Source organism: Oncorhynchus clarkii, chromosome 30, assembly GCF_045791955.1.
Source record: "Oncorhynchus clarkii lewisi isolate Uvic-CL-2024 chromosome 30, UVic_Ocla_1.0, whole genome shotgun sequence".
Classification (NCBI taxonomy): domain Eukaryota; kingdom Metazoa; phylum Chordata; class Actinopteri; order Salmoniformes; family Salmonidae; genus Oncorhynchus; species Oncorhynchus clarkii.
The window spans coordinates 13235533-13343107 of NC_092176.1; the positions used below are offsets into that span (position 1 = coordinate 13235533).

General features: G+C 43.7%; 3 protein-coding genes across 3 annotated transcripts; 1 reads left to right on the forward strand and 2 right to left on the reverse strand.

The window, feature by feature from the left end:
* Positions 1-13119: 13119 nt before the first annotated feature.
* LOC139389940 (BICD family-like cargo adapter 1) lies at positions 13120-40550 on the forward strand. Its single transcript, XM_071136977.1, has 10 exons — positions 13120-13543; positions 14599-14814; positions 30517-30633; positions 32826-32972; positions 33187-33366; positions 35900-36118; positions 36764-36907; positions 37057-37187; positions 37414-37534; positions 40293-40550. The coding sequence occupies exons 1-10, from the start codon at positions 13133-13135 to the stop codon at positions 40467-40469; spliced, it is 1863 nt and encodes a 620-aa protein (XP_070993078.1). The 5' UTR covers positions 13120-13132; the 3' UTR covers positions 40470-40550.
* Positions 40551-46477: 5927 nt separating this feature from the next.
* Positions 46478-57601, reverse strand: LOC139389722 (RAB35, member RAS oncogene family b). The gene is made up of 6 exons (XM_071136630.1): positions 57282-57601; positions 54039-54089; positions 53757-53880; positions 49369-49493; positions 48869-48993; positions 46478-48695 (listed from the first exon to the last, which is right to left on the reverse strand). Exons 1-6 carry the CDS (start codon positions 57331-57333, stop codon positions 48567-48569), a joined length of 606 nt encoding a protein of 201 aa, XP_070992731.1. The 5' UTR covers positions 57334-57601; the 3' UTR covers positions 46478-48566.
* A 2523-nt stretch (positions 57602-60124) lies between these two features.
* LOC139389311 (stalled ribosome sensor GCN1-like) lies at positions 60125-104084 on the reverse strand. The gene is made up of 57 exons (XM_071135949.1): positions 104056-104084; positions 102506-102608; positions 102303-102366; positions 101032-101163; positions 100765-100873; positions 100505-100603; positions 100228-100362; positions 100050-100118; positions 99783-99891; positions 99596-99670; positions 99232-99360; positions 99078-99128; positions 98861-98959; positions 98604-98777; positions 98334-98486; positions 98086-98178; positions 97904-97979; positions 97654-97810; positions 96539-96728; positions 96322-96446; positions 95950-96128; positions 95711-95804; positions 95391-95504; positions 95077-95275; positions 94751-94903; positions 94456-94637; positions 93383-93463; positions 92809-92952; positions 92287-92411; positions 91914-92103; positions 91716-91786; positions 91424-91589; positions 91072-91266; positions 84393-84639; positions 84156-84277; positions 83884-83998; positions 83504-83683; positions 83151-83371; positions 82963-83031; positions 82536-82871; positions 82309-82451; positions 81357-81474; positions 81024-81239; positions 76182-76346; positions 75841-76002; positions 75586-75678; positions 75284-75427; positions 74823-75092; positions 73284-73397; positions 72928-73158; positions 72494-72687; positions 72231-72345; positions 71688-71784; positions 71333-71481; positions 71052-71162; positions 60956-61177; positions 60125-60829 (listed from the first exon to the last, which is right to left on the reverse strand). Exons 1-57 carry the CDS (start codon positions 104071-104073, stop codon positions 60704-60706), a joined length of 8013 nt encoding a protein of 2670 aa, XP_070992050.1. The 5' UTR covers positions 104074-104084; the 3' UTR covers positions 60125-60703.
* Positions 104085-107575: the final 3491 nt, after the last annotated feature.

Consider the following 107575-nt stretch of genomic DNA (forward strand, 5'->3'; position numbering starts at 1 on the left):
CCAGCAGCTACTGGGACTCTGCTGTAACATATGGACTGTGGGTGGCAGTGAATCACTCACCTGTTGCAAATGTACAGGTAACTGCCTAAATAAATGAGGGATACAAAGTATATTAGAAACAGGTGCTACCACACAGGTGTGGTTCCTGAGTTAATTAAGCAATTAACATCCCTTCATGCTTAAATGTATAAATGTATAAATATGTCCAGTTGCCTATTATTTTGGCTACAATGGCCAGAAGAAAAGGTCTCAGTGACTTTGAAGGAGAGGTATCAAAGGAGCATAGGAGGTTTAACGTCTGTGTGTGTGTGTGTGTGTGTGCGTGTGCGCGTGCGTGTGCGTGTGCGTGTGTGTGTGTGCGTGTGTGTGTGTGTGTGTGTGTGTGTGCGCGTGCGTGCATGTGCGTGTGCGTGTGTGTGTGTGCATGTGCGCGTCTCAGTCACCAGATCTCAACCCAATTGAACACTTATGAGAGATTCAGGAGCGGCGCCTGAGACAGCGTTCCCATCACCATCAATAAAACACCAAATTATGGAATTTCGAATGGAAAAATGGTGCCACATCCCTCCAATAGAGTTCCAGATCTATGCCAAGGCGCACTGAAGCTATTCTGGAGGCTCGTGGCGGCCCAACGCCCTGTTACGACACTTTATGTTGGTGTTCTTTTATTTTGGCCGAAGCACAGATTCTGTCAAGCTCCCAGTTCTAGTTCCCCTATCAGGTCCAATCCCTAAACCCTAAAATGGACAGGGATTGTTTTCTATAGCTAAGTCCCTGGTCATGACAACAGCAACTCAGTGAACCTGATGCCACATGGGTACAATCAATCGTACCTCAGACTCTTTACAAAGGAACTACTAGATGTGGAGAGATCCCACAAAGAGGATCACAGAAGAGGTAAGGGGCCTTTTAGAAATGACACTTGAGGGTACGGGAGAGCTACAGCAGCAGAGCTCTCCTCTCATCACGACTCACATTAACATGCATGGATTTGCGCTAGAGAGCAGCTACACCACCTGACCGTATCTGCTCGCCGCCTTCAGCCCTTTCTCTTTCTCCGAGTCACATTTCACACTGTTCGGTGCCGCCTCCTGTCTACAGGTGAACACAAGTGCAAATTAACAAATTCTTCTCTTGCCAATTCCTCTTGCCTTACACTTATGTAATCATATGGATACTCCCTAAATATAGTCTTAATATTCTAATATACACTACATTGCCAAAAGTATGTGGACACGCATTAGTGGATTCTGCTATTTCAGCCACTCCTGTTGCTGACAGGTGTGTAAGATCGAGCACACAGCCATGCAATTTCCATAGACAAACATTTGCAGTAGACTGAAGAGCTCAGTGACTTTCAACATGGCACAGTCATAGGATGCCACCTGTCCAACAAGTCAGCTCATCACATTTCTGCCCTGCAAAAACTGCCCTGTTAAGCTTTAAGTGCTGTTATTGTAAAGTGGAAATGTTGGCTCAGCCGCGAAGCGATAGGCCACAAAAGCTCACAAAACGGGACCGGCGAGTGCTGAAGCGCAATGGCGTGTAAAAATCATCTGTCCTCGGTTGCAACATTCACTACCAAGTTCAAAACTGCCTGTGGAAGCAGCGTCAGCACAATAACTGTTCGTCAGCAGCTTCATGAAATGTGTTTCCATGGCCGAGCAACCGCACACAAACATAAGATCACCATGCACAATGCCAAGCTTGAGTGGTGTAAAGCTCGCCGCCTTTGGATTTTGGAACAATGGAAACGCGTTCTCTTGGGTGATGAATCATGCTTCAACATCTGGCAGTCCGATGGATGAATCTGGGTATGGTGGATGGCAGAGGAACGCTACCTGCCAGAATGCATAGTGCCAACTGTAAAGTTTGGTGGAGGAATAATGGTCTGGGGCCGTTTTTCATGGTTCGGGCTTGGCCCTTTAGTTCCAGCGAAGGGGCATTTTTACGATACAGCATACAATGACGTTCTAGGCGATTAAGTGCTTCCAACTTTGTGGCAGCAGTTTGGGGAAGGCCCTTTCCTATTTCAGCATGATAATGCCCCCGTGCACAAAGGGAGGTCCATACAGAAATGGTTTGTTGAGGTTGGTGTTGAAGAACTTGACTGGCCTACACAGAGCCCTGACCTCAACCTCATATAACACCTTTGGGATGAATTGGAACACCGACTGCGAGCCAGGCCTAATCGGCCAAGATCAGTGCCCAACCTCACTAATGCTCTTGTGGCTGAATGGAAGCAAGTCCCAGCAGCAATGTTCCAACATCTAGTGGAAAGCCTTCCCTGATGAGTAGTTTCTTTTAGCAGCAAAGATGGGTTCAGCTCCGTATTAATGCTCATGATTTTGGAATGAGATGTTTGACGAGTAGATGTCATACTGTTGGTCATGTAGTGTACTTTATCCTAAATATGTACACTCTTAGAAAAAGGGTTCCAGAAGAGTTATTTTGGCTTTCCCCATAGGAAGACCCTTTTTGGTTCCAGGTAGAACCCTTTTTGGGTTCCACGTAGAACTCTCTGTAGAACCCTTTTGTAGAATCCTTTTTTTGTAGAACCCATTTTTTTTCCAAGAGTGGGGAAATGCCCCTTACTCAGTCCACTCCACGTAGCCCTCTGTGTCCCATTGAGAACACTAATAAAGCCAACTATATCTGTCCCTAGTGAGACCCTATACAAACCACTTCTCTGTCTTTGATTGGAACTTAGTACATTGAAAATCTTTACAATTCCAGTGTATGTGAGTAAGATATACAGTATTATTCATTCATGAGCCATCTCAGTGTCAGACAAAGGGGAAAGGCAGATATTTCATAATCATACATTATTAATGATGGTTACTTTAAAACAACCGTGGTGTGACAAGACTAAAGACTTAAATATCAACATGTATTACTTAACTATCATGAATATGTATGTATTGTAGTCTGATTGAATGTTGGCCAGATAAAGAAACAGGAGCTACCTTCTCCTCTCACCTGCTCTGAGAGGTAGCTGAGGGAGGGGAGAGATAGAGACAGAGGTGAAACAACTGTTTCCATAGAAATACATGTTCTCTCAACATAGACTTGATTGATCATTTCAGGCATTTCAGCACTTCTTTTCTTGTTACAGAATCTATTTTTGGCCACACAGGCCTTCCTACGCACACATTTCCCTAACAATAACTCACCAAGTGCCTTATCAATGGCAACTGTCTCAATTTGTAGTGAACAGTTCATGTGATTCACAATCGAACTCTCAATAGAGATGATTCTTTGTTCTACCAAGCTTCGATATAACAAGGACAATAAACACACAGTGCCTAGATTCTGTTTTTCCAACATGAACTTCCTACTTCCTCAAATTCTAGGCAAAAGAAACCCATCAGGAAAAAACGGATAATTTCAGAATCCTTTGAAACAGTACATCAAAGCAGAGAGAGAAGTCAGAATGTGAGAGCTGTGATTCCCCTAAGAAGTTGATGGAGATCTGCTGAAAGGAGACAGAGACGCTATGAGAGGGGAGATGCTAATGTACACCGTTGCCTGAAGAGGATGGGTAAACAAAGACAACCATTTAATGCTAACACAGCATCTCAGAGTCGTGACAATAGAAGACTCTGCTCTCCCACTGATGCATCAGGCACCTGTGCTATACCGCTATCACATCTGACTGAAACTCCCCTGACAATAGTACAACCACAAATCAATCAATTTGAACAGCATGCTGAGATGGGCAAACAAAAGCAGATCAGTTGCAGTGTGTCGAGGCAGTGTAGAGGTTCTGCACACACAGGCTTGTTGTTACACACAGTCCTTGTTGTTACTCTGTCAGTGCAATCAATTCCACCCTGTTATTAGTGAAAGATTCATTCAGAGCAGTACTTACTCAGACCTGGCCGGTGCTCTCGGTGCCTTGCTGAAGAACCACCTTAGAGGGGGCACATCCTCACCCAGAAAGCCCGATCATGTGGGGTCTTGCTGGGCAGCCACCGGCCAGTACGAGGGACTCGCTGATTCATCAAAACTGGGGATGTCATCTTCACTGTAGAGAGTAGAGCCAAACGAAAGGGAGAGAAGAGGTTTGGCAGGAGAGAGAGATGTGAGCAGTGAGAGCGAGGGAAGATTAGCACACAGAGAGATAGAGGGAATGGAGGAGAGAGGGAAACTGCATTGAAGAGTAATGCAGTAGATCAGTGAAAACACAATCGCATAGACACGCAGGGAAATCTCGCTTCCCCACTCTCTATTTCTCTCTCTCTCTCTCTCTCTCTCTCTCTCTCTCTCTCTCTCTCTCTCTCTCTCTCTCCACACTGCAATAGATTACGCTAATCACTGTAATACATGCAGCCAGATTCACTGCCGAAACTGTGTTTTCCCCCGCATAACACATGCATCTCAGTAACAACCCCTCCACAGAGACCTCAGCTCTTCTCAGACATCAAACACAGTGATCGGTTACCTATCGCAGTCTCTCCTATCACACTGCACTTTCAAATGTCCAATTTAGTGGACGGCACAGTGGTCCTGTAACTGACAAGACTGCTTCTATGCAATAAAAACAAGTTCAAGCTACACCTGTCCACAGCTGCTCCAAATCAACTCCAATGATAAACACATGAATACACTTCAATGCCAAGCTGTTGAGACATGCGTTTCAGCTGTATTACTAACTCTAGAGAAGCTGTATTAGTCATTCTAGAGAAGCTGTATTAGTCATTCTAGAGAAGCTGTATTAGTCATTCTAGAGAAGCTGTATTAGTCATTCTAGAGAAGCTGTATTAGTCATTCTAGAGAAGCTGTATTAGTCATTCTAGATAAGCTGTATTAGTCACTCTAGAGAAGTCAGTGAGGAAGCAAATCCATCACAAAAAAAATTCTTATTATTAGTCAGGCTGGTTGGCCTTTCTGTCATTGTATCAATGCTGAGTTTAGCCAAACTGACACATACACACACATGTGAGCAGAAGCACACACACACACACATGCACACACACACACACACACACACACACACACACACACACACACACACACACACACACACACACACACACACACACACACACACACACACACACACACACACACACACGCACATTCATGCACATACATGCACATACATACACACACACACACACACACACACACACACACACACACACACACACACACATATGCACATACATACGCACACACACACACACACACACACATCACACTGGGGCCGCTGAGGTCCCCGCTTGGGAACAGACGGCAGGACCTGTCCTGGTAAGCAAAACTCCATCACAGCAGTAGAGATATGAAACAGCTTGGCAAGTTCAGGTAACCAATCAATGGTTGTTATGGCCCTGTCAACCACCAGAACTTTTCAAATCAAATTGGATGTGTAGCATAGCAGGCAATAAGCAGGCTATAAACTTGCATCGCGCATGAGTGGGGAAAATGGACCAGCAAACAAACCACAACAATGACTTTGACTTTGTTTCTGTTGAGTGTTTACTCAGCTCAGATGAAAGCAAAACATTGGAGGCATGCTTTGTCTTTTGAGCCGAGAATATAATTGTTTCAGACTCCCAGTGATTCAGACAACCAGCCGTCTCAATCTGAACAGAAATCTGGGCCTGCAAGAAATCAAATCCAGTAAGAATCCTCAATTACTGATTTCTCGGAGAAGACTTCTGCTATTACAGCATGAGGTCATGCTCTAGGTCTATGAAAACAGTACATTTGTCTTTGGACCAGGCTGAAAACCAAAATACTGCACAGTACTATCCCCTAAGGAATACCATGCTATGCCATTTGATGTTTGTGCGTGCATTGTATACATAGACCTGCAGAACCAATCAGTGTTCTCTAAACATCTCTTGATATCCTTTGAAGTGCAACTAATTGTTAGGATTTAGAAATAGAACCCGCTTTTGGCTCAAAAGCATTGCGTAATGCAGTGTGTTGCCAGAAGGACATGATCAATAGCCTTTACTGCTGTATCTCCACTTCCATCTGAGCTAACTGCAGCTAAAACCTGACAATCTGCCTCCTGATGACATCTCTCTAAAAGACCATTCAACCTGACCAAACACAAAAAACTGTTACAAACTGTTACAATTCAAACACATCACATAATTTTCTGTAAAAGTATGCAATTTTGTGCCATTTAATAGAGATCAATGCATGCAATGGTATACATGTACAGTATAATAAAGTTAGCTAATTAGGTTAGGACAATTGTCAACATTTTGTCGGCAGATCTTGGATTACACTCCTCTCCAAAACACATCAGTATGAAATTGGTTTTGGTTTCGTAGAGAGAATATGAGGATGGGTAGAGGCTTTTGCAGAGGCTTTTTGCTGATGTTACCTAGCAACAAGGTATTGTACATACCTTAGGCCAATCACAGCTTAATATCGAAGGAGGGAGAATAATGAGAGTTTCATCACAATTCACTGAGCTTGTATAAATGATCCTTCAGACTGGATTCATCTGTTGCTAGAGTACAGAGGGGAATTCTTAATCCAGGGAAAATGACACTCCACAAAGCACAATCAATTAAATCTTATATTCCACTCACCTTTATAACAACGTGTCACAGACTTCTTTCAAGACATGCTGAATTTCAGGGACATCAGGAGGACAAAAGTTGCATGAAAGCTCTATGCAAAGCTCAATACGGCTGGAAGACTGTAAGAAGGCTGTAGGACTAAGATGGTTAGTCTGGGAGAGTGGTGACCAATGTGTGCAGAACATGCTGAGGCTCTCCTAGAGAAAAATACCAGTGATTAAATATTGCCCTCCATTGGTACAAAAATGAAATGACATTACTGGCTATAACACGTGATGGTTTATGTAAGGGTAGAGTTCTTAAAGAGGAACACTGCTGCAGTCTGGAGGTGAGTGCCTCTTCATCAAAAGTGACTCTTACATAACTAGAGCCTGGAAGATCGCCCTTGCATTGGCTGAAATGTAGCGAACAGGCAGCACACTGACAGGCAGACATAGTGTCAGACCAGAGCAGGCCTGCTGTATGACTAAGGCAGATGTTACATAAGTGTTCTCTTCTCACCTAGTAGAAAATATTTACTGTTAACCAGTGGTGGAAAAAGTACCCAAATGTCATACTTGAGTCAAAGTAAAAGTCACTAAGTAAAATACTACTTGAGTAAAAGTCTAAAAGTATTTGATTTTAAATGTACTTGAGTTTTAAAAGTAAATGTAATTGCTAAAATATACTTAAGTATCAAAAGTAAAGTATAAATCATTTCGAATTCCTTATATTAAGCAACCCAGACGGCACCATGTTCTTGTTTTTTTGTTTTTTTTACGGATAGCCAGGGGAACGCTCAAACATAATTTACACATTTATTACATCATTTATGTGTGTTTTGTGAGTCCGCCAGATCAGAGGCAGTAGGGATGATGTCTTGATAAGTGCGTGAATTTGACAATTGTCCTGTCCTGCTAAGCATTCAAAATGTAACGAGTACTTTTGGGTGACAAGGAAAATGTATGGAGTAAAAAGTACTTTTTCTTTAGGAATGTAGGGAAGTAAAAGTGGTCAAATATAAATAGTAAAGCGAAGTGCAGATCCCCCAAAAAACGAATTAAGTACTTTATACCACTGCTATTGCAGTTTTTTTGCGATTGCTCACACACTTGTTGTGGAATTTGACTCATTACGTCAAAACTCTACACACAAGACAAATAAGACACATCACTTGGAGATAAACATCTCACTTCTATGTCAAAATGAAACTCTATGTCAAAATGAAAACCTAACAATCCTTTTTCAAAATTGCATTTTTGCAACAAAAATGATACACCATTTGAATTACTCTTTCAAAGCAGCAACAACACACTGATGCACTTTATACAAAACACTGCTGTGTTTATATACAGCTTATTTTTTTGCCATTGCAGGCTGACAACAAAAAACTAAGAAAATTAGAATTACAGTACAGTAATAAATACAATATGTTACCGTTAAACTCACAGAAAAACAAAAATAATTACAGTAAAATTACAGTGCAGTGGTAAACAAAAAATAGTATTGTAAGGGACTGTAAGGGATTGTAAGGGACTGTAAGGGATTGTAAGGGACTGTAAGGGATAGGGTGGATGGTTTATGGATCCCGCGTTCTGTTAGGGTCTGGACACATCCCCTCATCCACATCACAAGCAATGTCATCCCTGGCTAGGCAATGGGGAAAATATCGCCTTGCAACCCTGGACTGACCCCACCTCAATGTCTCCGCATGCCTCTTCCATTGCTTTCAGAAGAGGCAGGCGGTCATGTGGTTTGGTGGTTATACACTTTCCAATGCCAAGCTGAAAATAATTCCCCAATCGGATTGAGAAATGGGGAGTAAGGGGGCAAGTATACAACTGTGAAGTTATTGTGGTTGGTGAACCAGTCCCTGACCAGAGCAGCCCGGTGGAAACTAACATTATCCCAGATGACAACAAACCTGGTCTGCTCTGGTCCGTCCTGTACAACTGCATTATATAGTGCATCCAGAAATATGATTATGTCTGTAGTATTGTAGGGACCTAGGGTGGCATGTTGATGGAAAACTCCTTGCAGACTAATGCCAGGACACAAGATTATATTTTCCCGGCGTTGCCCAGGGACATTCACAACGGCTCATTGTCCAATAACATTTCGGTCCAGACGCCTGGTTTTAGCTAGATTGAATCCAGCTTCATCAATGAAAATGAACTCATGAGGCTGTGCAGCTACATCAAAGTCCAGGACTCTCTGTAACAGAAAATGCATACACTGTACCGTGAATATGGTGTAACTCAAAACACAGGACTACAATGTCTACATTTACACACCAGGATGGGGGTGGGGGGTGGGTTGGGTCAGACACATTCAGTCAAAACTGCAAGCCACAGTCAAGGCAGGTGCCCCGACAGACCCCTTGTACGTAGTCATAGCGAAGGTCTTTGATTCTAGCGCTGCTCCTCTCAAATGGAACCCTGGACAGCTGCTTCATCGTAAGTTGGTGTTGGCGCAAGACGCGGCAGAGTGTCGACATACTGACACAGTTGATATTACGTGCTACCTGTCCCAGACCTGCTGTTTTCTCACTCTCGAGAGACAGCAGGAGTGGTAGAGATACTCCTAATGATCGGCTATGATAAGCCAACTGACATTTACTCCAGAGGTGCTGACTTGTTTCACCCTCTACAACCATTGTGATTATTATTATCTGACCCTGCTGGTAATTTATGAACATTTGAACATCTTGGACATGTTCTGTTTTAATCTCCACCAGGCACAGCCAGAAGAGGACTGGCCACCCCACATAGCCTGGTTCCTCTCTAGGTTTCTTCCTAGGTTTTGACCTTTCTAGGGAGTTTTTCCTAGCCACCGTGCTTCTACACCTGCATTACTTGCTGTTTGGGGTTTCAGGCTGGGTTTCTGTACAGCACTTTGAGATATCAGCTGATGTAAGAAGGGCTCTATAAATACATTTGATTTGATTTGATATTATGGAATGTTGTGTGATCTGCGATGATTTGCTCTCGTAGTTGATGTAGGGGGATGGTGGTGTTTGCCAACACTAGGTTGATAATGGCCAGTTCCTGTTCATGGTGAACGGACGTGGCCTTCCACCCTCAGGAGGTCGTCTGGCAGTTCTCTAGAAAATGCAAGAATATTATGTAATTGGTTAGGTTCTTTTTTACATACTGTACTGTCATACTGTACACTGTAACATCACAACTGTATTACATGTACTTCACGGCACTATACCTTTTTTTGGTTCACTGAGGAGCATAGACCTAATATTGTAGGACTACACTGTATTGTACTGTGATGCAGAATGATGTGCAACAATTACATAGGTACAGTCTAGTGTAGAAAGTTGAAGACATACCTGTTCTCCAGTCTAAAATGTCCGTATTATGGATGCTACCGTGTAGCGACTCAGGTTGGGCTGGACGCTCTGCCTCCCTCATCGTCAGGCCATGATTTATGACATGGTCCACCAAAGTGGCCCTAATGTCATCGGAAATATGTCTCAGTCTATTGCCTGGTCCCCTTCTTTGTTCTTGTCCTCGTCCTCATCCTACTCCTTCTCTCTCTCTCTTCCTCTTCCTCTACCTCTTCCTCTCGCTCTCACTGCCTCAATGTTTGCAAAGTTATCACAAAAGAGGTGAGCTTACCTGAGCTCTATTTGCAGTGCTAAGGCTCAGACTAATTGGTGTTATATTACTGTATAAATGTTTTCACGTGTGTGTGGGTGTTGTCAATATCTAGTATGTTTTGCATTCTGAATAAAAGTGTTTTCCCAATGATTGCAAGAGATTTCATTCTTGAATGAAGTGTCTAATGTAAGAAACAGTGTGTAGTGTTTTGCAAGTGTGTTACAGAAATGCAAACAAAGTGCAAAGTGTGTTGCAGAATTGCAAAGCAGAAAATGTGTTTGTACTTTTGGGGACTTTGTTTAAGGCATGGTTACAAATGTTAAGGTTTGGATGCTTTTGTCTAAGCATTCACCTTCAGTGTGTAAGCAAATCAGCAAAAACCGTAACAAGGAGCCACAGCTCTATTCCCACCATGCATTGTGTATTCCTCTCACACCAGAGTTTCTTAGTGCCAGACAGTCAGAGACTGTTAGTGTAGCATATTTAATGCATATTTAATGTACCTATTACTACTGTCTATTTCGTACGGTTATTCATTGTAATGGTATACCTTTTTCTCTAATTTACAGCGTGTGTGCGTGTGTGCGTGCACACGCACGCGTGTGCGTGTGTGCTTGTGTGTGTGTGGTGTGTGTGTGCGTGCATTTGTGCGTGTGCCTGTTCATATGTTTAAGACATTGGCAAGTAATAAATACTGTAGGTAGGGAAAGGAGGCTGGCTACTTACTGAACTCCGGGGCTCCCAAATGGCGCAGCGGACTAAGGCACTGCATCTCAGTGCTAGAGGCATTACTACAGACCCTGGTTAGATTCCAGGCTGTATCACAATCACCTAGTTAAATAAAGATTCAATTAAAATAAATAAAATACTAACCAGTGAGCTGAGTCTGTGATGGAGATACCATGTCTTCTACACAGAGGGCGCCATTACACTGCCATATACACAGGTTTGCATTTATTGTGATGAATCTTGTCCTGGAGGCAGCTATGCTGAGTGGTCATCAGCTGGCCTATCCACAAAGTTATAACATCTGATTATAAACATAATCATAGTACTAACCATATGCCTAACCTTAAGACTAAAAAGCTTATTTTTGTTTTCATATTTTTTTTATAATGTGGCCAATTATGACTTTGCGGCTGGGCCATCTAGAGGAAACCACTCTTCAGGACAAGATTATTAACAATAAAAGTCAACCTGCACCATATATATTGAGTGTAAAAAACATTAGGAACACCTTCCTAATATTGAGTTGCAGCCCCTTTTGCCCTCAGAATTTGTCGGGGCAGGGACTCTACAAGGTGTCGAAAGCGTTCCACAGGGATGCTGGCCCATACTGACTCCAATGCTTCCCACAGTCTTGATACCCACGGGAAATTGTTGAGGATGAAAAAGTGTTACAGTTCTTGACACACTCAAACCAGTGTGCCTGGGACCTACTAACATATCCCGTTCAAAGGCACTTAAATATTTGGTCTTGCCTTATTCACCATCTGAATTGCACACATACACAATCCATGTCTCAACTGTCTCAAGGCTTAAACATCCTTCTTTAACCTGTCTCCTCCCCTTCATCTACACTGATTGAAGTGGATTTAACAAGAGACATCAATAAGGGATCATAGCTTTCACCTGGATTAACCTGGTCTGTCTATGTCATGGGAAGAGCAGGTGTTCCTAATGTTTTGTACACTCAGTGTACAAAGCAATCCTGGAGAGGATGCAGTTTTATGTTTACAGCTCCAAGTAGAATAAAAAACATGAGAAAACACCCAGAAAAATTATTTTATGTAGGGTGGCTGACTAACGGCAAATAAACTATAAGCTTTAAAAATAGAGAGTCGCACACTCTATATTTAAACTCCCAGTAATTTATTGGGTAAATCACCAACGATTCGGCATTACTGTGCCTTCTTCAGGGTAATGTCATGAATGCTTGAACCAACTTATGCAGATAAACAGTGCAATTAGTGCAACCAATGACAATAGTGAGGAGTGTGTCATAATGATTAAGTTCATTAGAACGAACACTGTGTTATTCTAACATCTAGCAACTCATATTCATGTTGTCAACCTATAACAAAAATATAGTCAAATCCATATTCAAATCATAGTCAAAGAACAGACTAATATCATCACTGTGGTGATGATGATGATGATGATGATGGCGATGATGGTATTGATGATGATGATGATGATGATGATGATGATGATGATGATGATGATGATGCGAAGCTACTGTACTGAAAAATCTTGAAGCAACGATTGTTTTTATACATTTATCTCGTATATAAGAGAAAGAGCATTACATTAATATGAATGATTGAAGGCAGCTGCTTAATCCATGCCTGGCGGCCTATTTAAACGTACCCCATTCCTATGCTGTATGTAAAATAACAAAATATGGCGTTATCATCCTCAGCCAATGGGTGGATATTTGTAATAGTTTGCTGTTGACGTCAGCAACGTGGGGCGCGCATTCCAGGGAGGGAAGAAGGTGGCGCCATCGGGCTCGTGCTCTGCTCGAGTGGGTATTTTGGATATCTGGCACGGGCCTTATAGCTTCTGCAAAATGCCTCCGGTGTAAAGGGGCCAACTATTATGGGGTACTGGGACCCCGCCGCAACGGGGTGGACAGACCGACCGCTGTGGAGAGTTCGTCAGGGCGGTTAACGCGGGGGACAAAGCACGCTGGACCGACAATCTTTACATACAAGATAGCCAGCAACAGACATCAAGAGGCTTGTTTTCAACTCAGCTGCAGAGGAGGCGGCACTGTTTGCATGATTAAAGGGAGAGCTTGGTGTGTCTTCCGAGTGTGAGGGACATTTTAGTCAGACAAGTTAGCAATTGCCGTGATTTTGATACCAAGGAACCGTATCTATGGAGATATTATCTACAAAAAGAGGATCCGGTCATCCTGACCCAGTAACAGAGCGGGTTCAGTCGGAATAAATCAATTGGTTAATCTCTTTTATTTTTGTCCGCCGGGCGGCGATGTCAGTTTTCTGCCTAGATTTGCACACATCTACCGCCGCGATTTCAGCACCACCCGAACTGGACAGCGACTGCATGGCGCACCTGCTAGATCAGGGCAACAAAACCCCACAAGAAACGGGAGGATTTCAGGGCCACTCGCTGCTACATACCGACTCTGGAGGCCTCGGGATGGCGTTGGAAGAGGAATTAGCCATGCTTACCGGGGAGCAGGACGAGGAGGAGGAGGAAGAGTTATCCGAATTGGAGACGCCTGTAATGGGACAGAATACAGACTTTTTGTTGCTCTTCCGTCAAAAGGAGAGGGACTTGGTTTTAGCTGCTAAACTCGGCAAGGCACTGCTAGAGCGAAACCAAGACCTGACTAAGCAATATGAGAAAATGAACAAAGATCTTAACGATAAACTTGAGGTAAGAAGCTAGTAGTACAAACACACACTGACAAATACTGTAGGCTACCATCATGCCAGATTCGTTTTTCAATTCACAGTTGTTTTGGCCATCATTATTCAATTAATGTGGAGTTAAGCAGTGTATGTAAACACGTTGAACTGATTAAGACTGTCCCACATTATTGGTAATGCTGTTGAGCAGACTTCACTCTTTAAACAACTGGCTTGACAGTGTTTTCAGACTGTCTACAACTTACAGTACAGCTACAAACACCTCCACACAGTGTCATAACAGTCTAATGCCTCTTTCATGAAATCAGATTCGGGGAGCAAAACATTACTCTTAAAGCAGACGGAGGTCACTCAATTCCTACAAATACTTTTTATTTCAATGAGTTGGCTGTCTCACACAGACAGCACTGCAACAGTTAGAGAGGAGGAGTTCACAACATCTTGCAGTGTCACTAAAGCCCTCAAAACCCATAGATGTCTCTTGCATTTTTCATGCTGACAGCAGAGCTTTTGTCCTTCTTATATTAACCCTCTCACACCACTGCACTTGGCCTGGACTGGAACAAGTCTAATCCCCTGGGAATGTCGCATGGGCATGGCCTATTGTATCTACTGTAGGATACATCTGCTCACAAAACTGATCTCTAACAACACAGTACTATGCTATGACCCAGTGCACAATATTCATCAAGCTATTTCCAGGCTTTTTAGGGGCAGTTAATATTGTTCCTTATCCTTTTACCAACTTTGTTTTTCCAACCGTTTTTTACTCCTGATGAGGCTTCTTTGTTCAGGACTGATCACCCAGCATGCCCTGTGACCAGCCATGCCACCCATCCCAACCCCCCATACTCTGACCCCCTTGTGCTCTCATTAAAAGCCCACCCTAATCCCCTCACTCCCTGCCTCAGCCTTATCAAGCGATGGATAGAAAAAAAGCTGAAGCTTTGTGCCATCCTTTCAAAATCCAATGTCTATTACGACTACTAGTCTCAGGCCTAACCTGGTCCCTCCAGTCCAGCATCATATCTAAACCTGTCCCTTGTCTCCCCTCACCCACAGCACCTGGCGCAGGAGAAGCACGAGCTGCGGCGGCGGCTGGAGAACAAGGAGGGGGAGTGGGGGGACCGTGTGGCGGAGCTGGAGACAGACGTCCAGCAGCTGCAGGGAGAGCTGGAGCGCCATCAGGTCCAGCTGAGAGAAGCCAACCGTGACAAGTCCACGGCCATCAGGGAGCTGTCAGAGCAAAACCACCGCCTGCTGGAGCAGCTCAACCGGGTGAGTGTATATAACTGTCCGTCTGTGGACCTGTCTGTCCGTCGGTCTGTCTGTCTGTCTGTGGACCACTGGGACTCAACACTGGATGTCTCAGTCTGCTGTGTTCATTTCTGGAGAGGGTACAACTATGTTCTCATATAGTATGCATACATGCACATGCATACACTCTGCTTCAATCTCTTCCCCCATGTCTCCATCTCATGTCTCCATCTCTCTCTCGCTCACACATCAATATATGCTAAGTCATCGAAATTAAAGTGTAACGTTCCCCTCTTAAACACTGAATAATTTAGAATGATTGAGCTGGGGCGGCATACTCCTTACGCAACCCTCCTGTCAATATTGATAAGTAACTACAGGCTGTTGAAACAGATTTGATATCTTACACAATCCGTTTTAATAGCATACAGTATGTGGCTGATGGGTTAAGAACAGAGAAAAATAGGAAGAATTACAGCATGACTGGGAGGCTGGAGGAGGTAAAGGTTCATTGAGGGCCACATGCACTTTGTAGAGAGTGATGGAAGTATGGGAGAAGCTGTCATTAGAACAAGGTATAAACAGGGCTATCATCCTACCTCATCCTGATATTGTCCTGATCTTGTCCGTTTACACTTATAAAATTTGATCACAATCAGATCACAATGGGTCTTTTAACCGTCTACACCTGTCTAAATATATGGGCACAATCCGAATGTGGACAAGTTCCCGGACAAAGGACACATAATTAGCACCAGGTATAAGCAGGGCTATTGATTCAACTCTATTCATGGCCCGGTTGGATTGACGGAGCTGAGCAACAGCAGGTAATACTGTTGATTAGACTCCCCTAAGAAGATGGATTTACTACAGCCTTCAGTCAAATCACTCAATCCTAACTAATGAGGGAGGCATTGCCATGACAGCCTAAATCCCAATGAAAACTACAAGAAACTTTGGTAAGGAGGGGAGTACACAGCGCTTCTACCAACGTGAGTCAAGGTGCAGCAAAAATCTCATAACTATCTGGAAAAACATCTGGTAAAAACTATTTTTCAGATAAACAAATAAATGTAGAGGGTTCGCACTCAAAAATATATTGCATAAAGCATTTCGGCATGCACGCTATCCTGGATGCAGTGAAAATAATTTTCAAAAATGTAACAATGAAGTAAGCTTAATGCAACATCTTTTTGAGTGCGAACCCACTACACCTTTTTGTTTATCTGAATTTGTGGGTTTTACGCACCCAATGGACATTCAATTCAGGACAAAAACACTCAATATTTCATGAATGTATTATCCTCTACATCAACAGAGTCTTTGAAATGATTTTACTGGTGCTCATCTTGCCACTAGCCTCTCATACCAGTCTGAGGCATCGAAACCAGGCATGGCGTCAATACAGTGTTACTAAAAGAGACTAGCTTTCCACTAGAAGCATGACGTGTGTCATGCTTCTGTGTGTGCTGCAGGGATATATCGATACCCAAAAGCTAGAACACCTAAACCTTTGAAAGTTGGTTAAGGTTGTTAAATGGAGAAAGCGTTGTGTTGACTGCAGTCAGACAGAGGAGCAGTCTCCGTTTTAAAGGCCCCAGGAGATAGGTGGGTGTTGCCTGCTGAGGTGACACCGGTGACAGTGTTGTGGGTGTGGGTAACACTGCCTGTGGTGTGGTGCTGTCTGTCCTGGGAATAGATGTGACCTGCAGTCAGGCAGATGCTGCTTCCTTCCACAGCCCAGCAGGGAGAGAGCTAGCTAGCTGTCAATGGCTGTTTTTAGCCCTCATCACTAGGGCTGCTGCTGGCTGTATGCTGTCACAGATAGAGTAGCAGCACCACTGTGTCATACAGACCTTCACTCCCTCTCATTTCCATCTCTGATCAGATTAAAGTGAATTACCTGTCATCCACCATCAGTCTCTGACCATGGAGGGGGTCGCTGAACTGGTCTGTTGCTATGGATCCTGCTAGGTACTTAACATAATTAAGTTGCAGTTGATTTAAAAGCAGCCCTGGTTGAAATTAAATCTGGGTAGATCTTTGGGGGTAGAGACTTATGTAGGGCTTGGGGAGTGGGCTAATGGTATTCATGAGCCTGAATTGAGATTATTGATCAGGCCTGCGTGATTCAATGCTGTCGGATTCCAGAGAGACCTCCTGTGTAATAAAATGAATGGGGTCAGCCATGGTAGTCTCTCTTTTACTAAGCAATGGCCTGCTTACTCCACGGCTCTGAGTACACCTCCTCCGAGTGAACCCACACCACCCTGACTCTGGAAACCTCCCCAGTAGTAGAGCCACCAGAGAGAGGACAGCTATTAGGATCCAAGTAGGTTTGTGTGTGTGGATAGCCCTAACCAAAGACATAGATTAGGAGATATTTTTGCTTTGTAATGACATTCTTTGTAGCATTAGTAGGGATAAGGATGCTAACAGTTTTATCTACAGACAGACCTTAGTCTGGTAATATTCACTGCAAAACAAACACCCATTCGTTCATTTTCAAGGTTCTTTAGGTTCTATTCTTTAATATATATTCTCAAGCTTTAGCTCCACTCTGGACACAGTGTGTCCACTGTCTTCCAGTCTAAAATCAAGCATCCTCCCGGTAAGTGACAGAAATAAGAGGTAATCTGTTGCAGGCTGCATTAGAGAGCTTGTAAAATGGTTAGAATCCTGTCATGTGGTTGACAGCTCTTCAAAGGGCCATTCTCAAAATGAAGCTTTAAAGATTACACTCACAACAACAATGCACTCACAAAAACAGGTTTGAGAGAGGAACCAATTGTCTGCTGGAATCAAGTCTCTGATTGGATGCAGCAGGAATTAGCTTGTTGTGGAGGGGCTGGCCACAGGAAGTGATGTAAGACGCATTGTATAAAATGCAGCATTGAAGGGATTAGGTCATAATCCTGTGTAATAGCCTTTCCTTATGAATTAAATCAGCAGCCAGAAGAACAACACTGCTCCATACTGCGCTCACAGCTAATTAAAAAACTGTCACTCAACTATTTTGTTTGGGTGGAGAAGAGTCTGTGTGTGAGCCATTGCCCCTCATGTCAAAGGACAGTGCAAACCTGGCACTAATACACTAGGACACCATTCTCTATGAGCTAAACTTAAATCTATGAGAGCACACAAGCCACTAACATACAGTGCATTTGGAAAGTATTCAGACCCCTTGACTTTCTCCACAGTTTGTTACATTACAGCCTTATTCTAAAATTGATCAAATAAACATTTCCTCATCAAGCAATACCCCATAATGACAAAGCGAAAACGGGTTTTTAGAATTTTTACAAATGTATTAAAAAGGAAAAACATAACTTATTTACATTAGTATTCAGACCCTTTGCCATGATACTTGAAATTGAGCTCTAGTGCATCCTGTTTCCATTTTTACAACTTATTGGAGTCCACCTGTTATAAATTAAATTGATTGGACATGATTTGGAAAGGCACACATCTGTTTATATATGATTCCACAGTTGACAGTGCATGTCTGAGCAAAAACCAAGCCATGAGGTCGAAGGAATTGTCTGTTAAGCTCCGAGACAGGATTGCGTCGAGGCACAGATCTGGGGAAGGGTACCAAAACATTTCTGCAGCATTGAAGGTCCCCAAGAAAACAGTGGCCTCCATCATTCTAAAATGGAAGAAGTTTGGAACCACCAAGACTCTTCCTAGAGCTGGCCGCCTGGCCAAACTGAGCAATCAGGGGAGAAGGGCCTTGGTCAGGGAAGTGACCAAGAACCCGATGGCCACTCTAACAGAGCTCCAGAGTTCCTCTATGGAGATGGGAGAACCTTCTTGAAGGACAACCATCTCTGCAGCACTCCACCAATCAGGCCTTTATGGTAGAGTGGCCAGATGGAAGTCACTGCTCAGTAAAAGGCACATGACAGCCAAAAGGCACCTAAAAGACTCTCAGACCATGAGAAACAAGATTCTCTGGTCTGATGAAACCAAGATTGAACTCTTTGGCCTGAATGTCAAGCGTCACGTCTGGAGGAAACCTGGCACCATCCTTACGGTGAAGCATGGTGGTGGCAGCATCATACTGTGGGAATGTTTTCACCGGCAGGAACTGGGGGACTAGTCAGGATCGAGGAAAAGATCAACGGAGCAAAGTACAGAGGGATCCTTGATGAAAACCTGCTCCAGAGCGCTCAGGACCTCAGACTGGTGCGAAGGTTCACCTTCTAACAGGACAACGAACCTAAGCACACAGGCAAGACAACACAGGAGTGGCTTCGGGACAAGTCTCTGAATGTCCTTGAGTGGCCCAGCCAGAGCCCAGACTTGAAACCTATTGAACATCTCTGGAGTGACCTGAAAATAGCTGTGCAGCAACACTCCCCATCCAACCTAACAGAGCTTGAGAGGATCTCCAGAGAAGAATGTGAGAAACTCTCTAAATGAACGTGTGCCAAGTTTGTAGTGTCATACTCAAGGCTGTAATCACTGCCAAAGGTGCTTTAACAAAGTACTGAGTAAAGGGTCTGAATGCTTACAGTACCAGTGAAAAGTTTCTTTATTTTTACTATTTTCTACATTGTAGAATAATAGTGAACACAACTATGATATAACACATATTGAATCATGTAGTAACCAAAAAGTGTTAAACAAATCAAAATATATTTTATATTTGAGATTCTTCAAAGTAGCCACCCTTTGCTTTGATTTCAGCTTTGCACGCTCTTGGTATTCTCTCAACCAGCTTCACGAGGTAACCACCTGGAATGCATTTAAATTAACAAATGTGCCTTGTTAAAAGTTAATTTGTGGAATTTCTTTCCTTCTTAATGCGTTTGAGCAGTTGTGTTGTGACAAGTTAGGGGTGGTATACAGAAGATAGCCATATTTGATAAAAGACCAAGTCCATATTATGGCAAGAACAACTCAAATAAGCAAAGAGAAATGACAGTCCATCATTACTTTAAGACATGAAGGTCAGTCAATCCAGAACATTTCAAGAACTTTGAAAGTTTCTTCAAGTGAATTTGCAAAAACCATTGAGTTGTGATTGAACTGGCTCTCATGAGGAGAGCCACAGGAAAGGAAGACCTGGAGTTACATATGCTGCAGAGGATAAGTTCATTATAGTTACCAGCCTCAGAAATTTCACCCCAAATAAATGCTTCACGGAGTTTAAGTAACAGACACATCTCAACATCAACTGTTCAAAGGAGATGGTCGAATTGCTGCAAAGAAACCACTACTAAAGGACAGCAATAAAAAGAGATTTGCTTGACCAAGAAACATGAGCAATGGACATTAGACAGGTGGAAATCTGTCCTTTGGTCTGATGAGTCAAAATTTGTGATTTTTGGTTCCAACTGCTGTAGCTTTTTAAGACTCAGAGAAGGTAAATGGATGATCTCCACATGTGGTTCCCACCGTGAAGCATGGAGGAGGAGGTGTAATGGTGTGGGGGTGCTTTGCTGTCATGATTTATTTGGAATTCAAGGCACACACCCAGCATGGCTATCACAGCATTTTGCAGCAATGCGCCATCCCATCTGGTTTGCGCTTAATGGGACTATCATTTGTTTGTCAACAGGACAATGACCCAAAACACACCTCCAGGCTGTGTAAGGGCTAGTTGACCAAGAAGGAGAGTGATAGAGTACTGCCTAAGATGACCTGGCCTCCACAATCACCCGACCTCAACCCAATTGAGATGGTTTGGGATGAGTTGGACCGCAGAGTGAAGGAAAAGCAGCCACCAAGTGCTCAGCATATGTGGGAACTCCTTCAAGACTGTTGGAAAATCATTTCAGGTGAAGCTGGTTGAGAGAATGCCAAGAGTGTGCAAAGCTGTCATCAAGGCAAAATGGTGGCTACTTAGAATAAGGCTGTAACGTAACAGAATGTGGAAAAGGTCAAGGGGTCTGAATACTTTCCGAATGCCCTGTATTCATCACCCACAGAACACAGCCACATAGAGACACACACATAAACACTTACTGTATTACTCATACAGACATAAAGACAAAAACACCTACAGTATACTCAGTGGTGTCTGGTAGGCTGGGGTGTGAGCTCGGCAAATCATCTAGGGCAGGGTTCCTCAAATGGCGGCTCGAGGGCCAAATTTATTTTATTTTATTGTTGGACGAAAGGACTGTAAAAACACCAGCAAATCAGTGATTTTAATTTTGAGAATCTGTTCCATAGTATTCTCACGTGTAATAGAGAGATTCAGGTAACTGGCAAAATAAAGGAAATACCATCATAAAGTGTCTTAATAGGGTGTTGGGCCACCACGAGCCAGAACAGCTTCAATGCACCTTGGCATAGATTCTGGAACTCTTCTGGAGGGATGTGACACCATTCTTCCACGAGAAATTCCATTATTTGGTGTTTTGTTGATCGTGGTAGAAAACGCTGTTTCTGGCACCGCTCCAGAATCTCCCATTAGTGTTCAATTGGGTTGAGATCTGGTGACTGAGACGGGCATGTGGTTTACATAGTTTTCATACACATCAAGCCATTCGGTGACCATTCATTGTCACGTTCGTCATAATCACATTCTTCTTTAATGAAACAGAACACTGAACAAACTATGCAAAAAAACTAAACGAATGTGAAGCTATATATAACGAGTGCTGACATGCAACTAACCATAGACAATAACCCACAAAACCAAAATGGAAATGGCAACCTAAATAGTATCCCGATAAACAGCCGTCTCTGATTGGGTACCAATTCAGGCCACCATAGACCTACATTTACCTAGACAATACCAAAACCCCATAGACATACAAAAAACCCAAGACAAAACAAAAACACATATACCAGCCTCTTCACACCCTGACCTAAACCAAAATAATAAAGAAAACAAAGATAACTAAGGTCAAGGCGTGACAGTACCCCCCCCCCCCCCCAAAGGTGTGGACTCCTGGCCGCAAACCTAAACCTATATGGGGGGTCTGGGTGGGCATCTCACCTCGGTGGCGGCTCTGGTTCTGGACGCCGCCCCCCATTCTTTACTCTGAGTCCGCTCTTGTAGCACAGACCCGTGGATCATCGTCGGAAGCTCTGGACTGCGGATCCGGGCTATGGCCCGTCGCTGGAGGCCCCGGGCTGTGGCCCGTCGCTGGAGGCCCCGGGCTGGGTATTGTCGCCGGACGCTCTGGACTGCCGAGGCGCACTGTAGGCCTGGCGCGTGGTGCCGGGCTGGGGACACCTCAGGGCGAGTGCGGGGAGGAGGCACAGGATACACTGGACCGTGTAGAGGCATTGGAGATCCAGAACATAGAGCTGGCTCAATACGTCCTGGCTGGATGCCCATTCTAGCCCGGCAAATGCGAGGAGCTGACTCAGCCAATCTCCTCGTGTGCACCCCCCCAAAAAATTATTGGGGCTGCCTCTCGGGCTTCCGTGCTAGCCGTGTACTCTCATATCGTCGCCATTCCTCTATTCTCCGGTAACTCTCCTCCTTAGAACAGCTATACTATACCTGTATATGTGATTGTATTTGTATTTTTTATTAGGATCTCCATTAGCTAACGTCGTAACGCTAGCTAATCTTCCTGGGGTCCAACACCAATTAATAAGACATTACAAATCAAGACTTCACAAACATTCAACAAGTAGACCATACAGACAATTAAAATACCTGACAGGAAACACATTTAACATTCAGTTGATGCTTTCTATTTCCTGTCCAGTCATATGGTCTATCACATTAGATGTTCTTTTATTTGGGATGGATTTACTTTTTTTCCAGAGAAATATGGATTGGTAAAGAGTTCTGTTCAGCTATGGCTCTATATACAAATGTAAGCAAGGTTTGAAATGATTGTTTTAGTCAAATATTATATATGTTTGGGCTTCTTGCAGTCTACATCCGCTCAACAACAAAAAACGAACTGTAATGAGCTGACTGTATTACCAAGGGCCATGGCTCTGTTCTGCTTCGTTCCTGTCACAGGTCTCTGTTCTAATAACCATCTGTATACAACACACGCGTCTCTCCAGGCCATCAGTTGTGATGAGGATTAGAAACACGTGCTGCTGCTCCCATACTCTGTCTGTAACCATCAGGGATTCTGACAAAACAGCTTCACAGACAGTGATCATTGGTAATGTCAAACTGGAAGACTGACTGATGTCATGTTTTAGTGGATTTCATCATCTACACTCTTAGAATTAGTGGTGTCGTGTCTGTGACTATCATTAAATGGAAAGGCTGTTATTTTATCAAATCAATTCTCTATGTATAATTATTATTATGTGATTAAACTAATCATGTAAACTTTAATTAACTAGGAAGTTGGGGCACCACAAGAAAGTGTTTATAGGGTCTCTATTTCCCAAATTGACTCTTCAGATATTTCATATAGAGTACAATCTTGTATTAATGTATTGTTATTACCTCATTGGTTCTCATTACTGAACGTCGCAAACCCTTGGAAATCTGCACGAACCCTAGCCTCCATAACGAATCAGCTATATACAAATTGGCCTAATTATTTATTTACTAACTAAACAAATCACAGAAATACATTAACAAACAAATAGTAATTGGTTACTAACACAATGCATTGATAAGTCCCTAGTCGACTAAACCGGTATGAAAAGTGGTAGACAATGGAAAGGGGTGGGGACAGATAAAGAGCGGGATAGACAAAATGGATTCACTACACACAATTGATAATTATATTCATTGAAATGCTAATCCTTTGCACATGAACAGCCACTCATTCAAAAATAATTGCAATGTATATATTTACAACTTTATGTCGTGGTTGTCTTCTCTGTTGGAATCGCCGCTAAGTCTGCTGGAGAGTCAGTTCATCAGAGAGTCTCTGTTTAACTTCCCCAGAAGTCACAATGTCTTTCGTGGTTGTAGCTTTCTCAGCGGCTCTGGATAGTGTCTGTTGTCAGGCATACAGATGGTCATTGCATGGAATAGATACTTCTGCGGTTGTCGGTATTCTTGTACTAGATTTACGTAATTTCCAGCTGCAGACTAGTAATTATTATTTTTTTTTTATTTTTTTATTGAATTTTACCCCTTTTTCTCCCCAATTTCGTAGTATCCAATTGTTGTAGTAGCTACTATCTTGTCTCATCGCTACAACTCCCGTACGGGCTCGGGAGAGACGAAGGTTGAAAGTCATGCGTCCTCCGATACACAACCAACCAAGCCGCTGCTTCTTTAACACAGCGCACATCCAACCCGGAAGCCAGCCGCACCAATGCGCCGGAGGAAACACCGTGCACCTGGCCACCTTGGCTAGCGTACACTGCGCCCAGCCCGCCACAGGAGTCGCTGGTGCGCGATGAGACAAGGACACCCCTACCGACCAAGCCCTCCCTAACCCGGACGCTAGGCCAATTGTGCGTCGCCCCACGGACCTCCCGGTCGCGGCCGGTTACGACAGAGCCTGGGCGCGAACCCAGGACTCTGATGGCACAGCTGGCGCTGCAGTACAGCGCCCTTAACCACTGCGCCACCCGGGAGGCCCCGCAGACTAGTAATTCTAAGTCTAGGATTTGCTCTTATTCTGTAGTGATCGATAGTCTCAGAGTTGAACCATTTCCAGTCGTGTAGCCAAAGCTCCACGCTGTATGGTCTCCGTAAGCGATAGTTGTAGTTCTTAACCATTTCACATGTAACGTAAGCTGCATGTTTTCTAGTCTAATGTACATTTCGTCAGGAGTGGGTTTTATACACTTCTGAGAAAAGGGGCGGTCCATGATGCCGGCGTAATGTCTATACTCACGTGGGCGTGGCCACTGATTTGGTATGAAACTTTCATTTAGAAGATTAACATCACATTACATCTTTTCACAAATAGCTTCCTGTTTAATCACATACGTTTCACAATATTTAGATGTAACCCCATAATTAAGAAGTGTATGCAACCAACACAGTATTGAGTGTTTCCTGTCCTTCATGAGATCACCAAATGAAACACACTCGTCATGACTGTCCCTTAAGTGTCCACAGACCACTCCCACATTCTCAAAAATAGAAATATTGTTTAATTATTCAAACTTTTGATGTCCAAGTGTCTCTCTGTGTTCCACAGTTTACATTCCAATCTTGAACACTACAGAGCATAGAGGCAGCGTATTTTACGACAGTCATAAAACAGCCAACTTCCCCCTCTCCCCCTCTACGAGAGAGAGCACGCTGTAGAGTGGATCCGCTGTAACCTGATCCTTCAGATCGTCACAGGAGAGTTATGACAGTTGTGACTCGAGAAACCTTGGAGATCCTTAAGGAACCCCTTCAGATAGATATGTTTAGGCCACCCGTGGGAGTAAGTGTCATCCCTGTTTGTCTGTTCTTTTGTATTGTCATCACATGTTAAGGTTGAACACTGACACTTTTGCAGCTTTAATGTGGCTTTCAGAGGTGTATGAGTTCCTTGAGCCTATGCAAATCCCAAAATTGGAATAGTTACAACTTTATTACTATGTGCAATCATGTTAATATCAAATAAAATTTTATTTGTAACATGCACCGAATAGAGGTGTAGACCTGACAGTGAAATGCTTACTTACTAGCCCTTAACCAACAATGCAGTTTTAAGAAAAATAAGTGTTAAGTAAAAAAATAGATAAAAATAACAAATAATTAAAGAGCAGCAGTAAAATAACAGTGGTAAGGCTATATACAGGCTGTACCGGTACAGAGTCAATGTGCCGGTTAGTTGACCGGTTAGTTGACTTAATTGAGGTAATATGTACATGTAGGTAGTGTTAAAGTGACTATGCATAGATAATAAACAGAGAGTAGCAGCAGCGTAAAAAGGGGGGGGACAATATAAATAGTCTTGGTAGCCATTGGATTAGCAGTTCAGGAGTCTTATGGCTTGGGGGGGTAGAAGCTGTTAAGAAGCCTTTTGGACCTAGACTTGGCACTGCTTGCCGTGCAGTAGCAGAGAGAACAGTCTATGACTAGGTTTGCTGGAGTCTTTGACTCCTTTATGGCCTTGCTCTGACACCACCTGGTATAGAGGTCCTGGACGGCAGGAAGCTTGGCCCCAGCGATGTACTGGGCCGTACGCACTACCCTCTGTAGTACCTTGCGGTCAGAGGCCGAGCAGTTGTCATACCAGGCAGTGATGCTACCAGTCAGGATGCTCTCGATGGTGCAGCTGTAGAACTTGTTGAGGATCTGAGGACCCATGCCAAATCTTTTCAGTCTCTTGAGGGGGAATAGGCTTTGCCGTGCCCTCTACACCACTGTCTTGGTGTGTTTGGACCATAATAGTTTGTTGGTGATGTGGACACCAAGAAACTTGAAGCTCTCAACCTGCTCCACTACAGCCCCGTCGATGAGAATGGGGGCGTGCTCAGTCAACCTTTTCCTGTAGTCCACAATTATCTCCCTTCTTGATCACGTTGAGGGAGAGGTTGTTGTCCTGTCACCACACTGCCAGGTCTCTGACCTCCTTCCAATGGCTGTCTCATCGTTGTCGGTGATCAGACCTACCAGTATTGTGTTGTCGGCAAACTTATTGATGGTGTTGGAGTCGTGCCTGGTCATGCAGTCATGAGTGAGTACAGGAGGGTTGCAACACAAACCCCCTGACATGTACACACATTGACTTGTGAGTCATCTTCAACCATACGTGTATACTTGAACTGTACAGTATGTTCAGTTCAGGGGTTCCTTGTTACCTACCCTTACCACCTGGGGGCGGCCCATCAGGAAGTCCAGGATCCAGATGCAGGGAGGTGTTTAGTCCCCGGGTCTTTAGCTTAGTGATTAGCTTAGAGGGAACTATGGTGTTGAACGCTGAGCTGTAGTCAGTGAATAGCATTCTCACACAGGTGTTCCTTTTGTCCAGGTGGGAAAGGGCATGGTGGAGTGCTATAGAGATTGCATCATCTGTGGATCTGTTGGGGCGGTATGCAAATTGGAGTGGGTCTAGGGTTTCTGGGATAAAGGTGTTGATGGGAGCCATGACCAGCCTTTCAAAGCACTTCATGGCTACAGACGTGAGTGCTACGAGTCGGTAGTCATTTAGGCAGGCTACCTTAGTGTTCTTGGGCACAGGGACTATGGTGGTCTGCTTGAAACATGTTGGTATTACAGACTCAGGTTGAAAATGTCAGTGAAGACACTTGCCAGTTGGTCAGTGCATGCTCGGAGTACACGTCCTGGTAATCTGTCTGGCCTTGTGAATGTTGACCTGTTAAAGGTCTTTCTCACATCGGCTACGGAGAGTGTGATCACACAGTCGTCCGGAACAGCTGATGCTCTCATGCATGCTTCAGTGTTGCTTGCCTCGAAGTGAGCATATATGTATGAATATTACATTAGAATATGTAATATGCACACACATTCAAGGGCAATTGAAATTTGCAGTGTATAAACTTAACATGATGAACAGGAAGGACATTTACTCTGATGGGTGGAAGCCACACCTCCACTCTTCTGATAGGCTTCTACAATATATTATTAAAAAGGTTCAACGTTCAACCCCTCCCATCACAAAAAGGTTCCGGTTTGAACCTTTACACAGGGGTTCCTCGAAGACTCATTTCAGAGGGGTTCCTTAAGGAACCTTTTGGAATTAGATAGGTGTGACAATTTTTAGAATCCCAAAAGATTCTTCCGGGCTCCTTTACTTCTAAGAGTGTGGGTCCATACACTAGTGTACACTGTGCTATGACTAAGGGAAATGCCAGAAATATGGCCACCAAGTCACACAGCTCCACCAGTCATGTCTCGCTCTCTCTGGTTGCTATGACAACCCGGGTGTCACATGTGAGATTCCATGTGTTGCCATGGAAATGTGCTCTGCATCACTGTGTGCTGTACAGCCAACCCAATGTCAGGTTGCAACACAGACTCCCTGACATGTACACACATTGACTTGTGAGTCATCTTCAACCATACGTGTATACTGTAGCTTGAACTGTACAGTATGTTCTGCTTCCTGAGGAGAGGGCAGAGAGAGAAAGAGGAAACAGATAAGCCATTGGAAATCCCTGACTTAATTAGCGATGTTAAAAAATAAGAGGATACAAGTGCCCTAGCCCCTCTCAATTTCACATAGGCGTAAGCAAGAACATTAGACCGGTAAACCTCCGAAAATCTGTTACGTTCTTGTATTATACATACGCTATGGATTAGGTTTGTATGTAGCAAAGATATGTTTCCTCTCCAATCAAAGACTAGTGTAAATGAAAAGGTTTTGAGAATCTTGTGATTCTCCCTTTGAAAGAGAATGACTTGGCACAAGTTACCTTTGTGTCTGGACTCTGGAGGAAGAATGAGAGTTACGCTTGTCCCTCAGCTGATTGAGCCCTAGTTTGTTGGCCTGGATTCTGTCGCAATAGTCCGTTTTCCCCCATGCACTGATAATGCTTGATCTGGGATCTGAGGATTTGACGCTCAGATTAAGGGAAATATCAGTAAATCTGGCAAACCACAGTGAAATATCCTGTTTCTCCTGTGATCTCAATCTGCCAGGCGCAGTGTGATACTGGGTCAAATGTCACGTTCCCACTGTGACTGGGCTCTGTATAGACATCCACTGAGGAGAGATACATCAGTCAGGTCAGAGAGGAAGAGCTGTATACATCATCCTGTCCTGGTTAGGAGAATGAGAAGCAGAGTAGAGTAGAGCTGGTGTGTTGTACACTATGTCTGAATGTCTATAAATGCATTAAAGTGAATATGATTCGGCATTTAGTGTAGGCTACATATCATTCATTCCACGCATCACTGAGGACAACAAGGTGCAATTATGAAAAAGGGGTACATGGACTTCGATGTGGAAGGGATTCAATACTTGTGAAAGAGCCACAACAAAAATGTTTCCTTCTTGTTGTAAGCACAGTGCACGGACCAAACTCTTCCTGTGTTGGAGCAGTGATATGGTACAACTGAAAGTGTCTAGTTTACAGATTGTTCTGCCCTTGGTTACCCAGACAGAGTACATCAATAGTACAACTCCTCTCTGAGTTATTTAAGGACACAAGTGCATTAAGTGTGAATGGAAGTAGCCCATTGTTTTTTACAGCAGACATTACAGAGTGGACATCTCTCTTCACCTTTAAAAGCGTTCCAAAAAATACTACGCCATGCTGGTTTCCAAAACTCAAACAGCTGTCCAATGGAGAATCCATTACCCTCTCACATAAATCTTAAATTCACTTACAGTAGACTTACTGTAGTAGAAAAGATAACACTGTTTAGGACTTGGCATTAGAGAGAGGCTGTAGCCTTCTGGCCTGTCTCATGCAGTCCCTACTCACCAAGGCCTCACCAGTCACCAGTGTGGCCAACACTGCAACCACTGACTGAAATAACCTAGAAATATCACACTGCTACCTAGAGGCAAACATATCGAACATCCTGCCACGGATATGATCTTTGTAGCAAACCCATGTAGAGATTTGATTCCACCTGGTTCTTATTTGTCAGAGGTAGTATACACCTGACCTTTGATTGTGAACAGGAATCAACCTGTTGGATGAGTGTTCTCTAGAATCTCTAATGAGGACACAGATCTATTAGATTCTAGATACTGAAGTGCCATGATGGAGTGAAATACTGTAGTCAGAGAATTGTGTAAACGCATCGTACAGTGTGTACGGGCAGTTTATCAGGTCTCTATATTCTTAGTAAGATCTGTTAAGTTGACTTTGTCTCCAGTGAATAAATCAATGATTGCTTTGTTATATGGCATTTATTTTTCTCAGTGCAGAGGCTGGAGAGAAGTGAGGGAGTGGTATCCCGGATTCCACCGTCCATTACCATGGCAGCGATGATGACAATCAGAGTCTGGGCTTCCTGAGTGCAGCCTCACTTATGCTAATGAAGTTCTGTCGGTCTGACTTTGCGATCTGCACTCGGCCGGTAGGCAGTGGGGTGATCAGAACAGTCCAATGATCTCAGCCAGGGAAGGGGCTTCTCCTGCACTCTGCTGCACTCAGAAGGAGGGGCCCAGCTTCAAATGGAACATTCCAGATTCTAAAGGCCAAGAGTTACTCAAACCTGTGCTTTCACAGGAACAGTTATACTGCGCAGCTGAATGTACCAGTTCCAGGAACACTGTGGTGACTCAGAGGCGACATCGTGTCAAATCAAATAGCACTCAAAGCATTTACAATGTGGGTTACTCACTCAGAACGTGTCTCACCATGGGCTCCCGAGTGGCGCAGCGGTCAAAAGGCATCACTACAGTCCCTGGTTCATATCCAGGCTGTATTGCATCCGGCCGTGATTGAGAGTCCCATAGGGCGGCACACAATTGGCCCAGCGTCGTCCGGGTTTGGGCAGGGTAGGCTGTCATTGTAAATAAGAATTTGTTCTTAACTGACTTGCCTAGTTAAATAAATGTTAAATAAAATCTAAATGTATAAATTGCGCCATGTGAAGTATGTAAGGGACAATATGTTGTGAACATTTCATTGTGTGTCAGTATTGTTGTGCATAAGGAGTGACGTCACGCTGCTCTGAATCAAGCGCTGGAGGGATGAGTTATGTTCCCAGAGGTGAACACGAGGCTCCTTGCTGAGAGACGCACTCAAAGCAGCAACAAACAACAGGAGTTGCTCTACACTGAACAGACTGCACAATACTACTGTTCTGAATTATGCAGAAGATGTTTATTTGTAATCTGGTAATGCCCCTGAGGGAGTGAATAAAGTTGAATCTTTATTAATAACATGTTATTCAAATATTTATTCATGTCTTTTGTGCTAACACCCTGTTTCTGGGGTGTGTTTCGTCTCCAGGCTACAGAGGTGGAGAGGCAGCTGTCCACTCAGGTCCACTCGTTACGGGATGACTTCAGAGAGAAGAGCATCTCCACCAACCAGCACATGACACGACTAGAGAGCCTACAGGCTGAGGTGAGACTAGAGAGCCTACCGGCTGAGGTGAGACTAGAGAGTCTACCGGCTGAGGTGAGACTAGAGAGCCTACCGGCTGAGGTGAGACTAGAGAGCCTACAGGCTGAGGTGAGACTAGAGAGTCTACCGGCTGAGGTGAGACTAGAGAGCCTGCCGGCTGAGGTGAGACTAGAGAGCCTACCGGCTGAGGTGAGACTAGAGAGCCTACCGGCTGAGGTGAGACTAGAGAGCCTGCCGGCTGAGGTGAGACTAGAGAGCCTGCCGGCTGAGGTGAGACTAGAGAGCCTACCGGCTGAGGTGAGACTAGAGAGCCTGCCGGCTGAGGTGAGACTAGAGAACCTGCCGGCTGAGGTGAGACTAGAGAACCTGCCGGCTGAGGTGAGACTAGAGAACCTGCCGGCTGAGGTGAGACTAGAGAACCTGCCGGCTGAGGTGAGACTAGAGAACCTGCCGGCTGAGGTGAGACTAGAGAACCTGCCGGCTGAGGTGAGACTAGAGAACCTGCCGGCTGAGGTGAGACTAGAGAGCCTACAGGGCCTACCGGCTGAGGTGAGACTAGAGAGCCTACAGGGCCTACCGGCTGAGGTGAGACTAGAGAGCCTACAGGGCCTACCGGCTGAGGCGAGACTAGAGAGCCTACCGGCTGAGGCGAGACTAGAGAGCCTACCGGCTGAGGCGAGACTAGGGAGCCTACCGGCTGAGGCGAGACTAGGGAGCCTACTGGCTGAGGCGAGACTAGGGAGCCTACTGGCTGAGGCGAGACTAGGGAGCCTACCGGCTGAGGCGAGACTAGAGAACCTGCCGGCTGAGGTGAGACTAGAGAACCTGCCGGCTGAGGTGAGACTAGGGAGCCTGCCGGCTGAGGCGAGACTAGGGAGCCTACCGGATGACAGATATTGACAGATATTACCTATGAAATATATCCCCAGTCATTATCAAAAGTGTTGTTTATTTAAAATGTTCTTTTAAAATGCTGTGTGGGTTTGAAAAAGTAATATCCTGAGATATTAGAATATGCACACCTGAAGTTGTGCTTGCTATCAAACTAATTCAAACAGTTGAGTTAAGTGAACAAATATACAAATCTGTTTTTCCTCCTTTTCTATCAATCATTCCCTGTTCCACTCCTCTAATACCATGATTGAATCCTTCCTCTTGACTGGAGCAGCAAGGGCTGGAAGTGAGTGGTTATATTGGTTTGTCTGCATGCTGCATGTCACATGTGTGTACATGTCCCACTGTACTGCTATGGAGCGTGAGCTACTGTAGCCTACCAGGGGAATACACAGTAATATCAGTAATGTGTAATATCAGCCATTTAGCTCAGGGTCATAGGATGATACCATGACATACAGTACAGTATATAATATCTCTCTGAAGCCTCCTCTTTTAAAGTGGGTCTTATTGGAGAGGAATAACCCACTGCGGAGACCGCGCTGTAATTGGGCGAAAACAATACCGTTCTATATTTAGCTCAGATATACTGCAATGTCTGGGTGTTCGCAGGATTGCAACGGGTGTTCTTAATGTGACAAGGATGAATATATCACAGTCCTGCTAGACAAAGAAAATCACAGCAATGTCAACCAAAATGTCTGAAGGACACACGGAGAACATAAAGCTACAAAGATGTCCACATGATGGCAAAGTCAGTGAGCTGAGCTGTACACGCAATGTCAGCCTCCTGCGCTGTGAAGGAGATCAACAGACGTAGGTCAAAGCATGGCTGGGGGATAACGAGAAAGAACAAGAGCTGATGTTTGTTTAATAGAGTAAGCTGCTCAGGCGGCTACCGAACATTTTACACACAAACTCGCCTTGTATCGCTAGACATGTGCGGTGTTCATGCAATGTTAGCCTTCAGTCCACTGTACAGTATAGACTGATGAAGGAATAGACTGTTATCAGGTTTATTTGGAATATCAACTTATCACAGAGACATTCCTGTATGTGAGGGAGGCAGAAACCGCCTACTCCTAATCGCCTATGCTAGGCAACAAACATTCTTTGGACCAGGGGGAGTACTTTAATCTTCTGGAACATTTGAACTCTCCTCAGAGTCAGGAAAGAAACAGGTTAACACTAGAGGGCTAACACTGAGTGCAGATAGGAGAAACTCTTTTGGTAGCTATCTGTCCTTGGTTCCATAGCACAATGTGTAACTTAGCTATTGGGGTTATGTATTTTGTCAGATTAAGATGCTGTCGGAGCGTAAGAGAGAGCTGGAGGATCAGGTTAACGCTGTACTAGAGGAAAACGAGCTACTGCAGAACACTGTTGACGACCTGAGGGAAGGGACGCTAGTGCTGGAGAAACAGTACCATGAGAAGGTCTCACAGGTACGATCTCTGACATTCTTTAGGGGTTTTGATAGAACTGTTGTACTGTGTCATAATATTCTTGTGTAATGTGTGAGTGGGTATGTTGGTGTATAGAAATACAGTACGAGTACTTCTGAGTGTGTTGTATTGATCTGTATGGTATCAGGGCTCTTTGTTGACCACTGTGTTGACCACTGTGTTGACCAGTTTGTTGACTGCTGTACATGTCCAGTTACGGCAGAGCCAGCTGGAGCTCCAGGAGGTACGGGTGTCCCACAGACATCTGAGTGCCCGCTTTGAGGAGTTCACAGAGGAGAGAAGTCTACAAGGCCTCAGCCCAAACCCTGCCAGCCTACTCTGTGAGATAGAACAGAGCATGGAGCAAGAGGAGCAGGAACAGGAGAGGGAGCAGGTACATGCATGCACATAACACTGTTGATGAGAGAGAGTGGCATACAGAGAATCCTTGTTGTTCTATAAGTGATTTACAGTGTATCACGCAGTAGTGGTATAGTGGTGAGCATACAGTGGGGCAAAATAGTATTTAGTCAGCCACCAATTGTGCAAGTTCTCCCACTTAAAAAGATGAGAGAGGCCTGTAATTTTCATCATAGGTACACTTCAACTATGATAGACAAAATGAGCAAAAAAAATCCAGAAAATCACATTGTAGGATTTTTTATGAATTTATTTGCAAATTATGGTGGAAAATAAGTATTTGGCCAATAACAAAAGTGTATCTCAATACTTTGTTATATACCCTTTGTTGGCAATGACAGAGGTCAAATGTTTTCTGTAAGTCTTCACAAGGTTTTCACACACTGTTGCTGGTATTTTGGCCCATTCCTCCATGCAGATCTCCTCTAGAGCAGGGATGTTTTGGGGCTGTTGCTGGGCAACACGGACTTTCAACTCCCTCCAAAGATTTTCTATGGGGTTGAGATCTGTAGACTGGCTAGGCCACTCCAGGACATTGAAATGCTTCTTACGAAGCCACTCCTTCATTGCCCGGGCGGTGTGTTTGGGATCATTGTCATGCTGAAAGACCCGGCCACTTTTCATCTTCAATGCCCTTGCTGATGGAAGGAGGTTTTCACTCAAAATCTCACGATACATGGCCCCATTCATTCTTTCCTTTACACGGATCAGTCGTCCTGGTCCCTTTGCAGAAAAACAGCCCCAAAGCATGATGTTTCCACCCCCATGCTTCACAGTAGGTATGGTGTTCTTTGGATGCAACTCAGCATTCTTTGTCCTCCAAACACGACGAGTTGAGTTTTTAACAAAAAGTTATATTTTGGTTTCATCTGACAATATGACATTCTCCCAATCTTCTACTGGATCATCCAAATGCTCTCTAGCAAACTTCAGACGGGCCTGGACATGTACTGGCTTAAGCAGGGGGACACGTCTGGCACTGCAGGATTTGAGTCCCTGGCGGCGTAGTGTGTTACTGATGGTAGGCTTTGTTACTTTGGTCCCAGCTCTCTGCAGGTCATTCACTAGGTCCCCCCGTGTGGTTCTGGGATTTTTGTGTACCGTTCCTGTGATCATTTTGACCCCACGGGGTGAGATCTTGCATGGAGCCCCAGATCGAGGGAGATTATCAGTGGTCTTGTATGTCTTCCATTTCCTAATAATTGCTCCCACAGTTAATTTCTTCAAACCAAGCTGCTTACCTATTGCAGATTCAGTCTTCCCAGCCTGGTGCAGGTCTACAATTTTGTTTCTGGTGTCCTTTGACAGCTCTTTGGTCTTGGCCATAGTGGAGTTTGGAGTGTGACTGTCTTTTATACTGATAACAAGTTCAAACAAGTGCCATTAATACAGGTAACAAGTGGAGGACAGAGGAGCCTCTTAAAGAAGAAGCTACAGGTCTGTGAGAGACAGAAATCTTGCTTGTTTGTAGGTGACCAAATACTTATTTTCCACCATAATTTGCAAATAAATTCATAAAAAATATTTTTTCTCATTTTGTCTGTCATAGTTGAAGTGTACCTATGATGAAAATTACAGGCCTCTCTCATCTTTTTAAGTGGGAGAACTTGCACAATTGGTGGCTGACTAAATACTTTTTTGCCCCATTGTAGCTGTCTTCCAAACAATTGGCCTGGATTCGATTCCTGGCCATCGCAGCCAAACACTTTATGTGGACGGCAGGTAGCCTAGCGGTTAGAGCATTGGGCCAGTAACCAGCAGGTAGCCTAGCGGTTAGAGCATTGGGCCGGTAACCAGCAGGTAGCCTAGCGGTTAGAGCGCTGGGCTGGTAACCAGCAGGTAGCCTAGCGGTTAGAGCGTTGGGCCGGTAACCAGCAGGTAGCCTAGCGGTTAGAGCGTTGGGCTGGTAACCAGCAGGTAGCCTAGCGGTTAGAGCGTTGGGCCGGTAACCAGCAGGTAGCCTAGCGGTTAGAGCGTTGGGCCGGTAACCAGCAGGTAGCCTAGCGGTTAGAGCGTTGGGCCGGTAACCAGCAGGTAGCCTAGCGGTTAGAGCGTTGGGCCGGTAACCAGCAGGTAGCCTAGCGGTTAGAGCGTTGGGCCGGTAACCAGCAGGTAGCCTAGCGGTTAGAGCGTTGGGCCGGTAACCAGCAGGTAGCCTAGCGGTTAGAGCGTTGGGCCGGTAATCAGCAGGTAGCCTAGCTGTTAGAGCGTTGGGCCGGTAACCAGCAGGTAGCCTAGCGGTTAGAGCATTGGGCCGGTAACCAGCAGGTAGCCTAGCGGTTAGAGCATTGGGCCGGTAACCGAAAGGTTGCTTGTTTGAAACCCTAAGCAGACAATGTCAAAAAATGTAACCATAATTGCTTCAGGGATGCTGGACAATGGTGACCCTGGCCAATTGACACGTGTGTTAATACATACTTATACATAGGTGAAATGTAAGCACCCACCAACTAATTATTATTATTATCAGTGGTCTTTGCTAAGCAGCTTTCCCTCTCTGTCTCCAGCTGCGTCTCCAGCTGTGGGAAGCCTACTGCCAGGTGCGCTCTCTCGTCTCCCACCTGCGAGGCAACGACATCACAGACTCGGCCCTGTCCACAGACTCCTCCATGGACGAGTCCTCTGAGACATCCTCAGCCAAGGACGTTCCCATGGGGAGCCTACATGCCAGTCTACTGGAGCTACGCAGACTCACACAGAACCTGCTAGACGGCAATGAGTCCACGGTACGGACCTTTCACACACATATATGAAAAATACTGACCAGATGTACTATACACTGAGTGTAAAACATTAGGAACACCTTCCTAATATTGAGTTGCACGGCACCCCCTTTTGCCCCCAGAATAGCCTCAATTAATCGGGCATGGACTACAACATGACTCCAATGCTTCCCACAGTTTGGCTGGATGTCCTTTGGGTGGTGGACCTCTCTTTATACACACAGGAAACTGTTGAGCGTGAAAACCCAGCAGCGTTGCAGTTCTTGAGACACTCAAACCGTTGCGCTTGGCACCTACTACCATACTCCGTTCAAAGGCACCCTCTAAATGGCACACATAACACAATCCATGTCTCAAGCCTTAAAAATGGTTATTTAAACGGTCTCCCACCCCTTCATCTACACTGATTGAAGTGGATTTAACAAGTGACATCAATAAGGGATTATAGCTTTCACCTGGATTCACCTGGTCAGTCTGTCATTGAAAGAGCAGGATTTCCTAATGTTTTGTACACTCCGCGTATAGTTCCTCCGTGCATCTAATAAAGAGTGTGAACTATTCGGTACACACTCAAAACAAGCCAAAATTACAATTGAGTGGAAATCACAATATAATGAACCTCTGTGTGTTGTGGTTGTGTGTGAGCAGGGTTCTCGGCGGAGTGACGAGGAGGCTCTAGAGGACCAGGTTCGAAAGCTTGGGGAAGAGCTGAGAGGAGTGAGAGAGCTGTACCAAACAGAGCAGGATAGAACACGGAACAGCCAAGAAGAGGTTCTACAACTCCATAATCAGGTACTACTGCACACAGAGCTTCAAATCGCTGTTGTTCTCCAACAAGATCACTTCAGCACAGCGTTATTATTCAAGCGAGACACATTCGATGGGATTTCTTATTTATGAGGCTGACAATGTGTTTGATAAGGGTTGCTTGTGTCCTGCAGATGGCAACGTTTTCTGTGGAGATGTGCTCTGTACAGGAGGAGAGTGAGCGCATGAGGGCCATGTCTGAAGCACGAGACCCCAGTGAACAGCTCCAAAGTGCTATACAAGACCGAGACGACGCTATTTCCAAGTAAGACCACACAACATAACTCATCATCTGGGCACAACGAAATTGTATGTGCTTCCTGTGTAAAATCACTACCAATGTAATAGACTAGTATATAACAACAATTAGTCTTTTTACATTCATCTCCAAATAAGCAAGCCAGTCATAAACTCTGATTCAGCAAGATAAGAGCAAAGAGAGATGTTGTCTGTCTCTAAGCTGTATGTCTGTGTGTCTGTCTGCCTTACAGGAAGAAAGTGGTGGAGACGGAGCTGGCCAAGTGTAAGATAGATATCATGTCTCTGAACAGCCAGCTCCTGGACGCCATCCAGCAGAAGCTGAACCTATCACAGCAGCTGGAGGCCTGGCAGGTGGGTCAGAGGTCAGGGAGCATGAGGGGGCACGCTAGGCCACTCATAGTGTGAGCTATTATTTGATTTGATTTAAAAACACAATTCAGCCACATGTGTATACACTGTATTTAAAATAATCGAGGGTAACACAATAATGTTTAACAACTTATTTCCATTGTTACTGAATGGACTGCCAAATTGAATGGGCTGTCAAACAGATATATATACACTGGGGCAAAAAAGTATTTAGTCAGCCACCAATTGTGCAAGTTCTCCCACTTAAAAAGATGAGAGAGGCCTGTAATTTTCATCATAGGTACACTTCAACTATGACAGACAAAATTAGAAAACAAATCCAGAAAATCACATCACATAGGATTTTTAATGAATTTATTTGCAAATTATGGTGGAAAATAAGTATTTGGTCACCTACAAACAAGCAAGATTTCTGGCTCTCACAGACCTGTAATTTCTTCTTTAAGAGGCTCCTCTGTCCTCCACTCGTTACCTGTACTAATTGCACCTGTTTGAACTTGTTATCAGTATAAAAGACACCTGTCCACAACCTCAAACAGTCACACTCCAAACTCCACTATGGCCAAGACCAAAGAGCTGTCAAAGGACACCAGAAACAGAATTGTAGACCTGCACCAGGCTGGGAAGACTGAATCTGCAATAGGTAAGCAGCTTGGTTTGATGAAATCAACTGTGGGAGCAATTATTAGGAAATGGAAGACATACAAGACCACTGATAATCTCCCTCGATCTGGGGCTCCACGCAAGATCTCACCCCGTGGGGTCAAAATGATCACAAGAACGGTGAGCAAAAATCCCAGAACCACACGGAGGGGGGGGGGGGGGGGCGACCTAGTGAATGACCTGCAGAGAGCCGGGACCAAAGTAACAAAGCCTACCATCAGTAACACACTACGCCGCCAGGGACTCAAATCCTGCAGTGCCAGACGTGTCCCCCTGCTTAAGCCAGTACATGTCCAGGCTCGTCTGAAGTTTGCTAGAGAGCATTTGGATGATCTAGAAGAAGATTGGGAGAATGTCATATGGTCAGATGAAACCAAAATATAACTTTTTGTTAAAAACTCAACTCGTCGTGTTTGGAGGACGTAGAATGCTAAGTTGCATCCAAAGAACACCATACCTACTGTGAAGCATGGAGGTGGAAACATCATGCTTTGGGGCTGTTTTTCTGCAAAGGGACCAGGACGACTGATCCGTGTAAAGGAAAGAATGAATGGGGCCATGTATCGTGAGATTTTGAGTGAAAACCTCCTTCCATCAGCAAGGGCATTGAAGATGAAACGTGGCTGGGTCTTTCAGCATGACAATGATCCCAAACACGCCGCCCGGGCAACGAAGGATTGGCTTCGTAAGAAGCATTTCAAGGTCCTGGAATGGCCTAGCCAGTCTCCAGATTTCAACCCCATAGAAAATCTTTGGAGGGAGTTGAAAGTCAGTGTTGCCCAGCAACAGCCCCAAAACATCACTGCTCTAGAGGAGATCTGCATGGAGGAATGGGCCAAAATACCAGCAACAGTGTGTGAAAACCTTGTGAAGGCTTACAGAAAACGTTTGACCTCTGTCATTGCCAATAAAAGGTATATAACAAAGTATTGAGAAACTTTTGTTATTGGCCAAATACTTATTTTCCACCATAATTTGCAAATAAATTTATTAAAAATCTTACAATGTGATTTTCTGGATTTTTTTTCTCATTTTGTCTGTCATAGTTGAAGTGTACCTATGATGAAAATTACAGGCCTCTCTCATCTTTTTAAGTGGGAGAACTTGCACAATTGGTGGTTGACTAAATACGTTTTTGCCCCACTGTGTGTATGTATATGTATATATATATATATATATATATATATATATATATATATATATATATATATATATATATATATATATATAACAGATATGAATATGTATCTGAATGACAACATGTATAAATGACATTCACACAGTAATTATCATTCTTAATCTGTACTGTATTTTATTCATTAAATAAGAGTATACTAGCGGACTGAAAATGTGTGTATGGTGATCTTTTCCACACCACATCCTGTCCTCTCCTCTAACTTACCACTGTCCTGTGTGTGTGTGTGATAACATGTACAATACTGTACGTACTCTGAGTCGCCAATTTACACAAGTGTCTAAGGAACTAATACACTCCTCAATGAAACCTCAATGAGTTTCAACCATGGGTTTTCATTGAACATACTGCAAACAATTAAGCAAGTAGGATGAGTAGCTAGCTAACTAAATTGAGGACTCAGTGTATGACTTTCCCTTCCCATCCTCACCCGTAACTAGCAGCTCTTTCCTCTCTCTTTCCCTGGCTGCAGTTTGCATCCTCAGGGCTCTTTACTGTGTGGCTCTTGTGGTTTCTGATCTAGTGGCCTTTCTCAGCTTCCGTACCACCCTTTCTCCCCTGTGGTACCCCCCTCCTGCCTTAGAGGTGAGCCTAGGTGTGCCATCTCGGCCTGATCCTGTCCTATGCCACTCTTCCATGCCATGCTGAGCCATTCCATGCCATGGCCTGCTGAATCAACAGAAATGCGCTCACCCATTCTAACCCATTTGATCACCCAAAACCAGCCACTTCCATGCCAATCTGTCACGCCTTCCTTCTCTTCTCTAAAAACCCTTGTCCTCTTTAACATCCCCTCACATTCCCTTTATCTCTCTGTCGCTCTACTGTGCTCACACCCTCTCTCTCTCTGTCACTCATTCATTCTGTCTTTCTCTCTCTTAGGATGATATGCACAGTATGATTGATCAGCAGCTCATGGAAAAGCACCAGGAGGAGTGGAGGGTGACCCCCTACTCCCTCGCTGGGTCCTCCGGGGGCCCCTCCGGCCAGTCCTCCAGACGAGCCTATCGCCTCTCCGATGGAGACAAGCGGCTCTTTTCCTTCTTCAAAAAGAACTGAGCGCCTCTGGACTGGCCCGAGTAAGCAAGAGAGAGAGAAAAATAATAATTCAAATAGAGTGCAGAGGTAGAGGAAAATAAAGGCAAAGTCTGAGTGGCAGTGATACACACTATCAGATGGGGGGGGGGGGGGGGGGGGGGGGGCTAAAGATGTTCAAGGGTCATTTTGCACTTTATCTGTCCCATCATGTCCTACCTTAAAGAGCAACACTGTTAGGGCTCACTCACACCAGTAGTGCTTTCTGGCCGAGAGTACTTGGCACCTCTGAGCGTAATTTAAGAACCGAGTGCGCACCGATTTTACATGTGGAAAATGTCGGCAGTCAGACGTCTATAGCGGGTGGTCCCTAAAACACAGTGCACTGAACGATCGACAGATGAACGCTAGATCCACATTAGATCCACATTCAGTGTGATGTGTGCGAGCGTTTACACATCCAAAGGCCTTGGCTCCCATCCCATAAACACCCATTTGGCTTACATATATTTCAAAGAGGACGGTTCCCTAGCAGTGCCGCACAGTGTCTCTACCCCACTTCCAAAACCCCAGACTGGGAGTGTACGTATACAGTAGGGCTGGCTCCTGTGCCCTGCCACATGCCAAGGTGTCTGGGGAGGGTGTTCAATACGGGACTCACCAAGGCGTTGGGGTGGAGGGATTAGGGCAGTGGGACAGGGATCTGGGTAAGGGAACATTAATTGAGGGACAAGAACCAGCCTCTGGGTGGGAAGCAGCATTGTTACAGCTAACTCTGACTTGTTCTCAGCTTTATTCATATATTCAGGGATTTACAAAGAGGCCTTATTCCCAATCAATCCAATGGATGGATTTCTTTCGGTTGGTATGCACTTCACAATTATGGTCGTGCCATAGCATTGGTTAATAACACAACACACCAAATGTCCATCCTTGAATATCACTGAAGTATAAATGTATAGATCAAGCCACAGTCAGATACTCAATACTAACTGAGCAACCAGTGCATGACCAAGGGAGAGTTACATTTACCAAGCACTGAATGTATGAAAACCAGCCTATCTAAAGTGATTATAGGACTGTTTCAGGTCCATGGACATTTCTACACAGGCCTCTTGTCAGTCTCTGACGTCTGAATAAATCTCTGGGCCGCTGGCGTTAGCTGCAGCCTCTATCCAGGTGGGCTTTTTCTACAGTTAAGAATGTCACGTTTTGCGTACGTTTGACGTACAACAAGTATTTTCAAACATTGTCTGTACAATGGCCATCATCATGTATATTCCTCTTAGCTGACCAAATCCTCCGAACTGTTTACATTAGCTTGAGAAAGGAGAAGTCTAAACGGACTCTCAATACGTCTGCAGTGCCTAACTTTGGCAAGTCAAAGGCATCCATATTGTGCTACAGTTAATTGTCAAATTACCATTAATTGGAACACAAATGTAGATGATATTGATTTAGTAACCTACTCAGTCAGGTACCACCAATCCAGTTTCACAGGAAAACCTATTGACAGGGCCTACAGAGTGCTTTAGCTATACTATCACAGTAATATAGAAGGTCTACTGCCATTCCCATTGGTTCAAAGTTTATGATAGTGGACACTTCATTTTCAAGCTTCCATAACGGCCAGACAAACAGTCACCTCCAAAATGATTGGCACCCTTGATAAAGATGAGCAAAAAATACAGTATAAAATGAATAACACAAAAAATGTATGCTCAATAAATGTGAAAATATATTATTTTGTAGTAATACAATTGCTTAGAAAAAAATATTTTGTTCAACAAGTAATTAACAAAACATCTCAAAAAGATAGGTGTCGGAATTATTGGCACTATTTTCAATACGTTGTGCACCCTCTTGTGAGGATAACAGCACTTATCCTTTTTCTATAATATTTTATGAGACCATTCCTCCATACAGGATCATTCCAGGACCTTGAAAGATTCATCCACATTTTACAGTAGGTACAAGGTTCTTTTCTGCATATGCATCCTTCATTTGAGGCCAAACCCACCACTGGTGTGCGTGGCCAAAGAGCTCAGTTTTAATCTCATTCGACCATAGCACCCGGTTCCTATTCAAGGGCCAATGCCATTTAACAAACTCCAGGCATTTACATGTGTTGGTTGCTCTCAATAAAGGAAGTGGCGTTTAATTGTATATTTGGAGACTTGGTGACCCCAAGACGCGACCAACCGTCTTCCTCAATGTGCGTAGTACAAAATACACTTGGGTCTTACCAGGCAAGTTTACCACTGTTGCAGTGGTTTTAAACGTATTCATTGTGTCCATAATAGTGGTATATTGGAGTTTTCAGTCGTTTTTTTGTACCATTGCCTGATTTATGAAAGTCAACAGCCATTTGCCTTTCCTCATGGTGATGGATGACAAAGGGATTTTACATGTTTGTTACCTCATTTTTCTACCCCAGTGAAACAGGAAGCCATGGAAGGCCACAATACAGTTCCTTTAACTGAGATTAACTTAAACAAGTAGAATGATAATGCAATCTTTAGGGGTGCCAATCATTTTGACACATATATATATATATATTTTTTTACTTGAGCAATATTGTATTAGTATGTTCCTTTTTTGCATACAATATAGCTTGGTATTTGTATTATTTATACATGTTTTTTTGCTCGTCTTTATCAAGGGTGCCAATCATTTTGGAGGTGACTGTCTATGTGACTCCATATTTGTAGAGTGTGTGTGTAGATAAATGTGATGCGTCTGAACTGTCACGGCGTGTTTAAGAAGGAGACTGGCACAGTCCTCTGACCTCTGTCTATGTATGGAAAGTCATATCTAGAGCCCCTGCGCAAACCTATGCAGATGTCTTCTCGCCATCTCAGTTGGTAAGGTTGTTGGTTAGGATCAACCCAAAGAATTATTATTTTTAAAGAGTTGAGAGTAGGTTTGGATGAAATCAATATATTTATAAATGCATACTTTTTTCAATGGAAATCTTGTATTTTTTGTTGTTTTAAAAAACGTTCATTGTTCATGGATTTTTATTTTGTGTTTTGAGTGTTTACATGCAAATTGGGATCTCTGCGGAAAGGGAGGGGAGGGGTGATGTGGAGGAGGGTGAAGATTATAAGTTCTACATGTGACTGTTCAGTTCTGTCTTTGTAATAAGTCATTCTAACTTTCACGTAATTCACTGAATGTTGTCGAAGTTTGAGTTATACTCAAGTCTACCGATGTTTGATTCAGAGGTTTTCACCAGGGTTGGGTTCAATTCGAATTGAGAGCAGTCAATTCAGGAGGTAAACTACAATTACAGTTTAAATAATCAAAAGAAGGGCAGTTATTTTCAATGACTTCTCAATAAACTGAAAAAAAGTTCAAGCTATGTATTTCAAAAGTTTTTACATTTAAGAATTTGCAATTCAAATCACTTCCTGAATTGACTACCTTCAATTTGAATTGAGCTCAGCCAGTCTGCAAAAACAAACTCATTATCTAGATAAAAGAGCAATGTCTGCCTTTCTGTCTGTTGTCTAAGCAAGTGTGGGTCGGGCAGGGGTCCAGGTGGGTCGTTAGCTTACATTTTTAGTGCATTGCAAAATTATAAATTATATTTTATATATGCATATATATATATACATTTTTGGGAATGGAAAAACACTTTCAGTGTAAACTTTAAGAACTAAAACCAAATAGAAAGTATGTAGAAAAGATAAGGGACCTATTTTTTTTAATAATACTCTAGTCTTTGAGAACTTGGAATCAACAAAATAAAAGCCCCCATTGATTTTGTTATAATTTTTGAGCATATGAACACAGCATTAGCCATGTCCAAATGTGTAGAATTGCAGAATACTTGCATTAAAAACTGCCAAACATTTCTGTCAGCTCCATGGCAAAATGTATAGAATTGCAGAAAGATTGGCTTTAAAACAGCAATATTCGATTAGGCTCCATGAAGAATTGCAGGAAATTAGTTTTAAAATGGCATTTTATTTCATCTCCATGGCAAGATGTATAGAATTGCAGGAAATTTGGTCTGTATGTTTTTGCACCGCTCAACCCTTAGGGTGGGTCGCGACTTAAAAGACACCTCAATTAGTGGGTCATGAAGTAAAAAGGTTTGGGAACCCGTGTCTAAGCAGCTGTGGTGTTGTATTGATCTGAGAGGATGGTTAAGTGGGTCTAACACCAGGAGCCAGTCAGCTCTGATAGACACTGACTAGCTGCATGATTATAGTGGATAGCCAACCACACACACAGTTAGACTGCAGCCTCAGAACTGAGTGATGACAAGTTATTCTGCATGCTAAATTAGGGTTGGTTGAACATGGATCAAACATGAACTTATATTACGAACGGGATCAAACAACACTTATGACCAGAATGTCAGTTTTCTCATGTCCTTGTCTTTTCGGAGAGAAGAAAACTGAATTCTGTAGTAATTTGTAATGTAACAGGCCAGAGGTCTTGAACTCAGCCTCATGGCCTGTTGTCACCAGAGGGGTATACTACGAAGTAAAATCCATGGCTTAGACAGCTAATTTGGCAACCAAATATTCTGAAATAACTCACACAAAAAATAGAAAGATGAGCGTAAAATGGGCACAGTCTAATTAACTTAACCAAAAACACATATCTAAGATTTTTATCAAAGTTAGTTGGTCAATTCATGAATCCTTCTTTGTCGTATAGACCTCCGGTGTTCCTGGGCGTGGCCTCTGGTAGAAAAGTTTGGCCGTTCTGTTCATTCAGAGGGGATACGTTCAAGAGCTCTGGCCTGCTAGTTACTTACATCCATGTTAGTTTTTTCAGTTTAAAGTTATGTACTCTTCATGTATATGTTATGTCCAAAATTACTGTCATTTGTATTGTTTTAATTTTCTATTTGAATACTCTTTTTAAAGTCTGTCTCCTGTCCTCAATCTTACTGTTAATCAGCCTGAATGCTGTGGGAAGAGTTGTTCTCCTGCGTTGAGTGTTTGTGTGTCTGTGTGTGCACGTTGTGTAAAAAGCAGACATTCCATGGAGTGTGTCACCTGCTTGTCCTTATGGGTCATGTTCTTTGGAATTTCACTTCATCTCAGTGTTTGTCCTTTTTCATTCACCAATTACAAACATTGTTTGGGTTGCCAAACTATTTGGAACCTTTGAAAATAAGTCATTGACCATGGTCATTTGGGGAGTAAATGTGGGAATCTGTGGGTCTGGATTCTTTTTGTATCAGTACACCCATTTCCCCCCTGACTCACCATCATAGGGTAAGAAACATAGCTTTCTGTCAACCTCATTATTGGACAAGCTTCAATAATGACACCGTTGCCATTTAGCCTTCATAAATGAATGTGGTACTGAACTTAAACAGCTGCCCCTTTCTCTCCTGACACATGAAAGCTTTTCTGTAATGGTAAGGGACTATATACCCTGCTCCAGTCAATTGAATATGGATAATGCACACTGTTGTAAGAGTAATATTTATGTCATTAAATAAGATGACTTTAATGTAGTCTTGACACTAAAAGGCACAGTCTCAGATCACAAGTGAACTTAGTAACAAAGACAGTTTGAAATGGTAAGTGATAATGACACACAGCTATGTGATTTGACACAGGTTACACATGCATAAGTATTTACGCATACTCGTTCAAATATTGTACATATGACAAACTAGTTTTTCTATACCGAGGACACTTTCATAAAGAGGTACATAATGTTTATGATGGGGCTGGAAATGTAAGAGTATGGTTTTATATTCATAGTAAATTAATATTTTTAGTATTGGGGTAAAAATATCCAGAACACTAACTCAGAATGGATTTTTATAGCAATTTTTCAGGGGAAATCATGCATCCAATTAATGTTTCTATATGTGGCGGCCACTGAAAAAATACATGGGGACAGAAAGTGTCTTGGTAGTGTTAGTACTTACTTTGGCTTCTCTCCGTGTAGAGAAAAACACCATTTACCATGCCACTCATTCTAAGTAAATGAATGATTACACTGAGTTCATATAGTTTCATTGTGGTCAACAACAAAATAAAACAGCTAAGACACATTCAAGTGGCACAATTCCTCCATAGTTTTATTCACAAAAAGCAAGAAGTTCAAAACAAATCAAGGCCAAGCTTCAAATCATTGACAAAAGAGAGCAGTCATTATGTCAAATATTACTTTTAAAACATTTATTGATTAAATTCATGTAGGGAAATTGAATAGTACATCTCTTTTCTCCAGTGTACAGCCAACCACTGCTGATAAGTGTGTTTCAACCATAGCACACGAGGCATGTCAATACATGCACAGTTGTGAGTGTATGTTCTATATACTGAATATAAACATGTTTTATATACACAATGAATAGAAATCATAGTTAGATTTGTTACCATTTCTCCACTGCCTGGCATGCGTCACCCAACACTCAGATTGTGGCACTGTCACGTGCCCCGCCCCAATGGTCGTCTGGTTAGGGTCACAGATTTCCCAACTCCACATCATGACCACCTCAGCTATCCTCAAGCAGAGGAATAGGTATTCGGGGGGCCCGGATGTGTGTAGGAGGGCTGAGGCCAGGGATTCCATTTCTCCATCACTAATGGTCCCCCATAGCAGACCCTCAGAGAGGAACCTGTCACACCGCCCGCCTGCCACACACTCAAGCGGAACACTGGATAGTAACACTTCAGTTGAATGGGTAACTAGATTGTGACAAGTCCTAGATAAAAACATGACACGACCAGGCATAAACATGTTAACAGTTCAGAATATTTTGCAAGCTGAAAATCCTGGACAATTTATGAATACTACATGCATGTCAGATAACATATACATACCCCTTCAAACAAAGTGTTTCGTGTTAAACACACTAACCAGTTTGCAACGGTACAGGGTTAGTGCACTGACTCCCATTTCCTGTCAACACAGTCCTGGCACAAACCAAATTCACCCTGTAATGATGATAAAGATGTCCAATATCATTACAATGCCCCACAAGTGACCAAAGCTAAGGGGTTTGAATCCATAGCTGTGAAGAGGTGCTGATATGAGGGTGTTTGGTGCATGGGAATAGGGAGGCCTGTGGCTGAAGTGTGGTTAGAGCAGCGCTGGGCTCCCCCCCGCTGCCCGAGTTACCTAGGCCTTAACCCAAAACGACTACGCCCAGTGGGCCTCTATCACAACAGTCCAACAGGGAGAGCCAAAGAACTCACTTTTCATTCACATCACATATTGGCAGTATCATTGTTTAAAAAAAAAAAAAAAAAGTGGAAGATTTTCTTTTAAAAGCAAACTTAGTGCACAATAAGACTGCAGTGAGTGGTAGATGGCAGAGCATTGTGTCCCCGGGCCATGGGAGTGGTTCACTGCTCTGACCAGCTCTGAAAACAGGTCGTTGGCTGATCGATCAACATTACTGTAGGACAAAGGGGAGGAGAAAAGGCTTGGCAAAATTTTTTTGAAAAAATAAACTAAGAAGATAGTCACCAATTGTGTCCATTGGATTGGTTGCTAAAGGGTGCCCATCAATCATCATCATCATCATCATTTTTCCCCATTAAGTCAAAAACAAATTAGTTCATGATCAGTTGCTGTGAACCATGGTAAATAAAGGTGTCTGAAAAGTCAAAATAAAAATGTACAAAAGGTTGTGAATCCCTTCCCTCATACCCCATCCAGTTTTTCATTTTTACCCCTGTTCCAACTGACCCCCACCCCCCCAAAAAATGTATCATCCGAAAAAGTGAGTCCTCCTCTTCAGGTGCAGAGTTTCACTTGACTCGTAATGTCCCGTGTGAAGTGGAATGACAAGGAGAAAATAGATACGAATGTAAGAACATTTGTATACGCATATAGAAATCAGAGCATTATGGCCATCAGTTTTCAGCTTGCAGATCCTTCAAGAAAAGAGAATCTCTTAAATATTGCCCATCTGCTGAATTCCAAATAAAACTTGATCTGACTAATATAATCTGTACATTTTTAGTTAAGTCTTCATGATTTGTTTGTTCGTTCAAAGGGGACCGTTTTAATTTCTTTTTTTCATTGTATATTTATTAAATCTATCTTAATTTAGATGCTTGGAGTCCCATCCCGTGTGCCGTCTCTGAGGCGGACGCTGGTGGTCTTTGTGATTGGGGTTTGAGTTCGCTAGCAGCACTTTTTCTTTCGTTTACTGTTCTTGGAGAGTTTGACCACATCGTTCTGTTGCTGCTGCTGCTGCTTGGCCAGCACCTCCTTCTTGGCTCTTAGCACTAACTCTGTGATGCAGTTAAACATCTGTGGGGAAATGACAAAAAACACGGTGAACACAATCAACTAACATTTTTAGGATGAGAGCTTGTTTTCTTTCCCTCCACTAAAAGCAACAACCTCACCTTCAAGCCCATGTCCCATGAACAACTCCACCCCTTCAACGTTCCCCTACTTATGCCAGAGGACCCCTGACCCACCTCTTCAACATTGATGTTCTCTTTTGCACTTGTTTCAAAGAGGTTGATGCCCATCTGCTCTGCAAACTTCTGTGCATCAGTCGTCTCCACCACCTTTGAGTTGGGATCATCGTTCTTGTTTCCCACTGAGGAAGAATACGAATAGGAAGACCATTTGAGCTTTCTCAACTCCAAGTAGGGACTATAAAGTCTGTTTTATTACTTCCTAAATTCCAGTCAGCATTTTCCCAAATTCCTCAATTTTCCCCATTTTTTTTGCTCTGAAAATGATGCAGAAAGTAAGACAACCACGTGAACCCCCACACATGCAGACAAATTAATACATTTTTCTAATTACTTTTTAAAAAAACATTAAAAAAAAAATGTTCCACTAAGTTAATCATATCTTTGAATATTTTGTTTTAATGTCTGGACAGATTTCATAAGGCCTTACGCAATGGTCCCTGATGCAACAACACTGCACTGGGTAAAGGTCATTGAAACAGGTGGACTGGACTCACCTAATATTCGACACACATCATCACAGTTCTGGTTGATTTCATGTAGCCATCGTTTCACATTGACAAAGGACTCGGCACTCGTGACATCATATACCACAATGACCCCATGCGTTCCCCTGTAGTATCTGGAGAGAAAGAGAAGTCAGCATTTTGACACATTTCATGTCCACTAGGGGGAGCCCAACTCAAAGAACTGCCAGAATAAAGGCAACACTTGAATAAATGACAGATATATTGAAAGCAAGTTCTTCCACACAGCTGTGATTCCTGAGCTAATTAAGCAATTAACATCATCATGTTTAGGGTAATGTATAAAAGATTGCCCAGTTGCCCATCATTTTGCCTAGATGGGATCTCAGTGAGTTTGGGGGGGGGGGTCTCGAAGAAGCCTAGGGTGTTTGTTTCAACAAGTCAACACCATTGAACACTTATGGGAGATTCTGGAGCGACGCCTGAGACAGCATTTTCCACCACCATTTTAGGATGGTATTTCCTTTATTTTGGCAGGTATCTGTATTACAAACACACATGAGATTTTCAATCAATCCCAACAAACTGATGTTAACAAAGCCAAAAGTATGCTTGAAGGACTACCCATTCTCACATGAAGTAGAAATGCTTCCCAGTAGATGGCCCGCGGGACATATTTAGTGATTTGTTCTTGGACATAAGACTATAAATCACCAGTAAATGAATTCAGTCATTTTAATACAGGAAATCTGTTCAAGTATTCCCACGCATAAAGAGAAAGACATATGTGATCATATCTCAATGTAATCAAGGTTTGAAATTATTCTGTTTTTTGTCAAATACTATCTGTTATTGCGGTCAATGTGCAGTATACAAATTATTTATATCTATGTTCCAGCCCATGACCATCCGCTGAAGGAACGAATCGTCCCATGGTTGAATGGAATTGGGGATAGACACAGACCTGTTCCAATAAATGGCACAATATAACAATAATCTACTTCCTTTGGTCGCCCTCTAACAGCCAACATGAATTGAAAGCCTATTACATATACACAGACTCCACATGCTGCTTGGAGTTCAATAATCCCTACTAGTGTCCTGAAATCATGAGAGCAGGAAGGGGTGTGTCTGAGGCAGGGTAGGGCAGCGGTCGGCAGGAAACCGGAGCTGATGCTTATCACAGGAATATGACAGACAGATATACATGGAGGGAAAGGCAGACATGCAAGTAGAGGACAGCCACAGTATTCATGAAAACCTGCCCCCCCCCCCCCCCCCAATGTCTGAAAAGTAGGCCACAAAAATAGGGGGCATCCCCCCTCTGACTGCAGTGCACCACACAATATACAGCTTTCAAAGGGGTGTGTGTGTGTGTGTGTGTGTGTGTGTGTGTGTGTGAGATTGCATTTGCCAGACAGAAGCTTTGTCTGTCACACACAGCCCAGCAGTAACGGACCAGTCAGCGGGGCGTTCTGCACAGATGAATGGAGAACCAGAAACACGCAACAGGCACAGGGGCAAGACTCCCAGTCCCTCCACCACACACACACACTCCCAGTCCCTCCACCACACACACACAGGCTGCTGTCCACTACGAAGACATATATTCAGACAGACATATGGCAGCTATGGACTGTGACTGACAGACATAAGGCTAAACACACCCTGGCTGGGCTGACCACTGAAATGCACTTAGGCCTAATGAGGCACCATGACACTACTTCTCCACAACCCAGCAGCACCCGCCACCTCCCTCCTCACACAGCCAGCCAGGTTTCCAGAAAGACACATGGCATTCTGTAGACTTGTAGGAGGTTTTCCCACAGGAAAACCAGCAGCTCTGTTTGAGGGCAATTCGGCATATTTTCTAGAGGGTTTTGAGAAAAAAAGTATACAAATCAATAGGTTCAAATGCCTCCCTTTCTCAAAACCTTATTTTTTTTGAGTGAATGGCGGCAAGGTTTCTACTTTCTCCACTCTTTCATAGTCCCAGGCAATCAAAGCCAAACAGTGTCAAAGATCTGTACAGTCCTCGTCAAAGTCCAAAGGGGTGAATAGTTTTTTAGACGCTGTGCTGTCCATGTCAAACTGAGTAGTGTGAGTCAGATGGTTGTAAGGTGCTGTAATGAGGACAAGCTCACAGACCTTTAGTCCACCTTCCTGAGTGACGGCATTCTTGTTCAGAAACACAGACTACTCATCACTACGAGAGGTCGAGCGTTTAATCGGCATGGCCGATTAATTACGACCGATTGCAAGTGTTCATAACAATCGGTAATTGTCATTTTTGGATGCCGATTATGGCCGATTACATTGCACACCACGTGGAGACTGAGTGGCAGGCTGATCACCTGTTACGCGAGTGCAGCAAGGAGCCAAGGTATGTTGCTAGCTAGCATTAAACTTATCTTATAAAAAACAAATCAATCTTAACATAATCACTAGTTAACTCAACATGGTTGATGATATTACTAGTTTAACTAGTTTTTCCTGCGTTGGAAATAATCAATGCAGTGCCTGTTAATTTATCATCAAATCACAGCCTACTTCGCCAAACGGGTGATGAATTAACAAGCGCATTCGCGAAAAAAAGCAATGTTGTTGCACCAATGTACCTAAGCATAAACAGCAATGCCTTTCTTAAAAATCAATACACAAGTATATTTTTTTAAAAACAGGCATATTTAGTTAAAAGAAATTAATGTTAGCAGGCAATGTTAACTAGGGACATTGTGTCACTTCTCTTGTGTTCTGTGCAAGCAGAGTCAGGGTGTATGCAGCAGTTTGGCCTAACAAAGACCATAATTAATTTGCCAGAATTTTACATAATTATGACATAACATTGAAGGTTGTGCAATGTAACAGCAATATTCAGACTTAGGCATGCCACCCGTTAGATAAAATGCGTAACGGTCCCGTATTTCACTGAAAGAATAAACGTTTTGTTTTCTAAATGATAGTTTCTGGATTTTACCATATTAATGACCTATGGCTCGTAATTTCTGTGTGTTTATTATATTATTATTAAGTCTATGATTTGATATTTTATAGAGCAGTCTGACTGAGCGGTGGTAGGCAGCAGCAGGCTCGTAAGCATTCATTCAAACAGCACTTTCCTGAGTTTGCCAGCAGCTCTTTGCAATGTTTGAAGCACAGCGCTGTTTATGACTTCAAGCGAATCAATTCCTGATATTAGGCTGGCAATACTAAAGTGCCTAGAAGAACATCCAATAGTCAAAGGTATATGAAATACAAATGGTATAGAGAGAAAGTCCTATAATTCCTATAATAACTATAACCTAAAACTTCTTAAGTGGGAATATTAAAGACTCATGTTAAAAGGAACCACCAGCTTTCATATGTTCTCATGTTCTGAGCAAGGAACATATTAAACATTAGCTTTTTAACATGGCACATATTGCACTTTTACTTTCTTCTCCAACTGTGTTTTTGCATTATTTAAACCAAATTGAACACGTTTCATTATTTATTTGAGACTAAATTGATGTATTATGTTAAGTGATTTTTTTTTAAAAAGTGTTCATTCAGTATTGTTGTAGTTGTCATTACTATTATAAAAATAAAATACAAATATTGGCCGGCTTTTTTTTTTTTGGGGTCCACCAATAAATCGGTATCGGTGTTGAAAAATCATAATCGGTCGACCTCTAATCACTACACCTATTTCTCATGACAGAGAGGAGAATGGCTGGGCACACTCATCCACTTCAGCTTAGAAAGTCCTCGCTTGAGAGGAGATACCAGCCATAGTTCAAAAACTAATATGAATTCAGAGAGGAATGTCTTCCAATTCTGTTTTTGCTTATAATTTGTGTCCACAATTGAAAAAAAGGCAATGACGTGACCATATTCCACTTGGCACATTACTAGAAAAAAAAGATGCATCTGACAGCCAGCTCAATACCGGTGTCCCAAGAAACCCAGACTCCACAGGAGTAATTATCTGTCAAACATGCAGCCAAAGTACACAACGGACAGAAAATGTGAAGATTGAGAGTGACGGCAAGGACAAGGAAAAAATGAAATTCCATTGGTACAAATGAAGTAAATATAACAAGGTGAAGCAAATCAATGGGGATGATACCCAAGCGAGAGAGGCATTGAGCTCCAATCTTTACAGTCCTATAATTCTGTGTGACTAAAACACACCTGTTACTAAAATGTGTAATTAGGCTCTGTGGAGAATTCCATCCGTTTCCAAAAAGAGCACAGGTGTTATTTTAAATGTCTTTGAGAAGTACTTGCTCAAACCATCTTAAAAAGTTGGCCTTGTAAAATATCCCCTAAATATCAGTTGACGTGTTAGAATGTTGCATGGTCAATGGGGCATGTGTGAGTCTTGCTAACAGCCCAGTGTGAAAGTGAAAGTGAGCGTTGCCTCTGCCAGTACTTACGTGGAGGTGATGGTGCGGAAGCGCTCCTGTCCTGCCGTATCCCAGATCTGCAGCTTCACCTTCTCCCCATTGATCACCACTGTCCGGATCTTGAAGTCCACTCCAATCGTGGTGATGTAACTACCTGCAAACACACAGACAAAAACAGGTTATAAGACCCAGTGTTTGATTTGCAAGGCAAGTACTCACTGTACACAGTGCGAGTTGGACAGTTGTTCAAATTCAACAGACCAAATGACTCATAACCTGCTAGGTGGGGTTAGAAGTAACATGTACACTTACCTGAAAATGTGTTGTCTGCAAACCGCAGGAGGAGACTGCTTTTCCCCACTCCTGAAAAGGACAGGTTGAGTCAGGTTAAAAAGACTTAGAATAAGCTAGGCAGGAGATGTGATTTCTTACCACCCTTTAGTTATAACAGTTAGGCTACACAGAGGTTTCTAGAAGTAAGCTCATTTGAAAGAAGATTTAGATTTTTCTAAGTTTGTGTTGTTTTGTAAACATATGTTTGCCACTGCCACCAAGGAGTTCAGATTTCCACAGCTCTTTTTCTCTAATCATAAAATGGCCAGGAAGAATAACAGGTACATAACCACCTACAACTAGGCTGGTGTGTCTCCTGACCTCTTTGGTATAGGTCAATTAACACAGTCAGACAGCTAGCCCTTGACAGCAGGCACTCAGACAAATACATGTTATCTAGTGTAGCCTTGTATAAGGACAGTGATAGCTGAACTCTGCATAACCTTTAGTAGGTTAAAGATCACAATAACACAGAGGTATAGTTTTGATACAAATGATGCAGGTCAGGTACAGACCATAACATCCCGGGACGGTTTTTCTAATGACTTTGTACTGTCAACCAATAAGCAATGAGATAACACATTCAGCGAAATCCAAGAGGAACAGACAGGTGGCTAGTTAACCATTGGGTGAGTTGGCAAAACTGTCAGAGCTGAATTGTGAGTCCAGGAGGAGGGACTAACAGCTCAGATCAGTTGCTACCGGAAGGTAATGTGATCGTGTCTGGCTGCGGTTGATTGGTCCCGAATTAAAAGCCCATCAAAAAACAAATCCCTCTGATCGCTCTCTGGAGTCTCGTTCGTTTACCAGACTCAACATTACTGGCAGCTACAAGAAACAGAGATAGTGTACTTTATGTGGGTGGAATATCATTTAAACAATACTGTCACCTGTCAGGCCACTAACAACCACATCAAAGACAAGTACAACTCTCATGAGCCTAACATTCACACAGAGAGCATCTGGGGAATCCCAGGGCTCTACTGCATCACACATTCCTACCCGTTGATGTCCAATCAGGGGGATAATAAGAGTTCAGTCATGCTCTACCAGCTACCCAGACAAAGCAGAACCAGATCACCATATAGGCCATGTCATTATCATCTTTTAAAAATCAGGCCGTTGTATGCCAGGAAAACCAAGCTTTGTTTTGAATGATGGACTGGACAGTCTAGTCAGTCAGTCAGTAGGGCCGGGACGATAACCGTATTGCGATACTCGATAGTATCATGGCAAGGGAACAAAAACACAGAGCAGATTTTACTTCTTTAAGAAAACAGCCTTACTGTTGGAAACAAATCATCAGGTTGTCGTCCAGAGTAACATTTCTTTGTTTTTCAAGCTAAAGCACACAATATTTTCCATACAGTAGGTTGTTAAAGGACCAAAGAGTCATCTGCTTCGTGTTGCCATGGAAAAAAGTATATCGCAATACTGGTATCGTCCCGGCCCCATCAATCAGTCTTGATAACAGGGATTCCTAATCAATGACGGAGTGAGTCGAGAAGAAACCAGTTGAAGCTCTGGTACCTGGCATGTCCACATCTGGTCTTACTGGTAAAACATCCCTCAGTGATACTTGGGAAGACTTATCAGTGCAGCCCTGTCTTTGAAGGAGTACTTAGCAGTCATATTAGGTACCTGTGGTGAAGACATAGGCCATTGCCTGCTCACTTGTAAAAAAGACTGTCCAGGGCAATAAGCAAAAGCCACAAAATACAGTACATGTTATTCAAATCCTCAAATACTATATTTAGGCAAGGTAACAAAGGTGAAGAACAGTAGCCTAGGTGGGTGCTAGTTGGTTTCTGCTTAGTTGTTGTCATGCAAAACACTAGCTACAGGTGAGGTGGACCTCCGTCAGTCCAAATACTGGTTTTCCTTGACTCTCATTTGAGCATTGGTTTCAATCTTCCCTGAATCTCATAACAGCGGTACCAATACTGGTTCCAGATTGCAGCCAAGGGGACACAGCACCCGGTGTGTCTGTGGTAGTAAAAGGGCTGCTGTCTTTCCCACTATTGTGATCAGCCAGCAGATGAGATAGTGCCAGGACTGGGAGTGTCAATGGCTGAAAGGATCTTTACCATCAAAATGATTGTGGAGTTGGAAATGCAATGTTGTTTGTAGATGTGTGTTTTCAGATGAATGCAGCAGTCTTTAGAATTAAACATGAGGTGGTGGAAAAAACTGCAAATTAAGTGGTAGTATGGTTTTTAATATACCTTATATTATGGAATTCAGTAACTTAGTTGGATCTTGATAGTAAACAAGTTAAATTCCTTCCTTATTGGTATACTAAACGTTAGGCCCTAGGGCAGAGATATTAAACTCCTAACCATCAAGCTCCACGCCTTGTAGGGTTTCTGTTCTACTTGATAATTAATTGCACCCACCTGATGTTCCCGGTCTAAATAAGTCCCTGATTCGTGGGGAACAATTAAAAAACGCAGTGGAACTGGCTTCGAGGTCCAGAGTTGAGTTTGAGGGCCCTATGCTAGGGGGATCATCTAGAAATCATTCAGGGCTCATTGTAAACGACTCTGCACTTGATGCAATCAGTATCACATACATATTGCTAGTTTGTCATAGTTAACATTCCTTCATACAGGGAACACGCTGCTCAAATGTTTTTCTTCTAACTACAAACTATGACAAACCACCTAACGTTAACGAGCCAGCTCACAGCAGGATAACACCAGAGTAGCTGGTTGTCAACTTAAAGGAGGCCAGCTTTCTACCTAGTAGTTAGCTAGCTCCTCGGCTAACAGAAAAATAAAATAGGATCCATTAGCTAACGTTGAGTGGCAAGTTAGCTAGCAAGCGAACAACACTTTGCAAGTTGTAAGAAATAAGTCAAAAGTTTAGCCACAATATACATAATTGCAACGCCATAATAGCTAGTTACTAAAATATCCGCTAAATAACTAAAATCTTAATGGATGGAATTCGTCCCAGTGTGGCAGTACTAGACGCTATCGTGCAATATCTGGCCTGATCGGCTGACATGCCCAGCCCTGCGATGCACACCTCGGCGCAAGTGTCACCGCTCTCTCCCCCAAATATTGCTGTGCATTTTTAAAACTACACATAGTAACGTAGACGTTCACTTAAACATGAGTCCAAAATCACGCTAAGAACCGCGACCTACTCTTCTGCGACTCATTGTGTAAATACCTGGAGAGGCCCATTTCCCGTTACGCATCCCCGGTATTCGCTTACCACTGTCACCGATGATGAGCAGCTTGAATAGGTAATCGTAGTCCCTGGCCATGCCGGTAGTTGGTGGGTTACCCCCGCCGTTTACTATGCTCTTCTTATCGACTTGCTGTCCGAACCCTTGGCTTGTCGTACACAAGCACTACCCCCAATATGAATTAGAATGATTACCCCCCCCTATACCCAATTGCTAGCCCCCAAGCCGGCGGCTTTTTTCTCGGGGATTCGAGGTGTCAGCAATACTTTCCCTACGCTACAAATAGCCGGAACTGAGTTTCCTTGTCTGGTGGCGGCTGCACCCAACCCTTACGCGACCCAGAATCACTGCGCAGACGCACGACAAAGTCGTGTGCCCATTGATGCAGGGTGCTGTTGACTTCAGGTTGGCAGCTTTCCATTTGTTCCCGAATAACTCACTGAGGTAAAGACAGATTCAGATTGGATATTCGCGTGTAGTTTTCCTTACTTCCACCAACAGCAGTTAGGGACCGTCAACATAGTGACAAATCATATTTTTCAAATTTCAATAGCTCTTCAACCATTACTCCTAAAACTTCCTAAACTGGTTCGAGCTAACCCGATGGCATAGACACATTGCACACACCTTTTCTTTGCACTATATTAAATGATTCATTTTAATTTTTGAAATTCAATAGCACCTTGGTCATGTGACCTACACACCTCAAACAAGGTTCATAATGCACACTTAATGGGCGTGTTTGCACACCCTTGTTTGTCCATTTACATCTCATTTTACATGAATTTTTAAAAGTTTCAATCTTCAATAGCTCCTTAGTCTTATGACCTACAATCCTCAAATTACTTTCAGAATATCCACTGAGTAGCCTTTTGTTTGTCCATTTTCATCTCATGTGATTTTACATTTGTTGTCAATGTTTCTTAATTTCAATAGCTCCATGGTCATGTGACCTACAACCCTCAAACTACTTACAGAACACCCACTCACTAGCAATATATAATCGCACACCCTTAAATTCATCCATTTTAATCTCAGGTGATTTTACAATCATTTTTCTTTGTTTTTCATAGTTTCACATTTCAATAGCTCTCTAGTCATGTGACCTAAAACCCTCAAACTGGTTTCAGAATGCCCACTGACAATATTTATATATTCCACACCCTTTTATTTTGTTCATTTGCATCTCATGAGATTTTACATGAAGTTTTCAAACTTACACATTTCAATAGCTACTTGGTCATGTGACCTACTGGACTCAAACAAGGTTCAGAATGTCCACTGACGACCCTTCTATATTGCACACCCTTTAGTTTGTCAATTTTCCTCTCACACGATTTTACATTAATTTAGTCAACTTTAGAAGTTCAATAGCTCCTTGGTCACAAGGTCTACTGACCTCAAACACGGTTCAGAATGTACACTCAGTGAGCCTACACATTGCACATACTTTAGTTTGTCCATTTCCCCCTCACATGATTTTACATGCAATTTTTTACATTTCCATATGGCAAATGGATGGCCAGTTACTAGACGTCCGCGGGTGTTATTAAAATAGGCCGACGGCCTCAGGTCGCCCCCCAAGGCCTGGTCTTCCAGGAAGTCAAAAAAGAACTGGGGTCATCAGTTATTCTAGTTGCACCCGCCGGTTTATACAGTTTGACACATCCGAGTTTCTCCCTAAGGATAACATGGGTTTACAGGTTAAGCTCTAACTCTGCTTCTGTGCAGGCAATTTTCTAAATTCCTTTTGCCACATGTTCAGGGTCATCTGTACCTCTACAGATATCAACATGAAAAGATTGAATGGCCCCCTTCATATCCTAAAGGGGAAGTATGAACTTTACCATCAAATAGGACTGAAATCAACAAATTGGCAGGCTGAAATCATCACAGAAAGGGAAACAAATGGCATCACCATAATCACGTGAGATGAAAATGGACAAACTAAAGGGTGTGCAATATAGAAGGGTAGTCAGTGGACATTCTGAACCTTGTTTGAGTCCGGTAGGTCACATGACCAATGAGCTATTGAAATTAGAAAGTTTGAAAAATTAATGTAAAACGTGCGAGATGAAAATGGACCAACTAAAGGGTGTGCAATGTGTAGGCCCACTGAGTGTACATTCTGAACCTTGAGGTCAGGTCACATGACCAAGGAGCTATTGAAATTCAAATGTAAAAAAAAAGTTGGTACTTTGTTTACGCTCCCTAACTAATTCAACTAGGAATACAAAATGCTGTTCACATTTCCAAATGTTTATTAGCTTTGGAAAGCAAATTAATAAGACCTGTGCAAATTTTCCATCATGACACTTATTTTAAGTCTGTGGCTCAAGTGGTTTGAAAGGTATTGAAGTTTGAAAGTGTGAATATCCAACCTGAAACTGTTTTTACCTCTGTGAATAACCGTACACCCTTGACCAGGGCCCAGTTTCGTAGATTCAAGGTGCTGTTGACTTCAGGTTGGCACTTTTCCATTCGTATAACTCTACACCACGTGTCAAACTCATTCCATGGTGGGCTGGGTGTCTGCAGGTTTTTGCTCCTCCCTTATGCTTGATTGATGAATGAAGGTCACTAATCTGTACGGAACTCCCCTCACCCGGGTTGTCTAGGTCTTAATTGAAAGGAAAAACCAGCAGACACGCGACTCTCCATGGAATGAGTTTGACACCCCTGCTCAGGGCCCGATTTCCCAAAAGCATCTTATGGTTAAGTTCATCGTTAGAACAATATTCTAATGATTAACTTAACCTTAAGATGCTTTTAGGAAACCAGGCCCTGGACTGACTGAAATTTTGTGTATCAAGGCAAAAAGCCAAGTTCAGTGACAGGGTGCCAAAAATAAAGTTAATTCAGATTGTCAAACATTATAAAATCAAGTTTTATTTGATTTCTTTTTACAACTAATATTGATAAGAATATCAACTTTATCCTAAAGATAACTGGTTGCTTTCCCCACACAACCCTCACACACACAAAAGCAAAGAGGGATAAAACAGCGGAAAGGCAGGGGTATAAATTGAATTGCTGCTTTGTTACTGGTGTCAGTGATGCTCTAAATAAATTCAATAAAATAAGAGGGACATTGAATACACATTTAAATGTCAAAAGGGAATTGGCACAAATTACTTTATTTATGCAGTGAGCTAACAGGACTTTTACCTACACTTTGTGAGAGAGAACCAATGTTATAAATGTTTATAGAGACACTTAAACATGAAATGAAATTGTCCAAAGAGTGGGAATATGAAGGAAAGTGAGTGTTCATACTCATCCTTGGTCCATGGAGTTATTCGGGATGTATGCGTGTGTGAGGGTTCTCTCCATAGTTGTATGTATTTGTTAGACATAACAGCTAAGGTTCTCTTGATTGCTGTTGAGGTCTTTTCTGAGTACAAGAGCAACAGTATGGATTTTTTTAAACGGGGTTAAATCCTGTCCATCACGTGAGGATGGTGTCGTCAATCTCTTCGTTAGAGTCTGGAAGGCTGGAGATCTTCTTCAGGGAGCGGCGGTGACAGTCAGACAGCAGCTCATTACTAGCGGAGTCAAGAATGGCACTGACGCTCTGAAAGACAAACATAACAGATTGTATTGTGAATGCACGCACAACTCAAATCCATCAGGCCAAGTATTATCTTCTTTATAATGAGTATTGAGACTGTTTATTTGTGCAGGTGTGTTTGTCACTGACTTGCATGGTCTGCTCTCCCTGACGCAGTCGGAGCAGGCTGACAATGGTGTGTTCGCTCTGGGCTCTGACGCTGGTGTTCTTGTCCTTGGTGTTGTCCAGCAGGCTCTTCACCAGCGGCTTGATGAGGGCGGGCTCCAGGGAGGGCGTGGCCTCGTCTTTAAACACCCACCACAGCACCCGCTCCGACACCAGCCTGATGTCACTGGACTGGTTCTGGAGACACTGTAGGGGAAATGACAGGGGAGAGGTTACTGACAAATTAGAGAAGCACTGTCAGTGTTCTTATTTCTTACATTTGTCCATACCCATGCAGCCACGGTGCTTAAACCTCTTAAATGTAAAGTCCCCATATTTGGGGACCCTATTAGATTGCATTTTATTCAATTCAGTCTGGTATGAGAACGGTAGCCCCTAGCTGCAAAAGCAGGGTGTCTGCAGAACGCTGATAATCTTGGCTATTGATCTGTGCCTTTATATTTGTTGTGACTTACTACCATATATGGGCATATTAATGTATAAGGGCAGGCCGAGCCAATTACCTAATTTCAAGATGGCTGCTACCTACTTTCCGGTTAGCATCGTGAAGCATAAACTAAATAAACACGGAATACATTGATACCCACCGAAAGCCGGGACTCCACAGATCATAAGGATGTGTTATTTGTCTGCCTGTGACCTACCATTATTGACCACCAGCCCAGAGAGTCTATTGTCAATTTTATCTGATGATGTATGACAACTTCACTAGGGTAGGTGGCAGCATTCGGAATTTTGGATGAAAAGTGTGCCCAAATTAAACTACCTGCTACTCAGGCCCAGAAGCTAGGATATGCATATATAGCGGGGCAAAAAAGTATTTAGTCAGCCACCAATTGTGCAAGTTCTCCCACTTAAAAAGATGAGAGAGGCCTGTAATTTTCATCATAGGTACACTTCAAATATGACAGACAAAATGAGGGAAAAAAATCCAGAAAATCACATTGTAGGATTTTTTATGAATTTATTTGCAAATTATGGTGGAAAATAAGTATTTGGTCAATAACAAAAGTTTATCTCAATACTTTGTTATATTCCCTTTGTTGGCAATGACAGAGGTCAAACGTTTTCTGTAAGTCTTCACAAGGTTTTCACACACTGTTGCTGGTATTTTGGCCCATTCCTCCATGCAGATCTCCTCTAGAGCAGTGATGTTTTGGGGCTGTTGCTGGGCAACACAGACTTTCAACTCCCTCCAAAGATTTTCTATGGGGTTGAGATCTGGAGACTGGCTAGGCCACTCCAGGACCTTGAAATGCTTCTTACGAAGCCAATCCTTCGTTGCCCGGGCGGCGTGTTTGGGATCATTGTCATGCTGAATGACCCAGCCACGTTTAATCTTCAATGAGGTTTTCACTCAAAATCTCACGATATATGGCACCATTCATTCTTTCCTTTACACAGATCAGTCGTCCTGGTCCCTTTGCAGAAAAACAGCCCCAAAGCATGATGTTTCCACCTCCATGCTTCACAGTAGGTGTGGTGTTCTTTGGATGCAACTCAACATTCTATGTCCTCCAAACACGACGAGTTGAGTTTTTACCAAAAAGTTATATTTTGGTTTCATCTGACCATATGACATTCTCCCAATCTTCTTCTGGATCATCCAAATGCTCTCTAGCAAACTTCAGACAAGCCTGGACATGTACTGGCTTAAGCAGGGGGACACGTCTGGCACTGCAGGATTTGAGTCCCTGACGGCGTAGTGTGTTACTGATGGTAGGCTTTGTTACTTTGGCCCCAGCTCTCTGCAGGTCATTCACTAGGTCCCCCCGTGTGGTTCTGGGATTTTTGCTCACCGTTCTTGTGATCATTTTGACCCCACAGGGTGAGATCTTGCGTGGAGCCCCAGATTGAGGGAGATTATCAGTGGTCTTGTATGTCTTCCATTTCCTAATAATTGCTCCCACAGTTGATTTCTTCAAACCAAGCTGCTTACCTATTGCAGATTCAGTCTTCCCAGCCTGGTGCAGGTCTACAATTTTGTTTCTGGTGTCATTTGACAGCTCTTTGGTCTTGGCCATAGTGGAGTTTGGAGTGTGACTGTTTGAGGTTGTGGACAGGTGTCTTTTATACTGATAACAAGTTCAAACAGGTGCCATTAATACAGGTAACGAGTGGAGGACAGAGGAGCCTCTTAATTAATTAACCTCTTGGAACTACCCATCCCGGATCCAGGAGAATTGTCATCAACTACACTAATTAGCATAGCGCAACGGTCAAAAAATATTACTAGAAAATATTCATATTCATGAAATCACAAGTGAAATATAGTGAAACACAGTTTAGCCTTTTGTTAATCACCCTGTCATCTCAGATTTTGAAATTATGCTTTACAGCCAAAGCAAGAAAAGCGTTTGTGTAAGTTTATTGATAGCCTAGCATAGCATTATGTCCAGCTAGCAGCAGGAAGCTTGGTCACGAAAATCAGAAAAGCAATCAAATTAACCGTTTACCTTTGATGAGCTTCGGATGTTTTCACTCACGAGACTCCCAGTTAGACAGCAAATGTTCCTTTTGTTCCATAAAGATTATTTTTATACCCAAAATACCTCCGTTTGTTGGTCATGTTATGTTGGGAAATCCACCGGAAATAGCGGTCACGACAACGCCGAACAAAATTCCAAATTATATACATAATATCGACAGAAACATGGCAGACGTTTTTTATATTCAAACCTCAAGGTGTTTTTCAAATATCTCTTCGATAATATATCAACCGGGACAATTGGCATTTCAGTAGGAGCGAGAGGAAAAATGACTACCTCTGTCTTTTACGCAAGAATCACTCAGAGCCCTCAGCTGGCCACTTGTGCAATGTAGTCGTTTACGCTCATTCTTCAACATAAAGGCGTGAAACTACGTCAAAATGCTGTAAGACACCTTTGGGAATACGTAGAAAAAGGAATCTGGTTGATATCCCTTTCAATGGCCAATAGGGGTGCATAGGAATACAACGGTTTCAAAACATGAGTCACTTCCTGAGTGGATTTTTCTTAGGCTTTCGCCTGCAATATCAGTTCTGTTATACTCACAGACAATATTTTTACAGTTTTGGAAACTTTAGAGTGTTTTCTATCCTAAGCTGTCAATTATATGCATATTCTAGCATCTGGTCCTGAGAAATAGGCCGTTTACTTTGGGAACGTTATTTTTCCCCAAAAAATATGTTTATCTTTAATCCTACGTATAAAAAATGTATTTTTCATCAATGTTTATGATAAGTATTTCTGTAATTTGATGTGACACAAATTTCACCGGATGTTTGTTTGAGACAATGATTACTGTACATAACGCGCCAATTTCAACTGAGGTTTTTGGACATAAAGATTAACTTTATCGAACAAAACACACATTTATTGTGTAACATGAAGTCCTGTGAGTGCCATCTGATGAAGATCATCAAAGGTTAGTGATTAACTTAATCGCTATTTCTGACTTTTGTGAGCCCTCTCCTTGGCTGGAAAATGGCTGTATGGTTTTCTGTGACTAGGCACTGACCAAACATAATCGTTTGGTGTGCTTTCGCCGTAAAGCCTTTTTGAAATTGGACACTGTGGTTTGATTTACAATAAGTCTATCTTTACAATGGTGTATAATACTTATATGTTTGAGGAATTTTAATTATGGGATTTCTGTTGGCGGATGGTCTCCTGAGGGATCTCCTCCCAGACCTGGACCAATCAGGCCAGTCCATTGCATCAATGCCTTCCTCTTGCAGGAACTGCTGACACACTCCAGCCACATGAGGTCTAGCATTGTCTTGCATTTGGAGGAACCCAGGGCCAACCGCACCAGCATATGGTCTCACAAGGGGTCTGAGGATCTCATCTCGGTACCTAATGGTAGTCAGGCTACCTCTGGCGAGCACATGGAGGGCTGTGCGGCCCCCCCAAAGAAATACCATGAAATACCACACCATGACTGACCCACCGCCAAACCGGTCATGCTGGAGGATGTTGCAGGCAGCAGAACGTTCTCCACAGCGTCTCCAGACTCTGTCACGTGCTCAGTGTGAACCTGCTTTCATCTGTGAAGAGCACAGGGCGCCAGTGGCGAATTTGCCAAACTTGGTGTTCTCTGGCAAATGCCAAACGTCCTGCACGGTGTTGGGCTGTAAGCACAACCCCCACCTGTGGACGTCGGGCCCTCATACCACCCTCATGGAGTCTGTTTCTGACCGTTTGAGCAGACACATGCACATTTGTGGCCTGCTGGAGGTCATTTTGCAGGGCTCTGGCAGTGCTCCTCCTTGCACAAAGGCGGAAGTAGCGGTCCAACTGCTGGGTTGTTGCCCTCCTACGGCCTCCTCCACGTCTCCTGATGTACTGGCCTGTCTCCTGGTAGCGCCTCCATGCTCTGGACACTACGCTGACAGACACAGCAAACCTTCTTGCCACAGCTCGCATTGATGTGCCATCCTGGATGAGCTGCACTACCTGAGCCACTTGTGTGGGTTGTAGACTCCGTCTCATGCTACCACTAGAGTGAAAGCACCGCCAACATTCAAAAGTGACCAAAACATCAGCCAGGAAGCATAGGAACTGAGAAGTGGTCTGTGGTCCCCACCTGCAGAACCACTCCATTATACATTATACCACCCACCACTGCGACCTGTATGCTCTAGTCGGCTGGCCCTCGCTACATATTCGTCGCCAGACCCACTGGCTCCAGGTCATCTACAAGTCCATGCTAGGTAAAGCTCCGCCTTATCTCAGTTCACTGGTCACGATGGCAACACCCACCCGTAACACGCGCTCCAGCAGGTGTATCTCACTGATCATCCCTAAAGCCAACACCTCATTTGGCCGCCTTTCGTTCCAGTTCTCTGCTGCCTGTGACTGGAACGAATTGCAAAAATCGCTGAAGTTGGAGACTTTTATCTCCCTCACCAACTTCAAACATCTGCTATCTGAGCAGCTAACCGATCGCTGCAGCTGTACATAGTCTATCGGTAAATAGCCCACCCATTTTTACCTACCTCATCCCCATACTGTTTTTATTTATTTTATTTATGCTCTTTTTCACACCAATATCTCTACCTGTACTTGACCATCTGATCATGTGTTAATCTGCAAAATTGTAATTATTCGCCTACCTCCTCATGCCTTTTGCACACAATGTATATAGACTCTCCTTTTTTCTACTGTATTATTGACTTGTTAATTGTTTACTCCATGTGTAACTCTGTGTTGTCTGTTCACACTGCTATGCTTTATCTTGGCCAGGTCGCAGTTGCAAATGAGAACTTGTTCTCAACTAGCCCACCTGGTTAAATAAAGGTGAAATAAATAAAAATAAATTGGGGGTGTCTTGCTAATTGCCTATAATTTCCACCTGTTGTCTATTCCATTTGCACAACAGCATGTGAAATTTATTGTCAATCAGTGTTGCTTCCTAAGTGGACAGTTTGATTTCACAGAAGTGGGATTGACTTGGAGTTACATTGTGTTGTTTAAGTGTTCCCTTTATTTTTTTGAGCAGTGTATATTACAACAATACTGAATGAACACTTATTTTAACTTAACATAATACATCAATTTAGTCTCAAATAAATAATGAAACGTGTTCAATTTGGTTTAAATAATGCAAAAACACAGTTGGAGAAGAAAGTAAAAGTGCAATATGTGCCATGTAAAAAAGCTAATGTTTAATATATTCCTTGCTCAGAACATGAGAACATATGAAAGCTGGTGGTTCCTTTTAACATGAGTCTTCAATATTCCCACTTAAGAAGGTTTAGGTTATTGTTATTATAGGAATTATAGGACTTTCTCTCTATACCATTTGTATTTCATATACCTTTGACTATTGGATGTTCTTCTAGGCACTATAGTATTGCCAGCCTAATATCGCAAGTTGATAGGCTTGAAGTAATAAACAGCGCTGTGCTTCAAGCATTGCGAAGAGCTGCTGGCAAACACAGGAAAGTGCATTATGGTCTTTGTTAGGAAGAAATGGTCTTCACACAGTTCGCAACGAGCCAGGAGGGTCAAACTGCTGCATATACCCTGACTCTGCTTGCACAGATCGCAAGAGAAGTGACACAATGTCCCTAGTTAATATTGCCTGCTAACATGAATTTCTTTTAACTAAATATGCAGGTTTAAAGAATATACTTGTATAATGATTTTTAAGAAAGGCATTGCTGTTTATGGTTAGGTAAATTGGTGCAACGACAGTGCTTTTTTCGCGAATGCGCTTGTTAAATCATCACCCGTTTGGCGAAGTAGGCTGTGATTTGATGATAAATTAACAGGCACCGCATTGATTATTTGCAACGCAGGACAAGCTAGTTAAACTAGTAATATCATCAAACATGTGTAGCTAACTAGTGATTATGTTAAGATTGATAGTTTTTTATAAGTTAAGTTTAATGCTAGCTAGCAACTTACCTTGGCTCCTTGCTGCACGCAGTCTCCTCGTGGAGTGCAATGTAATCCAAAAATGATGATTACCGATTGTTACGAAAACTTGAAATGCCGATTAGTCGGTCGACCTCTACTTTATATAGCTAATTTAATGTTTGCATTTCATTTTTTATAAGTAATCTGCTTTTTGTGCTTTGGATTTAGTTTACATAGGCCTACATAACAAGTCATTTCAATGTTATATAATTCCAAAGTAGTTATTGTCTATGTTTCATATTAGTTCACTGTTTGCTGTTCTACGTGCCATCTTGTAACTTGAGGCCACTGCACTCTCACTCCCATTGTTCATTTGTGGTTGACTCCTCTGCCTTTCTCTCTTAAGTGTTATTGTTTGCATTGTGTGTGTGCAGTACACCTATGTGAGCCACTGGTGTTTTTACTTTACAGTAATGTCATTTAGTAAATTTAGTCAACTGTACTTCAGAGTGGAGGATGCAGAGGATTTTGATGATGTTTGAGAGCAACCCTTCCCCAACCAGTGCCCCCCCCTATGTCAATCACCCGTCTGATGGTTCTACATCCACTTTTCATAGACCTCTTGAAAGAGAAAATAGGGGCTTGTGGCACCATTCGTCCTAACAGAATCGGTTTCCCCAAAACCAAGGTAAACGACATGACAAAGACAGCGGAGGAGGACCATAGGTTGGATCAGGACTACCAAGCTGCTTTTTGTGAAATGGAAGGACACTAGGGAAGTAACCATGCTCGCCACACAGCATAAGGCATTCAATAACAACCATGTCTCAAGGATGGTGAAAAGGGAAGAATGTCCCCATTCCTGTGAAGAACTACAAGGCCAGCATGGGGGGGATGTCAACCTATCTGATAGGATACTACCAGGATACTACCAGGATACTACCAGGTCCTCCACAAGACCAGGAAGTGGTATAATACTAATTTTCTACCACTTTATGGACATTGCTACAGTAAATCCTTTCACTCTCCACAAGTAGAAGGCCAAAGCACAAGGTCAAACCCCTCTCTGGGGGCCCAAAGCAACCTCACAACCATCACAAGACACCCCACTCAAGGCGAGCGCCACTATCCAACACACATACCAAAAGACAAAAGGATGAACTGCAAGAATTGCACAAAATACTCGGGGGGGGGAAAAAGGGTTAAATGCCAGATCTTCTGCCCGAAAGGCCAGTTTGCTTTTTGTTTCCTGGCAGAGAGGGATTGCTTCAAAGACTATCACGACTTATTTATTGCCTTACCTCCCTAATCTTACTACATTTGCACACACTGTATATAGATGTTTCTATTGTGTTATTGATTGTACGTCTGTTTATCCCATATGTAACTCTGTGTTGTTTTTGTCACACTGCTTTGCTTTATCTTGGCCAGGTCGAAGTTGTAAATGAGAACTTGTTCTCAACTGGCCTACCTGGTTAAATAAATAAAGGTGAAATAAATCAAATAAAAACGACATGCATAAGCTACGGGGAAAGTGAAATCTAATCATCTACACCTGGGATGTAAAACGAACACGAATGCCATTTGTAAATAGTTCAGCTTATTTCTATTTTTGCACCTTTCTTAGTGAAGGACAGGTGTGTAACCAAGTGTGTTTGATAAAAAAAATATTTAAAAAACATCTTATGTACAGCACCAGTCAAAAGTTTGGACACACCTACTCATTCCAGGGTTTTTCTTCATTTGTACTATAATAGTGAAGACATCAAAACTATGAAATAACACATGGTATCATGTAGTAACCAAAAAAGTGTTAAATATATTTTATAATTGAGATTCTTCAAAATAGCTACCCTTTGCCTTGACAGCTTTGCACTCTAGGCATTCTCTCAACCAGCTTCATGAGGTAGTCACCTGGAATGAATTTCAATTAACAGGTGTGCCTTGTTAAAAGTGAATGTGGAATTTCTTTTCTTTTTAATGCATTTGAGCCAATCAGTTGTGTTGTGACAAGGTAGGGGTTGTATACAGAATAGCCCTATTTGGTAAAAGGCCAAGTGGAAAGAACAGCTCAAATAAGCTGGGAAACGATAGTCCATCATTACTTTAAGACATGAAGGTCAGTCAATGAAAATGTCAAGAACTTTGAAAGTTTCTTCAAGTGCAGTTACACTGAGACAGAGAGTAGGTGAACGGATGATCTCCGCATGTGTGGTTCCCACCGTGAAGCATGGAGGTGATGGTGCTTTGCTGGTGACACTGTGATTATATTTAGAATTTAAGGCACACTTAACCAGCATGGCTACCACAGAATTCTGCAGCGATACGCCATCCCATCTGGTTTGAAGCTTAATGGGACTATCATTTGTTTTTCAACAGGACAATGACCCAACACACCTCCAGGCTGTGTAAGGGCTATTTGACCAAGAAGGAGCGTGATGAGTGCTGCATCAGATGACCTGGTCTCCACAATCACCAGACCTCAACACAATTGAGATGGTTTGGGATGAGTTGGACTGCAGAGTGAAGGAAAAGCAGCCAACAAGTGCTCAGCAAATGTGGGAACTCCTTCAAGACGGTTGGAAAAGCATTCCAGGTGAAGCTGGTTGAGAGAAATCCAAGAGTGTGCAAATCTGTCAAGGCAAAGGGTGGCTACTTAAAAGAATCTGAAATATATTTTGATTTGTTTAACACCTTTTTGGTTTCTACATGATTCAATGTGTTATTTCATAGTTTTGATGTCTTCACTATTATTCTACAATAGTCAAAATAAAGAAAAACCATTGAATGAGTAGGTGTGCTAAACTTTTGACTGGTACTGTATATCTGTTGCTTTATATTGTTTTTGTAAACAGTTAATTTGTATGTGGGACCAATACGTTGGATATGCCTAGGCTAAACGTTCAGGCACTTTGGAGAGGTTGAAAAAACACTTAGATATCCCCTGTAAGAACCACGACACCACCACAATGTTTGAGGTTGGTGTTGTAGAAACTTAGTTATAGTGAACAATAGCTTTTAGGTACATCCAGTGTGCAAAAATAGTGCAATTACCACATTTGGACACTTTGGAGAGGTTGAAAGGACACTTGAATGTACCCTGGATACCCTATACCACCACAATGTTTGAGTGAGGTAGATATGGTAAAGAATGTGTTTTTATACTGAACAAATACCATTTAGTGATTGCAAATATGTAATAGCACTGGAATTACCTAATTTACAGACATATGCCACTTTGGAGAGGTTTAGGGACACTTGGAAACGTCACGTGACCACACCTGACACCACTTACTATAACATCTGCCCATTTCTAGTTGTTAGGTCTATCAATCCCATTTTCTTTCTTCTGATATTGTTCACATGTTGTGGAAGCCATCTGATGTGTTTCTAGCTCTGGGCATAAATAATTCACTTATAGCTTGTCAATGAAAGATGACTTTCGAAATAAAAAAAGTTAGTGTGTGCTTGATCTTGTGTATTCTGAACTATAACTCCTATCTTCTGATAATTTCCTCCTCTCATAACCTCATAATATACCAAGTTTTGGCATGTCAGAATCATGTAATTACACATGAATTGCAGTTACTTTTGGGTATGTATATTGCTTGATTTGCGCTTGATTTGAGAAACATTCATTTTGTAAGTGGGTGGGTGGGTGGGGGTAAGGTGACATAACAGATTACTCCTGAGAAAGTACCCCCCTGCCTCACCTTCACAAACTGTGAGATGATGCGCTGTGATGAGCCACTTCCTTCCTCGGTTCTGAGATGATGTCTCATCAGGTAGCCCATGGCTCTGATCCCACTGGTAGCTATGGGGATCTGGAGGAGTCGACCGTGCACAGTGTTCAGTCAGAGAGGAGAAAGAGGCATGGTTTGGCAAGGGAAAAAGTGCTTGACGAGCCAATCCTTCCACTGTCTGGGTGAACAGAATGAGTAAACTAAAAGGAGCGGTGTCCACTTAGATCTGACCAGATGTATGAAGTTCCTACCCTGTCTGCGGTGGCACTGGCCAGGATGGCCTCCGTCACGGTTGAACTGTACTCCTCCACACACAGCTGCTCAGGGGCAGACTTGATTGCGATGGCCAGAGTCATACTGCGACCATGACGCACCATCCAGTCCACTCCTGATATGTCAGCTAGGTGAAGAACGGGAACATTTTTCATAGATTAAACAGAAGTCTTTCCTTACTACATTATAGTCTTGATAGTCAAGAGTTAAGTGTTTGAAATTATAACGTGTAAATTCAATGTGTGAATACCTTTTATCATAAGTGTGAATGTTTGTGCTATATAAAGGGTTGTGCGTGGGCGAAGAGTATGGTGTGACAGTGTAAATTCTTACCCAGGACATGCTGAAGCAACACACTCCTCAGATCCTCTTCAGACAGGAAGGCACACAGCTCTCCTAAACAACCTGCTGAGGACATGCGTGTAGCATCCTACACACACAAAGTTAGAACTAAATGATTCTATATAAGGCTTTCATACACACTGGCTGATAAGGAGGCCTAAAACCCCTTTCATTAAGCCACATCCTGCCTTAACTGACGGAAGTCTAGTTCGATCAGAGGTAAAAACTAAACATTGCACTCTGAAAGATCCTTTCATTTAAACATGGAGCTGAATATGTCCTTATCAAATCAAATCTTATTGGCCACATACACGGGTTTAGCAGATGTTATTGCGGGTGTAGAGAAATGCTTATGCCAGGTTCAGTATTGCAGGGCTACAATATATATTAGCTAGCAAGATTAAACGGAAATAGTTTTATACTCAATTCTAGCAATTACCATTGAGAGACAGAGGGGGGGTATCAGTAGACTGCCTTAAAAACATCTGTTGCATTCACACATGCTTTAGTCAGTGTATCTGCTCGTAAACATACCTCATCATGACCCAGCATACTTAGCAATGTGGTGGTGATGTTTTTCCTGATGGCTGGGTCAACCTTTGACCCTGCTCCCTGGATGACGAATCGTAAGGCTTGTAGCATGGTCTCCCTGAAAAAAGGGAGCAAAACACTAGGCTGATTGATTGAATCTAATCAATCCCCCCAAAAGTCCTAAATGAGAGGAATCCTATATGGAACTGATCACTACTCTTCACATTGTGTATCTCAGTTACCCAGAATTCCCTGGTTTTGCATACCTGACTCCTGAGTCCTCAGCATTGTGGATGGCAGAGAGCTGCTCTGTAAATAGGGGGTCCACCTTGCTGTGGATGGAGACCAGCTGGCCCAGGGCCTCAGCAGCCTTCAGCCTGACCGCCCGGCTAGAGTCCTGCAGAGCCTTCAGGAAGGTGGTCTGGAGCTGGGGCAGGAAGGGCTTCAGGGCTATTCCTACCTGGAGACAGGGGCAGAGCAACAGGGTCAGGACCAGAGCAAGATGCCAACCATTCTTCCAGCAGGGAGGAAACAACAGGATTGTGTTTAGTAGGCACAAAATGGGAAAACGTTGAGAAAAAAAATATCTTATTTTTGGATTATTTCATTTATTAACCACATTTCAAAATGTTTCTCCTGTTTCCCATTTTGTGCTTACCAAACGAAACCTTTAACCTCAGAATCAGAAGCAGACACTGACCTTGGCCAGCAGCAGGGTGAGTGTCTCTAGCAGAGAGGTCTTCACGCTCCAGGCAAAGCGGTCTCCCAGGATACGGATGAGCGGTCCAGTGATGTTGACCACAGACGGTCGCAGAGCCTCAGAGGAGGTCAGCTTGATGACTCCTCCCAGCGCTTTGGCCGCCTCCTCTTTCTGCTCAGGACTGCCTGTCAACACTCCTTCCCTCAACACTGGCAGGATGCAGGTCACACCCTGGGGAAGAGGGAAAGAGGAGGAGAATAAGAGAGAATTAGAGGAGAGGAGAGAGCCAAAATATATATCAAAACTAGTTAGCTTGAGGATGTGACTGTACATGTCAAGAGGAGAGAGAGGCCTACCTTTTTGGGAAGACAGAACCCAGGCAGGTGCTGACCCTTAACGTCTACTGCCACTGACCGGATGTCTCTGTGCAGGTCGTCAATCAGAGCCAGCTGGCTGCCAGCGTCCAGTTTCTACAAAAACAAACTAGAGTTTAACATGACCTCACACATCAATACATACAGTGGCAAGAAAAAGTATGTGAACCCTTTGGAATTACCTGGATTTCTGCATGAATTTGTCATCATTCTTGATCTGATCTTGATCCAAGTCACAAGAATGGACAAACACAGTGTGCTTAAACTAATAACACAAATGTTATGTCTATATTGAATACATAATTTAAACATTCACAGTGTAGGTTGTAAAAAGTATGTGAATCCCTAGGATAATGACCAAAGGCTAATTGGAGTCAGGAGTCAGTTAACCTGGAGTCCAATCAATGAGACGAGATTGGAGATGTTGGTTAGAGCTGCCTTGCCCCATAAAAAACACTCACAAAATTTGAGTTTGCATTTCACAAGAAGCATTGCCTGATATGAACCATGCCTCAAACAAAGGAGATCTCAGAATTGTTGCCTTGCATAAAGTTGGAAAGGGTTACAAAAGTATCTCTAAAAGCCTTGATGTTCATCAGTCCACGGTATGACAAACGTACGTAAAACACTAAACAAGACTGGTGTTCATGGGAAGACACCACGGAAGAACCCATTGCTGTCCAAAAAAACATTGCTGGTACGTCTGAAGTTCACAAAAGAGCACCTGGATGTTCAGCACTACTGGCAAAATATTCTGTGTATACATGAAACATAAAGTTGTGTTGTTTGGAAGAAACACAAGCTCATCAAAACCTCATCCTAACTGTTAAGTATGGTGGAGGGAGCATCATGGTTTGGGGCTGCTTTGCTGCCTCAGGGCCTGGACAGCTTGCTATCATCCACAGAAAAACAATTCCCAAGTTTATCAAGACATTTTGTAAGAGAATGTAAGGCTATCTGTCCGCCAATTGAAGCTCAACAGAAGTTGGGTGATGCAACAGGACAACGACCCAAAACACAGAAGTAAATCAACAACAGAATGGCTTCAACAGAAGAAAATATGCTTTCTGGAGTGGCCCAGTCAGAGTCCTGACCTCAACCCGACAGAAAACGTTTGGTTGAGGTTATTGCTGGAAAAGGGGGATCAATCTGTTATTAAATACAAGGTTTCACATACTTTTCCCACCCTACACTGTGAATGTTTACACAGTGTGTTCAATAAAGACATGAAAACGTATAATTGTTTGTGTTATTGGATTAAGCAGACTGTCTATTGTTGTGACTTAGATGAAGAACAGATCAAATTTTATGACCAATTTATGCAGAAATCCAGGTCATTCTAAAGGGTTCACATACTTTTTCTTGCCACTGTACTATGTTAGTTAACCAGAGTACCTAGTGGCCATTGGTTATCTATGAAATCAATGCTGCCTAACGATCCACAACACAACTGTATGACTTCAGTAAACCCAGATAAACCCATTCCTAGTTCCTGTAATGCTCTTGGTGCCAACTGCTAACCTTGGTGATGGAGTTGATGGCATCCCAGCTCTGCACCAGGACCTCAGGGTTGGAGTCATTGAGCAGGCGGATGAGGCCTGACAGTAGGTTGCGTGTGTGGGCACTGTAATCCAGGCGGGTGCGGGAGAAGTATCCGTTGAGGATGGTGGCGGCGGCCTGTCTGAGGCCGGCATCCGGTGACCTGGTGGCCTCTAGCAAGTCCTCGATGATGATACGCTGACCCACCTCATCTTCCACAGACAGGATCACTGCCTGGCAGCTGGCCAGCTCCTGAAGGAGAGGCGCGGGGGGTAATATAAACCTGGGAACATACCTATCATCTACGGACCACAACCGCCCACTAAGAACCACTGTAATATTATCCCAAGACGATGACTGTTACGACCACCGACAATTAAAGTAGTGCCCCTGCACTTGGAACTCCTTTATAACCATCTTGTAATCATGAATGCTGTTGTTACCTGCTGCCCCTCCTCTGTTCCCAGCTTGTCTTTCAGAGAGGAGTAGAGGGCAGGCAGGATGACCCCCAGGTGGCGTGTCAGAGCGTCTCCAGCCACAGCAGACAGGAAGGCCAGCACGCGCGTGTTCACTGGAGGAGCAGTAAGCTGACAGGGGAGAGGAGAGCATTCATACGCAGAACTACACTCAAACTATAAAAGACTTTAAAAACATTTAAGCATCAGGAAAAGTGGTATATAATCCAATACAATGATCACAGATATGAACCATTGTCAGTAGAGTGTGTAATGTTTGGACAGCTCACCTTGGGCACCAGGTAGGGCAGCACAGAGCGACTCTTCACTGCCATCACCTGTTTCAGACCGTCCAGAGCAAACTCTGCAGTCTCCTCATCATCCTGCACACAGAAACATTATCATCACTCTATATTATGTTCCATGGTGGGTCCTCTGTCCTCTCCAGAAGGACAGGAGAGTGAGTATTACTGCGTGGATACAGAGGAATGTTAGCGGTAAAGTGGATTCATGTGTGTGTATTTGTATGTGAGTGTGCGTCTCACCAACTGTTTGAGCAGGGCAGGCAGGATGTCGTCCAGGGCCTGGTGACCGATGGTGGCGTGGAGCTGCTCAAAGGTTTTGGCTGCAGCCTCTCGTACCTCCTCCAGGGGGTCACACAGAGCCTTCCTCACCGTGGGGACCAGGGACTCAGAGAATATCAGCACCTGGAAACATACACGCATTGTGACCTTGCTTCTCTGCCATGGGATCACGTCACAACGCAACCCTTGTATGTATAAGGTTTTAAAAGGTTTCCTCAAACTGTATACTCATCTCAGGGGACTTCCAGGTTAAATAATGAATTAATTTAAAAAAGTGACAAGGTATGTGTTGAGGTACTGACCGCGTCCCTGCTGGTGGACTTCATGATCTCACTCAGACCGATGCACACGCCCTGCCTCTCATCACTCTTCTCGGAGCGCAGACCCTCTTCCAGAATAGGAATGATCTCTGGGAGGATCTTCTCTCCCAGCTTACGGACCAGGTCTCCAAGTGTCCTTGCAGCAATCTAGAACACACAGAGAAGCCACATTCAGTAACCCAGGGATCAGAAGCAGGAGAGAACACAGAATCCAAACACTCAAATTCAGACAAAAGTGTAGAATACTATAATTCAGTAATAACAGAAGACTGAATTGTCTTAGTGTGACTAATGTACATAACAAAAGAGAGATAGACAAAGGGGATCAAATCGAATTGTATTCATCACATGCTTCGTAAACAGATGTAGGCTAACAGTGAAATGCTTACTTACGGGCCCTTCCCTACAATGCAGAGAGAAAGAAAATAGAGAAATAATAGAAAAGTAGAAACACGTAATAAATACACAATGAGTAATGATAACTTGGCTTTATACACGGGGTACCAGTACAGAGTGGATGTGCAGGGGTACGAGGTAAATGAGGTAAATATGTACATATAACTAGGAATAAAGTGACAGATAATAACCAGTAGCAGGAGCAAATGTTATGAGTCAAAAAGGTTAGTTAAATAGTTAACCATTGACCCATTTTGCACTAACTATTTAGCAATCTTATGGCTTGGGGTTGGAAACTGTTCAGGGTTCTGTTGGTTCCAGACTCGGGGCATTGGGGCCGCTTGCCAAGCGGTAGCAGAGAGCACGGTCTATGACCTGGGTGGTGCGAGTCTGATAATTCTTAGGGTCTTCCTCTGACACCACCTGGTATGAAGCTCCTGGATGGCAGGGAGCTCCGTCCCAGTGATGCACTGGGCCGAACGCACTAACCTCTGTAGCTCCTTGTGGTTGGATGCTAAGCAGTTGCCATACCAAGCGGTGATGCAGCCAGTCAAGAGGCTCTCATTGGGGCAGCTGTAGCTGTATTTGAGGATGAGGGCCCATGCCAAATCTTTTCACCCTCCTGAGGGGGAAGAGGTATTGTCGTGCTCTTTTATCAACTGTGTTGGTGTGTGCGAACCATGATAGATTCCTAGTGATATGGACACAGAGGAATTTGAAGCTCTCGAACCGCTCCACTACAGCCCCGTCGATCTGAATGGTGGTGTGCTCTGCCCTTCCGTTTCCTTTAGTCCATGATCAGCTCCTTTGTCTTGCTGACGTTGAGGGAGAGGTTGTCCTTGTACCACCTTACAAGGTCTCAGTTTTATCGTCGTTGATCAGGCCTACCACCGTTGTGTTGTCAGCAAACGTAATAATTATGTTGGAGCCGTGCACGGCCACACAGTCGTGAGTGAACAGGGAGTACAGGAAGGGACTAAGCACGCACCCCTGAGGGGCCCCTGTATTGAGGGTCAGTGTGGCAGATGTTGTTACCTACCCTCAACATCTTGGAGCGGCCCATCAGAATGTCCAGGACCCAGTTGCAGAGGTGTTCAGTCCCAGGGTCCTGAGCTTAGTGATGAGCTTGGAGGGCACTATGGTGTTGAATGCTGAGCTGTAGTCAATGAACAGCATTCTCACATTGGTATTAAAGTTGTCCAGGGAAAGGGGAAAGGGCATTGTGGAGTGCAATAGAGATTGTGTCATCTGTGAATCAGTTGGGACGGTATGTGAATTGGAGTGGGTCCTGGGTTGATGTGAGCCATGACCAGCCTTTCAAACCATTTCATGGCTACAGATGCGAGTGCTACGGGGGCGATAGTAATTTAGACAGGTTCTGGGTCACAGGGACTTTGGTGGTCTGCTTGAAACATGCAAGCAGACCAGAGAACATGTTGTTCTCATGCATGGTTCAGTGTTGTTCAGATTCACAGTGTTTAATAGTCACATGTACAGGGTTGAAGGTGTGATTGCAGGGTACAGTGAAAATCTTAGGTTCTGAGCTCCAACATACAGGACTTTGTTAAATAAAATAATGAAAATGGTAATAAAAAAACAACAATATAAAGAGAACTATATACATAACTGTAGCAGTGATTAATAAGTAATTTTCCATTGGGGTGGAGGCAGAGTAAAGACTGTTTAGGGGTGGGGGGGAATAACCATAGCGGGAGCAGCATGTAAGGTATGTGACCGTTGAGGGTGTGTGGGGAGGAATGTCCATAGGGGGGAGTAGCAGGGGTGAGCAGGTAGCTTACTGGTGGTGGCTATTCAGCAGCCTGATGGTGAGGGTGGAAACTATTGGCCAGTCTTCCAGTTTTTGCCAAGATGCTCCTGTACTGCCCGCGTCTGAGTGATTGAAGCGGGGAGAACAGGGCATGGCTTGTGTGGCTGGGGTCCCTGATGATCTTCTTGGCCTTTTTGTCTGACACCTGGTGTTGTAGGTGTCCAAGGGTGCGTTCGGCTGAGCGTATCACCCTCTGATGCGCCCTGTGGTTCGCGGTGGTGGAGTTGCGTACCTGGCTGTGATGCAACCCGACAGTGTAGAACAGCGAGAGCCCTCGGGGACAGGACACATTTCTTCAGCATCCTGAGGTTCAAGAGTCGCTGTTGTGCCTTCTTCACCACGGTGTCCGTGTGGTTCGACCATTTCAGCTCCTCAGATACGCTGAGGAATTTGACGGTATTGACCGTCTCCACAACGGCCCGGTTGATGAGGATGGGGGTGTGTCCAGCCTCATTCCTCTTGTCCATAATCAAGTCCATAATCAGCTTGTTTGTTTGCTAACGTTGAGAGAGAGAGAGAGAGAGAGGTTGTTTACCTGGCACCACGCCGTCACAGTGCCTACCTCATCCCTGTAGGCTGATCTCGTTGTTGTTGGTCATCCGGCCTACTACTGTTGTGTCGTAAGCGAACTTGATGATAGAGTCTGGGTCGGCAGCCTTGCGAGTAGGGCTGACCCTAATTAGTTGACCGGTCGATTGTTTGGTCGATGGGATGTTGTTCAACCCAGATATTTTTTAGTCGAACAGTAGCAATATATATATATATATATATTTTTTTATGGCACATAAGACACCTGTCTTATTCGTGCCGGAAGCTGTGGGGATGGCACAGTCCAAGAAGGGGAGTGTGGCAGCACAATGCAAGTCTCTCCAGAATGCACTCTCTCCCACCAATTTGTGCACATGCATTGTTTCATAACTTAATTGTGTGAATTGTTTGGGTTTGATTGTTAGTGTATATCAATTCCCCATGACATATATAGGTAGTACATTTACCCTTAAATGCTATCATTTCAAATCTACAATGTTTGTTTGGTTACGGTAATATCTGTTAATGCATTCAATATATTATTATTACAGTCTTACCGTTCTCATTGTCAGAGTGGACACGTTGTTTGCAGAGCGCACAACCTAGGCTACGCTTGTGAGAAACAAGTTTTGGTTTATTTCATTCCATTTACGAGTTGACAATTTAGTCAATATTTTGTTTGGAGTGCTCCTGTCAATGTTGAGTAAGGACGCGCACCTGATTACGCATAGAATTAGACCTACAGGATTGCTGGCCTGCGCACAAATATAGGCATATAAAAAGTGCCTATTTGGGGATCCGATAGGTTTTCTGATTGGCTTCATGCAGCACCACTAAGGAGGAGTTGAGCTTCTCAAAGTAACATTTTCTTCGGCTCAAACAGCAAGCAAACAGTCCGTTTTTACATCCATGACAATAGTTCAATGTATTTGAAAATTATTTTCCGCTCTGTCCCTTTTGATAAGAGACAAATGTCATGCTCTGGGCCTTCCGAGTGGCGCCTAGTTGGCAATAGAAGTTACATTTTAGGTTTATATAATTTTCTTTTAGATTAAATTTAGATTAATCACATGACAATGATTTTGAGATACAAAGATGTTATTAGAAAGAAATGAAACTGTTCAACGAAAAAAATGCATATGTAAACCATAACTGGCAAGCAGAATTCTATTAATTTAACCTTTATTTAACTAGGCAAGTCAGTTAAGAACAAATTCTTATTTGCAATAACGGCCTACCTCAGCCAAACCCGGGCGACACTGGGCCAATTGTGCGCCGCCCTATGGGACTCCCAATCATGGCCGGAAGTGATACAGCCTGGATTCGAACCAGGAACTGTAGAACTGAACTCAGTGCCTCTTGCACTGAGATGCAGTGTCTTAGAAAGCTGCGCCACTCGGGAGCCCCATCAGTAGAAATGGTAAGAGAAATTGGCATTCCAAATGAGAAAGCTTGCCGCCGACTCATGTAGCCTATTACCGGCAACTTCCGGAAAGTAACGACAGAATCTGCAAAAGCCAGTAGGGAGCGGGAGGAGGATGGTCGGGACAGGTTAAGTTTTTTTTCTTCTGGTTATCATGATCTCTGGCTCCCTCTTAAGTAATTTGTGTCTTATTTCGTCAAACAGTGCGCTTAAAGCATCAGACAAGCTCAATGCATATATAGTTGACTTTATTAAAATAGATATTATATATGGAAAAATACACATTTTAAAATGTCGACCAATTGTTTGAAAGAACAGGCGACTTTCGGTATACCAATACTTTTTGGGGATCGGGGACAGCCCTGTGGTAAACTCCTCAATGTTATTGGATGAATCCAGGAACATATTCCAGTCTGTGCTAGCGAAACAGCCCTGTAACCTAGTATCCGTGTCATCGGACCTCTTCCGTATTGAGCGTGGCACTGGTACTTCCAGCACCAAAAAAAACAAACACAGAAAATAGCAGGATTGGTCAGAAGCCCGTAAAATGGCTGCAATCCATTGCAGTGCCATTCTCTCTCATTCAACAGTTGTGAGAGCAATAAAGAAACAGCTCCATACATACTAGACATCCTAGCAGTAGAGTTACCGTTCTCTTGTCGGGGCAGTCAGAGGCCAGGAAGCCAAGCAGCAGAGTGAAGAGGGTGGGCAGGATCTCCCGGAGGGTGCGGGGTGTGTTGGACACCACAATCTTCCACACGTGTAGGGAAGCCTGTCGCACCACCAGCTGGGTGTCTGAACGGCCCATATAGAGGCCAGACAGGACCCGGTTACGCCGCTCTCCACCCAGCGCTCCGATGATAGCCTGGGGGAGAGGAGGAAGAGGGCTCAGCACCAACATTACATACATTCAATATTATTTACTTCTCATATCAACCATTATAGAACCAGCAATCTATACAGGAAAATCATGTCAGAATACCTTGTTGGACTGCGCTGTGCCAAAGTTATCGTCCTCTGAAGCGGTCTCAGTGGTCATCTTGCCTGTGACTCCTGAAATGTGGAACAGTAGGTCTCCCAGCAGCTGCACAGAGCTGAATCTGTGGTCCAGAGACAACATGGAGGCTCAGTTAAGACTTACATTTCCAAGAAAAGTATTTAGTATACTATATAATGTTGCATATAATATCCAATCAAAAATTTACATTTTGACCAAAAGTGTAGATAATCCTCTAAGAAAACCATTGGTCCAAATCTCATGTCTCTATCATAACCTGTTCAAAATATACTGGAGTTTTGACCCTTGTAGGATGGTCAAAATTTGGGTAAATAAATCAACGGAAGTCAGATATTTTTGTTGGGTCATAAATCAGGAAAATAGCATGGCGGCAGATAGGCTGGATGCTGTGCGAGAATTAAAGCTCCCGGACAGGCTTACCATTGAACTTGTCATCTTTCTTCTCAAATCCGGAGGACATAAAACAACAGACGGATTTGAGAAATAGTATTTTCATATGCGCTGTTCATATTAATGCAAAGTTTGTGCTTTTTCACAGACGTCTCACAAAAACAAGCGTATCTCTGAAATGTCAATGGAACACTCAGCATATTTAAGCCTTTTACATTTAAATCAGCTGGTGTCGTGCTCATTTTCCCATTTGCATCTGTGGAAACAACTTGGAAGACGACGACCACAAAATGCAAAATCCTAAAAAGTTTAGCCCGAGAAACCAGCACCACTGTCAACGGAGCTCGGTGCTTATTGCCGATACGTTACAGAAAGACCACTGAAAGATTCAGAACATGAAGAATCATATTTGTCCTGGTAAAACGCAATGTATAACACAAAGAAGCGAAATGTCATCACCAAAGCGCGTTTTCACCCACCGACACCGTATAATATCACATAAATTATGTTTGAGTAGATGTCTAACCTAATCCTCCAGAGGTCGTCAAACAGGCCCTGTTCCAGTTCAGGCAGCAGCAGGGCGATGGCCGTCTCAGCGTACATGCTGATGATGCGCTGGCCGGCACGCAGGGCAGTGTCTCTCACATATTCATTCTCATCAGCAAGAGCCTGATAACAGAGGAGAGGGGGAGACTGGTGAGAGGTAATCACAACCAGAGAGAGGGATGGTGGTGAATGGAGAGTGCTCCCTACCTTGAGGATGCATGGGATGATGGGGCCAACGTAGGGTGTGAACCTGTCCCCGAAGGTGAGTGGAAGGTAGATGAACATCATGATGTAACCGTCGCGGACGTGGGAGGCGATGTCCACCTTGCTGGCCGTCTGCACCACGTCTGGCATCAGCTTGTCCAGCTTCTCCACTCCCAGCCCAGCCATCACCTCAGCCAGACCTTGGGCAGCTCCAGAGCGGTCCACAGAGCTCTGCTCAGATGCCAGGGTCTCCATGAGCCAGGGAAGCAGGTCATCAAAGCACGACTCACCCATGCCCTTCACCATGGCACCCAGGGCCTTGGCAGACACGGTACGCACCTGGTAGAGGAGTGGAGAAGGAGCGAGAGTTATCAGGTAACCAAATCACATTCACTTGTTTGTTGATGAGCTCTTCGGTACAAGCACATACCTCAGGCACAGGGTCCAGCAGAGAGGCTTTGAGTCCAGGAATGACACTGGGCAGGTATGGGGACAGGTCCTGTAACACAAAGACAACACATTGTGTCAACCAATAGAAACACACACATAAAACAGTAGAGCACTTTAGAAGATCAATTGTAGTACAATGCAACTCAATATCCCAGTGCTGTTTTGTACCTTCTGGTCGGTGAGGGAATACATGTTGCCGATGATCTGAGCGGCCATCTTGCGAGTGTCGGTGGAGCGGTCCTGGAAGGCCCTCTGGACGATGGGCATGATGAGGGCCAGGGAGGGGGCGTCGATGAAGTGGACAAACTTGGTGTCCAGCAGCGTCTGCAGGCAGTTCTGGGTCTTACGGGAGGGGTCAGTGAGGGCGTCCAGCAGGATGGGGGTTATGGCTGAGGGGGACAGAATATCTGTTAGTAACTATCCTGAAGTACAAATCTGAAATATTATCCTATTCATACCGCTCTGAACTGAAGTTTGTCATTTGTTTAACTAAATCTCAGAGTTTAACACAGCCCTCTTACCCAGGATCTCAGGGTTGCGGATGACAGAGCCAATCTGTCGTAGGGCCTGCTGGCCGGCATTCTGCACTTTGACATGGGAGTCAGTCAGCACCTCGGTCAGCTTGGGAACAATGCTGGGCAGGCAGGAGGACAGCTGCTTAGGAGCACAGTATGCCATGGCCCCCAGGAGTTCCACAGAACCTGGAAGGAGGAGAAGAGAGAGGGGGGAGAGAGGGAGCAACAGAAGCAGTAGTGGGGTGCAGAAGAAGGAAGGACAGGATAAGAGGTATGGCGGTATCAGGACTAACCAGCTGAAATAAGTCTAACAGGTGATTGATTTTGAATGGTTGTGTCCTCAGAGCTCTCTAAAAATGCCCATGATGCTGTGGGTTGACCCTCACCTGCTTTTGTCCTCCAGGATTCCTCCTCAAGAGCCACCAGCAGGGAGGGCAGCACCAGCTTCACCCCATGGGCACTCAGGTTCCTCATCACCGCCTTGGCACAGTCATCCGACGCCTGGGAAAGGGCAGGGAGGTTAGGCAGAGCGTAATGCACAACATAAACGTGAATGAATGTGAGAATTATTAGGTGGAAAATTAGTGTTTGGTGTGAGAGAGGAGGAAAGGCAGAGGGAGGTGGGATTGAAATAAGAAGCTGGTAATGGTCATCCTACCTCTCTGACATACTGGTTCCCGTCCCCGAAGCAGAGCAGGAGGTGAGGCAGCACGTGGACCACGTAGGGCTCAAACAGCTTCCCCAGCATGTTGCACAGCATCTCAAAGGCAAATAGAGCACCTGGAAAAGAGAAGGGGAGAGAGAACTGTATAAAAAAATCAGTCACAGATAGCAGTAGAACCAACTAAACCATGGAGCCCAGCAAAGGTTAAGCAACTGGTGAGGAGTCACCGACCCTCTCTGCGTCTGAAGTTCTTCTTGTCCTGGATGGCGTCGGTCAGGGTGCTCATGATGTCCTGCTGTTTGAGGGCCAGGATGCCCAGGCCTTTGACCAGGCCTGCCAGACCATAGGCTGCGCCCTTCCTCTCCGCGTACTTGTCACTCTCCAGCAGCAGCTGCAGCAGCTTCCGCACCATCCCCCCAGCATCCTCCCTGATGGCAGGGACCAGAGGGGGCAGGCAGCTAGCCACAGACTCCTGGACCTGAGGGAGGGAGGAGAGACAGACAAGGCAACAGTTACTACAAGCAGGCTTAGTGTTGCTCAGCTGAGGCCAATGTGATCATGTAAAGGCATTCCATTGTAAAGGTCAATGCATATAGGTTATAGAAAGATGTTTATATGTTTCAATAATAATAATGGGAGGGACTTTACCAGAGAAAGGTTGGTGGTCATATGCACATCCTTAAAAACCAGAGTTTGGGGAGGGGGGGGGGTTGGTGCGACTGACGTGTTTTCTGTTTGCTCCCGCGGTATTCTTAAAGTTCATGTGAATTTTGTGGCAGAACCGTATTTATTTTCAAATATTAGTTTGGTGATCCCTTTTCGTAAAAACCAAGACTACTTTGCTTTCTAATGTCTGCATGTCGACGAAACATAAGGCCAAAAACATGACTTGAGAAAACACGGCCTACAAGACCCACTCTCATCATCGCCCTCTCCCGAGTCTGAGGGCCCGGGGACTCATACTTTACCCGGGGGTGTGGCTTGGCCTGGCGGCGCTGAAATGAACATTCGAGGCCATCAAACTACTACGCTCCGAGATAGTTGAAATGAAAACGGAGGTAGTTGCTATGATTGAGGCCCAAATACAGGAGGTTTCTGATACTTTAAAAGCAGATCTAACCATCCTGCGGAACGAGGCGGTGCCAGCAATCACATCACTCAAAACAACAACTGCATCACACACTACAACGATTGCAGCACTGGAGACCTCCGCTACCAATGTCTCCGACCGAACTACCTCCCTGGAGGCTGACGTGAAACGCCTAGCTGCGGATCTGAAAAAGGTGAAGGAGAGCTGTGTGAGTTTAGAGGGATTCTCTCGCAATAACCTGAGACTTGTATCGGCTCCAGAGTCAGCGGAAATGTCTCGCGCCACGGATTTTGTTTATGGGCTGCTGAAGGATGTTCTTGCCTTAGATGAGAAGCCCCTGATTGATCATGCCCACCGGGCCGCTGCGCCCAAAGCCCCGGGATGGTGAGAGGCCCCGTGACATAATTCTTCGAGTGCCCTTTTTCATGAGAAGATGGAGATTCTCCGACGAGCCCGCAATACCACTCTGAGCTTTCAAGGACAGAGCTTCTCCATCAACCAGGACTACTCCCCCACTGTTTCCAGGCAGCGCGCAGCTTTCGGACAGGCCAAACGACTACTACGGGACCATCCAGGTGTGAAGTATGGACTGCGATTCCCGGCCCGTTTATGGCTATCTCATGATGGTAAAGACTACACATTTGAGTCTCCGGATGAGGCTATGGCTCACATTCATCGTCACATCAAGAAGTCTTGAAGTTGCTCATAGATCAGCAACTGTTGCTTGCGAACTGTGGATAGTAAGTAGCCCACCCGTGGTACAATTATGTTTAGTTATAACATTGTAACATACTAGTCTTGTATAGTTGGGGAGTTGGCAAACCCATTCAGGCATATTTGATGTGATCTAATGTTTTGATCATCTAGTGTGCGTGCCTTACAAGCATTCAGTCATTTTAATTTCATTGTATTAAGGTTTTACTTAACTCATTTGTTTCTAGGCTGTCTCGCTCACATTTTCATTTTGTTTACATAATGTCTCAGTGACTCAAAATATTTTTGGTTATTTGTTTACTGCATGGGTTTGCACCGACCCAGTAAACAGTAAATGTTCCGAGGCTACATGTTTTTGGGGATCTTCATTTCAATTTTAAAGGTTTTGAGCATCCTTTATGCCCAGCAAACGTTCAACGTTGCGCACATGTAATTTTTTGGTCTTGGTTGTAAGTTGTCGCAGCGTCAAACTAGACAAACCATTTTTTTAAATTATTGTCTTACTACGATTTGCTAACTTCAAATTAGGTTTTTGGTTGAGAGCCTTTATACATTTTATTTATTTTCTCTCTCAATGCCTGTTATAAGACTGGGAATATAATCTACAAGTGGTGCTTTTGTCATTTTGTTTGCACAAGGGATTCACTTTTAATTTCTCTCTCTTTTTGCTGCTTGATCCACTAACAAAACGCGACTTTAAAGGGCGGGACTGAGGGTATAGGTTTAAAACCGCACTCTCACAGACATACTGTGCGAAGAGAACATGTTCTATTTAGGCTTGTACCTCGTTTTGGGAGGTACTGTCTGGGATGGGGGGAGGAAGGCTGAATTGTTCAGTTCTAATATTGTCATTCTGTCTTTTTTGTGCAAACGTTACATTTCTACAAGAGACTCACTTGAGAACTGGTGAGAATTTTAGGATGCGTAGGGACTGGGTTGGTCAAGTGTTCCACTTTAACTTTCATAGTAAATCAAGAGGTGCTGCCATTTTGGTTGATAAATCTACTCCCTTCGTAGCTTCTGAGGTTATTACTGATCCTAAGGGACGATATGTCATAGTAACCGGTAAACAGTTTTCTACCCTTCTAGTTTAGGCTAGTGTTTATGCTCCCAGTTGGGATGACAAGTTTCATTTCTTCGTTTTGATCTGCTATACCCAATTTAGATTATCATTTGTTGATTTTAGGGGGGGATTTCAACTGTACAATGTCCCCAGTTCTTGACAAGTCCTCAAGAAGAACTACTGGCCCATCTAAATGTGCCCTACTTATTCAAATATTTTCTTCAGAAATATGCTGTGTTTGAGGCCTGGCGTTTCCTACACCCTACAGATAGACAGTATTCCTTTTATTCTCATGTTCATCAAACATTCATCAAGCATTGATTACTTATTTTTGGACAAAAAACTTCTGCCTAACCTTCGACGATGTACTTACGAGAGTATTGTTATTTCTGACATTCACTGTTAGTGCTTGAACTAGTTTCCCCAGCAACCTCCTATGTGTTATCAATGGTGTCCATTTTACTCTCAGATAAGAAGTTTGTCAATTTAATTTCTTCTGAAATCACCTTATTCCTAGAAACTAATTCAACGGCAAGTATGTCCTGCTCTACCATATGGGAGTCTCTCAAAGCATACCTACGTGGCCAAATTATTTATTATACAGCCAACCAAAACAAAGTTTGCTCTCAGTGACTTCGGGACCTGAGCGAGTCCATAGCCACATTGGATGAGAAGTATGCTACAGATCCTTCCTCTGATCTACATAAAAAGAGCCAACTACTCCAATCTGAATTTGATGAGCTTTCTACCAGGCAAGCTGAACAGTTACTCTTGCGAGCTCGGTACAGAGTGTATGAACAAGGCGATAAGGCCAGTAAACTCCTTGCACATCAGATCCGTAAATCTCTGCGCTATACACCTCCGAATCCCCTCAAGACCCTTTGCGGATTGATTCATTCTTTAATGGCTTGAATATGCCTTCATTTGATACAGACTCCCATGACTATCTAGAAGAATAATTTACACCTGACTAGATTGCAACAGCAGTGTCCGCAATGAAAAGTGGTAAATCACCAGGTCCGGACGGTTTTCCAACCGAATTCTACAGCACGTTTTCTGGTCTGCTTTGCCCATTCTGGTCTCGATTATATGCAGAGTGCCTTAATACCTCAAAGCTACCGCCTAGTCTTTTTCAGGCTTCAATTTCATTACTATTAAAGAACAACAAAAACCCCCTGGAATGTGGATCCTATCGCCCAATCTCGCTTTTAAACTGTGATTACAAAATCCTAGCCAAGCTTTTAGCCATCCGTATGGAAGGCTCGCTGCACCAAGTACTACACTCTGACCAGACTGGCTTTGTGAGAAATAGGCATTTGTTTTTCAATATTAGGCGCCTTATGAATATACTGTACTCCCCAGCGTCGGAGGACCCGGAGGTGGTGGTCTCACTTGATGCGGAAAAAGCGTTTGACCGCGTTGAGTGGGACTACCTAACAGCTGCCCTTTATAGATTTGGCTTTGGCCCCAAATTCATTGCGTGGATAAAGATTCTTTATTTTCCCCCCATGGCTTCGGTACGGACTAACAACTTGTCCTCTGACTATTTTCCCTTGCACCGCAGATCCAAACAGGGTTGTCCACTCTCCCCCTTGTTGTTTGCTTTGGCAATCGAGCCTCTCGCCATTGCACTACGCTCTAATGATGCCATTCAAGGAATAATCAGGACGGGCTTAGAGAATAAATTTTCACTATATGCTGACGACCTCCTTTGTTTATCTCTAACCCTGATACCCCATTGCCTCGTGCCTTATCTGTTCTTTAAAAAAAATTGATCAATCTCAGGGTACAAGCTGAATCTAGGCAAGAGTGAGCTTTTTCCTGTAAATAAGGCTGCTTTAAAGTGCTCTTTTACAAGTTCTCAGTTTAGGATTGTCCGGGATCAATTCGCCTACATGGGAGTTAAAGTGACAAGGAAATATACAAATTTGTTTCAGGAAAACTTTGTTGCTCTAGCAGACAGTTTGAAACAATATTTTACTTTTTGGAATCCACTACCTCTTTCTCTTATCGGAAGGATTAATGTCATTAAAAATGAATGTGTTGCCCAAATTTTTATATTTATTTCAATGTTTACGCATTTTTATTCCATAATCTTTTTTTAATTCACTGGATCAAACATTCATGTATTTTATTTGGGATGGCAAGGTACCACGGATTGGTAGAAAACATTTACAGAAGCTTTAGCTCTACCAAATTTTCAGACATACTATTGGGCTGCAAATTTCAGAGCCCTCCGTGTAAACCTGCTTTACTTTCTTCTGTGTTGTGCTCGTCTCTCCCAGTGTCCCTAGGCGAAAGGTGTGTCAACCCAATTGTAAAGCAGTCTCTTAAAATTTGGAATCAGTTCCGCTTAGCCTTTAGCCTACGAGGCTTTTCTCCATCAGGCCCAATCAATCAGAACATTTTATTTCCTCCATCTTTGAATGATGGGGCTTTTGCCATCTGGCACTCACTAGGCATCGCCTCACTAACCCAATTATTCTCTGATGATACATTTGCCTCTTTTGCTCAGCTACAGGAAAAGTTCAACCTCCCACCATCCCACTTTTTCCACTATCTCCAGGCGAGAAACTTTGTCAGAGCTAACACACTTGAATTTCCCCATAGGCCTGCGAATACAGCTATAGAGATGCATCTTGGAGCTGAACAAGCTTCCTAGGGGCGCTATTTCAGATGTATATGCAATCATTAATGACTTACAGAACCCTTCTTTGGTGCCTTTAAAGACTCGATGGGAAAAGGATTTGGGGGAGGAACTTGGGGAAGACACATGGGAATCTGTGCTGCACAGGGTGCATTCATCCTCTTTTAGCACTAGACACAGCCTCATTAAATTCAAGGTGGTTCACCGTATCCACTGGTCTGGGGCCAAACTTGGAAGAATATTCTCTGATTTTGATCCTACCTGTGTCAGATGTAAAGTGGAACCAGCCACACTGTTGCATATGTTTTGGGGCTGTCATAAACTGTCAGGTTTTTGGGAATTCATATTTAAATGTTCCTCTGATATATATGACACTGTTATAGATCCGTCTCCCCTTACAGACCTTTTTGGAGTACTGCCCATGGGTACCCCCCTGTCAAGAATCCAGTTGGACACTGTTGCTTATACAACTCTTTTAGCTAGACGGCTAATACTACAGAACTGGAAGATGGCAGCTCCCCCATCTTATAAATATTGGTTGAGAGATGTGTTGTGATGTGGGAACCCCAAACTGTTTAATGAGGCTTGGGCTCCATTCCGGTCTTACTTTAAACAGTCCATCCTCTGATGGCATTCCAATTAAAACTAAAATAAGTCTGTATTTGTCCCCCCTGTGACTTAAGAGTTGGAGGAGCTTCTCTCTGTGTTTTTGCTGGGGGGGCATTAAGGTCCATGTGCTTATTGATTGTGACCTGTGGATGCCTTGTTCATCTTGCCCGGTCAGAGACTAAAATGTGACCTTGTTTTTCCCAGTTTTTTATCTTTAACTTTTGTTCACGAGTACATAAAATGATGATTTAAAAAAAATATTATTTTAAAGCATTGTAAACGGTTTATTGTTGGTCCAGTGGATGGTCGGTCTGTGGCCATGACTGCTTGTGAGTGGTTGCCTTTCTCCACCCCTATCCCTCGACTGTTTACAGGAACAATGGTGAGGTGTTTGCTCTGTCCCTGTACTATAGATTGCCCTTTAACCTTTGTAGCCTTCTGCCTGGTGTGTTTACCTTGTCTAAAGTATGGTATCTTTAAAGCAATATTTTGTAAAAAAAATTATATTATTTGTATTTTTTCTAGTTGAGTATATTATTTATATTGCTTTGTGTTGTCTTGTCTGTTTAAAACTGGAAAAAAAGTTGCTGGACTAATGAAGGATACTTGAAAATAACAAGTAGGCCTGCTAATGTAATATGCTTCCAACTGCCACCTTCATTGACAACGTTTTCATCCAACATAGACGAAAATCCTTGTTGGATCGAAACCTTGTCAATAAAGGTGGTAATTGGGACCATGTTCAGTGTGTGGGCCTTTCTGTCCTTTTCAAGGATTGTTCCAGTACCTGCTGTGAGGGTGTTGAAAGGGCAGTGATGAGCTTGGCCACAATGGGTTTGACCTTGGGGTCACTCTTGTCCAGATGTTTGGCCAGAGAGCCCATTAAGATGACCACACTCTGGCGGACTGAGTCGTAGCTGGCGTCCTGGGGGGCGTCCTTCAGGAACTCCTCGAACACCGGGAGCAGGGCGCTCACATTGTCCTGGAACACAACAGGCAACACACTGCTCAGAAAGGAGACACAAAAATGGATATACTCTATTGAGTTAGTAGGAGTCCATTGAGAGAAGAGCAATTGCATTGGGTGCCAGGAGATGGGTGTGGTTGTATAGAATAAATCAAATAAACCATGTTGGTACCTTTCCGTGTGTGTTGAGGGCGGAGAGGGCAGCGTCCAGCATGCAGCGCCGCACCTCAGGGTGACGGTCATTCAGGGCGTCAGGAACAAAGAACAGGAAGAGAGGAGTGACCTGAGGCTCATCCAGGTACTGACACAACTTGTTCAGAGCCAGAGCGATGCCACACCTGCAGACACCAACACATCCTTAGACACCATGCACAAGGTGGTCCCACTTAAACACAGCAAATAAGGATCTAGAGAGTAGAATAAGAGTTGTATTGACATTGTCGAGTGGCAGAGCGTCCTCTAACCTGGCTTCCCACTGGTCAGGTGGTTGTTCAGAGATGACTCGTCCTAAAGCATCCAGGACAGGAGGAGGTCTCTGTAAAAACACAACAGTTTCACATTGACCCTGGTTCTAGCCTACAATATTACGCCACTCCTGATACCCAGTGACTAGTGGCTACTCCTGAGCTGTGATAGGAGGGACACGGTGGAGGGAGACTCACATAGAGTTTCTGGTGGTAGAGCTCATTGAGCTGGCCCAGGACTATGGGGGACTGGTCGCGGTACTCGCTGATGGCGCTGGACAGAGCCTCGGCACCTGCAGTACGCACAGCCTCCTCGTGGTGGGTCACATCCCCGATGAGCAGAGAGCACAGCTCAGGGACTAGCTCTAGACACAGAGCCTGCCACAGCCTGGGGGAGAGAAGAAGGGGAGCAGAGAGGTATGGTCAGTCACAGCAGCTACGCAACATGAGATGGGAGACACGCTACTTCACAAAAGCAAAGTCATTCTGAAGAGGGGAGCTATATCCTTTATGCAAAGTATTAATATTATCTGAAAAGTATTACATGGATGGGACAACATTAGCTACTCACTTCTCAGCCAGAGTCCTTCCCTCCTCCTCCACATCAAACCTGGACACCCACAGCCTGCGGAGGACACTCAGACCACTGGCATCTGTACTTTCTGTAGGCAGAGCCATCTCCATCTCCGTCAAGCCCTGGGGGGGGACATTAACACACATCCAAAGACCCACGCACAGTAATTACGCACAGTACATGCACACACACTAATCAAATCGCATTTGTCACGTGCCTGAATACAGCAAGTGTAGACTTTACAGCAAAATGCTTAATAACGAGCCCTTTCCCAACAATTTGTTAAAGAGAACATGAACAAATTGATACAAAATAAAATAATATAACAATAATGAGGGGTAACATTCCATACAAGGGGTAACGAGTCAGTGTGCTGGTGTACGAGGTAGTTGGGGTGAATCATTGAGGTAATGTGTACATGTAGGTAGGGTATGAAAAGCAGAAAGTCCGTGTAGCCGTTTAATGAACTGTTCAGCAGTCTTATGTCTTTGGGGTGGAAGCGGTTTCCTATTTCCTCACCCTGAGGGCAGCGTCTCTGACAGAGAAGCAGGGGGAGAGCAGAGCCTCCAGCAGGACGTCGATCTCATCCTGCTCAGCCAGAGCACAGCCCTTCTCTCCTCCTCCACTGGCACACACCGCCGTCAGACACTGGGACGCCAGCACCTGAAACACACACACACACACAGTATGAACGTACGCGATAGCTCTACTGATTAGGATTTGTCTGTAAATGTGGAAGAAGCATTGCCTGGCCACCCAGACTCCTTCCGGACTTTAGTTTCTTCTCCGCAATGAGTCTGGATCCGTGTACCTCCTCGACCCTTTACCAAATGCAAACACATGCAGGGCTGTCTGATTGGTCTATAAACCAATGGGTTGGGCCATTGCGGCAGTTTGAAAATTCGTCATTGGCTTTGATACTCTGATTAGTTAGAGACGATCCAATCACTGATGACTGTTTTGTACAACGCCCCTCTCGCCGCCACAAACGACTTCTATGATAGAAGTCTCAGACTAAAGTATGTAGCGGCATTGGACCAAGCAGCAGAAGAATTTAGTGCGTCATTGTCAGGCTAATATAAGCATGGTGTACCTGCAGTCTGGGTGCTGCAGTGGAGATGACTCTGGTCAGGAGCAGCAGCATACCGAAACGAGGTAGCAGCTCAGGTCCATTCTGAGAGACAGAGACAAGAAACATATCATACAAACATAAGCCCTTTGTCTACGATAGAGTGGAGTATATATATATTGATAGGAGACGCCTCAGACAACGGGAGGTGACAACACACTGCTAAACTCAAACTTTTATTTTGGTTTTTGTATTTTAGCTCTTTTTCCTCCCCAATTTCGATCATGTCTCATCGCTGCAACTCCCCCAACGGGCTCAGGAGGCGAAGGTCGAGTCATGTGTCCTCCGAAACATCCACCAACTTAACCCAGAAGCCAGCCGCATCAATGTGTCGGAGGAAACACTGTTCAACTGACAACCAAGGTCAACCTGCAGCCCGCCACAAGGAGTCGCTACGGCGCGATGAGCCAAGTAAAGCCGCCCCGGCCAAACCCTCCCCTAACCCGGACGACGCTGGGCCAAACCCTCCCCTAACCCGGACGACGCTGGGCCAAACCCTCCCCTAACCCGGACGACGCTGGGCCAAACCCTCCCCTAACCCGGATGACGCGGGGCCAAACCCTCCCCTAACCCGGACGACGCTGTGCCAAACCATCCCCTAACCCGGACCACGCTGGGCCAAACCCTCCCCTAACCCGGACCACGCTGGGCCAAACCCTCCCCTAACCCGGACCACGCTGGGCCAAACCCTCCCCTAACCCGGACCAAACCCTCCCCAAACCCGGACCACGCCGGGCCAAACCCTCCCCTAACCCGGACCAAACCCTCCCCTATCCCGGACCACGCCGGGCCAAACCCTCCCCTAACCCGGACCACGCTGGGCCAAACCCTCCCCTAATCCGGACCACGCTGGGCCAAACCCTCCCCTAACCCGGACCACGCTGGGCCAAACCCTCCCCTAACCCGGACCACGCTGGGTCAATTCTGCGCCGCCCTATGGGATTTCCGATCACGGCTGGTTGCGATACAGCCCAGGATAGAACCTGGGAGTGACGCCTCACTGTGATGCAGTGAGGCCCAAAATGATCAACTCTTACCTCATCGATGAGTATATCTGTAGTGTCAACCTCGGCACGGAGTTGAGCGTGCACATTGATGACCTGCAGGGCACGGACCTGCATGCTCTCCGTCTCCTCGATGCTGCCTGAGGAGTCCCTGAGCACGGTGTTGAGCAGGGGGAAACAGAAGGAGAAGGCTGGGGCAGACAGTGGAGCCATGTCTGAAACAACAGGATGAGCGCATTAGCCCATCTGCAGGTAATATACTTGCACTACGTCCTTGATGTGTATTTGTCACTATTGTCTCGCCCTCTCCCTGCGTGTGTGTCCTCACCACCACCCTTGCCCTCTCTGTGTGGGACAGTGTGCATGTGCAGCAGGCCGACAGTGCGCTGGGTGGCTGTATCTAGATCCTCCTGTCCCCAGGCCTCGTCCAGATCACACTCAGGTTTCATCAGGCGCAGCGTCACCTGGCCCACCAGCACAGCTGTGGAGAAGGCCGGGAGTAGAACATGCAGGAGGTTAGAGGAAGTTTCCTCACCGAAACTATTTCCCTGCACAGATCAGACAACTGGAGATATGTAGGTGTGTGGGCAAGAACATCGTGAGAGATAGCTCTCCCTAGTGTAGTAGCTCTCCCTAGTGTAGTAGTCCATGTACCCAGGTAGTGCAGCTCCTTGGAAATGAGACAGGCTCCTATGTCGAGGAAGGCCTGCTGCAGGCGTGGGGCGGCCAAGGGGGAGTGGAGGAGAGGCAGTAGGACCTGGAGGACCCCTGGGAGCTGCCAGGAGATCTGGGGTGGCTTCTGGATCAACGTTGCCTCCAGCAGACCCACCGCACACCGCAGCTCCATGTCCAACTGACAACCACAATCACACAACAATCAATGATCAATCAAACAGGAATATTATTATGTCAATGTTCAGAATCTAAAGTTTGAGAAACGGGGTACGTGTTCAAATATCTAGCCGTACCCCCTGTAGTCTCTTGCGAATGGAGGACTCTTTCTCCAGCTGGGCTTGCATCATCTCCTTCTGTTTGCTGGTCAGCTGCAACTCGTCTTTGATTCCTTTCTTCTTCTTGATCTCCTAAACCACATCATCAAAATCCCAGTGAATTTCAAAACTACTTTCTTCAATTATATAATGGTTCCATCATAATTCAACCTACTAAAATGATCTGATAAGTTAACAGAGGAGGATCAAACGGTTCCAATATGCTCCTGTATCTAGTAACCCATAAGATGAGATAGGAGTGCATCTAGTCTCCATCAATCACAGTCCCCCAGTCTCACCTCCTGCAGCTCCAGTTCTATGATCTGTTCCTTATACGAGTAGGCCTTGTTTTCCCTCTTCATGTTGCATTTCTTAGTGCTCTCCTGCTGGGCACTGCACAGGAAGAGAATGAAATGTCTTACAAGCAACAACAAAGAAATCAACATAGCCAAGGTGTTTTGGATCAATGATAAGTGTTTACAATGGTAAACCCACAGAACACCTCTTACAGTAGTAATACAGTGTGTTTGTGTCCTACCTCTGGATAATGCTCTTGTCATACAGCTCTCCCTCAGGGGTGAGCATGATGGCGTACTCCTCTCTGGTGACCTGCCGCAGCGCCGGATTGGACAGCCACTGTTTCACATGCTCCATCACCCGCGGCAACAGCTTGATAGGAGAGAGACCGGACAGGGCACCAACCGCATTCCTTACAGCCTGGAGAAACAAGAGGACCAACCATCAGTCAGCCAATAAGAGAACAGGTCAAGTTGGATCATAGGCTTGTCTCAACTAATCACAAGAGCAAAAGTGGGCCTGAACCAACCCTTGGCTGTGAGTGTAAGTATGTATGTGTATTGTAATGTGTACATCTGATATAAGGATGTCACTATGAGAAATATGTTCTGACCTGATTGTCAGCGTTGGCCTCCAGCAGCCGTGGCAGAATGTCATCCAGGTTCTTGTCGATGAACTCATGGGCTTTGATGTTCATGCTGGACAGCAGGTAAGGCCACAGCCCGGGTCGAGCTGCAACTGCATCGGAGGAGAGGAGAACATACGTCAGTACTAGAAGTGGGTTTATACAAACTGTAGTGTGAAAGATGCTATAGTGTAATCCAACAGACCTATGGAGGGATGGTGGGTAACGATGAGGATCTCCATGGCCATCTGGTCTGCCTCGGCCGGGTCGCTCCACTGGCCAGCTACAGAGCACACCACACGCAGCGCTTCCAGCAGGACGCGAGGGGGACTGTAGGCCTTGCCCACCTCAGACAACTCCCCTGACTCCGCCTGCAGCACCTCCTGAGGCAAGACCTGGGGAAAGATAAAGATGCAGTATTTAGTCAGTAGCTAGGTTTCCATCCAATTGGCCACAGATTTTCATGCAAATATTCTAAAATATGCATAAAAACAATATGCGCATTTTCCCACCAGAGATGGTGGGAAAATTTGATTCCCATCAAACTTCAGCAGTTAAATTCCCATGTACCGAATTAATAAATACAAGTAAATGGGTTTCCAGCAAATTTTCTAATCTATAGATCGTTTTGTCAGAAAAATGTTTGCATTATATAGTGAATGTGCCCACTCTGGTGTTGGTTTGTCAGCTCAACAACAGCTCACAGATACCTACACTACACATTATTTTTATTTGTCAAATGGCAGCCAAGCGTCGATAATCATGTCACCAAAATAAGATGTTCGATATTTACTGGAAAGCAGCATTACTCTGTGAAGTTGTTCATAACTTATTTCATCTGCAGCCTAATAAACTGCATGGTTTCCAGAGCCGTAGTGGGAGGACCACAACATATCATGTGACTCCATGTTTAATTCGATATGATGGTTATTATATCAATTTTTGCGCAATAAGGCGTTTCCGACGCCATTTCTCGCATAATTAACTTTACAGACACAAAAAGATCTCACCCTGTCTAGCGTATTTTGTTCTGCAGACATTTGGAAAGTTTACCGATAAACTTGTTGTTTCAATCAGGCCTGTCGTGACATTTTTTGACCTGACATGTACTTTACTCACATAAGAAGGTTGGATGGAAACCTGGTTTATGACAAACACAAAATGTAGAGAATACTCTACAAATAGAAAGAAAATAAGATCCATGTCTAACATCACAATTTAATTATTCAGTCATTACTAGTTTATAGTACCACTGAAGTGAGACCTGACACTACAAATCCATTCAAATGTGTAGCGCATCCCATCGTCAACTATTATTACCTTGTGTTTGTTGATGACCACTCTGAGTTCTCCCAGAAGGCTGTAGGCTAGGCCGGAGCCGCTCAGGGAGAGCAGCTTCTTCACGATCTGCTGTGCCCGCTTCCGCACACACCAACTACGAGACAGCAGCACCACCACAGTGGCGCGGTGGTACATCCTAAGGAAAGGGGAGCAATTGAGTTACAGTCAGAGGAGAATGGGAACAATGTTTGGAAAACCGCTATGCTTGACCAGCGTCAAAGTCACTTACTGTGATTTGCCATTGGTGAGTCTGTGGGAGTGGTCCAGGAAAAGTCTCTCACACAGCTGTATCACTGTGCACAGAGCTGAGGTGAAAGAAGCCAGGTTTACTGCTCAATGTCATTCCATATCTTGACACTTGTGTGATGACTGATCGTTGGCATATTTGTGTATTGTTTGTTTCTGCCTCACCTTCCTCACTGGCCTGGGAGAGGAACTTCTCTGTGGTGAATAAGGGTTTCTTCTCATCCAGGATCAGGGTCCAGAAGCCAGCCAACTTGGCCTCTGCAGCAAAAACAAAAAACACACAATTTTATGTCAGTCTCCAAACTGATGAACAAGGATGCTGTCCCCTACAGTCAACCTCATTCAACAGAATCAAATATCTAGGACTTCATTAATCTCAAGGAGTGCCATGATCCTACTGTAGATTCACTCACCTGTCTGAGTCTCCAGCAGAGACAGTCGACTCAGGAGAACGGCAGCAGCCACACCCTCTGACAGCAGGGCATGCTGGGAGTTCTGGGCCGCAGCCTTCTCCACTGTCTGGAGGAGGAGGGGCACGAGGTCAGACGCCTGTCCCAGAGTGTCACCTATGGAGGAGAGAGGGGTCAGGACTATGACACTGTGCCTCCTGCATGCTGTAGAACTGGATCAATGCACACACACACACAAATAACAAAGTTGCCCAGCGCCTGTAACTAACTGACCTTTGAAAGCCCCCAGCATGGCCTGCAGGTATGCGTGGCGGACAAGAGAGGTGGAGGTCTTGAGGGTGAAGGCCTTCTTGAACCATTCCAGCAGAGCCTTGGGGACCTCCACTGTGAGCCGCCCACTCCACTGAGACAGAACAGCCACCGCGTGCACCAGGGTACCCTCATGGACTGACAGAGACAATCACATGAGCACCTCTCTCTTTACGGACAAAGGGAATGAGAAGGAGGAAGGAATGAGACATAGTTCTTACCTTCTTGTTGCAGATAAGGGATAAACAGCACAGCGATTGCAGAGCTGAGCGTTTGGCTGGAGGTGCCCGACACAGCATGACGGCTGCAGCTGCCGATACCTGGGCAGAACAAGCCAAGAGCAATCAAAACAGGGGTTAAAAGACAACATCCATCTGTCTTCAAGACGAACATACTAAGTGCGGGTTATGAAAGACAGGACACATGGGACAACGTTACCTGACAGCACACTCATCTTCTGGCCGAACGCTGTGAGCTTCCCCTCTGACCCTGAAAAACACACAGTTCTGTTAGTGCAAAAATATACTTTACACTAGGTGCTGTCATATGTTCTCAAATGTTTCTTAGGTGAAAGTATGTGCGCTGTCCTTGCCTCCCAGGATGCTGAAGAGGTGTGTGACGACGTCCTGTACAGCACTTGGGTCACTACACTGCTTGGCCAGGTTCTGCATGGCCTGCACTGCCTGCTCCATCAGCTGGGGGTTATTGGCCTTCAACTGGCCTGAAACGCATAGCACAGCCTGGTTTTACACACACACACGCACACACACAGACACACACACACACACACACACAGACACACACACACACACACACACACACACACACACACACACACACACACACACACACACACACACACACACACACACACACACACACACACACACACACACACACACACACACACACACACACACACAGCTACATTTCTAGATATAAAAGGCATGACTTACTTGCAATGCCTTTTCCAATATCCATGGCATACTGACTGAGGTCAAGTGTCACTGAAGCTAGTAGACAGGAGACGGCTGAAGGAGAGGAGAAAATATATATTGAAAAGGACAAAACTACAATACATAGTATAGAATATACACAAAAGTATGTTGCGGTATTGGTTATGATATTAGCTACTGTACTCACTCTGCATGGCATTCTCTGGGCTGCGGAGCATAGCCTTCTGCAAGGCAGGCAGCAGCAGCACCTTGAACTCAGAGTGGGAAACATGCCGCAGCAGCGAACCACTCTTGTCCTGCAGAGGAACACAAAACACATTACAGAGAAGAATTTTCAGCACCAACACCCAAAAGATATTTCACAATACACATCAATTATGGCGATGGGTGGTCTTTAGGTTGTGAACACCAATCTTTTGATCTCCCTGAGAAGCAGCAGTCCAGCTTCACTCACCAGTATGTGTTGGTGTGGTCTAGTCTTGCTCATGAGGACTGCCTTCATATACAGGTCCAATACGGCACTCTGAAAACAGAATACAGGCGTGGTTAGAGATTTCAAATGTGAGCATATGTACTGACTCAATCTGCAAAAAAATATAGAATATACTGAATTCAACTAATATCAGACTCACCTTGTGTTTCTCTACAGTGGCCATGTCTTTGTGAGTTGTGCAGAAGTCCAGACACACCCCAAGCAGAGCCAGTGAGCTGGGGTTCTGTTCCAGACTCAAAATGGTGCTTATATACTGATCAGCCAGGCCAGGGTTCTGGTCAAAACAGCAGAGACAAGCGTTCTAAATCACAGCAGATCCAATATAGTGATTATACACTGGACCATGGTGACTTTGCCCAAATATTTCTTAGAACTGTCGGGTCATTTGTTGAACGCCAACTCCACACCATCCTTACCTTTTTCCACATGTTGCTCAGGTTCTTCAGGGTTGACTTCAGTGCTGGCGCTTGAGCCCCACCCACCACCTCAGCCAGCAGCAAACTCTGGACCTCCACCTGTCAGAGGAAAGATAGTGAATCATGAATCATCAGTCCAAATCAAACATCTCCCACAAATGGTGTGGAACTAGAAAGCATATTGATAACTGACATGCTGAAATTGTTTCACAGTATAGAGAAAGGCACGGCTTCTATAAGCATTGTCCTCGTTCACTTACCAGTTTCTTCCAGATGGGGCCCTCTCTTTTCTCTGGAGCCGAAAACACAGAGCGAACCAGCAGGCAGGTCCAGGCCAGCCCGGTAAAGGCAGCCGAGCCTGTACTCTTACTGAGAACACCACAACATATAACAGATGGACAAGGAACCAAAACAAGATATTCAATATGTGGTTGAATTAGTAAGATATTGCACATAGCACACTGTAAATGTATATACAAATTGATAAGACATTTGGCCTTGGCCCTCTACCTTTCCCCATGTCCTACCTGGGTGCTCCATTCTTGCTGATAACACCACTGTTGAGGAGGCAGTGGAGGAGGCTGGTTGCTAGGATTTCAGGTTGAGACTCGGCCAATAGGCCAATGACTGAGAGGAGGGCTCGTCGAGATGCAGCATCCCTACAGAGTAGCCAACGTTTTCATTTTAACACAACACACACTACTAAGGACTAAACAAATAAGTTTATTGTGGACTACAGGAAAAGGAGTACCGAGCACGCCCCCATTCTCATCGACGGGGCTGTAATGGAGCAGGTTGAGTTTCAAGTTCCTTGGTGTCCACATCAACAACAAACTAGAATGGTCCAAACACACCAAGACAGTCGTGAAGAGGGCACGACAAAGCCTATTCCCCCTCAGGAAACTAAAAAGATTTGGCATGGGTCCTGAGATCCTCAAAAGGTTCTACAGCTGCAACATCGAGAGCATCACTGCCTGGTACGGCAATTGCTCGGCCTCTGACCGCAAGGCACTTCAGAGGGTAGTGCGTACGACCCAGTACATCACTGGGGCTAAGCCACCTGCCATCCAGGACCTCTACACCAGGCGGTGTCAGAGGATGGCCCTAAAAATTCCCCAGCCACCCCATTCATAGACTGTTCTCGCTACTACCGCATGGCAAGCGGTACCGGAGTGCCAAGTCTTGGACAAAAAGGCTTCTCAACAGTTTTTACCCCCAAGCCATAAGACTCCTGAACAGGTAATCAAATGGCTACCTGGACTATTTGCATTGTGTGCCCCCAACCCCTCTTTATACGCTACTGCTGCACTCTGTTTATCATATATGCATAGTCACTTTAACTATACATTCATGTACATACTACCTCAACTGGGCCAACCAACCAGTGCTCCCGCACATTGGCTAACCGGGCTATCTGCATTGTGTCCCCACCCACCACCTGCCAACCCCTCTTTTACGCTACTGCTACTCTCTGTTCATCATATATGCATAGTCACTTTAACCATATCTACATGTACATACTACCTCAATCAGCCTGACTAACCGGTGTCTGTATGTAGCCTCGCTACTTTTATAGCCTCGCTACTGTATATAGCCTGTCTTTATACTGTTGTTTTATTTCTTTACCTACCTATTGTTCACCTAATACCTTTGTTGCACTATTGGTTAGAGCCTGTAAGTAAGCATGTCACTGTAAGGTTTACCTGTTGTATTCAGCGCACGTGACAAATAAACTTTGATTTGACAAATTACTAACTGGGGAATCCTAAATAGCAGTAGGCTAATTGAGGGCACCTACCTGTATCTGTGTGGAGTGAGACAGAAAAGCTTGCATAGCCCTTTAATGGCTGTCTCTGGTAGCTCTGTAAGGACACACATACACATAATTGTCAATCACAGACACCAGTTTGCTATAATTTTGACCATCCAAGCCAAATACTACACAAGGAGTGAGAGCCGAAAATAAAACAATTATGCCGACTGGGGTATATGTCTTCTCACCTTTGCCACTAATGCACTGCTTCAACTCGCCAAGGACCTCTTCGCGCTCTCTTACACTGGCTGTGGTCACTTTCACAGCAAATTTCTTCAGCGTGTCTGAAACCTGTTGCAATACACAGACATCCGAAATCAAAAAATAAATGTGTGTCACTGGGGCAACATCAATCATTTGTACCACTTTTTTTTTTTTTACCTTTATTTAACTAGGCAAGTCAGTTAAGAACAAATTCTTATTTTCAATGACGGCCTAGGAACAGTGGGTTACGTGGGTTAACTGCCTGTTCACGGGCAGAATGACAGCTCTGGGATTTGAACTTGCAACCTTTTGGTTACTAGTCCAACGCTCTAACCACTAGGCTACCCTGTCGCCCCACTTGCACTGCATCTCTAAAAAATTGTGTTTTAAGTTATAACTTTGCCAGACGTCTCCAATTGATCAAGATGAAAAACAAATCTTCTGATTTGACATCGGACAGAAAATGATGAGACCACTCTTAACAATCAAAACATTTTATTTAGCAAAATGTTCCAACAAAAATTGTCTGTAAAAAAACAAAGAACGTCGTGAAATGATTCATGCTACTTAACAAGTAAATTAGTTAGGCTGGCTAAAACTTGCTCATCTAGCTACAACAGTTGGCATTTCGATGCATCTTAATCAACGGAGTTGGTCACCAATATGCACAAGAAAATTCGCTTAATAGTTAGCTAACAACAGCTAGCTGGCCACGTCTTGCTAGTAGTAGCCGAACACAACTCAACTCCACGATTTATGATGGAGTTGAGCGGCGACTGGTGTGGGCGGACTGGAGCTCCGACGTCACATAAAATGAAATCAAAAACATGAAATTCTCTTGTGTGAATGGAGGCTGTTCTTTGTTGCCGTGTTCAAATGCTTGTAGGAACTATGAAACATGGAAATTTCGTGTACTCAAATGCAGCTTTTTTTAACGTAATATTGTGTGACGTCAGAACTCCAGTCCGCCCACAATATTCGCCGCTCAACTCCATCGCAAATCGTGGAGTTGAGTCGGCTACGCTTGTAGTGGCTAAGTTAGAGCTATATGGGGTGTAATCATTAGTCCAAACAGTTACAAAACGGAACAATTGTCCAACGACAACGATAGTTCATATTGGACAAATCGAGGTAGGTTCCTCCTGGTTTCGTTACGTTTGGTTCTTAGAGAATACACCCCTGGGGTATATTCATTACTCCAAATAGTGGTAACTTGTCATTGTTTTTCAACGAAAACGAGTGTTTCTATTGGACAGCTGCAGGTACGTCCCTCCCGATTTGCTGAACCTGTCCAATAGAAACGTTTGGAGTCATTATTAAACCCCTGCACTCTCCGCATGTAACGTAACTACTAGCCAGGTTGCTAGCTAGCTAGCTTACCCAGCTGGATAGACTGTTTACATCTATTTTTTTAAACAGAAAAACAGACAGACACAAAGTAATTATCCCTCATAACATCTTCATTGTCAAAAGTAATTGGTCGACATATTCTCGAGGAGGAATCCGCATAATTTTAAACATCAGCGACACAAACCTGCGTGTCCGCTGCCATCTTGCCGGTCTCGAACTAGGAAGTACTTGTCACTTCCGGTTCATTACAACGCATGATCACCACGTGGAGTGGAATCCTACAGGTGGTAAATTTTTGGAATATCTTTGCAATTGATACACAACCTAAAACGTTAACTGTGTACATATATACTAATTTAGAAGGTAATCTCAAGTCTGTGTGTGTTTACTTTCCTTCTCTAAACCTTCCACACTGCAACCAAGGGTCAAAATAGTTGGCTGATAGGAGGTATGTCAAGGACAGATTTAGTCAGGTCTTCTTGCTTTCCTCATACAGAAAAACATGTACCCCACTATTCTTACAAATATTGTTTGTGAATAATGACATCTTGATTTTGCAACTGAGGCAGAGGCAGGTAGATATTTTGGTTAAAAATCTAGTGTGCTAAATCCATTCTTAATTATTCCTAGATGGGTGAAGGTCATTTCTATGTCCTCAAGGTACATTTTGGGGATTTTATTTAATATGTTAAATTAACACTACAATCACCCCAGATCTGTCAAGTATTTTAGCAACTTTTCAGATGCATTTTATATCTCAATTTCACTGTTTTGCCCTTGTCCTCGTCCCTGACCCAGACTTTTGAGCTTCTACTGTTTTTCTATAAGAAAACATGAATAATTACACATTTATATAATGTTATCTACTAAATAAAGAGTAAATTAAATAACATTTATATCAATATTTATTGTGAGTATGCCTTTTATATTGTTATTTACACAAAATATACCTGTCCTTTGGTAGTGGTGTCATTTTCACTACTGAGGGCAAATTCCTCATTAATAAAGTTATGTCAAGAGAAAGTTAATTTAGTTACCAAGGAAACTTATTGCAACATTGAAGCACATGTCCAGACATTTGTTCCAGGTGTGATGTCCAGAAGTTTTAGAAAAATCGAGGTAAATATTGCTTGTGTAGAGAATATTTTTAATGTCAGTCATTTCCAAACAGGCTATAATTGATTTAATTGGTGGTATAATTTTTGGGGAAAAAGTGCATTTTATGTATTTAGTGTCAACTCTATGCTAGCTCTAATACTAGCCAAAGCATGCTAAGAAGTCTGTAATTTTTATCCAAAAACTAGAAGCGTAATTTCAATCACAAACTTAACTGCTGTAAATTACGGGAATGACAAAAATCCATAATGTTATTACATTTTATTTTTTACTTTAGGCTTATTTAATAATGTTTTAAATTAATTTAATCTAGAAAATGCACCAAGGTGTGCACAAATTGAAAACCTAAATAGTATTTTTGTTTTAGAAGATGCCACATAAAACAGCACAGACATAGAAAAAAGAGACACGATTCCCCAAAAAGACAAAACAGCAAATGAAGGGAACTCCGAAGAACTCAGGAAGGATTTTATTGTTTCAAAATGCCATCATTGCAGATGTAAAGCAAAAGTATTAAAAAATGCACAGTGCCATTGACAAACAAGTGGCTTCAAAAATGCTCAGAGGCAACATCCTGAGAAAGTGTGGCCTGGTTTAAAGAGCAAATTAAAACAGGCCAACAAGTCTTCAAAATTCCAGGAAAAAGCAGTGTAACATAATTAGCACAGCCACAGAAGAGAAAATCACTAGATTCTGTGAACGTGATGTCAACAGTAGAGCAGCAACAGGGGAAAAGGGCACACTAACAAGGAACAAGAAGAAAAAGCAGAAGCTCTTCTTGAGTGACACAATTCAGAACCTTTATCAGAAGTTTAAGAGGGAATATTCAGAGATTAAAATGTCCAACTAAGAATTCTGCAAAATACATCCTTTTTGAGTTGTCAAGCCAACAGTCAAGGATAGGGACACATGCCTCTGCAAAACCCATGCCAGTTCATGGCGGACAACCTCAGTATCACAGTGATCAGCTGCAGCAACATTGAGAAATGATTGAGTCTTTGTGCAGTGCGAACCTGAACAAAACGTTCATGTAAACAGACTGCTCCCTTTGCCATGCATAAAAGGTTATAACATCTGACTTTGATGTTGGTGAGCAGAAAAACAAAGCTGAAGAGAGAGATGGAAAAACAAAGAGGGAAACATGGAGAAGTTCACTGTACATTTGACAGTAAAAGAAAAAGTGTGTGGCACACTGTAGATTCTATTGGAGGACTTCTCCAAAGAATTGAAAGAGAAGTTGGGGAAACACGTGTACAACATGCGACAACAATACTCCAAACTAAGGGAATTGGAAAGAGGAGATCAGATGCATATTGACTTTGCAGAGAACTACTTGTGTAAATACACCAGTGAAATCCAGGCAGTTCACTTTGGTGATTCTCACAAGCAGGTGACCCTCCACACCTGTGTTGGACATTCCACAAATTATACAGTTTCACTTTGCTCATTGAGCTCCTCTATATGTATGACCCCTCTCCCCTCAGCCCATCTCTCAAAAACACTGGTCTAATTCCTTGAGCTCTGCCCAACCGACTGCTTTTGGAATCTTACTTTGTCTTAAATTAATTAAATGTTTAACAATAGTTGTTGTTCAAAATGTTTGCAATAAAATATTGTTTTCATACATTGTTTTTCCACCACACCTTGTCAATTCCACCACACCCATATTTTTGAGGTAAATTAGTATATTATGTATAATTTACATTGATTGATTAGATAGGGAAATCATATGGTTGTTATCATAATCTTACAAAAAGGTTGGGTGGAAATATCTTATTTTCATGATAAATAAATGTTTTCAGCTGTCACAAAGTTAATTTTATACATTCAGGCATTGTGTTGAATTATTAATATTATGAAAACCTTAAATCACTGAAAATAATATTCATTACAAGTTAATGTACACATGTATAATAAATATGTTATAAATTAATTGTATGATATTTCATTTTTAACGAAAATGTATGTTTAATGGCGTAATGGAAAGTACATTTGTCTATGGCTGTCTGATAATATATACATTTCTGAATAGTACGATCGCAGGCATTATCAGATGTTATTTCTAGACCAATCAAAGACAATTATAATACTGGTAAAATGGTGTTTCAATATGTTTTCTTTTCTGAAAGCTTGCAGGGCCAAAGTGCCCGAAATTGCAGAATCACCCAGATATTATAAAAAGGCAAAAATATCAGTAGCAACTGATAATGTAATTTTAGGGCAAGTCAGTTAAAAATAAATGATTATTTACAGTGACAGCCTACGCTGGCCAAACCCTAACCTGGATGACGCTGGGCCAATTGTGCACCACCCTATGGGACTCCCAATCACGTCCGGTTGGGATACAGCCTGGTTTCGAAACCAGGGTCTGTAGTGACACCTTTAGCACTGAGATGCAGTGCCTTAGACCGCTGCGCCACTTTATTAGTAATAGCTACTAATAAGTAATAACTTTTGCATTTATAATGTAATAAATTCTGATAATGAAATAAATTGGCAATAATGTAATACATTTGCTAAACGGATAACATAACGCTTTTGCACATAATGTAATAATGATTACATTGTGTTGATTATTACATTCTGAA

Coding starts and splice junctions, on each gene's coding strand:
- LOC139389940 (XM_071136977.1), top strand. CDS start 13,133: ATGTCAGTTTTCTGCCTAGATTTGCACACATCTACCGCCGCGATTTCA. Junction 13,544..14,598: donor ATCTTAACGATAAACTTGAG/GTAAGAAGCTAG, acceptor CCTCACCCACAG/CACCTGGCGCAGGAGAAGCA. Junction 37,188..37,413: donor CGAGACGACGCTATTTCCAA/GTAAGACCACAC, acceptor TCTGCCTTACAG/GAAGAAAGTGGTGGAGACGG.
- LOC139389722 (XM_071136630.1), bottom strand. CDS start 57,333: ATGGCCAGGGACTACGATTACCTATTCAAGCTGCTCATCATCGGTGAC. Junction 53,881..54,038: donor TGCAGACAACACATTTTCAG/GTAAGTGTACAT, acceptor GTGTGTTTGCAG/GTAGTTACATCACCACGATT. Junction 48,696..48,868: donor AGAACATCAATGTTGAAGAG/GTGGGTCAGGGG, acceptor ATTTCCCCACAG/ATGTTTAACTGCATCACAGA.
- LOC139389311 (XM_071135949.1), bottom strand. Junction 81,240..81,356: donor GCACAGCGCAGTCCAACAAG/GTATTCTGACAT, acceptor CCTCTCCCCCAG/GCTATCATCGGAGCGCTGGG. Junction 73,398..74,822: donor CCATCAACTCCATCACCAAG/GTTAGCAGTTGG, acceptor TTGTTTTTGTAG/AAACTGGACGCTGGCAGCCA.